Source organism: Rana temporaria, chromosome 4 (assembly GCF_905171775.1).
Source record: "Rana temporaria chromosome 4, aRanTem1.1, whole genome shotgun sequence".
Lineage (NCBI taxonomy): Eukaryota > Metazoa > Chordata > Amphibia > Anura > Ranidae > Rana > Rana temporaria.
The window spans coordinates 409,161,978-409,306,156 of record NC_053492.1 but is presented as its reverse complement, the minus strand read 5'-3'; the positions used below and the strand labels follow the sequence as shown (position 1 = coordinate 409,306,156).

The window sequence follows — 144,179 nt, the reverse complement described above, 5'->3', positions numbered from 1 at the left end:
TTAAACATTTTCAATAAATAAATAAAATAAATATAAATAGTAATTAATAAGGCCCCTTTCACACTGGGGCGGTGGGTGCGTCGGCGGTAAAGCGCCGCTATTTTTAGCGGCGCTTTACCGTCAATTTTGTGGCGCTATACGGCCGCTTTTACTCCCAGATAGCGACCGAGAAAGGGTTAAAACCACACGCAAAGCGCCGCTGCAGCAGCGCTTTGTCGGCGGTATAGCCGCGGTGCCCATTAATTTCAATGGGCAGGAGCGGTGGAGGAGCGGTATACACACTGCTCCAAAGATGCTGCTAGCAGGACATTTTTTAGCATTCTGCCAGCGCACCGCTCCAGTGTGAAAGCCCTCGGGCTTTCACACTGGAGTGTGAGGAGCGGCCCTTTCAGGGCGCTATTTTTAGCATTATAGCGCCTGAAAAGCGCCTCAGTGTGAAAGGGGTCTTAAGAATGTCATTAGCACAGCAAAAAAATAAAAAATAAATGGCCAAATACACCACAAAGCAACATTAGGAAAGGTCGTGACTGACTACCTATTAAAAAAAAAAAAAAGTCAAAATGTGTTTGGTATTGTGCCCACATTCACATCCGACTAATAAACTTCCTTCAGACGCACCAGTATAGTGTGAAGGGGTATGTGTTTCTCTGCTGATAAAGTGTGTCAGATCATCCTTCCCCTGTTTCTAGAGTGCTGGCCGTTGCAGCTTAACAAGTGTCAGGAGCCATAGTAAGCATGGGAATCCTTACAAATTAGGACAATTATTATAAATCGAATACAGTAAGGAAGAGAAGAAAAAACATATTTTTTTAAAGGGTAACAGAAAAAGAAAAATAGCAAATAAAGAAAAAATGATATAGCGCATATAATTGCGACACAAGTCATATTTAAATTGAATGTTAATAAAAATGATCTTTCCTTTTCAATCTGCAGCCGCTGTAATTTTCGGAGAATGCAATGCAATATGGCTACCTGGAGTTGTTCTGTACACAGATAGGTAGATTCAGGTAGAGTTAGGCCGACTTATCAGTAGATAAGTCGACCTAACTCAGAATCTACGCCAGCATTTGTTTAAGCGTATGCTCAAACAGATATACGCTTAAACAAAGCTAAGATAGGACGGCTTGCGCCGTTCTATCTTAGCTTGCAGTTTTTCTGCTGTCTGCTAGATGGCGCTTCCATTGCGGCCGCGTAGATTATGTAAATGAGCTTTTACGCCGATCCCGAACGTACGCCAGGCCGCTGCAGTCGAATTGCGTCGTTTGCGTAGGGCCTTAGGCGGCCTAAAGTTATTCCTCCTATGAGGTGGAATAACAATGTTAAAGTACGGCCGTCGTTCCCGCCGCGAGGTTCGAATTTTTTACGTCGTTTGCGTAAGTCGTCCGCGAATCGGGAGTTACGTAGTTTACGTCCAAATCAATAGGCCCGTACGGCGTACCTAGCCGCAATGCGTCCTGGGAAATGTATGCGCCCGGCGCATGCGCAGTTGTAAGTAACTTCAAAAAACGTGAGGTCAAGCCTCATTGGCATTAAACACGCCACCCCAACCCATTTGAATTAGGTGCCCTTACGCCCGCCGTGTTTACACTACGCCGCCCTAAGTAAGGAGGTAAGTGCTTTCTGAATCATGTACTTTCCTCCCTTACTTAAGGCGGCGTAGTGTAAACACGCTAGGCTACGCCGACCTTAATTTTAGGCGCCCCTACGTGAATCTACCTAAGAATGTGTACTGACCACTCCCCAGAAACATCATTTCCTGCTTGTGTGATTGGCTCACCAATTTTCCCAGAAATCTGCCTAAGATACAAGTCAGATTTCAGGCATCCCCTGCAACAAACATTTTATTTTTGGAGAGATACAGTAAAACTTTGGATTGCGAGCATAATTCGTTCCGGAAGCATACTTGTAATCCAAAGCACTTGTATATCAAAGCATATTTTCCCATAAGAAATAATGGAAACTCAACTGATTCGTTCCACAACCATTTATTCATAAGGCCTTCAGTTTATAGTCCACATAAAAAAATTATAGCAATGTGATAGGTTGTGTAACCATAAAATGTCCATCCACAAATGGAAGCCTCCACAAGGGGATTAGACGCAAAATCCAGCAGGAGCTACAGAGTATAAAAGAGAAGAGAAGCACCTCTAAGTGTAGCAATATTGTTACATTTAATGAAGGTACAACATTTAGCAACTCACATGGTTGATGATTAAAAGAGGCACATCTAAGTATGCAGGCATCCGGGGTAAAGCTGTCCCCATAGAGCGCCCTCCTCACCGCCGGCTCTTACTGCTATCAGTCTGCAATCGTGACCGGGAAGTCTACCCTACAGTAGAGCGATCTGAAAGCGTGGCTTGAACCGCTTGTGGAAGGGACGACATCAATGGTGGTGAGGAGGATGTGGAAAGCTTTACCCCGGATCCCTGCATACTTAGATGTGCCTCTTTTAATCATAAACCAGTGAGTTGCTAAATGTTGTACCTTCATTAAATGTAACAATATTGCTACACTTAGGCCCCATGCAACCGAGACGCTGCAAAACTTGAGTTCAGAGGCATTTGGGCATTTTTTTCAACTGCCCCTGAACACATTTAATGTTATCCATGCACACAATCAAGTTTTTTGGCGTTTTAAAGCAGTTGGGTTTATGTCCGTTTTTTCAGATGCAAAATTTTGGGTTCAGAACCTTTTTTTTTTTTCAGCCGCAAACGCGGTAAAAAGATGCAAAGTTCGCTGCAAAAACGGGCGTTTTAAACGCCGTTTTTTGCCTTTGAAAACGTGAGTTTAGAGGTGTTTGTAATTGCTTCTCGTGTGCATGGGGCCTTAGAGGCGCCTCTCTTCTCTTTTATACTCAGTTGTGATACGACACTACTCTTATATCAAGACATTGCTTGTATATCAAGTCAAAATGTATTTAACCACTTGCTGACGGCCGTACGAGTTTGTACGGCCGCAGCGCGGCTCCCAATCTCTAACAGGCCGTCTTTTTACGGCCGCCCCTTTGCACATTCCCCGCGCGCGCTTCCGAGTGCGCAGCGGGGAACTGCTGTGCGGGCCGTGTCCCTTGGACACAGCCAGTCACAGATCGCCGTGAACGGCCAATCGGAGCGGCCGTTTCCTAGGCGATCTGTGCGGCCAATGAGAGATGATCTCATATGTTTACATATGAGATCATCTCTCATTCCCGGCTCTCGCAGACAGCGGTGCTGTCAGGGGAGAGAGGAGACGGATCTGTGTCTCTTGTACATAGAGACACAGATCGGTCACCCCCCCCAGTCACCCCCCTTCCCCCACAGTTAGAACACTAATATTAGGGTACACATTTAACCCCTTCCTCACCCCCTAGTGTTAACCCCTTCCCTGCCAGTCACATTTATACAGTAATTAGTGCATATTTATAGCACTGATTGCAGTATAAATGTGAATGGCGCAAAAAATGTGTCAAAAGCGTCCGATGTGTCCGCCATAACGTCGCAGTCCCATTAAAAATCGCAGATCGCCGCCATTTCTAGTAAAAAAAAAAAAAAAAAAAAAAAACTAAAAATATGTAGAATACGTATCGGCCTAGACTGAGGATAAAAAAAAAAATCGTAAAAAAAAAAATTGAGCTATTTATTATAGCAACAAAAATTTTTTTTTTTTTTCAAAATTGTCGCTCTATTTTTGTTTATAGCGCAAAAAATAAAAACCGCAGAGGTGATCAAATACCACCAAAAGAAAGCTCTATTTGTGGGGAAAAAAGGACGTTAATTTGGTTTGGGAGCCACGTCGCACGACCGCGCAATTGTCAGTTAAAGTGACGCAGTGCCGAATCGCAAAAAGTCCTCTGGTCAGGAAGGGGTTTAAGTGCCCAGTAAGGAAGTGGTTAAAAATGTTGCTTGTCTTGCAAAACACTCTTACAAGTTACTCTCAAACCAAGGTTTTACTTGTACTTTCAATAGGAAATGCCCAAAGGGATGCAGGCTCAGCAGCTTTCCTCATTAGTGCTCTGCAGCTGCACAGCTGACAGTTAATTATGAAACCACTCCCATTAGACCCACTCAGTACAGAAGCACAGAGAAAAACACATGGATTTCTTCAGAATTACAAAAATGTAGGAATCATTCTATGCATTAAGATAAAATGCCTACTGTGTGCAGCAGTCCATTAGACTCAGCCCCCTTAATACTTACCTGAGCCCCATCTAGATCCAGATATGATGTTGCAGGAGTGTCTCGGCTGCCCGGGACTCCCCTCCTCATTGGCGGACACAGCATATAGCCTCATACACACAATCTGAATTTTCCGACAACAAATGTGCGATGGCAGGGTTTTGTCGGATAATCCGACCGTGTGTATGCTCCATCGGAAAATTGTTGTCGGAATTTCCGACAACAAATATGGGATAGCATGCTTTCAAATTTTCCGACAACAAATGTGTCTTGTTGGATTATCCGATCGTTTGTACACAAGTCTGTCGGGAAAAAAATACAAACACGCATGCTCCGAACTAATGCTAACCATAGCACAACATTAGCAGAAGTTGCCCAAAGGGTGGCGCTAAAGAGCAGAAAAAACATGTAGTTTCGCGTTTGTTGGCTGAAAAAGTTCTGCCATCTGTATGCATACCAAGTTCACGGCCAACGCCCTTTGCACAAAATGCTACGAATTTGTCCGATGGAAATCCGATCGTGTGTACGGGGCTTTACAGTACCTTTGGCTTCCGCTGCAGTGAATCAAAGTCAGTCAACCAATGAGGATAAAAAGGGGCAGGGCCCCAGCTCCATATCTGAATGGACACAGGAAGCTGGGGTTCGGCTCGGGTGCCCTCATAGCAAGCTGCTTGCTGTGGGGCACTCAACAGGAGGGAGGGGACAGGAGCACCGAAGAGGGACCCGAGAAGAAGAGGATCCGGGCTGTTCTGTGCAAAACCATTACACAGAGCAGGCAAGTATAACATGTTTGTTATGTTTAACAAAAAAATAAAAAAGTTAGACTTTAGTATCACTTTAAGGCCTAATTCACATGGACGCACTGATAGGTACAATACATCCGTGCAAAGGGCCATCTACCTACCCGGGAGCACATGTGGTCCATGCCACTAGGTGTATTCAGCCTGTTCAAATCAGTGACAGGTGGACGGCTGCCCGCATCCCTGCTTGTACGCCCGTGCAGGGCTGGGGCATGGCTCAGAAAGCAGAAAGACTGGGTATGGAGCTGTGCACTAGCCCCGCACGGATGTACATTTTATTTCAATTTTGGGCTGAAATCAGAACTCTAATATAGAGGAACTCTTCCAATACGGGGACGCTACAGTAGTTCTTATGACCCCTGAGGATTCCCTCACTCTGGAGGGATTTTATCTCACTTCATTTTTTAGCTTTAGAGCAGGAGGTGAAGGAAAGTCTCCCCTATAGGTCACAGATGGCAAAAGAAAACTAGCAGGGGTTATAACCTGTCTGTGTCCCATTCAGGAGATTTTCCTCTAAGGGCCCTTTCACACTGGTGCGTTTTTGCAGCGTTTTCGCTGTAAAAATAGCGCTATTAAAATGCTCCCCATTGAAATGAATTAAAAACGCGGTAAAATCGCGGTAAAAACGCTGTAAAATCACTGGGCCAAATCCACAAAAGGGATACGCCGGCGTAACTGCTGTTACTCCGTCGTATCCCTGTTTCTAACTATGGAACTGATCCACAGAATCAGTTTTCCATAGTTAGGGAGAAGATCCGACATGTGTAAGGGACTTACACTGCCGGATCTTAGGATGCAGTACCGCATCCGCCGCTGGGGGCATTTTGTGTCGAAATGCCGCCTCGGGTATGCAAATTAGCACTTACGGAGATCCACAAAGCTTTTCAGCTTCGTTTTTTCTCCGTAAGTATTAAGTTGCATACGCAAAATTAGGGCTGCTTTTACAAAGTGTAAAGTTAGTACACCATGTAAAATCAGACCCTTCTGTCCAGCGACGCGATTTTTTTTAATTTTTTTTTTCCCGCCGTATCTTTTTTTTTTCCCGACGCAACTTATTGACCCGACGCGATCCACAAAGCACGGCGTAACGTAATTTCGCGCTATGCACGTTGGGAAAATGACGTCACGAGCATGCGCAGTACGGCCGGCGTGGGAGCGCGCCTCATTTAAATGGGAATCGCCCCCATTTGAAGAGGAACGCCTTGCGACGGCGGAATTTAAGTTACACAGCCCAAAATTTCTAGGTAAGTGCTTTGTGGATCGGGCACTTAGGTAGAAATTTTAAGGCAGTGTAACTTAAATGTAAAAAATTAAGTTACGCACGATCTATGTGGATTTGGCCCACTGTGTTTTACCGCGATTTTAACACTCCGTTTTACCGCGATTTTACCGCGTTTTTACAGCGGTTTTTAATTCATTTCAATGGAGGGATAATGGGGAGCGTTTTATGGGCGTTTTAATAGCGCTATTTTTACCGCGAAAACGCGGCAAAAACGCGGCAAAAAACGCACCAGTGTGAAAGGGCCCTAATAGACCCAACAGGAAAGGAAATCTCCCCAAAGCAAATGTAAAAGTGTCACTAAACCCACAACAGTAAAATCATTCTGTATGTGCAGTAAATTATGCTGGTTATACTCACTGTGAAACCAAGGGGGTTAACCCTCTGCATTGTGTTAAAAGGTTGTTTGATCCTGTCCTCCCCTTCTATCATTGTCCCAAATGTATCTCCTAATAGTACAGAGCCTCGGGGGCACTCTGCCCATGCTCAGTTTGGTGTGTACTGCCTAAGAGTTTTTTTTCTGGGTGCATGTGATCGGTACATGGCCAATCAGCACCGCCTAAACAGAGGGACAGGGGTCATGCAGTGTTATAGGACAGAATAGAATAAAAACTCCTCCTACAATCTTTAACCAGACACCGATTGAAGTCACAAGACTCCTATATAGTGCTGATGAGAAAAGGTATTTGGCAGTTTATATTTACTAAAATAATTGCATTTCCATGTTCTGTGTACTGTGAGAGATCAGATACAATGAATGCAGGCTCCTGTGTTTAAATCCCCTTCTAGACAATGTCTTTATATTTATATATTTATATATTTATAGTCTGTATATTTCAGTGACCAATCAACAAACATTGCATGTAAATCTTCCAGGTGCACGTTTGAAAGCGGATCGTCACCCTTATGCCGCGTACACACAACCGTTTTTAATGGTCTAGAAAAAAAATATGTTTTTTCGACATGATTCTTGTCAAGCCTGCCTTGCCTACACACGATTGTGATAAAAAAATGCTCTAGCAAAGCGCGGTGACGTACAACACGTACGACGGCACTATAAAGGGGAAGTTCCATTCGGATGGCGCCACCCTTGGGGCTGCTTTTGCTGATTTTGTGTCAGTAAAAGTTTGGTGAGAGACGATTCACGCTTTTCAGTTTTTGTGCTTTTCAGTCTGTTACAGCGTGACGAATGTACTATCTCCATTACAAACGCTAGTTTTACCAGAACGAGTGTTCCCGTCTCATAACTTGCTTCTGAGCATGCGTGTTTTTTTCACGTCGTTAAAGCCTACACACGACTGTTTTTCCCGACGTGAAAAACAACAACGTGAAAAACAACAACGTGAAAAACGACGCGAAAAAATAGAGCATGTTCGAAATTTTTAATGCCCATTTTTCACGTCATGAAAAATGCTCTGGAGCCCACACACGATCGTTTTTAATGACCATTTTAAAAAATTTCATTTTTCACGTCATGAAAAACGGTTGTGTGTACGCGGCATTAGCCTAGGTTCACACTGATGAATTTCAGATGAATTTGCACTATTTCATTCCCACATGTCAGTCCCGACTTAGGGGGCAATTTCAGAGACATCTGTGAGGGTTTCTGCACAGATGTCAATGGAAATCACAGCCCGAAATCGGCAAAAGTAGTACAGAAACTACGTTGGGAATCTGTGCGGCATCGCATCGACTTGGGCGCTGCCATTGGTGGCAATGGCTGTTGATTTGGCATGCCAAATTGCATCAATGTGAACCAGGGTTTAAGAGAGTCTTCCCTTCTCTCCACCCTCCTCCACCAGAATAGGGCTGTCTATTATTGTTTGTTTTTTTCATTAAAAAAGTGCGCCCCCCTTGCCATTTGCCTAGGCAACTGACATGCACCGTCCTCCCTTTGCCTCCTGACATATGCACTTCACATATCCCAGGAGACTGACAGGTTGCAGAAATTTGCCACCCGGATCACTTGGTTGTGCCAAAGATCGGCTTTAAAATGACCACTTAATGGTTGGTGAAATTCATATTTACTGCTTTAGAAGGCCCCACTCACACATTTGCGAATGCGTCCATTTGCAATTAGCTGCGGACGACCCAGCGAGGGTTCCCTGTGATTAGTTACAAACCAGAAACCTGACTGAAAGCAATAGGAGACTGACAGCTCCCGCAGCTATTCGTGACCGAGGACGTCATTTGCTTCAAAGTGAACGTGAATGGTGTCCAGCGCCATTCACAAATCACTTACGCAAACGACGTGAAATTCAAATTTCACGTCGCGGGAGCAGCGGCTATACTTTAGCATTGGCTGCCCCTACTATTAGAAGGGGCAGCCTTGCGCTAAAGTTGCCGTACGGAAACTCCGTACCTGGCTTGCGCGGGGCCCGCGCAAGTTTGTGAATCAGTTGGTAGTATGCAATTTGCATACTACACGCTGATCACAATGGGAGCGCCCCCTAGCGGCACACGCAAGAATGCAGCCTAAAATCTGCGAGGCATAAGAGCCTTATGCCGCGCAGATTTTAGGCTGCAGTCGGTGTAACGAGGTTCCTGAATCAGGAGCACTCGTTACACAGGAGCAAGTAAGCAATTGCGTCGTGTAACTTATGGTTACACGGGCGCAATTGCTTCTTGAATCTGGGCCAGTAGTGAGAAAGACGTAGAACTTCTCATAATGCTTTACATGTATGCGTTTTTCTGTGCCAATCACAACCAAACCCCCCATTAATTGTACTGGACTCAATAATTGATCAAATTTTCTCTGCTATCCAAAGCAAAATAAATAATAAAATGTCTGTTAGACTTATTTGAAGTGATTAGATTTGCCTTTGGGCTTAAACCTTTTATCTAGTACCACGGCCGGCGCTCTCCTTTAATATCAAACAACAGATTTGTATTGAGGCAGAGCATTTGGAATAACTTGTAAATTTCTATCCCTTGGCTGTGGCACGATGAAGCCTCAGAAGTCCCCGCCATGCTGTGACCTGCAAATGGTAAATTTGTATATCATCAGGTTGACATTCTGCTTAATCCTCAAATCCATTCTTATGTGTATTGAACTGCAATGTGTGAGAACTGCAGCCAAGTCTTAATTTCCACCTGCCAGTAACCTTGAAATGAATCTGTGTATTCTGTCATCCCCCGGATATATTCCCACTACTGTCGTCTGCCCAGTAGTTCATGGAATGCTATAGAGAGGGCCGTCAGTAAGCAAAAATATTTAAAATAAAATAATTTATCCCTCAACTCTCAGTCAAGTTATCCACTACAACGACCGAAGTATTGCTCCTGCAATACCTCTTCTTTTCCACAAGATGTCCTTAGTCTTCTGGGTTGGATGACACCCAGTACCACTCAACCCATATACAGGGCCGTCATGGAGTCACCAGAGCAACTCTGCATCATCCAGGGCCATCCACCACAATCAGAAGATCGAAGAAAACCTAAAATGGTCACATGGCCAACCCAAAGATACTAGAAAGGGTAATCCAACTTTGTGGACTAGGGGCCTATCTCCCCCAACTCCGAAGGCCGGTTCTCCAAGCATTTTTATTTGAATTCATTAAAATAAAAATGCTTGGGGAAGCGGCCTTTGGAGTTGGGGGGGATAGGTGCCCAAGTCCACAAAGTTGGACTACAAGGCTAGAGAACACTGGCATTTGAGGTCATTTAAAGTAGAACTCCAATGAACTGCCTTTTGCGGGCAGGGACCTTAGGCCCCTGTGAAGTAGAAATAGTTCAGGTGCTAGCTGTCCTCTATTCATCTACCACTCCCAGATAGCTTTCTTCAGGCCCTGCCAACCAGCCTGGCTGCAAAGACCTCTTTCTACTGCCCTAACCACAGTCCTCTCTTCTGTTTCTGCACCCATCTCAAATGGCAATTTCCCAGTTCTCTCAGGCATGCCTCCCCAGTCCTCCTGACTGTGCTCCCTCACCAGCCCTCCCAGCTACGACCAGTAGTCCTCCCTGGAGACTCTTAGAAGTGTTCTCTCCCACTGTTCTCTACTTGCTCTCTCATGTGCCTCTACTTCCAGGATCTCGTCACTCCTCCTGGATGCACCCGAGCCCCAGCACAGGGTCTCCCCCCCCCCCCCCCCCCGCCACACTGGGAGCTCCCTGTGGGCCCTGACAGCCTTTACACCTCCTCACTTCAGCTCTTTCATGCGACAAATACTCCTCAGCTGGGCTGACCCCAGGTTTTTTAGGAGGCCTGCCCTCTGCAAATCCCGGTTGGGAATTGGTAAAGGCTCGCTAAAACACCCCAGGCAGCTCCACCTCTCCTCTCTATCCAGATCTTTCTCAAAAGCTCTAGAAAGAAGAGGGAGGTCTCAGTGATGCTGCCTGTTAGCCACCAGCTGCTACCCTGAGCCACTCCCAGCCCAGAATGAAAACAGGCTTAGCCACCATCTAGGCCTGCCTAAATTTACCTACTCTGCTAGAAAATCCTTACTCTAGAACTAGAGGGTGCTACATATACAAAACATAAAGCTTGGAAATGTGAAAGGCATAACATAATTGCTTCTATATCATCTATTCAATAATTGAAAGATGTATTAAAATATTAACTTATTGGTTCCATTAGCTCTCCAAATTACAAGGAAAATTATTCAATGGCTCTCTAGAGAACATAACATTCTTATTTATTAATACAATATTGATCACTATATCCTTATAAAAATCTCTACACCTCACTGCAGTTCTTCCTGAGAGAGTAACATTAAACAAATGGAATATAAAGCAATCTGGAACATAGGTCTAGCAATATGTATGAAATATCGGCATAAACATTAACATTCAACCACTTAAGGACCGCCTCCTGCACATATACGTCGGCAGAATGGCATGGCTGGGCACATCCACGTATAGGTAAGTCCTGTACTAGTACCCAGCCGTGGGTCGCGGGTGCCACTTTGCACGACCGCGCAATTGTCAGTTAAAGTGACACAGTGCCGAATCGCAAAAAGGGGCAAGGTCCTTTAGCTGCATTTTGGTCTGGGTCTTAAGTTGTTAAAGGTGATGCTGTGCTGCCCTCCTCCTCTCGCCTTTACATATGGATTTTTTTTACTTTAGCAAAGTACTTTACGCGTTTCTCGTCTAAGCAAAAATTTCTCCTTGGCACACATCTGCGCATGTGCAGGGTGTGACATGTGCTAGCAGGGAAGTCCGAAACCTTCCCTGTCTTTGCACTTGCATTAAAAATCACCTGCACATGTGCAGATATGGCAAAGGGCTCTGCCAGGACCCCAAGGTCAGACACAGCCCATGGGTACATCAGTGCATGCACCATAATAGTGGCGCCCTAAGGGGGAAGCGGACTGAAGTTCAGCTTTAAAAAACACTTCAGCCCCGAGACTCATTGTTTACAAGTTAAAAAACAAGTTTTTTTGCTAGAAAATTACAGCAAACCCCCAAATATTATATATTTTTTTTCTAACACCCTAGAGCAGTGTTTCTCAACTCCAGTCCTCAAGGCGCCCCAACAGGTCATGTTTTCAGGCTTTCCATTATTTTGCACAGGTGATTTGATCAGTTTCACTGCCTTGGTAATTACCCCAGCCATTTTATCTGAGGGAAATCCTGAAAACATGACCTGTTGGGGCGCCTCGAGGACTGGAGTTAAGAAACACTGCCCTAGAGAATAAAATGGAGGTTATTGCAATACTTTTTTGCAGACACCACCATTATCGTTAACCGGACCGCCGCCTGAAGAGATGGATACCTCGGTTATGGCAGCAGCTGCTGCCATTACTGAGATATCCCTCTTCAAAGTGCCGACGTATATAGTTGTGCGGCGGTCGGTAAGTGGTTAAAATGGCACAATAATGTTGCAAGAAATTAAAATGGATTAGCATTTAGTGCTCTGTCGGCCTCATGGCAGGGGGCCACCAGAATTTTGCGGGAAACGTTCACACAGGCGCACCGCTCGAATCTGCCTGCCAGTTTTTCAGCCAAACCCGATTGGACCCTCCAGTCTCCTCTACGGAGCAGCGGATGTAAACGGTAATGTGTCCATTGATAACCTCCAACATCGGATCCGGTCCACTAAAAGCAGACCGATGGAATCTGTTCCCCATCAGACTGGCAGATCGGATGGCAGTCAGGACTACCGGTCCATTTATATCCGATAACCCATAGAGGAGAGTGGGTTGGGCCTATTTCTGCTCTGCATAAGCAGAGTGAACACGGACCAGCTATCTGCCTGCTCAGCAGGGAATCTGCAAGCCAATAGAGCCCCGTCCCCATTTGGAAGGGACATTAGAATATAGTTCTGGGCTAAAACTACCTAATCTTAAAACTGCTCCCACTACCCTTCTAGCATCTATACTAACCAGATTGTAGAAGAAAGATGCATATACTTACCATTTTTCAGGGCACTCTAGTTTGGTCACGTGATCCCCTGTGTCAGTTAGCACTGGCTACATGCAGTCTTTGATTTAGGAGCGCTGAACCTTATGCATTTTGGTGGGATAGGTGGTTTGTGGTCCTAGCTGGACCCCCAGAGGGATTCATTGAACTTTTGAAAGGCCTTTCCAATCCAAGCACCTGCATCATCCTGTTTTTAGCCCTGATGAAGCTCCCGAAATGTGTTGGCTATTCCAAAATAAAAATCTTTTTAAAAGTCTGTACAAACTGGCGTAGCGCTCCCATCCTTTAAAAACGTCAACAAGCACTGGCTACATGGAAGAGGAGAATACATTTGGACATCGACTGCAATGCCTGAGCAGTGACGTCACCCATTGGCTTACTATGGGCCGTCAGTTGTCAGCGCTCCCTCCTCTCCCCTCAAGCGGATGCTTGCTCAGGCAGAAGCGCCAATCATGTATTTGGACCAAAACAGCCTGAGAATAGATAAGTACAGCATATACATATTTCTTCTACAGGGTAGTTAGTATAGGTGTTAGAAGATGGGTGGAAGCACTTAGGGTCCATGCACATAAGGCAGCAGAAAAAAAGCAGCAAAAAAAAGGAGCATATTTAGGCATGTTTGTTTTTTTAAGCATTTATGCCTAAAACACTGGAAAAAATGGACACTTAAAAAATAAATAAAAAAAATTGACACTAAGGTCCAGATTCTCAGAGGAGATACGCCATCGTATCTCTGAGTCCGGCCGGTCGTATCTATGCGCCTGATTCATAGAATCAGTTACACATAGATTTCCATTAGATCCGACTGGTGTAAGTCTCTTACGCCGTCGGATCGTAACTGCATATTTACGCTGGCCGCTAGGGGCGTGTACGCTGATTTACGCAGCTAAATATGTAAATTAGCTAGATACGCGAATTCACGAACGTACGCCCGGCCGACGCAGTACATTTACGCCGTTTACGTTAGGCTTTTCCCGGCGTAAAGTTACCTCTGCTATATGGTGGCGTGAGTGCGGCGTACCAATGTTAAGTATGGCCGTCGTTCCCGCGTCAAATTATGAATTTTTTACGTGTTCGCGTAATTCGTCCGTGAATGGGGCTGGACGTCATTTACGTTCAGGTCGAAACCAATGACGTCCTTGCGGCGTACTTTGGAGCAATGCACACTGGGAAATTCCACGGACGGCGCATGCGCCGTTCGGGAAAAACGGCAATCACGTCGGATCAAGCCTGATTTACATAACACACGCCCACCTCTTCACAATTTGAATTAGGCGGGGTTACGCCGGCCTATTTACGCTACGCCACCGCAACTTTCTTTTAAGAATACGGCACTTGCCTGTATAAGTTGCGGAGGCGTAACGTAAATAGGATACGTTACGCCCGCACAAAGAAACGCCGATCTACGTGAATCTACCCCTAAATGTGATGTTCAGGCATATCAAGTATTTTTTTCTGTCTGAAAGCTCCTGCCCGCACTTACGATGTTTTTTTTTTTTTAGCCTGTAAACGCTCCTCTACAAATATGCCTGTAAACGTCCAAATGTGCATGGACACATAGGCCAACAGAGTTGCTTCTTTAGGCTGAAAGGAAAACACCAAACACCTGTATACGCAGAATTTTTTATGCTCAGTGTGCATCTTATAGTGTATGTCAGGGCAGGCCACAGGCACTGTGTACAAGATCTAATCACTTTTACATTACAGCAGGAGGTGGCTGGCTGCTATTGAGCCATGAGCTTATTTTACACCATTCAGACTCCGGATTTCCATGGCTGCCGCTTGCGGATGGGCGGCTTGTACAGGTACTCGCTGGCCTCTTCCAGGTACAGGGCCCCCGCTCGCCGACTCCCACTGTGATTGTACATAGCAGGAGTTTGTCAGCAGGTCCCGGACAATGATTCATGGTTGGGACCTGTGATTGGCCGTGTCCAATCACAGCCCAGAGCTCTGTGTTGACAATCAACACAGGGCTCTCTACAGATGGAATGATCTCTTTGTTTATTCTTCCTGCATAGGAGGGAGAAGAAACAAATAGATATTTAGTCAAAATTAGCACACATTACACAAAATTAACCCATTATTAGGCACACAATTAACCCCTTGATTACCCCAAATCTTAACACCTTTCCAGACAGCGTCATTAGTACAGTGACGGTGTATATTATTAGCACTCATCATTGTATTATGTCACTGGTGATGTCATTGGCAGTTAAGCAGGCCATACACGGTCGCATTTAGAACAAATTTTCTTTTCAAAATCAGAAAGTTCGTTTTTTGTGATCCGATGATGCCACCATTGATTTTCGAAATTCGGCCGACCAAACCTTCATGTTGCCGGGAATATTCGTTTCTCTCCGGGAATATTCTTTTCTCTCCGGGAATATTCTTTTCACTCGGGGAATATTCTTTTCACTCGGGGAATATTCTTTTCACTCCGGGAATATTCTTTTCACTCCGGGAATATTCTTTTCTCTCCGGAAATATTCTTTTCTTGCACATGCGCATTTTTTTTCTATTACATTTCTCGCACAATTCTCCCATCATTGATCAGAAAATCGTTTGTTTTTCCAAAAATTTTCAACATGTCGGATTTCTCTAATTTGTTTGCCACGCGAAAATCGGATACTGCTGCAGCCCACTAACTGTGCGAAATTCATACGAAAATTCTTTGATACGATTTTCGAAAGAAAATTATTTTGAAATTTGAACCGTGTATGGCCACCTTAAGTCAGTTCCCACCCAGTATCAGTGTCAGGGCTGGGCTCAGCCCTTCCTTCTCTGTGCTAAATGCCAGCTTCCATCTCTCCACAGTGATCCACCTGTTGATGATCGGCTCGTCAGCTCAGCCTACTTAAGGACTTCCAGTTCATTTGCTCTTCGCCTTCGCCTGTAAATGGATGGAAAACTGGCTAAAAGACCGAATTCAGAGAGTAGTGGTTAATGATTCTTACTCTGAATGGTCGAAGGTTATCAGTGGTGTACCCCAAGGTTCAGTGTTGGGACCCTTACTTTTTAATACCTTTATAAATATAGGGTCTGGGATTAAAAGTACCATCTCTTTGCATATGACACCAAGCTATGCAGTGGAATAACTTCCTTACAAAAAGACACTTTCATGAATAAAAAAAAACCTAAACAGTAAGGCCTGGTTCACACCGATGCGTTTTGACATGTGTCTCGGGTGTCCCGGTGGAACGGGAGGCCCAGGAAGAGCGAGTACCGGGGTGATGCCTGCACCCCAGTTTAACCCCTTCCAGCCACGAACGCAAATTTGCGTACGATCACCATGAAGAGGTTATACTCTGTACTCTATAGGTCCGTTACAGGTTCTCTTCAATGGCTGTGCTTGGGTGGGTTTCCTTTGCTTTCCACCCACACTCCAGAGACACAGTAGGTTAATTGGCTGCTGTCTAAATTGGCCCTAGTATGTGTGTGCGCATGCGGGACGGGGACCTTAGATTGAGGGCAGGGAATTATCTGAATGTACAGTAATTAAAGCGCTGTGTAAATTGTTGGCAAATATATAAACGCTTATCACAAGATAAATGAATGACAGAAAAATGTTCACTTAACAAAACTGAACACTAATGCCATCTAGTGGATTCCTTCTGAATGACTAACAAAAACGATAATATTGGTACAGTGATTGGATATTACTTGGAGGGGGCAGCTGCTCACAACACAGCACAACCACCGTTATAATGTGTAACTTTATGTAACTGAGTTATGAACCATGGACAAATATGATAATATATGATGAAGAAGCAGATTATATTTAAGTGTATACATCTCCAGCTACATTGCTGTCATATGTGCTCATAACATTTATTTTTAAAGCATAACTCTACTGTTGTTGAGAAAAAACATTCTGCCCTGGGTGATCTATGTACATTGCAAGGATTTTAACAAACTTTATTGCAGATTCCTACCTTTTTGTTATTCTGAAGAAATCCCTGTGTGTTTCTCTGTGCCCCTGTGCCAAGTGAGTATAATGGGATGCGGTTTCATAATTTACCATCCAGCTGCTGCAGCTGCAGGGCTCTAATAAGGGGAAGTTGCAGGGTTTGAATCCCTTTAGATGCGATATCCTATTGGGAGTATTTTACCAAAAATGAAGTTTTTGTTGCAGGGGATCCCTGAAATCTGACTTGTATCTTAGGCAGACTTCTGGGGAAATCATTGAGCCAATAACACAAGCAGAAAATTATGTTTCTGCGGAGCATTCTGAACACCTCCAGGTAGCCATATTGCATTTTACAGAAAAATGACAGAGCTTCAGATTGAAAAGGAAAGGAAAGGTTGTGTTTAAGAACATTTAATTACAATACAACTTGAAGCGCAGTTGTATATGATATATATATACCGTATTTGCCGGCGTATAAGACGACTGGGCGTATATGAGACGACCCCCTAATTTTCCAGCCAAAATGTTGGTTTTGGGATATACTCGCCGTATAAGACTACCCCCTTCCTACTAGTCATGCCTCGACTCACGGTGCCACCATTACATGGCAGACTGTGCCACTACATGCCAGACTGTGCCCCATTACATGCCAGACTATGCCCCATTACATGCCAGACTGTACCCCATTACATGCCAGACTGTGCCACTACATGCCAGACTGTGCCCCATTACATGCCAGACTATGCCCCATTACATGCCAGACTGTGCCCCATTACATGACAGACTGTGCCCCATTACATGCCAGACTGTGCCCCATTACATGCCAGACTGTGCCCCATTACATGCCAGGCTCGCTGTGCCCTTACCTTATCCTAAGACATGCAGAATCGCAGCCGTACGTTTTTTCAAAAGCAGCGCCTCCTACGTCTTCTGTTCCGTGATAGGCGGAACAGTCAGCTTCCCAGGAGGCACTGTGTTCAGTGTTCGCCTATCACGGAGGCCCTCTTGTCGGAGGATGAGAGGGACTCCGTGATAGGCGGACACTAAACACAGGACGAGAGGGCCTCCGTGATAGGCGAACACTGAACACAGTGCCTTCTGGGAAGCTGAGTGTTCCGCCTATCACAGAACAGAAGACGTAGGAGGCGCAGCTTTTGAAAAAACGTAGGGCCGCGATTCTGCATGTCTTAGGATAAGGTAAGGGATGTTAGGTTACCGGCGTATAAGACGACCCCCAACTTTTAAGAAGATTTTAAGGGGTTAGAAAGTCGTCTTATACGCCGGAAAATACGGTATATATTTATTTATTTTCTCCCATGAAAGTGGAGTTACTCTTTAACCACTTGACCACTGGGCACTTAAACCCCCTTAATAACCAGACCAATTTTCAGCTTTCGGTGCTCTCACATTTTGAATGACAATTACTCAGACATACAACATTGTGCCCAAATGAAATTTTTTTTTTTTTTTTTTTCCACACAAATAGGAGCTTTCTTTTGGTGGTATTTAATCACTGTTGGGTTTTACATTTTTTTGCGCTATAAAATAAAAAAGACTGAAAATGTTGTAAAAAAAAAATTTTTTCTTTGTTTCTGTTATAAAAAAATTCAAATTTGTGATTTTTCTTCATAAATTTTGGCCAAAATGTATACTGCTACATATCTTCGGTAAAATAAGTACAAATTGGTGCATATTATTTGGTCTTTGTGAAAGTTATAGTCCACAAGCTATGGTGCCAATTAGAGGTAGACCGATATGGGTTTTTCTATGGCCGATGCCGATGCCGATATTTAGAAATCTGTGCGGCCGATGGCCGATATATAATGCCGATTTTTGCGGCCGATATTTTGGGCCGATTTTTTTATTTTTTGATAGGAGCGGGTGGTGCTGCGTTGTGGAGGGGGATGGGTGGTGCTAGGCGCGGGTAGTGCTGCGTTGTGGGGAGGGATGGGTGGTGCTGCGTTGTGGGGAGGGATGGGTGGTGCTGCGTTGTGGAGAGGGATGGGTGGTGCTGCGTTGTGGGGGGGTGTGGGTGGTGCTGCGTTGTGGGGGGGATTGGGCGGTGCTGCGTTGTGGGGGGGGATGGGTGGTGCTGTGTCGTGGGGGGGGTGGGTGGTGCTGCGTTGTGGGGGGTGGGATGGGTGGTGCTGCGTTGTGGGGGGGGGGGGGATGGTGCCTCAGCCCGGTTTCACTTTAAAAAGACATACAATTAAGTCTGCAGGGGGGGGGGTACAGTACAGTACAGTAGCACTTACCCTCCATACATGCTGGTATCTATCTGCATGCACCTGATAGGCTAGGTGCATGCTGATGAGATGACCAGCCAATCATTGAACAAGTATAGTACAAGCAGCCAGCAGGCTCCACCTCAGCAGGAAAGGAAGACAGAGCTAGTGCTGTCCAGTGTCCACGATCTCCTGCTGGGGGGAGTTACCATGTCAGGTGGCAGATGCTTGTAAAGAGCCAATGATTGTTTCTCTGCCACCTGACTTGCAGTACTGACCAGTGCTCTTGAAGCAATATATTCTTGAATCCTCCACCCGCACGGCCACTATAGAGAAGCCAAGGAGAGATTTCACTATCATTCATCGTACCGCCCCGCCCCCTCCCGCGGCGTGCTGTATTAGAGGAAAAATCATTGGCCCTTTACAAGTATCTAATACAGCATGCCGAGGGAGGGGGCGGGGCGGTACGATGAATGCCAGTGAAATCTCTCCTTAGCTTCTCTATAGTGGCCGTGCGGGTGTAGTAGGAATCAAGAATACATTGCTACAAGAGCACTGGTCAGTACTGAAAGTCACGTGGCAGATGCTTGTAAAGGGCCAATGATTGTTTATCCAATACAGCACGCCGAGGGCGGAGCTGGGACGGGGCGGTACTATGCAATGGCAGTAAAATCTTTCCTTGCTATTGGAGCGAGGTGGCCGTGCGGGTGGAGGATTCACACGCTGCTGCAGGGCAGGCGGCCATGCCAGCCGTTTATTGTAATAGCCGCGATTGCCGCGAATCGGCCGATTTTTTCACAATAATCGGCCGATGCCGATTTCATAAAAACGGCCAAATATCGGCCGATATATCGGCCGACCGATATATCGGTCGACCTCTAGTGCCAATATCTGAAAATTTATCACACCTGAAGTACTGACGGTCTATCTCATTTCTTGAAAAAAGTACAAATACCCCCCAAATGACCCCTTTTTGGAAAGAAGACATCCCAAGGTATTTAGAAAGAGGCATGGTGAGTTTTTTGAAGTTGGCATTTTTTCACACAATTCTTTGCAAAATCAAGATTTTTTAAAATGTTTTTTTTTTTTTTTTACAAAATTGTCATATTAGCAGGTTATTTCTCACACACAGCATATGCATACCACAAATTACACCCCAAAACACATTCTGCTATTCCTCCCGAGTAGGGCGATACCACATGTGTGAGACTTTCACACATCGTGGCCACATACAGAAGCCCAACATGCAGGGAGCACCATCAGGCTTTCTGGAGCACTCAGGCCAATTCTGACATTTCTCTCCTACATTTAAAAATCATAATTTATTTGCTAGAAAACTACATAGAACCCCAAAACATTATATATTCTTTTTTAGCAAAGACCCTAGAGAATACAATGGCGGCCATTGCAATTTTTCTAACGCGTTTTTTTGGAAATAAAACAGTTTTGTGCTTTAAAAAAAAAAAAAAAAAACATTAAAGTTAGCCCAATGTTTTTGCATAATATGAAAGATGAAGTTACGCCAAGTAAATAGATACCTAACATGTCGCCCTTCAATATTCCACACGCTCATGGAATGGTGCCAAACTTTTCTACTTAAAAATCCCCATAGGTGACGCTTTAAATATTTTTACTGGTTACATGTTTTTGGTTACAGAGGAGGTCTAGGGCCATAATTATTGCTCTCGCTCTAACGTTCGCAGCGATACCTCACATGTGTGGTTTGAACATCGTTTTCATATGTGGACGGGACTTACGTGTGCTTTCGCTTCTGCATGCAAGCACACGGGAACAGGGGCGCTTTTTATTTTTTTATTGTTCATTTTACTTTATCTATTTTAGTTTGACACGTTTTTTTCCCCAAAAATAAAATGTTTTGATCACTTTTATTCCTATTATAAAGAATGTAAACATCCCTTGTAATAGAAATATGGCATGACAGGTCCTCTTTCAGTGAGACATGGGGTCAATAAGACCCCACATCTCACCTCTAGGCTTGGAAGCCTGAAATAAAAAAAAAAAACGATCCTGGCTTCAATCATAGCGGTTAGTCGGTAGAAGTATCGGAGGGCGAACGGGAGGGGGGGTGGGACGCCTGCTTTTGCATCCCGTAAGAAGGATCAAGAGGCGGAACAGCCGCTATGATCATTCTTATGGTGTAAAGAATCGCCGGCTGAAAAAGCCGATATCTGAATGATGCCTGTAGCTGCAGGCATCATTCAGATATCCCCGCACAAATTCAAGGACGTCATATGACGGCGGGTGGGAAGTCGTTAAAACACATTTTTTTCAGAGTATTGACTGGGAATTGCAGAGTATTGGCCGGGTATTGCAGAGTATTGGCCGGGTATTGCAGAGTATTGGCCGGGTATTGCAGAGTATTGGCCGGGTATTGCAGAGTATTGGCCGGGTATTGCAGAGTATTGGCCGGGTATTGCAGAGTATTGGCCGGGTATTGCAGAGTATTGGCCGGGTATTGGCCGGGTATTGCAGAGTAATTTGGGCCGGAGGTATTGCAGAGTAATTTGGGCCGGAGGTATTGCAGAGTATTTTGGCCGGGGGTATTGCAGAGTATTTTGGCCGGGGGTATTGCAGAGTATTTTGGCCGGGGGTATTGCAGAGTATTTTGGCCGGGGGTATTGCAGAGTATTTTGGCCGGGGGTTTTGCACAGTATTGGCAGGGGTATTGCAGGGATGGCTGAGCATGGATGGATGGATGGATCTGTGACTGCAGTTGTCACGGATCCAGCCCACAGCCCTGCTGCCATCCGCTCTCTCCCTCTCACACTGTACCGATTGGTACAAAGAGGGGAGGGAGGAACCGGCGTCATCAAATGACCCGAGGAGAGGAGGATCCGGGCTGCTCTGTGCAAAACCAACTGCAAAGAGCAGGTAATAATAACATAATTATTATTGAAACAAGCCTTTACAATCACTTCAAGCCTAAAAGCAGCCAGTGACATCATGGCGCATGCGCACTGTGCTCTGAATTCACAGCACAACTGTGCCGTCAATCCAGAGCACTGTGTCGCAGCCATGACTCCTGTGTGCATGCGTGGGAGTGACATTATTGCAGCCTGGCCAGAGCCCGTGAACCTGGAAGGAAGACCGGATGAAGATGGAAGCACGGACAGCGATGACATCGCACTTCTGGAGGGCTTAGTTTCAAGGTAAGTTGCAGTGCATACTAACACATTACGGCTTAAACCACCCAAGGGCCCACATATTTTTTTATTTTTTTCGCAAACACAGGACAGTGCCTTAAATAATCCTTAATGGCACTCCCGCACACCTTGCTTTGATGCTTTTCTACAAAGTACTATGCATTTATTAAAGGATCATGCACTTCTTCTTTTGTGCATCTTTCGTGCATAGGACAGCCCATGGAAATGAATTGGCTGCCCTGAACATGATGCATGAAGTTGTGCAAAAACGCACATGCTCCTTCATACCCACATAAGTGTCAATGCAGCCCTAAATACCCACACATTACCATGCATACAGTACTGGTAGTAAAGAATGCACACGTCACTGATAGTATACAGTTTTTCAATACGCAAACTTGTTGACTTTATGTAAATCCTGAATAATAATAATAATAATATAATACACATTGTAGTAGTACAAAAAAAAAAACATTGTTAGTTATATAAAACACACATTACTAGAAGGATTAAAAAATGCACCTTACCATCTGTATAAAGTAAAAACAGGTTAGTATAGAATACACGCACATTACTATCTGCATCAAATAAGCACACAGTACTAGCAGTATAGAACAGGGTTTCTCAACCCGTGGTACGCGTACCCCTGGTGGGAAATGCACCAAGGGCACGTGGTACGTACAGGGTTCTGTCTCCTGAGTCCTGCCTCCCACACAGATACAGTCCCCGGCGGATTGCTGTAGTCATGTTACTCCTATGAGTGCTGCCTCATCAGTGCAGCCTCATCAGTGCCCATCATTGCCTCCTACCAGTGCCGCCTCATTAGTGCCCATTATTGTCTCCTATCAGTGCTGCCTCATCAGTGACCATCATTGCCTCCTATTAGTGCAGCCTCATCACATCATTGCCTCCTATTAGTGCAGCCTCATCAGTGCCCATCATTGCCTCCTATCAGTGCAGCCTCATCAGTTTCCATCATTGCCTCCCATCAGTGCCAACTCATCAGTGCTGTCTGGAAGCGTCCAGACGAAGCTACGCAAGTCATTTGCGAAACGCGTTGACGTCATCACGCTCAGACGCCAGACACTCTCACACACCCCTATTTCCATCTGGGGGCGGGTATCGGAGGAAGCACCTGTGGCCGAAGGACTCTCCCGGATCACTGCCGGCTCCGTGTGTACGGACGCAGACAGCCTGCTTATGACACAGCATGGGAAACCAGCTGCTTGTTAAAACCCACGGAGGAACCTGCACATCCGAGAGCCTCATCTGGAATGGTATGTCCTCTTATATATCAGGACCACCAGAGGATTGAGTACAACTCCTGCATGTAATCAGAAGAGTTCCATTACAGTCCACTCTGCAATCCATGCAGCTGGTAAGCCCGTTCTGATTACTTCTCCAAACGGCACCTAGTCTGTCAAGCACAGATTGGCTCATACGGGAATTTCCATGCAAGAACTGTGTACCTTTTAGGAACTGTCCTGGTTTTATCCTATACAAACCATTATTTGGGAGCGACATTGCGCATTCATACAACCAGTTTGGTTTAACCAATATTTTGCAGCAGCAAAACTACAGTTCCTAAGTCCTTTTGATACCCTGAATTTCTTCCACTGATAGATCTGGATAATCTTGCATACAGGACATTATTCACTAAATTGGTGGGCCCTGTTCATGTCCATCGTACTAACCAAGATCCTTTGTTCACATCAGTATACTAACTATAGATGTTCAGGGCAATTCATACCACAGCCTGCTCCCCCCTCCCCGCAGTGTCACCTTTGTGATTTGTTCACCAATAATTAGGCTAATTGCCATAGCACCACACTGATTCATTCAATCAGGGGTTTTGTCCCCAGGTGAACCACCACAAAAGTGACACTACTGTGTCCGGACTGTCTGGGTTTATTGTTACATGTTTGTTATTTGTTTTCTGTCTGTAAGTCTAAACACATGCTATATCGCTGATGCGGTAGCATATTATTCCATATATTAGCTCTGCCACGCTGTCTATTTATATAGCAGACTATTTTTTATCACCTTTTGTAGTGACTCAATAAATTATAGCTATATTTATACATTCTGAGTACAGTCCATGATTTACCAATAGTAACCTCTTCCCTGGGGTTAGCCTAATGCCGCATACACACCATCACTTTATGTGATGAAAAAAAATGACGTTTTTAAAAACGTCACTTTAATTGACCGTGTGTGGGGGAAAACGTCGTTTTATGTCTTGTAAAAAACGACAGAAAAAAATTGAAGCATGCTTCAATTTTATGTGTCGTTTTTCAAAAGTGCACTTTTTACTTCACAGAAATTGACCGTGTGTAGCAAAAAACGTCGTTTTCTAAGACGTTTTTTCATCCACGCATGCCCAGAAGCAAGCTTCAATGGTAAAACGTGGTGGAACGTAACCTCACTTTGCAAGATCATTGTGAGAAAACGATGGTGTGTAGGCAACTTCGTCTTAGAAAATTGAAGTTTCAAAAACGTCATTTTTTACTTCACAGAAAGTGTCGTTTTTTTTCATCACATAAAGTGATGGTGTGTACGGGGCATTATTCTCTTCTTAGGCTCTTACCCAGGTTTTTGTAAATTGTATACAGATGAGTACAGTAGGGATTATGAGGTGTATAGTAGGAGGTGTATACAGATGAGTACAGTAGGGATTATGAGGTGTATAGTAGGAGGTGTATACAGATGAGTACAGTAGGGATTATGAGGTGTATAGTAGGAGGTGTATACAGATGAGTACAGGAGGGAATATGACATATACAGATGAGTAGATAGGTGGGGACACTCACCCCCAGGAAGGCTCCTCTTCCTATCATGGTCTCCCCCTGTGGTATGGAGTATGTAGCTCTGCTCTCGGTCTCCTCCAGCTGAAAGCCCTCCATGCCTACACTGACTGTCACCACAACACAGAATTCTCGCTCTCACTGTACTCTCGACTGCCAGCACTTCCTGGTGTGTCACCTGACAGTTCGTCCTCCAATCACAGGCCAGGAGAATCTCCACAAAGTAAATAAACGTCATGTGACCCGTACACCCAGCAGTGTCAGTGAATGGTATGTCCACTGCAAAATGGCGGATGCAGTCCGAGGACTTAAGCTGGTGTTTGTTCTCTAGTGTACGTGGAGGAGGGAGGCCGTGCGGGGAGAGCTGGGAAGGGGGGAGGAAAGAAGTCATTTTGTAGACTGCTGCTGAGGAGAGCGCTTGGCGGGAAGGGTTGTGTGTGCTTATCTATATATGCAGACAGGCTTTATTTCAGCAGGAACGGGACAGCTGCGGAGGGAAAGGGGGGAGTGCGAGGGGTGGCTGTGCAGAGAGACAGCTGTGGAGACGTTGAGGTTTTTCTGCAGAGGTCAAAGAGATTGGACCATTCTGTTCTATACACAGGGAGAGATGATTCTATACAGGGCGATATCGAATCTTTCTGTTCTATACACAGGGAGAGATGATTCTATACAGGGCGATATCGAATCATTCTGTTCTATATACAGGGAGCAATCGGGCCATTCTATTCTATATACAGGGAGATTTCGGACCATTCTGTTCTATATACAGAGAGAGATCGGACCATTCTATTCTATATACAGGGAGCGATCGGGCTATTCTATATACAGGGAGCGATCGGACCATTCTATTCTATATACAGGGAGCGATCGGACCATTCTATTCTATATACAGGGAGCGATCGGACCATTCTATTCTATATACAGGGAGCGATCGGGCCATTCTGTTCTATATACAGGGAGAGATAGGAAACAATTCTGTTCTATATACAGGGAGAGATGATTCTATACAGGGTGATATCGAATCATTTTGTTCTATATACAGGGAGAGATTGGACCATTCTGTTCTATATACAGGGAGAGATTGGACCATTCTGTTCTATATACAGGGAGCGAAAGGACCGTTCTATTCTATATACAGGGAGAGATCGGATCATTCTATTCTATATACAGGGAGAGATCGGATCATTCTATTCTATATACAGGGAGCGATCGACCATTCTATTCTATATACAGGGAGCGATCGGACCATTCTGTTCTGTATACAGGGAGCGATCGGACCATTCTATTCTATATACAGGGAGCGATCGGACCATTCTGTTCTATATACAGGGAGAGATCGGATCATTCTATTCTATATACAGGGAGCGATCGACCATTCTGTTCTATATACAGGGAGAGATCGGACCATTCTGTTCTATATACAGGGAGAGATCGGACCATTCTGTTCTATATACAGGGATAGATCGGACCATTCTGTTCTATATACAGGGAGAGATCGGACCATTCTGTTCTATATACAGGGAGCGATCGGACCATTCTGTTCTATATACAGGGAGAGATCGGACCATTCTGTTCTATATACAGGGAGCGATCGGACCATTCTGTTCTGTATACAGGGAGCGATCGGACCATTCTGTTCTATATATAGGGAGAGATCGGACCATTCTGTTCTATATACAGGGAGAGATCGGACCATTCTGTTCTATATACAGGGAGAGATCGGACCATTCTGTTCTATATACAGGGAGAGATCGGACCATTCTGTTCTATATACAGGGAGAGATCGGACCATTCTGTTCTATATACAGGGAGAGATCGGACCATTCTGTTCTATATACAGGGAGAGATCGGACCTTTCTGTTCTATATACAGGGAGCGATCGGACCTTTCTGTTCTATATACAGGGAGCGATCGGACCATTCTGTTCTATATACAGGGAGAGATCGGACCTTTGTGTTCTATATACAGGGAGAGATCGGACCTTTGTGTTCTATATACAGGGAGAGATCGGACCTTTGTGTTCTATATGTAGCGCCAGGCTATTTTCAGAGCCGGTGCTATTGTAAATTTAGAGGGAGTTCAGAGAGGTAGTTGGCTCTGAACCTGTTATTTGGTTACATTTTGGGCCTCTGTTTTAATTTGGCTGTGCTGTTTGTGCTTACTGTTGTTGCCTGGGGTACTGAGTTCCACCCCAGGCCGACAGGTGGCAGCAGTAGGGTCAAGCGTAGTTGGATATCTCTTCCTGGCAGCCAATCAGGAGGGTTGGTCGCCTCACTGTGCATGCTGGGAAGGGGTATTTAACTGGCAGACGCCATTGGTTCGGGGTCGCTGTGTTTTCGCCCTTGAGCTGGGCAGTCGTTCCAACACCCCTGTGTGTGGCCCTCCTGGTTGGGGTGTGTGTGTGTGTTGCAGTGTTCCTGGCTCCGGGACCACATTGGTCCGGAGCGCATTCATCCAGATTGTGGATCCAGCGAGTCAACCGGGTCCCTAATTTGCCAGATGGTCCTGGGCTGTCCATCCAATTGGAGAAAGCCGCCTGATGAGGAGCCTGTCCGGGGGATACCTAGCACGAGGCTGGTGTTTCAGGAGAGGCCTGTCCATTCATCAGTGGACACTTCTGAGAGGCTCGACACCGGTTGCTGATTTAACCAAAGCTATGTGAAGGAGAACCGGGTGCTGAATCCAGTCAAGAGGGATTTTGGACCGAAATTGTCTCCAATCTTCAGGAGGGTCTGTGGCAGAGACTTATTCCTATCCATCTGAGTGACACTCTGGCTGCCAGGCTGGTGAGAGAGGACTGTCCAGATGCACTATACCCACTCCGGCTGGAGTGGCGAGGTAAAATTTGTCGTTGGAAGCAGGACTGTTTTCCATATCCAGTTACACCTGAATCTGCTGTCTTCTATTTTGCTATCCCTTCACCTTCTACTGTTTATCGTTTTTACCCAGCTGGGTAATAAAAGCACAAAAAAGACACCTGTTGTGTGGACATTGACTTTACTGCAGCTCTCATCAAGTACCCTAGACGGCAGGGATATTGCGGTAACATGCTGCCCAAATCAAACCAGCAGCTCTTTCGGGGGTAGTGCTACGTATATATAGGGAGAGATCGAATCATTCTGTTCTATATACAGGGATAGATCTGATCATTCTGTTCTACATACAGGGAGAAATCTGATCATTCTGTTCTACATACAGGGATAGATCGGATCATTCTGTTCTATATACAGGGATAGATCGGATCATTCTGTTCTATATACAGGGAGAGATCGGGCCATTCTATTCTATATACAGGGAGAGATCGGATCATTCTGTTCTATATACAGGGAGAGATCGGGCCATTCTATTCTATATACAGGGAGAGATCGGATCATTCTGTTCTACATACAGGGAGAGATCGGATCATTCTGTTCTACATACAGGGAGAGATCGGATCATTCTGTTCTACATACAGGGAGAGATCGGATCATTCGGTTCTATATACAGGAAGAGATCGGATCATTCGGTTCTATATACAGGGAGAGATCAGATCATTCTGTTCTACATACAGGGAGAGATCGGATCATTCTGTTCTACATACAGGGAGAGATCGGATCATTCTATTCTACATACAGGGAGAGATTGGATCATTCTGTTCTACATACAGGGAGAGATCGGATCATTCTGTTCTACATACAGGGAGAGATCGGATCATTCTGTTCTACATACAGGGAGAGATCGGATCATTCTGTTCTACATACAGGGAGAGATTGGATCATTCTGTTCTACATACAGGGAGCGATCGGATCATTCTGTTCTACATACAGGGAGAGATCGGATCATTCTGTTCTACATACAGGGAGAGATCGGATCATTCTGTTCTACATACAGGGAGAGATCAGATCATTCTGTTCTACATACAGGGAGAGATCGGATCATTCTGTTCTACATACAGGGAGAGATCGGATCATTCGGTTCTATATACAGGAAGAGATCGGATCATTCGGTTCTATATACAGGGAGAGATCAGATCATTCTGTTCTACATACAGGGAGAGATCGGATCATTCGGTTCTATATACAGGGAGAGATCAGATCATTCTGTTCTACATACAGGGAGAGATCGGATCATTCTGTTCTACATACAGGGAGAGATCGGATCATTCTGTTCTACATACAGGGAGAGATTGGATCATTCTGTTCTACATACAGGGAGAGATCAGATCATTCTGTTCTACATACAGGGAGAGATCGGATCATTCTGTTCTACATACAGGGAGAGATCGGATCATTCTGTTCTACATACAGGGAGAGATTGGATCATTATGTTCTAAATACAGGGAGCGATCAGATCATTCAGCTTTATATACAGGGAGCGATCGGATCATTCTGTTCTATATACAGGGAGAGATGAGATCATTCTGTTCTATATACAGGGAGAGATCGGATCATTCTGTTCTATATACAGGGAGAGATCGGAGCATTCTGTTCTATATACAGGGAGAGATCGGAGCATTCTGTTCTATATACAGTGAGAGATGGTTCTATAGAGGGAGTGATTGAATCATTCTGTTCTATATACAGGGGGAGATCAGATCATTCTGTTCTACATACAGGGAGAGATCGGATCATTCTGTTCTACATACAGGGAGAGATCGGATCATTCTGTTCTACATACAGGGAGAGATCAGATCATTCTGTTCTACATACAGGGAGAGATCGGATCATTCTGTTCTACATACAGGGAGAGATCGGATCATTCGGTTCTATATACAGGAAGAGATCGGATCATTCGGTTCTATATACAGGGAGAGATCAGATCATTCTGTTCTACATACAGGGAGAGATCGGATCATTCGGTTCTATATACAGGGAGAGATCAGATCATTCTGTTCTACATACAGGGAGAGATCGGATCATTCTGTTCTACATACAGGGAGAGATCGGATCATTCTGTTCTACATACAGGGAGAGATTGGATCATTCTGTTCTACATACAGGGAGAGATCAGATCATTCTGTTCTACATACAGGGAGAGATCGGATCATTCTGTTCTACATACAGGGAGAGATCGGATCATTCTGTTCTACATACAGGGAGAGATCGGATCATTCTGTTCTACATACAGGGAGAGATTGGATCATTATGTTCTAAATACAGGGAGCGATCAGATCATTCAGCTTTATATACAGGGAGCGATCGGATCATTCTGTTCTATATACAGGGAGAGATGAGATCATTCTGTTCTATATACAGGGAGAGATCGGATCATTCTGTTCTATATACAGGGAGAGATCGGAGCATTCTGTTCTATATACAGGGAGAGATCGGAGCATTCTGTTCTATATACAGTGAGAGATGGTTCTATAGAGGGAGTGATTGAATCATTCTGTTCTATATACAGGGGGAGATCAGATCATTTTGTTCTATATACAGGGAGAGATCGGATCATTCTGTTCTATATACAGGTGGAGATGAGATCATTCTGTTCTACAGTCAGGTCCATAAATATTGGGACATTGAAACAATTCTAATATTTTTGGCTCTATACACCACCACAATGGATTATAAATGAAACAAACAAGATGTGCTTTAACTGCAGACTTTCAGCTTTAATTTGAAGGTATTTACATCCAAATAAGGTGAACGTGTGTAGGAATTACAACAGTTTGTATATGTGCCTCCCACTTTTTAAGGGACCAAAAGTAATGGGAAGATTGGCTGCTCAGCTGTTCCATGGCCAGGTGTGTGTTATTCCCTCATTATCCCATTTACAAGGAGCAGATAAAAGAGTTAATTTCAAGTGTTCCATTTGCATTTGGAATCTGTTGCTGTCATTGCTCAATATGAGATCCAAAGAGCTGACCAGATCATTCTGTTCTATATACAGGGGGAAATGAGATCATTCTGTTCTATATACAGAGAGAGATCGGATCATTCTGTTCTATATACAGGGAGAGATCGGATCATTCTGTTCTATATACAGGGAGAGATCAGATGATATAATGGTCCGCACACATGATCGGAAAATCAAATGAAAAAGACCGCTTTCAAAGTGGTCGTACTATAATCTGAACATTAGTACAGAGCTTTCGATAGCCGATCCTGACAGTTCATCTGATATTATTCGATAGGACAAGAACGTAAATTTTCCTCGTACAGTACTGGATCATACAATTTTTGTTTACTCAGTACTGTTGTCCGAAAATACACTACAGCACATGACTTACGAATTTTTATTCTGTCGTATGAGAATTTTCATCACATTTGTAAACTCTTCAGTTTTGATATGTGACTAGCATGCAAAAAAAAAATGGATAATCATTTATCCGATAATCTCTTTGTGCGTACGGGCCATAAGGAGGCTGTTGATGGTGAAGGAAGTACCGTAGTTGTGTATAGCAAGAATCTTCCTGTAGAGGAGGGATTTCCGAGAAGACTCGAGAGTTTCAAAAGTGAGAATCTTAATGGGGGGAGGAGAGCGTAAATGCTTGTAAATCTGTGGTTAGTCCACCATTGGAATTGCATAGGATGGTCATGAGTGCGACAAGAGCAAACCAGCCAAAAAAATTACAGAATTGATTTCATTCACCTTATACTACCGACAATATATTACATTCACATTATACTAACGACAGCATTTGTACTTGGAGTCTATGATGATGGTGTATAGAACTAGTAAAAGGGAACCATGAAAAGTGATCTGGGGTGTGCCGTAGTCACGTGGTCAGTATGCCTAAAGGTGGCAAAAACAAAGATTGTAGAATGATTTTTTTTCAAAAGTAATCGTATGCACATTAATCAACCAAATGCATGAAAGCTTGAGACATCTCGACATGTGGGGACATATCAAGAGAAACACACTAAACCTGATCCGCTGTCATAAGTGATCGTGGAAATCCGGTAAGAAGCCAATCTATAAGTCTGGTGGAGGACATGTCACTTTCTTCTTTTGGACACGTTTACAACCAATTTGTAAAGGGGAACACCTGCTATTTATGGACTTTCTATTGTCAATACTTTGGACTGTTTATTATTATTATTATTATTTTAATTCAGAGCTAAAACTCAAATTCAGTTTATGGTTTTTGATCTAAGTGAGCAGATACATAAAGTAATCCTCCTGTGGATTTTTTATTTTTTTAACACCTCGAAGATAAATTTAAAATATCCGCTTTACAAGTTGGGCCCTCTTGTCCATTTGTTTATATAACTATTGTTTTGTCCCTGTTCTACCATAACTGTTGGCACTATTTTTTTTTAATATAAAACTATTTTTTAATAAAAAAAATATATTTACAAATTAATACAGTATAAAACAAAATGTTTTTAAAGAGAGAATTGATAATCCAACAACTATTGGCCATATATAATGAGCCAGAAAACGATCCTGCCTTTCCTAATAATCCCACCATGCCGTCTACTAGTGATGGTGCTTCAACATCAGAGTCTCAAGACACAGAAGCTAACAGAATAGGAAATATCAACTGGTGTTCATATCAATGGTGCATTGAAATGCCTACACAAGTGAAATCTGTATGCTGCAGAGAAATAGAAGAGGTCCATGGGCCATTTACCCCACGATTGGCGTGCCCAATGAGAGATGATCTTAAATATAAACATATGAGATCATCTCTCATTAAAGGCTCTCCCTCCTCACACAGAGACCGTGTGTGAGGAGGGAGAACTTATGTGCTGCAGATCTGTGAGTGCCAACTAAAATCTGTGAATTTACAGTAAAAAAAAAACACAGTAAATACTGTGCCCTTTGGTGTCACAGTGCTCATTGGTGTCACAGTGCTCATCACTGTTAGTGTCACAGTACCCATCATTGTCATCAGTGCCACCTGTTAGTGTCACGTGTCATCAGTGCCATCTGTCATCAGTGTCACGTGTCATCAGTGCCATTTTCATCAGTGACACGTGTAATCAGTGCCATTTGTCATAAGTGCCCACCAACAATGTCTAGAAAATCATTTACAGCTGAGGAGGCGTATAATATTCTTTCGGCCAACGAGAGCAACGGGGAGCTTTCTGCTTCAGGTTCCTCCTCAAATTCAGATTCTGAGTTTGATGTTAACTACGAGCCTGTCCTAAGCAGTGGAACACTGACAGCCTCAGAGGAGGATGATAGTCCGCCCGCCAGACAAAGGCGTTCTGGTGAGGAGGCAGTGCCATCCACCAGCACTGCAGTGCAATCCACCAGCACCGCAGTACCTCGACAAGAAAGGCCAAGTATCAGTGGGGTGTCACCTCGGTCCCAAAAGGTTTGGTCCCATGCCAGCCTTCCCTATTCCCTTCAGAACCCCTTGTGGCTTCCTCCTAATTCAGGAGAAGCTAACATTCCCCTTTTCACTGCCCAGCCATGAGTCCAGGTGGACACAGAAAATTTTTCCCCAATAGATTTTTTCCACTTAATTTTTACTGAGGACATTTTAGCATCAATTGTGGCCCAGTGCAACCTGTATGCACAACAGTTCATAGCAAGTAACCCAACGTCCTATTATGCCCATCCCTATGAGTGGCGAGCCCTAACAGTGGAGGAGTTTTAGATTTTTTTGGGCCTCACATTCTGTATGGGACTAACCAAAAAAAATGAATTATGTTCATTCATTCGTATCATTGCACCCCACTTTCCACTCCTGACTTCCGAGTACTCCCCATTTATCACTACCCTCGGAACTCGTCCTTGTAGCCAGTTTTCAATCCATGTACTCACCCTATGGTCCATGCAAACGGAACTTACTTTGTACAGTAAACATTTATGGGGAACTGTGTTAAAATGTTTTTGCAAAATCCAGGTACACCACATCTACAGGCCTTCCTTTATCTAAATGGCTCACCTCCTCATAGAAGGTTAATAGATTGGTTTGGCAAGAACAATTCTTCATGAATCCATGCTGATTACCGCTAATGATACCATTTTTATTACTAAAATCTTGTATATAGTCTCTTATGATCCCCTCCAAGAGCTTGCGTACTATTGATGTTAGGCTAACTGATCTGTATTTTGGCCCTATTTTTAATATTGGTGCTACTTTGTCTTTTCTCCAATCAGCTGGTACCATTCTAGTCAGCAGACTGTCAGTAAAAATTAGGAACAATGGTCTAGCAATTACTGGACTGAGTTCCCTAAGGACCCTCGGGTGAAAGCCATCTGGTCCCGGTGACTTATTAATGTCACATTTTTCAAGTCTATTCCTAATTCTGTCCTCTGTTAGGCATGAGGGTGCTTCCTGTGTGTCATGAGGAAAAACACTGCAGTTTTGGTTACTGAAGCCCCCCGATTCCCTTGTGAAGACTGAGGAGAATTATAAATGTAACACTTTCGCCAACCTCAACATCCTTTGTAACCAGATTACTTTCCTCATTCTAGCTCATTATGAAATACTTACCTTAAAACGAGGTGAAGAGAACTTACATGGTCCACGCCGAGCGAGATGTCATCTTGCTCCGGCGTGTCTTCCGGGTATCGCCGCTCCAGTGCTATGTTTGGCTGGAGCGGCGATAATGTCACTCCCGCGCATGCGCACGGGAGACTTCAATTCGGCAAGGTCCGGCGGCTGCCGGTCCTTTAGCCGAGGATCCCCACTGCACATGCGCCGCTGCAATCAGCGGCGCATTGAGGGGGGAATACTGTATCTCCTAAACCGTACAGGTTTAGGAGATATTCTTTATACCTACAGGTAAGCCTTATTATAGGCTTACCTGTAGGTAAAAGTCAAAAAGTGGGGTTTACAACCACTTTAAAGAATTTCTTGGGATTTTTATTTTGCTCTCCTCGGTTATGTGTCTTTCGTTTTCTATCTTAGCCGCCCTAATTGCAACCTTACATTTCTTGTTACATTCTTTGTAAAGTTTGAATGCTGGTGATGATCCTTCAGCCTTGTATTTTTTGAAGGCCTTCTCCTTTTGCGTTTATATGCATTTTTACATTGTTAAGCCACCCAGGACTATTGTTCGCTCTTTTAAATGTATTTCCCAATAAGATGTACTGGCTAATGCCCTTATTTAATATGCTCTTTAAACAAACCCATCTCTCCTTCATGTTCTTTGTTCCTAAGATTTTATTCCAATTAATATCTTCTAGCAAGGTTTGTAGTTTAGGGAATATATATAAAAAGTGATAAGCGCTAAAGTATTAATGAAATACACATAAGAGCTAAATAATAGCCAAAACACTGCACATATATGTGATGCAGTAAGCTGACAAGCCAAAAGGTGGAGATGGAACTCCCCACAGATGTGACAAATGAAATATATAACACTGAACAATTAAAGAGAGTCTATTGATGTGATAATAAAGTGGAGCAGATGGCGTGGATGAATCTTCTAAACATGATGAGCATATCCAATGATTAGTCTCATATTGCCCTTACCTTCAAATGATGGTATGTGCGCATATAGGGCAAATGGTTCCTTCTCCTGCTGTCAGCGCCGCTCCTTAGTGATGTATCCTTCTAGCGTCATGGATGACACAGATAATCCTGGGATCTATATGTCTCGTGGATAGGAGCCAAAGCGTGGGGTAGGAGAAATAATGCCACAATAGTGAAGATCGTAAGGTGAGGGGGATGCTCGTATTTTAATAAAATTGGACTCTTACAAGTAAAAAAGTTAAAACAGCAAATAGCGCTCAGATACAGGACGCGGCGAATGAAAAGCCGTCTTACGTCTGCTGGCCTCCGGCTGATTGCATGTATCACGTGGTCGCACTTCCTTGTAGTTTAGGGAAGTCGGCTCTTTTGAAATATAGGGGCAGATTCACGTACAGCCGCAAAATTGTGCGGGCGTAATGTATCTGATTTACGTTACGCCTCCGCAACTTACACGGGCCAGTGCTGTATTCTCAAAGCACTTGCTCCGTAAGTTGCGGCGGCGTAGCGTAAATCACCCGGCGGAATTCAAATTTGGCGCGTAGGGGGCATGTATCATTTAAATCAAGCGCGTCCCCGCGCTGAACGAACTGCGCATGCGCCGTCCGTAAAATATCCCAGTGTGCATTGCTCCAAATGACGTCGCAAGGACGTCATTGGTTTCGACGTGAACGTAAATGACGTCCAGCCCCATTCACGGACGACTTGCGCAAACGACGTAACTTTTTAAAATTTCGATGCAGGAACGACGGCCATACTTAACATTGGCTGCGCCTCTTATAGCAGGGGCAACTTAATTTGCATACTCGACGCGGAATTCGATGGAAGCGCCACCTAGCGGTCAAAAAAAAACGACGTCGTATCTCTGCATTGCGCCGTCGTATCAATGCGACTGATTCTTAGAATCAGTTACGCATAGATATCCATTAGATCCGACAGGTGTAAGTCTCTTACGCCGTCGGATCTAATGGATATCTATGCGTAACTGATTCTAAGAATCAGTCGCATAGATACGACGGCGCAGCGCAGAGATACGACGTCGTATCTCGGTTGTGAATCTGGGCCTCAGTGTCTTTGTTTTCCTACTTATGTTTCCTATTTGTGTGATTTATACTGAAGCTAATTGATCTGTGATCGCTGTTTCCTAAATTGCCCCGTATTTCCACATCCGTGATCAGGTCTGTATTGTTGGTAAACAGTAGGTCTAGTAACGCTTTGTTTCTTTTTGGCGCTTTTTTTTTTTAAACCTGCAAGGTAATGTCATAAATAATGTGCTAGTATGTATTGCTCACTAGCACATTATGTGAAACTTACCTTAAAATTAAGCTCTCCAGTGGTGCGCTGTCATCATCTTTACCCTGTCTTCGTTCCGGGTTCGCATCCTCCAGCCATCTGATTGGCTGCGCTGCGAAGACTTCACTCCTGCACATGTGCGCATGAGCCGCTATTCCTTCAGAGCACACTCTTTGGTGACATCACCAGCCCATTCACAAGTAAATATCTCCTAAACATTGCACATTTAGGAGATATTTACTGTACCATTAGATAAGCCTTATTATAGGCTTACCTATAGGCAAAAATCAACCATTGGAGTTTACTCCCACTTTGATTTAGCTTGTTTGAGCCATTCAGAGGTGGACTTTCTGGTGTGTTTCGGATCATTTTCCTGCTGCATTACCCAAGTGCGCTTGAGCTTGAGGTCACAAACATTTTCCTTCAGGATTTTTTGGTAGAGCGCAGAATTCATGGTTCCATCAATTATGTCAAGTTGTCCAGGAAATGAAGCTGTAAAGCAGCCCCAGACAATCACACTACTACCACCAGGTTTGACTGTTGGTATTATTTTCATTTTATGAAATGCTGTGTTAGTTTTACACCAGATGTAATGGGATGTACACCATCCAAAAAGTTAAACTTTTGTCTCATTAGTCCACAGAATATTTGCCCAAACATCTTGTGGATAATCAAGATGTTTTTTGGCAAACTTAAGATGAGTTGTGTTCTTTTAGGTCAGCAGTGGCTTTCTCCTTGGACCTCTCCCATGGAGGCCATTTTTGCCCAGTCTCTTTCTTATTGTTGAATCATGACCCCCTGATCTTACCTGAGTTACGTGAGGCCTGCAGTTCTTTAGATGTTGTTCTGGGTTCTTTTATGACCTCCTGGAGGAGTTGTCTTGTTCTTGGAGTCATTTTGGTAGACTGGCCACTCCTGGGAAGGTTCACCACTGTTCCAAGTTTTCTCCATTTGTGGATAATGGCTCACACCATTGTTTGCTAGAGTCCCAAAGCCTAATGCCGCGTACACACGATCATTTTTCAGCATGAAAGAAAACGTTGTTTTTCAGCATGTCCAAAATACAACGTTTTTCCAACTTCATCATTAAAAACAACGTTGCCCACACACCATTGTTTTAAAAAAATTATGAACAAAGCGCAGTGACGTATAACACGTACAACGGCACTCTAAAGGGGAACTTCTATTCGCCTTTGGGCTACTTTAGCTGATTCCTTGTTAGTAAAAGACGATTTGCGCTTTTTTTTTTCATGCTGAAAAATGATCGTGTGTACGTGGCATTAGAAGTGGCTTTGTAAACCTCTTCAAACTGATATATGTCAATTACTTTGTTTCTAATCTGTTCTTGAATGATGTGTTACTTTTTTCGATCTTAGCTGAACTTCTGTTTTTGGACTGTGTTTCTTACCCAATAAGCACAGGCAGAAAGCTCTTAACCCTTCATGCAGCTTGGATCACCTCTCAGAGAGCTCTCTCTTGAAGCTGAACCTCACAATGTGTTAATGGGCATTTATGCTAACTAAAATTTCAAAGCTCGTCTTAGGCCCCGTACACACGTCCGAGAAACTCGACGAGCAAAACACATCGTTTTGCTCGTCGAGTTCCTTGTGAAGCCGCCAAGGATCTCGGCGAGCCAAGTTTCCCCGTTGACTAACGAGGAAATAGAGAACATGTTCTCTATTTGGCCCGACGAGATCCTCGTCGTTTTCCTCGGCCGAAAGTGTACACACGGCCGGGTTTCTCGGCGGAATACGGCTCCGATCGAGTTTCTGGCTGAATTCTGCCGAGAAACTCGGTCGTGTGTACGGGGCCTAAACGAGCTCTGTGTGATCTGCCTATGTATAATGCTGGGACTATACATTGTGGGATGTGCTACAAGCACTGCACAATGCCGGCATTTCTAGAGCCGGGTGGTTGCATACTGGGGGTACCCCTAGAGTGTACAGCAGTAACATGTTCTTCAGTTATTGTCACTGAACTGTATTTGGAAGTGTCTATTCTTTATTTTTAAGTTTAGATTGAGGACAACATGGAATAATGAGTTTGCTTTATTTGACCCCTCAGAATTTACTGTACAGCATTTTCTTCATCAGCATACTGTCTGCATATTCACAAGGCCAATTTCACCTCTATCTGTGTCCACTTTTGTAAATTTTTCATAAATTTTTGAACATGTGTTGTGTGCATTTTCACAATTCTATTGGAAATCAGATATGCCTCATTTTTACCAATGCAGCATACAAGATGTGAATGGCCTCTTTGGATTCAGTGCGTTTTTATAACGCATGTATTTTTGTGCATTCCAAAATGCATATAAAAAATGCAAAGGTTTAACCGGGCTTTAACAAGCATACTGTAGAGCACAGGTGTCAAACACAAGGCCCGCGGGCCGAATCCGGCCCTCCAGGCCATTTCATGTGGCCCTCGCACCTCCTCCTGCAGCTGCTCTGGTCCTCCTTAGACCCTTATTTTCTGCTTTCAAGCAATGCATCCAGCTTCTTCCCAGCAGCAGCATAAGGAAAGGGGGTGCACTGCGATGTAAGGGAGAGTGGGGGACTCAACTTCTGATGGTGGGGTGGCTCTGGACATCTAATGTAAGGGGAGGGGATGTGTTGGACATCTAATCTTACAGATACAACTGGCCCTTTTGAGGGCAATCATAATGCTGATGCGGCCCACGATAAAATTGAGTTTGACACCCCTGCTGTAGAGCATCCGATGGGATGCTCATTTTTAAATGGAAACACATACTGTATTTATCTATGCAATAATACATTATAACTCATTGGTCAAAAGTGTGTAAAATAAAATTGGATTTTGCCAATAATAGGCTTTAAGTTTTCTAAATGCCAATAAAAGTGCAGAATCAAATTAGTCACTAAAGACACAAACACACCATCTAATCATTTAGGAACAAGCACAGTACAATACCTCCATCTACTGGTGAAACTTCATACCATAAGGTGGTGTTCAGAATCAATAGCTATACAAAAAGGCAGGTGGCAATCTTACTGTACTTACTTACAGAATAGGGTCTGCTGCCAACTGGTTCCCCCATTTATGCACAGCCAGGAAAGTCAGCCCCTTGCCTTTGTTTTTGTTGTTTTAGGGGTAACAACTTGGATGGGGTAGAGGAACTTATGGGACTACGAAGACTATTTCTTTCCTATATACAAAAATAAGATCTTGGACTGTTCTCCTTCTTGGACTACAAACCTAATGTTTTGTAAAAATCTAAAAGATGATGTTATGCCAAGTAGATAGATACCTAACATGTCATGCTTTAAAATTGCCTAAACCCATAGGGGACACTTTAAACAGTTTTTCAGGTTACCAGTTTAGAGTTACCCAAGAGGTCTGTCGCTAAAATGATTGCTCTCGCTCTGACATTTGTGAAGATACATCACACAAGTATGGTGCGACTACCATTTACATATGTTTGTGTGACTTACGTATACGTTCCCATTTGCACATAAGCATGGAGGGGACTTACGTTTTGATTTAGCTTGGATATATTTTGGTTTTTAATAAAACTAAGTGCCAAATGGTAAAGAGAAGGAAGGAGGGGGTAAACAAGCAGAACTTTCCCTTTTGGGTGAAGCTCCACTTTAAGAGGCACAGGCTGCACAATGACATGATTCTTTTTCTATTGAAACTCAATCGATGCAATAATACATTATAACTCGTTTTTCAAAAGTATGCAAAATTAATTGGATCTTGCCAATCAAAGCCTTAGATTTTCTAACCTGTGCTAAGTGTACAGTGTGCTTGCCTGCACTGAATCACAAGGTATAGAAGTACAATTGTTTTGTAAATGCATGCACTACTTTTACTGTGGTCCGGCGTAAAACCATACTGCACATGGATCTCATATGAATCGCACAGCATGTTCCTGTTCTATTCATGGTGTGAACCTGCCCTAAAAGAACACAGAATCAGAATAGTTATCAAAGGACACAAACACCCCAGCCATATACACTGTGGGCCAAATCCACAAAGCAGATGCGTCAACTTAACTCGAGATTTCTAATTTTACACCGCGCGTATCTTTGCGCCCGATCCTCAAAACGAAAAATCCGTTTTTTCCGTCCTACCTAAAATAATTACACCGGCGCATCCTCTGATGCAAATTACGCTAGTCACGCCGCTTTATTTGATAGGCAAAGATGCAAATGAGGGAGATAGGGCGATCCTCAAAATTAAGTGTGTGCGCCGTAGATTACGCCCTGTGCGCCGTAGATTACGCCCTGTGCGCACCTGTTAGTTTCCTGGAGCAAAATTAGACTTTATAAAAGCAGCCCTAATTTTACACCTGCCCTGTAAAGGTCTGCTGAAGCAACACCATTGAGGAAGAGCTGACAACACATCTTTGCTGGACTTCAATCTGACTGCCAAAATGCCCGGCCCATCCATGATTATAACGCCACTCGCAACTTTACAGGCGCAGAGAAGGAGGAGGGCACAGAGGAGGAGGAGGAGGGCACAGGAGAGGGTATACCACCCACGCCAAGATCTCTTTGGCATGACTGCTTCTGAGGTCTATGGCAACTTCCGCTTTAACCAGGAAGCCATCCTGGAATTAACCAGGATCCTGCAGGATGATCTCAACACCCCAACCCAACGATCCCATGCCCTGCCACCTCACATCAAAGTAATGGCAACCCTGCATTTTCTTGCCACTGGGTCTTTCCAAAGAACATGTGGAGGTCTGGCTGGGATGGTACAGTCCTCGATGAGCAGGTGTGTGCACCAAGTAGTCCCTGCAATACTAAGACGCATGGGCAATCAATTTCAAAAGCCCACCCAGGAGGACCAGCGATTGAAGACCATGGCGGACTTTTATCAGATTGCCCGATTGCCACGGACCATCGGGGCCATTGACTGTACCCATGTGGCACTACAGCCCCCCCATGAGACAGAGCACCTGTTCAGGAATAGCAAAAACTGGCATTCCATAAATGTCCAGGTAATCGTAGATGCCCATGGCCTCATCTGGCATGTCTGTTCCAAATTTCCTGGTTCGTGCCATGACAGCTATATATTCCGGCAGACCAACATATCTCGTGATTTGGAGCTGAACCTGTATGGAGACAGCTGGCTGATTGGTGAGTGACATGGGTGTCAGGTATGACTGTCCCCCCCCATGATGCAGACATCACAAGGGGCACATGCATGACTAATATCCTCCTGTCTTTTCCCTTCCAGGTGACTCTGGATATGCCCTGGGACCACATCTGATGACCCCATTCAGGAACCCCCAAACCCCAGGAGAGCAACGCTACAACGAGGCTCATATTCGCACCCGGGCAGTGGTGGAGCGCACATTTGGGCTGCTGAAGTCCCGCTTCAGATGCCTGGATAAGTCTGGGGGTACATTGTTGTATTCCCCAGACTTTGTGTGCCAAATAATCGGTGCTTGTTGTATTCTTCACAACTTTGCCATGAGAAGGGGACTGGAGATTAACTTATGTGCTGACCTGACCCCCCACCCAGGCAATCCCCCCCTAGCCCACTCTACCCGGTCTACTGAGGGCACAGTAGCCAGGAGACGCCTCGCAGAAGGCATTTTTTCACAGTAAACGCACATGAATAATGTCACAATGATAATATTTGTTTTCACTGGAAACGCACATGAATTATGTCACAATGAGAATGTTGCTTTGCACAGTAAACGCACGTGAATAATGTCACATTGAGAATGTTTTTTTTTCTGGAAACGCACATGAATTATGTCACAATGAGAATGCATGAATGCACACCACTGTGGTCCCTAGCACAGACACATCACATGCACATCGAATTGGATTAGATCCAAGTACCCCCCCCTTTGGTACTTGGGAGCAGTAACGCCACGCCACGGCTCCAATTATGTCAATGTGCATTCATACACCATTCAGGAACCTGGGATCACTTCCCTGGTCCCTGGTCCTGGGGATCCCTTCTCCACCAAAACTGAGGGTGACACCCTTATTTTGTCAGGAATGCCACCCCCCCACATTCACACATCATTCACACACATAAACCAAATCATAAGTACAGTATAATAAACAAAATTATATAAAAAAAAAAAAGTACCCCTGCAATTTAAGTCCGGCGGCGAGTGCTCCGTCTGGGCTGCCCACGGGCAGGGGCACGGCCACGGGCACCTGGAGGATCTTCACGGGGGGGGAGCAGGGGAGGGAGTATCTTCATGGGGGGGGAGCAGGGGAGGGAGTATCTTCATGGGGGGGGCAGGGGAGGGAGTATCTTCATGGGGGGAGCAGGGGAGGGAGGAGCCTCCCCTGGTGTCTGACCTCCGGCTGGCCTGCCCTCCAAGGCCACTGCTATCCTGTTCAGGCAGACAGTGATGGCAGCCGTATTGGCCTGGCCAGCCCGGGTGTTGTCCTGCACAGCCCGGGTGTTGTCCTGCACAGCCTGGGTGTTGTCCTGCACAGCCCGGGTGAGGGCAGTCACCTTCTGGGCCACGCCTGTTGTGGCGGTATGCAGGGACCACAAACAGGTGATGACCCCCAATGAATTGGTGGCCACATCACTGAGTGACTCCCTCATTACATCCAGGCTGTGCTCCATCTTGGCCATAGTTTTTTTGATGTCACCCAGACTGCGGGTCTGCTGGGCATTGTCCCTCATCAGACTGGCCGGCAGATGCTCAGACCCCCCCCCCTGGTCTCCTGGGTCGCCATCCTGCCTGCCCCTGAGGCTTGTGGCCTGGGAGGAGGGGATAGAGTGACCCTTGTGGGTTGCGGCATGTTGTGGGAGGGGCTACCCCTGATGGTGGCCTGACTGGTGCCAGCCTCTGGGGTAGCCTCAAGGGTATCCTCAAATGTCATGAGATCAGTGGCAATAATGATTTCCCGGCCAATCTGGAGATCTTCTTCCTCCTCCCCCTCATCCTCCTCCCCCTCAGCCTCCTCCCCCTCAGCCTCCTCATGAGGGGAGGTTTGGCCACTCCCCTGGGGACTCCTCAGCAGCCTCCTGTCTTTGGGGTGGTGCAGCAGCCTGGCCTGATGGGCCAGCAATCTCATGGTCATCTGTGGAGGACACCAAACAATCACAGGTTTGAGGATCCACACACTTGGCACATCTTCCCTTCCCCCACCCACACATGCTAATCACCAAATAGAAAAACAAAAACCTTACCTGGCCTCACAGGAACATCAGACTGATAACCAGGCAGGCCCACCACCTGCTCTGGCTCGAAACACCGGGCCACTGCCCATTCCTCCTCAGTCAGCCGGATGGGGCATGGTCCCCCTCCTCCAGTGCCCCTCCTATGCGCAGTGAGCTTGGCCACCTTATTGCGGACCACGCTCCTCAGATCATTGATCTTTTTCTTAATGCCAGCGGGGGTCCTCGTCTCCCCTCCCCCCGCCGCATTTATGTGATCTGTAATTTTGGCATAGATCCTCCTTCCTTTGGGCCGGGGAGGTGTTCCGGCTATCAGGCCCATGTAAATATCTTCCATATTGGATGATATACCTGGCAAGGATTTGCTTTTCAACATGCGAAAAATTCAGCTTCCTGCGTTTGGGGGCCATCACAAACACCACACAGCAACAAGAAAACAAACAGGACAAACACACAAAAATACACACACAAGCAGACAGCTACTACAAAGTCAAAAACAAACACACAAAAACCAAACACAAAATCCAAGCAGAAAAAAAAAAAAAAACACTTAGCAGAAACAATCAAACAAAAATTACACTTATCAGAAACAAACAACAACTACTATCTACTACTCCTCCAACACTTCTCTATCACACACAACTTACCAACAAACACTGACAAACTAAGAGCAGAAGCAAATTGCTCATGGAAGGGAACACAGGGAAATACTTTTGCAAGTGAAGTGTGTTTGACTGGGGCTAGTTAAGCACAGGGCGATCCTCAAACTAAGTACACTTGGCCTTTTACCTATCTCACTGATTGCGCCCAGCAAAGTTCTGCACATGCGCAGTGAGCAGCAGATTCGTGCGCACATGCGCAGTACGGCCGGACCTTCATTTGCATGGGGTCACGGCTCATTACAATGAAGCACGCCCACTTCCTTCCCACTTGCCATAACCCCGCCTTACGCCTCGGAATTTAGGTTACGGCTGGCGCAATTTTGTGCGCAAATGCGCTGTGGATACGGCACTTACGACACCAACTTAGGGCGCCGTAACTTAAATGACATAAGTTTACAGACACTTAATTTGCGCCGCTGGCTGTGGATTTGGCCTATATTACCAAAGATATTGTGACTCCTGCCTTTACACACACATGAACATTAATGGCTTCTCAATCTTAGTCTATATGGTTAAATATTGAGTTGGCCCACCCTTTGCAGCTATAACAGCTTCAACTCTTCTGGGGAGGCTGTCCACTTACTCATTCATGTGTAGCACGGCCCCCTTGGGGACTGCTGAGAATTATCTGCTTGTCTGCACGGCCATGACCAAGTGAACCTTCCAACCCACCTAACACTCTGGGTTCAGACATCCTGTTATTACTATAGAGCAAAAATCAAGCAACCTAGTAGTATAAGGTTCTAAAATGTTTTACATGAACCAAATAGGAAAAACTATTTCACAAAGAGGAGAAAATCCACTGAGCCGTGATAACAGCTTCAACTCAGCAGACTCCTCCCGAAGACACAACAATGTTTAAACAATGAATAATGCTATATACACATGGATGCACTATATTTAGATCCGAAGTCACCTCCTAGTGGATGATCCAGTTAACTACACAAGTGGCCACACTGAGATGGATGTAATCTAAACAGCCTATTCTACTTTAATGGAAGAGCTATTCTCCCGCTGGTGTTATATATATATATACTAGCTGAATACCCGGCGTTGCCCGGTCTTCCTATCTTAACCTTTTGGGGAGGAAAATCATAGTAATATAAATATACTCATCTTTATATAAGGGTGTAGGTAAGGGTTAATTTAACTGTCATATATTTTTATTTGGCATATAAGTAATATGTGTACCAGGTATTATTGAAATATCTCCAGGCGTACAGAAGTAATGTGGGAACATACATTTCCCATTGATTTGCATGGGACTTTAAACAAAAACCCCGACCCTCACAAATGGGGGTAGTTAAGGGATAAATTAACTATCCTATAGTTTAAGTGGACTCATAAGTAACATGTGACCAAGTGTTATCGAAATATCTACAGCCGTTTGAAAGTTATGAAGTAACATGTATTTCCCATAGAGTTGAATGGGACTTTGAAGGAAAACCCCGACCATGGCAAATGGGGGTGGGTAAGGGTTAAACCACATATCCTATGTTTGTTGCTGACATATAAGTAACATGTGTGCCAAGTTTCATGTTAATATCTTTAGCCGTTTGGACGTGATGCTGGAACATACATACATACATACATACATACACACACACACACACACGTTGAGTTTTATATATATAGATATATATATATATATATATATATATATATATATATATATAGGCTTCTTATGAGTAATGGCAGTAAAGTTCTATGTGGCAGATCTGTTGTTCTTCCAGAACACTGGAACTTACAAAGCTTTCTGATAAAAGTCCATATCGCTACACATGTCTTTATGGACAGCCTTCCCAGAAGAGTTGAAGCTGTTATAGCTGCAATTCAATATTGAACCCTACGGACAAAGGCCCCTTTCAAACTGAATGGCCACGCATTGTCTTTTATGGGGTGGCGGATGTCAGCTGACACCTGCTGGGCATCTGATCCATCAAAATCCGCTGAAAACATTTGCCATCCATCCAGCGGGTCGGATCGGATGACGAATGCCATTTTTAATTTTAGTTTAAAGGAGTTGTAAAGGTTTGTTTTTTATTTTCTAAAATGTTAGCAGAGCATTTTTGCCGAGAAAAACAGTTGTGTGTATGTTTTTCGTCGAGAAAACTGTCGTGGATCTCTACGAGAAAACAAAAAGACGTGCTCTCTTTTTTCTCATCGGGAGTCTCAATTTCCTCGTGGTGTTTCTCGTCGGGCTGGTTTACGACGAGAAACACGTTTGTGTGTATGCTTAGAAACCTGCGCATGCTCAGAATAAAGTATGAGACGGGAGCACACCTTCGGTAAAAGTAGCGTTCGTAATGGAGATAGCACATTCATCACGCTGTAACAGACTGAAAAGCGCGAATCGCCTCTCACCAAACTTTTACTTAACACGCAATAACATGAGAATTAGCAAAAGCAGCCCCAAGGGTGGCGCAAGTGGAATCAAACTTCCCCTTTATAGTGTCGTTGTACGTGTTGTACGTCACTGCTTTTGAGAACAACGAGATTTTGTCTTGACAGTGTGTATGCAAGGAAAGCTTGACAAGATTCTCGTCAAGCCTGACAAGAACCTCGTCGAGGGAAATGACGTTTCTTTTACGACGAGATTCTCGGTCGTGTGTACGAGGCCTCAGAGTGCATTTTATAGGGTTGAACTGCCAGGAGCACCAGAAATGGGCACATGGGGAAAGATGGAGTAATCTTGCCATCCCTGACCTTCGCTTAGCAGATCCTGTGGCTTGGTTCAGGATAGCCTCAAAGCCTGAGTTTAAAGAACACCCTATGTGTGGAACCCCCTGTAGGAATCCACTGGTAACATTTGGGAAGATGGCTGGTTGCAATGGTACTGTGTACTTTACCATGTGTTCTTCACTGTGACTTTGTTTCATGAAGGAGATGTTTTGCTGTTTGGACTTGAGTTGATGCAGTATTTTAAAAATGCTTTTGAACTGGACATTCTTTATTCCCGGTAACAGGCCTCAATCTGGGAATATGTATGGAGATGGGCCTCAGGCTGGGAGAGTGTATGAGCAGGGTGCAGCGTGGTGCATCGGCAAACAGTGAACACACACTCTGAGGTGAATGCGAACAGTATATTTAAAAAGTCCAACAATGCACAATTAGGCCCGGCAGGTAGGCACAGTCGACAACAGGTACTGTAGACTAGTACATGAGCAGCTATGTTGTTGCAAGGGTGTATGGATTATTTTTACAAGTGACCTCCTGGTGTGAGTTCTCTCAGGCCTCGTACACACGACCGAGTTTCTCGGCAAAAACCAGCAAGAAACTTGCTGGGTTTTTTTTTTTTTGCAGAAGAAATCGGTCGTGTGTACATTTTTCGACGAGGAAACTGTCGAGGAACTCGTCGAGCCAAAAAGAGAGCAAGTTCTCTATTTCCTCGACGGGAATGGAGAAAATTGGCTCGCCGAGTTCCTCGACAGCCTCACAAGGAACTCGACGAGCAAAACTATGTGTTTCGCCCGTCGAGTTCCTCGGCCGTGTGTACGAGGCTTTACTTGGAGTCTGATCAAACCCGCCTTTTTTTTATTTTCTTCTTCAAAATGTAAAATTCTATAAAGATATATTTTCAAAAAAATATCTAAATGCAGCCAGACTGCATTACAGTAATGCATAAATAAAAATAGTTCATTTGTGCTCTTGTTGAATGGTGGAGTGCTATTATTGTATCGCAGCAGCCCTGAAATCATATTATTTTTCAGGCGAATACAGTGATGAAACCCAGGGTGGATCCTAAGCAAGAACTGCGTTTAAATCTGTATGATAAATAATACAATTTACATGGAAACAGTAGAAATTTTTATTTGCACTGCTTATTAAATCTATCTTAATTTTCTTTATTGGGATTCTACCGAGCAACTATATAACAGTTTATCAGTGGGTGCAAGCAGTGTGAAAAAAACAGGAAATGTTTGTTCTTAGCTGATAATGCTCATGGACAGAAGACAAGAATGAAGTGTTCAGTGTTATCTGCACTCAGTCAGCAGTAGTCAGTCATAATACAGCTGTAGTATACTAGTATTTACACAAGGCTACTTAAAGCGGAGTTCCATGCAAATTGACAAGTGTAACTTATATGAATCAGTATAATGCGTACATAATACATTACACAAAAAAATGGAGTAGCGCTAAAAAACTAAACTGAAGGCCTTCAAAAGACGGAAGGCTATGTGGAAATGTCAATCAAGATTGTGTGGTACACATGAGTGAAAACAAATGATTAATAGTCCAAGTGAAAATCAGGTTTGGAGCGTGACACCCCAAACAGAAGAGTGAAGTCTGGCTCCAATATGGAAAAATGCAACTTGCTGACCCTTACCACAAAGGAAGGTCCTAACGGACCTAGTCAAGCTGAAATCGCTGGGTGTGCTGAAGAAGAACTTGTTTGTATAAACGGTCCCTCCCGGGGTCACCAATCCATCAATAAAGCAACCAGAAGAGAAAGGAAACTCATATAGTGTAAATCCGTGTTAAATCAAACACATAAGTGCATCCCCCAGTGACTGGCAACAGACAGTGTGAACATAAAAAACATCTAGAGTAGACGAAATGTAGGGAGGCGACGTGCTGACGTCACCGCGATTTGAGGACCTGTTCTGACACGCCGGCCGGCTTCTCTTTCTCTGCTGTTATTTTTGTACCCAACTGTAAGTGTTACTACTTTTTTTATTAAATATCTTTACGATATCACGCCATGTGAGTTCTCTTTCCTCCTCTCACATATTGGACCTGCTGTTTCTCCCGTTCCACCATTGGCTGAGACGTTCCATTGCTGCCTACTGTGTATATCCCCTATGCTCTGACTGATCCTGATGGATCATATGCTCTGGTAAGGGTCAGTGTGTGTACCGGTGGTGGTTTTTTATGTTCACACTGTCTGTTGCCAGTCACTGGGGGATGCACTTATGTGTTTGATTTAACACGGATTTACACTATATGAGTTTCCTTTCTCTTCTGGTTGCTTTATTGATGGATTGGTGACCCCGGGAGGGACCGTTTATACAAACAAGTTCTTCTTCAGCACACCCAGCGATTTCAGCTTGACTAGGTCCGTTAGGACCTTCCTTTGTGGTAAGGGTCAGCAAGTTGCATTTTTCCATATTGGAGCCAGACTTCACTCTTCTGTTTGGGGTGTCACGCTCCAAACCTGATTTTCACTTGGACTATTAATCATTTGTTTTCACTCATGTGTACCACACAATCTTGATTGACATTTCCACATAGCCTTCCGTCTTTTGAAGGCCTTCAGTTTAGTTTTTTAGCGCTACTCCATTTTTTTGTATAAGATTTTATGTTAGTATAACATTTTTGAGTTAGCAGCTTGTTCACTATTTATTTTTTGGTAAGCGCACTTTTTTCCTTTTTATATGTACATAATACATTGTCACTCCAAAAAAAAATTTCCCCATCACAATACCTTATTTATTACACCTGAATGGCTACTTCCGGCGTCTCGCTCCCGCGGGAGTAGGCGTTCTCCTGCGCCGCACTGTCTCCTGGGAGTGAAGTGTCATGCATCCCATGACTCATTGCGGCTCGATGCCCAGGCAAATCTACCGTTGTCATGGCAACCATAAAGTTTACAGCGCGGCTCGCCGTTAACACTGCGCATGGGCGGGATCGAGCGGCGAATGGTGGTTGTTATTCATTCACTGCTTCCCGGAAATAGGTGCTTGTGGGCTTCACAATGCCCACAAGCAAAATGGAAACGACCGACAGCAGATTATCTAAGTTATCCTTGCTCATAAAAATCGACAGCTGTGGTTTAAAAACATCTAAGTAGTGAGTATGGTAATGTAGTGTGGAATGTAATAGAATGGGGGGGGGGAAAAACGGCCGCGGGACATCCGCTTTAAAGTATAAGTAAAGGCAACATTGTTTTATTTTATCATTCACCCTACTTGTTCTGTTTAAGGTTGTCACTTAAAACAGGAGTGAAAGAAACTCACAAATTTTGGGTTGTCGTGACAACAGGACAAGATGGGAAATCTTCCATGGAGACATTAGTTCTGGTGACTCATTTTCTCATTTCAGGGGTATTTCCTCTTACTTCCTGCTTTGGCTATGAAACAGAAAGTGAAGGGAAATCTCCTCAATGGGACACTAATGTAAATAAAAACTCTGTAGAGTCCGAAAGTTCCCAAAAGGAAAAAAAGGGGAATTCCCCATAAAGAGGAGCTACAGTCAGCTCACATAATTTTGAAGAAAAACATCCTTGGTATTCTTAAAGTGTTACTAAACCCACAATAATAAAATCAGTCTGTATATGCAGTAAACCATGCTTGTTATACGCTCTGTGGAACCTAAAGGGTTTATCCTCCGCATTGTGTAAAAAAATCAGTTTTATCCTGTATGCACAGATCCTCCCCTTCTTCCACTGACTCCAAGACAGGTCTGGATAAGATAGAGTTACTGGAGTCTGGCTGCACATGCTCAGTTTGTTGTGTATTGCTAGAGCGTTTTTTTATAAAAAAAATTCTTGGGAGAGTGCATGCGATCAGCACAGGGTCAATTAGCATTGTCCAGACAGAGGGTTAGAGGTCAGGGATCCTGATAGGACAGCCAGTGCAGTGTGAAAACTCCTAAAAGCTTTAACCACTTAAGCCCTGGATCATTTGGTTGGCCAAATACCACTATTTGCAATTCAGCACTGCGTCGCTATAACTGACAATTGTGCGGTCGTGCGATGTGGCTCCCAAACAAAATTGACGTCCTTTTTTACCCACAAATAAAGCTTTCTTTTGGTGGTATTTGATCACCTCTGCGGTTTTGGTGGCGATCAGCGATTTGTATCGTGACTGCGACATTATGGCGGACACTTTTGACACCATTTTTGAACCATTCCAGCGATCGGTGCTATAAAAATGCACTGATTACTGTAAAAATGACACTGGCAATGAAGGGGTTAACCTGTAGGGGGCGCTGAAGAGGCTAAGTGTGTCCTAGGGAGTGATTCTAACTGTTAGGGGGCGTGGCTATGAGTGACATGATACTGATTGCTGCTCCCGATGAGAGGGAGCATTCGATTAGTGACATGTCACTAGGAAGAATGGGGAGATGTGTTTACACTGACATCTCCCCGTTCTTCAGCTCTGTGACAGGATCGCGGGACACCAACGGACATCGAGTTTGCGGGTCCCGTGGGCACGGTCACAGAGCTTGCGACAGGCGACGCGCGGGCAACCACACGGCGGCAAATTAAAGGGGATGTACCTGTACGTCCATTTGCCTGTCTGTGCCATTCTGTCAACGTAAATCTGCGTGCGGCGGTCCTTAAGCGGTTAACCAGGCACTGACATAAGTCACAAGACTATTATATACTGCTGATGAGAAAGGGTATTTGGCAGTTTAAAGTTACTAAAATAATTGCATTTCCCTGTTCTGTGTACTTAGAGGTGCCTCTCTTCTCTTTTATACTCTGTAGTTCTTGCTGGATTTTGCTTCTAATCCCCTTGTGGAGGCTTCCATTTGTGGATGGATATGTTATGGTTACACAATCACATTGCTATAATCTTTTTATATGGACTATAAACTGAAGGTCTTATGAATAAATGGTTGTGGAACAAATCATCTGAGTTTCCATTATTTCTTATGGGAAAATATGCTTTGATATACAAGTGCTTTGGATTACAAGTATGCTTCCGGAACAAATTATGCTCGCAATCCAAGGTTTTACTGTAATTGTAAGTGATGTCTCTGTTTCCTGTACATATCACATCTAAAGTCTTTTTAGTTACTTAACCACTTTAGCTCCGGAAGGTTTTACCCCTTCCAGACCAGGCCATTTATTGCTATTCAACACTTTTCTATTTTAATTGCCAATCGCGGTCATGCAACGCTGTACCCAAACAAAATGTATATCATCTTTTTCACACAAATAGAGCTTTCTTTTGGTGGTATTTGATCACCAGTGGGTTATTTTTTTGCTATATAAATGAAAAGCGACCAAAATGTTTAAACTATATTTTTTACTTTCAGCTATAAAACATATCCAATAAAAAAAATGCTTAACATTTAATTTCTTTATACATTTTGGCCAACATGTTTTTAAATAAATAAATCCCTATAAGTGTATATAAGATTGAAAGTTATAGCACCTACAAACTATGGTATATATACTGGAATTTATATATATTTTTTTATACTACTGATGTCCGCGATCAACGACTTATAATATGACTGCGATAGTGCCGCAAGCAATCTGACTAACTGAAGCTGGGGGGAAACTAACTGCCATAGACATCAACCGTGACACTAATACAGTGAAGGAAGAGAGGAAAAATCCCTAGTGCCACACATCCACTGAGTCCTATGTTAGTAATAAGAGACACAACCTCAGCATGGGCTCCCACCGAGCCACATCCCCAATGTGTTCCACTTCGCCCCCCTGAGCTTAGTCATGGCCACTGCCACTGACGTCACAAGTGACACTAATACAGTGATCAGTGCTAATAATATGCACTGTCACTGTACTAATGACACAGACTGGGGAGGGGTTAACAACTATGATCAAGGGGTTAAATATGTGTATCCTAAACTATATGTAATGTGTGCTGCTTTTACTAGTTGATATTTAAGTTTCTCATCCCTGCTTTCTGCAAAGCAGAAATTCCGATTGTGTGTATGCAATTCCGATGCACAAAAAATCCTCGCATGCTCGGAATCAAGCAGAAGAGCCGCACTGCCTATTGAACTTTTTCTCGGCTTGTCGTGCATGTTGTACGTCACCGTCTTCTTGCTGATTGGAGTTTCCGACAACATTTGTGTGACCGTGTATATGCAACACAAGTTTGAGCGAACAATCCGTCAGAAAAAAATCCACGGTTTTGTTGTCGGAATGTCCGATCGTGTGTACGCGGCATTCGTTTTTTTTCCCTTTATTTTCACCTGGTTGTCTGTCCAATATTACAATTTCTGGGAAAAGAAGAAAAGGCTGCACACCACCAGAAACAATCCAACGTTGTTTATTGTTCCAACAAAAAGTCAAATGACCGCCACCAAGACAAAGACACAGGACCCAGGAGAGGTGACGCGTTTCACACTGTCAATAGTGCTTCTGCACTGTGATCCTTCCTTTATTACCAGCCAGCCAAGACATACTTAGAATGCAGAGTGCAGATTTTGTTCCCGCTATGACCCTTCCTTTGTGTTTCTTTGAGTATGGATCACGCACCTCTTCCTATACTGATGATTAGCTTCTGCAAGTAATTGCACATAATTTCTCTATACTGTTCCCTATACGTACTGTTGCAGACTTCACTTAAAGTGGAGGTTCACCCTGAAATGTTAATTTTTAACATTAGATTCATGCTCATTTTGTCAAGGGGAATCGGGTAGTTTTTTTAAAAACGAAGCAGTACTTACCGTTTTAGAGAACGATCTTCTCCGCCGCTTCCGGGTATGGGCTGCGGGACTGGGCATTCCTATTTGATTGACAGGCTTCCGACAGTCGCATCTATCGCGTCACGATTTTCCGAAAGAAGCCGAACGTCGGTGCGCAGGCGCCGTATAGAGCCGCACCGACGTTCGGATGCGGCGGAGAAGATCGCTCTCTAAAACGGTAAGTACTGCTTCGTTTTTTAAAAAAAACTACCCGATTCCCCTTGACAAAATGAGCATGAATCTAATGTTGAAAAAAAAATTTCGGGTGAACTCCCACTTTAAAGGTTCGTACACGCGGTCGGACATCCAACAAAATTTCCCTTGGATTTTTGTCCTAATTGATTTGTCCGATCACACCCATAGCATACACACGCTCGGACTTTTCTGCAAACTTTTCTAACACTTTCCCAACATCACATGGTTTTTCTGCTCTTTACCGCCACCCTTTGGTTAACTTCTGCTATTGTTGGTTGAGTTTAACATTGGTTCTGAGCATGCGCATTTGTACTTTGTCCAAAAGTCCGATGGTTTGCTGTACACACGGTCGGACAAGGCACCATCGGACTTTTGTTGCCGGAAAGTTGGTCCGTTCGCAGACCCAACTTTTTGGCCGATGAAACCCAAAAAAGTTGGTCCGATGGAACGTACACATGGTCAGAAAAATTCGAAAAGTTGCAGATTTTGAAGTTGGTTGGCCAAAAGTCCAACCGTGTGTACGGGGCTTAAGAGTGATGTCACTACAAACACTGAAACACCCTGTTAGGGGAAATAATGTATAACGTGAAAACAATAAAAAGATATTGAATGAACAAAACAATACATAATGTCCCAAAACTTCAAAGATACTGGAAAAGTCTCTGCAATCGCTAATTTAGCTAAAATAGGCAAGTGCTCCAAGTAAAATGAGATAACTAGATGAATCTAGGACCTTCCTGTGAACTCAATAGCAATCTGCAAGGAATATTTAGGTCCCAATGGAAATGTCCACAATAAAATAAATGAGTGGTAAGATAATCCACAGACTGGTCTCCCAGAACTCTCACCTCAATGTATGTAGCAATTCACATTAATAGAGCATCTATGTGATCCAGCCTCAGGCAAAGTGGTCACCAAACCCTCTCTTCTAATCTCTCCGACACTGAAATGGCTCTGGCTGTCAGCATCCGCTGTTCCTGTGAGCCACCAATTTCTTCCACTAGCCTGTCTCAATAAGCTCCAATATATGGGGCATGTGAGTGGGGAAGGAGAGAGGAAAAGGCCTTCAATAGTGTAGTATGTTGATTATAAACAAAGACAATTTTATTGGGCACTAAGAGGGTGGACTCTTACATGAAAAACATATAAAAACAAGCAAATCATGAAATCGCGGCGTTTCCAGAGCCTTCTTGCGACACTTCCGGTTTGCGTAAGCTTCTAGCCCTCCCTACGCGTTACGTCACACCACGTGACTTCTTCAGGGGATTTTATTGTGGAAATTTCCATTAGGACCTATATATTCCTTGCAGATTGCTATTGAGTTCACAGGAAGGTCCTAGATTCATCGAGTTATCTCATTATACTTGGAGCACTTGCCTATTTTAGCTAAAATAGCGATTGCAAAGACTTTTCCAGTATCTGAAGTTTTGGGGCATTATGTATTGATCGATTTTTCACTTTTCGTTCATTCAATACCTCTTTATTGTTTTCACGTTGAACATTATTTCCCCAGGGTGTTTTAGTGTTTGTAGTGATATCATTCTTAAGCGCAAGATCACTTTTGTATTCATTTTTGATTTTGTGTATGGTGTGTATGGTGAACACTGTTAGATTTTGCAGTTTTTGAGTTCTTCATCTGTTTTTTGTAGTTTTCACATTCACTGATTTACTCACAGTAGCGGAAAAGACCCACTTACATTTACCACTTGTTGCAGACATTGACATTTGATGTCACAGACTTCAAAAAATACACGAGTAATTTAAGCATTTGTTTATTATTTATTTATTTAGTGCAAAATTCAGAAATTATAGTAGTTACAGATGGTTAGACCAAATTTGGATGCCATGCGTCATTATGACCATCTCCTATTTGATATACTTAGGTAGATTCAGGTAGAGTGGATTAAACTTGCGGCGGCGTAGCTTAGCGTGTTTAGGCTACGCCGCCGTAAGTTAGCTAGGCAAGTACTTGATTCTCAAAGTACTTGCCTGCTAAGTTACGACGGCGTAGCCTAAAGCGGGCGGGCGTAAGGGCGCCTAATTCAAATGTGTCTAAGGGGCGTGTTTTATGTTAATGGGGCTTGACCTTACGTTTTTGACGTTTTTTTTAAACTGCGCATTTGCCGGGTGCCTACATTTCCCAGTGTGCATTGCGGCTAAGTACGCCGCACGGGCCTATTGATTTCGACGTGGACGTAAACGACGTAAATCCCTATTCACGGACGACTTACGCAAACGACGTAAAAAATTTGAATTTCGAAGCGGGAATGGCGGCCATACTTTAACATTACTATTCCATCTACAAGATGGAATAACTTTAGGCCTGATATTGCCTTACGGAAACGGCGTAAATGTACTGCGGCGGCCGGGCGTACGTTTGTGAATCGGCGTATCTACTAATTTACATATTCTACGCCGACCGCAATGGAAGCGCCACCTAGCGGCCAGCCTCAATATTGCAACTTAAGATAGGACGGCGCAAGCCTATCTTAGATATGTTTAAGTGTATCTCTGTTTGAGCATACGCTTAAACATACGGCGGCGTAGATTCAGAGTTAGGTCGGCTTATCTACTGATAAGCCGGCCTAACTCTTTGTGAATCTACCTAACTGTATCTATTTGTTAAATACAGATAAACATAATATTTGTTAAATGAATAGGTTGTGATGTGGACTGTGACAAGCGAGTTTGTTTTTGAAGTTTTTTTTTTTTTTTTTTTAACCATTTGCGATAGAAGGATTTAGTGCTTGCAAGTGCTTGAGTAATGAGTTGTTCTAGAGCTGAATGAGAGCGATCCAATGGGCGCAATTAAGCTTGTTTCTGCTATGCATTTCGTAGACTTGTTGCCACTCTAGCATGACAGAATTATTCACGTCTATAAAAAATAATATCCATAAATAACCTATTTGATTGTGGCCCCTTTATGTAGTAACAATCAAAGATCCCTACCTCCAATAGCTTCCTTGTAAAAAATGGTTGTAGCTTACACTGACTGGTGGACTGGTGTCCAACCAAAGAAATACAATTGTTCCCCTAAAGAACGAGTGTATTCCATTATATTTCATTGTTTTTCCTAGTCACATTAGAATACAAGCATTCACCAGTAGTGAAAAGCTAACTGTGCTTGATTTGTCTCATCACTATTCACCAGAAGTTGTAACTACTGGTCAGATCTGTAATTACAGATCTTTGTGTTGCCTGTACAAGAAATGGAGGACACGGACATCATCGAGATCAAGGCACACAAGTTGATTTACTAAAGGCAATTAAACAGTTCAAAGTGACACTTTGCAAGAGAATTTTCCCCAGAGCTCAAAGGGGTTGTAAAGGTTTGTTTTTTTATTTTCTAAATAGGTACGTTTAAAGTGGATGTAAACCCAATTTTTTTTTATTTTTTTTTTGATGTCACAATGTACAGTATAAGATTTCCTATCATCTGTGCCCAGTCTTGCCACACAGAGTTAATCCAGCTCTGAGCAATCCTCTTTTATTTTTCAGTGAAATAAAACAGACTTACAGAGAAAAACCTTGGTCAGTTCCGCCCCCTTGCTGTGAGTGACAGGTTATTTACATATCTCATGCACTAGCCTGGAGACAGGCATTATTTTTAAATTCCCACCCCACTCCTTTATTGAAGTCATGTGGTTACTTTTCTGGATTTTGACTGGATGTTAGTGATCATAGCAGAATTTAGTGTAAGGAATGCACAGGAAAAAATGCATGTTGACAAGGGGAGTGTAGAGAAGGGCGGGGAGTCTACTGACATCACGACTCCACCCACCGAGCTCCAGACAACAGACTACCCACAGAATCTGCAGTTTTTTTCCGTTCTTATAACAGACAGAGATGAAACATTTGACAGGTAAGGATACATGCAGGAGGCATCTATATCCTTATAGATCAGCAGTAGTTTAGAAAGGATGAGAGTGGGTTTACATCCACTTTAAGCTAGTGCATTGTTGGTTCACTTACCTTTTCCTTCGATTTCCCTTCTAAATGTTTTTTGTCTGTCTGAATTTCTCACTTCCTGTTCCTCCTCAGTAAGCTGTTCTGGCTGACTAACCCCCAGCCAGATGATGGGGACAATGGAAGGAAAAGGTAAGTGAACCAACAATGCACTAGCTTAAAGGAACCTATTTAGAAAATAAAAAACTAATCTTAACAACCCCTTTAAGCGGGCTTCACTGTCTAAGGCCTGATTCACACTTGCATATTGCGTTTTTTCAATACACATCTTTAAACCATTTGAAGTCTATGGAACCAAAAACCAGAAAAAAAATCCCTTGCCCTTTCCATAAAATACATAGATGTCAACTACATCCATAGGAAACCATGTTAAATGTAGTGTGTTTCTGCAAAACTCAAAACGCACTAAAAAAAATGCATAGGTGTGAACCAGGCCTTAATCATCATTGGCTATTTCTAAACTTTATGCTGCTAGCATTAGTAAATAGATGGGAAGGCATATCATATTTACTTGTTTTAAAATATATATATTATATATATATATATATGTTTCTTCAGTTACTTCCTGGTTTCCATGCCTAGGCAAATGATGTCACAGAGGGGATTTTCACAATTAACCACTTAAGGACCGCCTCCTTCACATATACGTTGGCAGAATGGCACGGCTGGGCACATGTACGTACAGGTACATCCTGTACTAGTACCCAGCCGTGGGTCGCGGGCGCGCGCCCGTGGTGCGCTCCCGCGACCCGGTCCGAAGCTCCGGGACCGCGGGACCCGCGGACCCGATTGCCGCTGGGGTCCCCGGAGCTGAAGAACGGGGAGAGCCGTATGTAAACACGGCTACCCCGTTCTTCACTGTGGCGGCAGCATCGATCGTGTCATCCCTTTTATAGGGGGACACAATCGATGACGTCACACCTACAGCCACACCCCCCTACAGTTGTAAACACACTTCAGGGAACACATAACCCCATCAGCGCCCCCTTGTGGTTAACTCCCAAACTGCAACTGTAATTTTCACAATAAACAATGCATTTTAAATGCATTTTTTGCTGTGAAAATGACAATGGTCCCAAAAATGTGTCAAAATTGTCCGAAGTGTCCGCCATAATGTCGCAGTCACGAAAAAAATCGCTGATCGCCGCCATTAGTAGTAAAAAAAAAAAAAAAAAATAATAAAAATGCAATAAAACTATCCCCTATTTTGTAAATGCTATAAATTTTGCGCAAACCAACCGATAAACGCTTATTGCGTATTTTTTTTACCAAAAATAGGTAGAAGAATACGTATCGGCCTAAACTGAGTAAAAAAAAAAAAATTTATATATATATTTTTGGGGGATATTTATTATAGCAAAAAGTAAAAAATATTGCATTTTTTTTCAAAATTGTCGCTCTATTTTTGTTTAGAGCGCAAAAAATAAAAACCGCAGAGGTGATCAAATACCACCAAAAGAAAGCTCTATTTGTGTGGAAAAAGGACGCCAATTTTGTCTGGGAGCCACGTCGCACGACCGCGCAATTGTCAGTTAAAGCGATGCAGTGCTGAATCGCACAAAGGGTCCTTTAGCTGCATTTTGGTCCGGGTTTTAAGTGGTTAAGCACACCTGAGCTAAGCTGAGAAAAGCCCTCCTTTGCCTTCTGAAGACTTCTGGGATGTATGACATTATTTGCCTAGGCAGGAAACCAGAAAGTAACTGAAGAAATGTAAAGAAAAAAAGTTTAAAACAAGTAAATATAATATACCTTTCCTATATTTTTACTAATTCTAGCAGGATAAGGATTCAAAATAGCCAATGTTGATTGATAGAGTGAAGATCCGCTTTAATATGTTAGGTGACATATCAAAATCTCCTCATTAGAAATAACTACAGATTTTCTAGTTGAGCACTTTACCCCCAGCTCAAGGCTCAGTAGCAATCGTAATGATAAAATACATCACTGCTTTATAACCTGGATAGATTGTATACAGCAAACACGTGACTCTGCATTGATGTCTAAATCTATTTTCCAATTTTGGAGACAGCTTGAATAGCTTTTATCCATTCTTTGCGCTCTTCTGCTGATGCAGCCTGCAGGTAGTAATGTATCTCGGAGGCTGTGATGATTTCAAAAAGGTTTCCATCGGCTTCTTGTTTTTTTGCTAGGGAAGAAAATAAAATATTTTTTTTTTAAAGAGCAAAGTACTAACAGTTCCATCCATTAAGCTGATGTATAGGGGTGTGGGCAGGCCCCTTGGGATGCTCGGACCCCTTACAGGTGTATTGCCCTGATGGTGGCCCTGATCCCAGGTGATGTGCAGATCATCAGCAGGACTGGGGAAGCTTTATGACTGCTCTGTTCTAACTCCATAGATCAGAAGCTATGGATATTATATGCTTCCTGCAATGGAAACTTTGCATTGGACAATGCATGGAATGCAGATCATTGAGATGCAGATCAATGTAGCTTCTTGTCCCACCTTGCATCTTTCATAGTTACATAGGGCCAGATTCACATACATTTGCGGCCGTGTAACGTAACCCGTTTACGTTACACCGCCGCAAGTTTCCAGTTTTAGTGTCCGATCCACAAAGCACTTACCTGGAAACTTGCGGCGGTGTATCGTAAATACGTCCGGCGCAAGGCGGGCCAATTCAAATGGGCGTGTGCCATTTAAATTAGGCGCGCTCCAGCGCCGGACCTACTGCGCTTGCTCTGTTTCGCAATTCCCGTCGTGCTTTGCGTGCAGTGACGTCATTTTTTCGAACGGCGACACGCGTAGCGTAATTCCGTATTCCCGGACGGCTTACGCAAACGACGTTCATTTTTAAATTTCGACGCGGGAACGACGGCCATACTTTATACAGCAATACGATTGCTGTGTAAAGTTAAGGCACCAAAAACGACGACTAACTTTGCGACGGGAAACTAGACTAGCGGCAACGTAGCGAACGCGAAAATCCGTCGTGGATCGCCGTAACTCCTAATTTGCATACCCGACGCTGGTTTACGACGCAAACTCCCCCCAGCGGCGGCCGCGGCACTGCATCCTAAGATCTGACAGTGTAAAACAATTACACCTGTCGGATCTTATGGATATCTATGCGTAACTGATTCTATGAATCAGTCGCATAGATAGAAACAGAGATACAACGGCGTATCAGGAGATACGCCGTCGTATCTCTTTTGTGAATCTGGCCCATAGTTGGTAAGGTGGAATAAAGACACTAGTCCATCCAGTTCCACAAAGAAAAGAGAAGCAGCACCATCTAAGTGTAGAAATAAGATCTCATAATTTATTTTTATAAAATTGCCAACTCTGACCAGGAAGTGCTGGGAGCCACCAGCACAGCCAAGGATAAGCGTCCTGGGGATCTGCACCCAGCAGGACCAGAACCAGAGGTACATAGTGGTGTTACCTGTTTGACAAGAGCATATTCTATTGCTTTTTGTGAGTTAACAATTTTGTGAAAAACATTGGGCCAGATTCATGAACAATGGTGCAGATTTGCACCGGCGTGGTGCATAATTTTTAGACTACACCGTTCCAGCGCGGAGAGGCAGTTAGGTGATTCAAGAAACTTTTTTTGTCTACGATGCCCCAGCAGGGCGGATTTTAGACGGCGTAAGGCGGGGTAAGGCCAACTGGGAGTCACCATATGCTAATGAAGTGCCGACCGTGGCGCAGGGGTCACGCCGGGGCGCATCTTAGACCGCACATGCTCAGTGACATCCAGGGGTAAATGCCCCAATCTGCACATGCTCAGAACTGCGCCCCAGCGTGATCCCTGAGCTACGCCGACCCACTACCAACGCCCAGTCCATAAATCAGCCCAGACTTCCGCCCTGCAGGTGCAAATGTACTGAAGCTTTTTTTTTTCTAAGCTAGGTCGTTTGCATTGTGGTGGGGCAGTTATGGCTGATGAGGAATCCTCAGGTGGGCGGATGACCAATTTCAGCCCAGAGGAGAGGGCTGTAATTATTGAGGGCCTCTCCCAACATGGGGACCGCCTCTATGGGCCACAGAGAGGCTGCCCCTGGCATGTTGGCACACAGATGTGTTGTCCAGCAAGTGTTGTTGCTCAGTTCGTTTGTAATGCTGCTGCTTTAGCTGCTCTCCAGCTGACCTCTGCAAGTTTGGTGCAAAGTTACCCCTGCTTTTATGAGGTGTAACTTTGCACCGGAAATTTCTGCTCCGCTCACCGGGAGTAGCCTGCGCCGGTCAAGCTTAAGTTGATGAATCGGCCCAAAAACCTCATTTGCATATTTAAAACACAAAAACCATGGCCGCGCCAGATCCGACCAGCGTAAATCTGCGCCAACGCCGCGCCGGCGTGGAAAGGTTACACCGAGGCGATGAAGTCTATTTGGAGGCGTAATCTGGTTCTCTGGGTAAGGCGCAGCGATCCGCCGGCGCAAATCTGCACTTACGCCGTGCATCTACCAAAAAAAACGGTGTAAGTGCTTCATGAATCTGGCCCACAATGTGGTCTTATTGCTACACTTAGACAGTGCTGCTTCTCTTTTCGTTGTATTTCATACAGAGTCCCTTCCAGCTGTTTTTGAATCGAATGCCACCGAGTTAAGCATATTTGGACTATTTGGAGATTATTTGGGGAATTTAAAAGAGAAATATAGTTTTTTTTTTCTATTCATACTTACATCAGTCTGATGCTGCATCTGTCCCCCGGCGAGCCAGAGCCACCAAACAGCGCCGATGGCTCGGTTCCTTCTTCTCCCCGAGCAAAGTGATGCTGACTGACAGTCAGTAGAATATGCAAATGACTAGATACGCCGATTCACGAACGTACGTGCGCCCGTCGCAGTAAAGATACGCCGTTTCCGTAAGAGGTTTGCCGGCATAAAGATAAAGCTGCCCCCTAGGGTGGCCTTGCCAATGTTAAGTATGGCCGTCGTTCCCGCGACGAAATTTGAAAACTTTACGTCATTTGCGTAAGTCGTCCGTGAATGGGGCAGGACGTAATTTACGTTCACGTCGAAACCAATACGTCCTTGCGGCGAACTTTGGAGCAATGCACACTGGGATATGTACACGGACGGCGCATGCGCCGTTCGTAAAAAACGTCAATCACGTCGGGTCACCAATCATTTACATTAAACACGCCCCCCTCATCCTCATTTGAATTAGGCGCGCTTACGCCGGTCCCATTTACGCTACCCTGCCGTAACTTAAGAGGCAAGTGCTTTGTGAATACAGCACTTGCCTCTCTGACTTAAGGCGGCGTAACGTAAATACGATACGCTACGCCGCCTGAAAGATGCGCCCATCTACCTGAATCCAGCTAATAGTTTGCACTTGTAGTGCAAAGTGGATTTGCCTTTCGTAAATAACCCCCACTGTCATTGTGTGTGTTAATGGATTCATTAAACAATCGACTTTCAGAATTACGATTCGTTATCACAAATATATATATATATATATATATATATATATATATATACATACATAACGAATTATCTGAAAAAAATTAACAAATAAACACTAACACTAATCAATTTGTTTTATCTAATATATCTATACTCTACAGAAATGAGAAATAATCCGAAAACATAACGTAACATAACAAATATAACAGAACAAAATTATGTATTTTAAGAATGAAAACGAAACAACATTTTCTGCGGTGCACAAGTCTACTAACTAACTCTAAACCTGCTCTCTGCCACATTCTCACGCCGCGTACACACGATAATTTTTCGGCTTGTAAAAAAAGGATGTTTCCAGCCTCTCGAAAAAACAAAGTTTTTTCCAACTTCATCATTAAAACGACGTTGCCCACAAACGATCGTGAAAAAAAATGCTCTAGCAAAGCGCGGTGGCGTACAACACGTACGATGGCACTATAAAGGGGAAGCTCCATGCGGATGACGCCACCCTTGGGGCTGCTTTTGCTGATTTCATGTTTGTAAAAGACGATTTGCGCTTTTCTGTCTGTTACAGCGTGATGAATGTGCTTACTCTATTACGAACTGTAGTTTTACCAGAACAAGCGCTCCCGTCTCATAACTTGCTTCTGAGCATGCGCAGGTTTTTCACGTCGTTAAAGCCCACGCACGATCATTTTTTACAACCCGAAAAACGACATTTTTAAAACGTCAGTAAAAAATAGAGCATGTTGGAATTTTTTTTTTGTCGTTTTTCAGAACCCCGAAAAATGCTCTGAAGCCCACACACGATCGTTTTAAATTACATTTTTAAAAAACAACGTATTTTACAACCCGAAAAATGATCGTGTGTACGCGGCATAAGCCTAATCTGTCTAGCCCTCTAAAGCAAAAATCACTGTACTTACCTGTTCTGCAGCCGCTCTGGTCCCATGCTGAGCTGTCAGCAGCAGCTTCAGTGTGTGAGTGTGCAGAAGACGCAGCCGACAACAGAAGCCCCATAGTAACTCTATGGAGTCCGTCACTTCCCAGACATTTCCCAGTCTTTGTCGGTCCTCTCCTGCACACAGCATCTTACTGGAGACCAGACTGTAACGGCTTTAGAACAGGTAAGTACAGCAATTTTTGCTTTACAGGGCTAGATAGTTTAGGATATTAGAATGTGACCAGGTTTAGAGTTAGTTAGCTTCTGACTGGAATTCCACTTTACATATAAACTTTTCACTTCCTGTCCCACAGATGGAACAGGAAATGAGGGGAAATATATCCCAAGTAAGGATAGACAATTGTCCCCAGAATACTGTAGGTATCCGGATTGGGAGATTTCCCTCTTTTTTCTGTTCCAGTAGCAACTGTCAATTTTTTTAATTCAATAAAACCTGTACTGGTGGCAGTGGTCCCAGGACAAATAACCTTCAGAGTAATAGAAACCTGTAATAACCCTTTCAGCTCCTATATGTTAGAAACATCTGTGCATCTATTCATTAAAAATAATTAAAACTGCCATATCAAATTTAGTGAGCGACTTACCATCAGTCAAACCCTCTACTGCGGTCACTACACAGCCCCTCAAATGAATAGATCCTAAAGCTTCATTATCCCCCTGTTAATACAAAGAAGAGAATATAATCAATAAACTGAGTAATGGTAGCTTCTCTTGTATAGTAAATTTGACTATGTTTGCATTGCATGCCTGCAAATTGGACAGCATCAAAATGTGCTCTGTACGGGTTGTTACTGGCTCCTGGTTGTACCTCTTGATCAACATCAACATCCTGTGATATTCAGGAGTAAAACAAATAGCACTATTTTGACGTCATCGCCTGGTGCCGCGTGCGTTCCAGCTTGGAACGCGGAAGTGCGCCGTGAATCGCGGCGGTTTCTCTATGCACCTGCCCCACTCCTATAAAGAGAACAGTGTGCAGACAGTACACTGTTCTATTATTGTCGGCCGTAGCCGGCTTGGCTACCAGAGCACTATAGGTACCAGCAATCCTTAAGCCTGAATCATGCCACCCTGGATGCCTGCCTGATTGAAGCTAATGCAGACTGCCATGCTGGGACACCTTAAGGATATCTTCCTCCAGAAGACGCTGCACTACAGAAATCCCATTGTTTCTATCAGACTACAACACCTATCCTCTGCAATATGGATAAGTACTATTATAATTACCTGCTTCACATATAGCCTTTACAAGTACTGTATTTAAAACTGGCTTATCTAATGCTATTCCGCTGCTTGGGATTATTTGCTGTGTCTTCAGCTGACTGCTCAGGAATATCTTCAAAGGACATACACTTTCAATTCCATTACGCTAAAGTTGTCTCTCTTAAGTAATTTGCTATTGCATACAGTATTCCTATTTACTACGTGCTTGACATACGTTGTTACTTGTATTCGGGCTTTGCCCTTAAATACTGGACATGTTCCCCTAAACTTTTCTTCGCTAGGCGTTGGACGCATGTTGTATTGCATCCACCCCTAGAAGCTCAATGCATTTCTTTATGTCTGAGAGAGATGATGTAGAGAACCCCCAAACTCCTGTTTGTGTGGAGTGACGACTGGGGTCCAATACTGAACTCTCACATAGAGGAGTGCATTCAAATTCCTTGCTAACCGCAGTTGTGGTTCACTCCCGTTTACCAGTGCCGTTACACATGCTTTAAAATTGTGCAAGCTTGTGGAATTGTGCCAAAATTCAGTAAATAAAAATCTCTATAGGTAATGCTTTAAAAATGCTTACAGGTTACCAGTTTAGAGTTACAGAGGAGGTCTAGCGCTAGAAATATTGCTCTCACTCTAAGGTTTGCAGCGATACTTCACATGTGTGGTTTGAACGCCATTTACATATGTGGGCACGACATATGTGTTATAAAAATGATGCAGCAAAATATCTTATTTTAGAGCACTGCTGTGCGCTCACGTGACCTCCCGCCACTCTCCTCCCAGCAAACATCTGCAGGGAATTTCAGCCACTCCCACTGTAGTGCTCAGATTGGGGAAGGAGCACTCCGGGAGGTCATGTGAGTGCACAGCGGCGCTCTGAAATAATGTATTTTGCTGCATCATTTAAAAAAAAAATGCAGATACTGCACAGTATATCTTTCTGTAACAGAAAGGATTCCATGATTTGTGATTAATAACTTTACAAGCACTTTAACGTTAAAAAGTACCTTCCCAGACATCCAACCTCCAAATCTTGCCCATTGTGTTCTGACTTTCTGTTAGATGGTGGCTACATTCGTTCTACATGGTCCCACTGTAGGTAGGAATGTAGCCACCCTTTCTTGCTTGTTTCCGTGATGGACAATAGACTATGGACTATGGGATTTTCAGGGTGTAGAGAGCAGTGCACATGACTGCAACTAATGTGCACTTCTCGTCCCAAACAAACAGGAAAAAGGTTCAGGAGCTCATGAAGGACATTACAAGGAGGCAGAAAAACACAATAGGAAACAATTTCATGAAAAATAGTTTACCGGCCCATTAACCCTCCTGGCGGTATCCCCGAGCGTGACTCGGGGTTGATTTTTTCTACCAAAATCGGTAACCCCGAGTCACGCGCGGGGTAGATATGCAGAGCCTGCAGCGCGCGCGCTGGCTTACCTTCTCCTGGATCCAGCGATGTCACCGCGCTGTGTGAGCGAGCGGGACCTCGCTCGATTCACACAGCGTCCTCCTGTGCCGCCGATCTCCGTTCCCTGCGATGTTACGACGCACGGGAGCGGAGATCGGCGCCAAATTCAAAAAAGTAAACAAACACTATACATACAGTATACTGTAATCTTATAGATTACAGTACTGTATGTAAAAAAAACACACACCCCTTGTCCCTAGTGGTCTGCCCAGTGTCCTACATGTCATTTTATATAATAAAAACCTTTCTTTCTGCCTGAAAACTGTAGATTGTCCATAGCAACCAAAAGTGTCCCTTTATGTCAAAAATGGTTTTAGATCAGCTAGAAAACAGCGATAATAAATTATAATCACTTGCAGAATTGTGCGATAGCGATTTGCGGGGAAATTCGTCATAAAAAAAAAAATAATGACAGCAACAATTCTGCAACTGAGCAAATTTCAGTGATTTTGAGTTGATTACATTATTGAATAGTTTTTATTTTTATTATATTATTACTTGCTATAATTATTTATAATTATTTATTATATTATAATTTAAAATTTTGTTTTAAAAAAAATGTCTATTAAAATGCCTATTAGATTCTTGTTTGGTCAGATTTAAGTGAGTTATTCCTAAAAAAAATGTCTATTAAAATGCCTATTAGATTCTTGTTTGGTCAGATTTAAGTGAGTTATTCCTAAAAATCACAGTACAATTGTACCGCTTTCAGCATGTTTTTTCAGAAAGAATCATACCGCCAGGGAGGTTAAGTAGTGGATGTGTATGGATTATTTTTTGGAAAACAAGTATATTGTTTATATTGTTTAATGTCACTTTACCTGCTTTGCTGAAAACTCCTGTTTTTTTACAGAGTACAAGAACTAAAACAGCCGAATGATTCAGAGGAGTTACCCATTTCTGCCCTGTGTGGCTCAGTATAGAATTTTATTCAGAGACACACATGGTAAAGGAAACAGGGATGTGCATTCAGTATTACATTTTTATCTGTACAATAATTTAAATGATAACAACTATAAATTAAATTAATAATAAAAAAATTCAACAAATTAATAAAAAGTAAAAAAAATATATAAAATAAAACTGAAAAACAAATTGGTGAATTTTTAACTCAACTCATATGAGTATATTTGACTCATTTAGGTGGTGATGTGGACCACAGTGTGAGTCATAGACTCTGTGGCAAATATATCCTGTTTCATAAAGTGAAATGACTATGCCTATTGCATTTGTAGACTAATATTATAAATTAGTTAAAAAAACACTTCATTAGCTAATATAAACCAGTGTGTAAACCTTTCTCTTACCACAGATGGATCATAGTAGTGCAGGTATGCTGGATCTTCTCTGAGTATAAACTTCCTCACTTTCCAATTTTTCCTCCTGTGTCCCTATAAATGTGGGTGTGAATTAGGAAATAGTGTAAATTATGAATAAACACAGTCTGAAGTTAGGACAATGCACTTGCAAAGAAAATCCATCCAGTTACTTTTTTTTATTTTATTGCTGCCTGTTTCTATTTTAAGGAGATTTTCTCAAACTTCCTGTGCAGATTGCTGCCCATCATGCAGTTTTGGTAAGGCAGATTTTATACAGGGAGTGCAGAATTATTAGGCAAGTTGTATTTTTGAGGATTCATTTTATTATTGAACAACAACCATGTTCTCAATGAACCCAAAAAACTCATTAATATCAAAGCTGAATATTTTTGGAAGTAGTTTTTAGTTTGTTTTTAGTTTTAGCTATTTTAGGGGGATATCTGTGTGTGCAGGTGACTATTACTGTGCATAATTATTAGGCAACTTAACAAAAAAAATATATATACCCATTTCAATTATTTATTTTTACCAGTGAAACCAATATAACATCTCAACATTCACAAATATACATTTCTGACATTCAAAAACAAAACAAAAACAAATCAGTGACCGATATAGACACCTTTCTTTGCAAGGACACTCACAAGCCTGCCATCCATGGATTCTGTCAGTGTTTTGATCTGTTCACCATCAACATTTCGTGCAGCAGCAACCGCAGCCTCCCAGACACTGTTCAGAGAGGTGTACTGTTTTCCCTCCTTGTAAATCTCACATTTGATGATGGACCACAGGTTCTCAATGGGGTTCAGATCAGGTGAACAAGGAGGCCATGTCATTAGTTTTTCTTCTTTTATACCCTTTCTTGCCAGCCACGCTGTGGAGTACTTGGACGCGTGTGATGGAGCATTGTCCTGCATGAAAATCATGTTTTTCTTGAAGGATGCAGACTTTTTCCTGTACCACTGCTTGAAGAAGGTGTCTTCCAGAAACTGGCAGTAGGACTGGGAGTTGAGCTTGACTCCATCCTCAACCCGAAAAGGCCCCACAAGCTCATCTTTGATGATACCAGCCCAAACCAGTACTCCACCTCCACCTTGCTGGCGTCTGAGTCGGACTGGAGCTCTCTGCCCTTTACCAATCCAGCCACGGGCCCATCCATCTGGCCCATCAAGACTCACTCTCATTTCATCAGTCCATAAAACCTTAGAAAAATCAGTCTTGAGATATTTCTTGGCCCAGTCTTGACGTTTCAGCTTGTGTGTCTTGTTCAGTGGTGGTCGTCTTTCAGCCTTTCTTACCTTGGCCATGTCTCTGAGTATTGCACACCTTGTGCTTTTGGGCACTCCAGTGATGTTGCAGCTCTGAAATATGGCCAAACTGGTGGCAAGTGGCATCTTGGCAGCTGCACGCTTGACTTTTCTCAGTTCATGGGCAGTTATTTTGCGCCTTGGTTTTTCCACACGCTTGTTGCGACCCTGTTGACTATTTTGAATGAAACGCTTGATTGTTCGATGATCACGCTTCAGAAGCTTTGCAATTTTAAGAGTGCTGCATCCCTCTGCAAGATATCTCACTATTTTTTACTTTTCTGAGCCTGTCAAGTCCTTCTTTTGACCCATTTTGCCAAAGGAAAGGAAGTTGACTAATAATTATGCACACCTGATATAGGGTGTTGATGTCATTAGACCACACCCCTTCTCATTACAGAGATGCACATCACCTAATATGCTTAATTGGTAGTAGGCTTTCGAGCCTATACAGCTTGGTGTAAGACAACATGCATAAAGAGGATGATGTGGTCAAAATACTAATTTGCCTAATAATTCTGCACTCCCTGTATAGTTACACTAGCTGAATACCCGGCGTTGCCCGGTCTTCCTATCTTAACCTTTTGGGGAGGAAAATCATAGTAATATAAATATACCCATCTTTTATATAAGGGTGTAGGTAAGGGTTAATTTAACTGTCATATATTTTTATTTGGCATATAAGTAATATGTGTACCAGGTATTATTGAAATATCTCCAGGCGTACAGAAGTTATGTGGGAACATACATTTCCCATTGATTTGCATGGGACTTTAAACAAAAACCCAGACCCTCACAAATGGGGGTAGTTAAGGGATAAATTAACTATCCTATAGTTTAAGTGGACATATAAGTAACATGTGACCAAGTGTTATCGAAATATCTACAGCCGTTTGGAAGTTATGAAGTAACATGTATTTCCCATAGAGTTGAATGGGACTTTAAAGAAAAACCCCGACCATGGCAAATGGGGGTGGGTAAGGGTTAAACCACCTATCCTATGTTTGTTGCTGACATATAAGTAACATGTGTGCCAAGTTTCATGTTAATATCTTTAGCCGTTTGGACGTGATGCTGGAACATACATACATACATACACACACACACACGTTGAGTTTTATATATATAGATATACAGCTTTTCCTCTGCCACATGTCAATTTTTTATGGATTTTTTTATTTCGTTTTAGACATGCGTCACGTGCTTGCTCCTGAAGAGTGGTAATACCAAACCACGAAACGTGTCAAGAAAGTTATAAACAGTGGTTGTACCTATGTGTCCTTTATTATTATTTTTACTTTATGTCCTACTTAATTCTTATGGCTCCAAAATTGAGATGTTTACATTATACGTGCATGTGTACATATATGTAACTCTATGGGATATATACAAAACTCTATCAATCATTGTCCTTTTTAAGGTAATTATGGTTTATTTGTACCAATAAATATTTATATTTTTATTGATAGTTGTTTTCCAGAGACTGTGTGCTTCAAAAGTCCCAATTGTCCCCCTACCCTCTCCCTTTTTCCCTTTTTTCAATCCCCTATTTGTTACTAGTTAGGGATGGAGGTGCATGGTTCCCATTGGTCATGACCTCACATAAAGTCCCAATTTGTTGCTCTCTTTCTTTCAAGAAACTCACACGCAAAAAAATAAATCAGAAGATAAATACGTTTGGGTTCCTCTTTTCCTCTGCTTTCCATTGACTCGGGTATGTGAATACAGCAGGAAATCTTTATATTAGCAAGGGCTAAAGTAGAACTTCACTCAAAAAGTGAAATCCCACTGGTTCATGCCTTCCCCCTTCATAAGTCTGTAGTTAGAGTTTTTTTGGAGGGGGGGGTAGCGAAATGATCTCTTGAAGAGGAACTGTGCCTTTACTGCAAGGGTTAATTGCTTGTTTACGCCTATGGCAGATGTGGACAACAGTGGCCCTCCATCTGTTATGGAACTACATGTCCCATGAGGCATTGCAAGCATGACAGTTACAAGCATGACTCCCAGAGGCATGATGGGAATATTGACAGTTACTTACAAAGGCACTGCAACCCTCCACAACCCTGGAGAGTTGCAGTCGCCCACCCCTGGTCTAGGGAAACAAAAAAAGATTTACTCCTCCCAATAGCTATACCAGTCCCCACAGGTACTTCTTCCTTGGTATCCAGCGGTCTAGGGTCCTGACGTTAACAAGACCAAGGCAGGGTCCATAGAAGTCAGTCAGAAGTTTGTTTTTTAGTTCAACCCTCTGGTTAAATGAAAAAAAAACTTTAGGTGTGAACCCAGCTTTGGTAACGAATATAACAAAGGAAGTTGTTAGTAAAGGATAAACAGGTTTTAAACTCTGTCTGAAACAAGTGTTTCGTACTTCTGACAGTGAACACACAGAAACCCTGCTTTGTTTGTGGTTATGTGTGTACTAGGTGAACCACCTTTCGTGGGAGTCTGATCAGTACACAATATAAATATCTTCATGAAATGTTAGTGAAAGAGGAAGTGGTATGTGCCGACCACAATAGGGAGGTCCCAGCTCTCCTCTGTAAACTCCTACGTGTTCACCACGCTTTCTGTAATTTGTGTAACGCTGTAACTTCCTTTAGCACATCAAGTTTTTTTTGTTTGTTTTTTTTTAAACAAATCTAGGTAGTTATTCTGGTTAGGATGAAGGAAAAAAGCTGGGACAGCCGCACTCCAAAAAAACTCCTCCTTTAATTAAAAATCACAAAATACATGCCACAGCAAAAAACAGCACAACAAAAGAAAAGCTGACGTTTCGCACTATGCCTTAGTGCTTCTTCATAGCTACGTCAGAAACGTCAGGTTTTCTTTTGTTGTGCGGTTTTTTGCTGTGGCATGTATTTTGTGATTTTTAATTAAAGGAGGAGTTTTTTTGGAGTGCGGCTTTTTTCCTTCATCCTAACCTGCATTTTGATTGCACTGCCTGCACCCTTGGCTCGGACCACAGGAATTAGATTACCTGGTTCTCTTTGAGCGGTTACCCACTCTCTCATAGGTAGTTATTCTAGTTACTGTGTATATATATATATATATATATATATATATATATATATATATATATATATATATACAGTATCTCACAAAAATTAGTATACTCCTCCCATTTTTGTAATTATTTTATTCTATATTTTCATGTGACAACACTACTACAATGTAAATTAGTGAGTGTACAGTTTGTATAACAGTGTCAATTTGCTGTCCCCTTAAAATAACGCAACACACAGCCATTAATGTCTAAACCACTGGCAACAAATATGAGTACACCGCTAAGTGAAAATGTCCAAATTGGGCCCAATTAGCCATTTTCCCTCCCGGTGTTGAGTTATTTTGGAGGGGACAGCAAATTTACACTGTTATACAAGCTGCACACTTACTACTTTACAAAGTAGCAAAGTGTCAAATATATACAAAAATGTGAGGGGTGTACTCACTTTTGTGAGATACTGTATATATCTAAGATTCCTTTTTGAGTTATACACTTTAACCACTTCCCGACCCCCGCATGTACATATACGTCCACAATATGGCACGTACAGGCACATGGGCGTACACGTACGTCCTCGCCTATTAGCGGGTGGGGGGTCCGATCGGGACCCCCCCCGCTACATGCGGAGGTCGGGTCCGCTCGGGGAGCGATCCGGGACCACGGCGCGGCTATTTGTTTATAGCCGCTCCGTCGCGATCGCTCCCCGGAGCTGAAGAACGAGGAGAGCCGTGTGTAAACACGGCTTCCCCGTCCTTCACTATGGCGGCGCATCGATCGCGTCATTCCCTTTATAGGGAAGACACGATCGATGACGTCATTCCTACAGCCACACCCCCAAACAGTTGTAAACACATACTAGGTGCACCCTAACTCCTACAGCGCCACCTGTGGTTAACTCCCAAACTGCAACTGTCATTTTCACAATAAAGAATGCAATTTAAATGCATTTTTTGCTGTGAAAATGACAATGGTCCCAAAAATGTGTCAAAATTGTCCGAAGTGTCCGCCATAATGTCGCAGTCACGAAAAAAATTGCTGATCGCCGCCATTAGTAGTAAAAAAAAAAAAAAATGCAATAAAACTATCCCCTATTTTGTAAACACTATAAATTTTGCGCAAACCAATCGATAAACGCTTATTGCGATTTTTTTTACTAAAAATAGGTAGAAGAATACGTATCGGCCTAAACTGAGGAAAAAAAATGTTTTTATATATGTTTTTGGGGGATATTTATTACAGCAAAAAGTAAAAAATATTGCTTTTTTTTCAAAATTGTCGCTCTATTTTTGTTTATAGCGCAAAAACTAAAAACCGCAGATGTGATCAAATACCACCAAAAGAAAGCTCTATTTGTGGGGAAAAAAGGACGCCAATTTTGTTTGGGAGCCACGTCGCACGACCGCGCAATTGTCTGTTAAAGCGACGCAGTCCCGAACTGTAAAAACACCTTGGGTCTTTAGGCTGCATATTGGTCCGGGGCTTAAGTGGTTAATAGGACCCCTATATATTTGACCTGCATAAAAATGGATTGCAGGAACATGAGTAGTAGAGGGTAACAACAACTACGAAGCCTGTGGGTGGGGGAATATCTTATGCTGATACAGACATGCTTATTACTGTATTTGCTGGTGTATAAGACTACCTTTTACACTTAAAAAAACTGGCCAAAAAGCAGGGGTCGTCTTATACGCCGGGTCAGCTGCTCGGATGCCTGCTGGATGTGCGGTAATACTGTATGTAGCTTCGGCTACATACAGTATATACCAGTTAGCCAATCCCGGTGAGCAATGTATTCAAATTAATACAGAGCCTGCTCGATTGGCTTTGAGAGTCAGAGAGGCGTGGGCTGATGATGTTACAGCCTCTGCCAATCCAAGCAGGCTTTGTATTCATTAATAGAATACATTGCTCACTGTGATTGGCTCCAGCAAGAATGAAGAAAAATATGTCTCCAGAAGGAAGAAATATGAAGTGTTGGAAGCCTCGGAAAGGAGGTCGTCTTATACGGTGAGTACAGGCAAAAAATCTTAAAAAACTGTAAAATTAGGGGGTCGTCTTATACGCCCGGTCGCCTTATACACCGGCAAATACGGTACTTTCTTTCTACCGCACGATTGGAAATTCAATTATATTTTTTGACCCTGTATTGGTAGAAAAAAAACGAAAAAAAAAAGATGCCATGTATGAGGTTCTGGCCACTTCCAGGAGTGTCCGATGCTTGTGTCCCGCACACTGTGGTGTGGTTTTACAGAAATCAGCAGTAACATAGAGGTTGGTAGATGCCTAGAAATGCTGACTTCTGAAGACAATGATGGAGCCTGAAGAGTTGTAGACTGATGGGGGCTGATGGACAGATGGAGGCTATAGAGATGGAACAGAGGTAGGAGACATGGAACCCTTTCCTTGTAGAGTACCTTTCTTTAGGATTTTTACTACCTCACCGAGTTGCTTTAAATGTAACCTTGACTGTGCAATACATTTCTATAAAAGTTAGGTCGTATGTAAGCCAGTCTTTATTTAGATATCCACATATATTTAAATATAAGCATCACACCCCTTCTATCTGCTGAGCTCCAATAATTTACTTCTTAGCATTTTCTGAAGCTGACTGTTCTACTTGGTAAATCTTTATGGTTGTCAAAGTCCTTTTAAAATAGAATTAACTGTGATCTTGGGAAAGTCCAAGTCAAGTTTTTCTAGCCCCGAACAATGACTGGTATTTACATATAATAAGAGGCTGATGGGCTGCTCTGGAACATTATGAATAGCATTCTGAGTCTGGCTAAAATGGATTTTTATAAAACTCAGACAAAAGTTGACAATACAGATTAATAGATGATAGTGGCCATTAGATGTGAAACCAAAAAATTCTACACTTCCTAGTTATGCTAGCCATACACCAGTCGAAAAATCGTTCAAACACGTTTTCCAAAATCAAACACACGGTCGTAAGAGCAAACGATATTGCCATCATGTAATGACCGAATTTCGAACGATAAATCGTTCAATGGACATACATGAATCAGTTTCTTGTTCACCTTGTGCTTCTGGATCATATATATGCGCATTACCAACAATTCAGAAACACATTAACCTTTCAATTTATCCATCTAGTGTATGGACATCATAAGTTAAACACCAAAAATACAATTCTCTGCTAAGCACACCCTCCTGCCTACATTCCTAAACTAAGGGCAGATGGATTTCAGGAAGTAAATGTTACATTAATTGTCTGCCCTTACTTAAGATGGCTGCAGCTAGAAATACTAAGGTGTGAGACATGTATAGATAGGGGAGTTGGCTTTGAATATTAAAAATGAGGTTGATAGCATTTTCAGTCTGTGGTGCAAATCCACTGCAAAGAGGAGGTAAGTATAAGGCCTCGTACACACGACAGAGTTTCTCGGCAGAATTCAGCGAGAAACTCGGTCAGAGCCGGATTCTGCCGAGAAACTCTGTCGTCTGTACACTTTTGGCCCGATGGAGCCGCCGAGGAACTCGTCGAGAAAATAGAGAACATGTTCTCTATTTTCTCGTTGTTCTATGGGAGAAGGCGGCCCGCCGAGCTCCTCGGTGGCTTCATCCCTGAACTCGACGAGGAACTCGATGTGTTTGGCACGTCGAGTTCCTCTGTCGTGTGTACGAGGCCTAAAATGTTTATTATTTAAAAAAAAAAAAAAATTGCATCCGGACTGCAATTATGTGGTGTGAACCGGCCCTAAAGGTTACGGGTTCCTAGGCAATCCTGCAATATTTTGGTTCACCCATCAGTTCAATTGGGATGAACTCAAGAAACTCATTACGGCGGTCCTTTTAGTTCAACAAGCCATGACATATTTCCCTTCACAGCACACCTGTCTGGAAGTACTATTATGGGATTGGTTCCATCTCTCTCTCCCTCTCTCTCCACACCAGGGAGAAACCCTTGCATTACTGTGGGGAGTTACAAACAGAAGAACAGGAAGTGAGGATTTCTCAGAAAGAAATAAGGACATTAAAAAGCAAAATCGAAGGATGAGGTAATTGAAGGAGGACTGCACTAAGGTAAAGGAAGGTATTTAGGGAAAAAATGTTTTTCCTTTACAACCCCTTTAAGATCCTTCCACTATTAGCATAATATGCCCATACTTTATAGCAGCACAATTGGTCACGCCGACCAAAAGTCATGGGTGAGGTATGCCCTTACATACCAGTTGTTACATTTTCATATATTTGCTGCAATAACAAAGTATTTGGTTGTAATGGTTCTATTTCAGACTGTGTTCTATAAAATATACTGACCTGTTTCAGTAAACATCCTTGCTTGACAACTAGACCTCGAAATTCTTCTTTGAGAATTGCATCGTCATCACTAGAATTTTCTTCACAGAAGAATCCACTGTCTGGCTGCAGGGTAAGAACATACAGTAGATATTTAGGCAGAACCTTTTCTTTAGGTAAAGGGAATTTACACATGCACACGTGCCATCCAGCTGCAGTGCATCCCTCCTGGTGTAACATCCAGCCCCACAGCAGGAAGCTTATCAAATACTATGGCAGACTGTGGCTGGACGGGGCTGAATTCTATACCGTGTGGTACTGGCATTTAGGGCCCTGTGTGTTCAGGGACGAAAATCCGGAATGCAGATCTTCTGCATCAGAGCTGATGTGACATACAGGTACTTCAGATGAAGTTGAATCTGGTATTGTGACACAACAAAACATATGTATTTGTGCAGAAGTCATTGTTATTCTCCATTACTCTGGATAATTTTGTAGGAAAGAGTGGGACAGTGGTTCTGGGGAGAGTGATTGGTAGGGACACTATTTGGTGATATAGGGGATCTTTTTTTTGTCTCGGAAATATTCTTTAAAGCCACCTATTTTTTTTTTTCATGTTTCGATAGTGTAGGGAAGGGTAACACCTGTAACATCCTCCTAGGTAGGTTCCTAGGATATATATAGTTTGTTTTTTTCGTTCAGCCCGCTGGGTTGAACTAAAAAAAACTCACTGTGTTAACCAGGAATTAGATCCCATTCATATGTTCTAAATGGCCATGGAATGGCAAATATACCATGAATACTTACAGCCAGGATCAGCTACAGCCAGGATCCCAGATGTTCCAATTTTTGTCAGCTGCTCAGCCTGTTCACCTGAGTGATGAACTGAAATAAGCCACTGCTGTTAACATGTATCTGCTCATGCTGAGGCTAAACAGCAGGGACACTGTCTGGGCATTTTGCCAGGATGCTCTGGAAGGGGTTTGAACACCCCTGACCCCCCCCTTATCTACACCCCTGGGTAACTTGTTACTCCATGTGCAGAGTTCAATACTGGATCTAATATACTGTAGATCTGTAAAGTCAAACTTTTCTCTCTTTGAGTTCATCAAGTTTTAACCCGTGTTGAGCCTAGATGAAGAGCAATTGGTGCTGCCCCTGAAACACGTTGGATGTTTCTATTACTATTTTACCAACAATTGAAATGATCTCAGACCTTTTTATCTGCTTTTGGCCTGGCGCTCCTTTCTGTATTTCTATGTCTTGATAATGAAAATGTGACAGATGTTGTAAACCTTTCCCATTCAAACTAATTTTTTTTTTTTCCATAAACGTTTTTTTATTGATTGTTGTTTGTGTCCGTGTTGCATAGATTTTCCCATACTTCCTTTGTCCCAGGAAGGGGAGAATGGATAATGCAATGAGTAAATCGATTTTTTTTTATATGCTAATTTATTATTTTATATAATCAGGCCTGGACTGGGACAAAAATAGGCCCGGGCATTTTAGACTGACCAGCCCGGGGGGGGCGCTCGGCAAGGTTAATGATGGAATGTGGGGTGAGATAAAGAAATATAGATAGACAGAGAGAGAAAGAAAGAAAAATAGATACAAAGAAAGATAGATATAGATAGAAAGATAGAGATAGAAAGAAAGGAAGGTGGATAGATGGATAGATGGGAAGATAGATAAAGAAAGAAGGGAAGGAAGGAAGGAAGGAGGACGATAGACAGATAGATAGATAGATAGATAGATAGATAGATAGATAGATAGATAGATAGATAAAAGGGAGAGAGAAAGAAAGAAAAGTGAAGAGAGAGAGAGAGAAGGGAATGAAGGGCACCCCTACATCAGTGTACAGTACTCACTCAGAGGCAGGAGGGACTGACTGGATGGATGGATATCAGACTCCATCTTTCCTTTCTGTTTGGCTTTAGCTTAAATCTTCCCGCCCACATCCCTTAGGCAGCAGAACAGTGTCTGTCGGGGAGAGTGGGCGGGGCAGATACAGGAGAAGAGGAGGGGGAGGAATAGAAGCAGCTCCTCTCCTCTAACTGGTCGTGCGGGCATCAGGGGGAGGGGAGAAATGTCAGAGCTGGCTGTGATACGCCCAGCTCATCTCTCTCTGGGGGATCTCTGCTATTAGGTAAACTGGGTGTCCCCTCTCGGCCTGCAACCCCTTGGTACACCCCTGGGGAGAGGGCCGCCGCAGCCCACCGGGCATGTGCCCGGTTTGCCCTATGGCCAGTCCGGGCCTGTATATAATGTACAGGTATGGAATTTCTCATCAGTGTGGGACACCAAACTGAAATGAATATAGTCAACAACAGCTATTTGTAATGATTTCACATGTGCAATGTACAGCCTCTGAGAAAGGAAATTACTATTTATATTCTCCCTATAGTTAAAACTGTACAGCTGCAGATGTTATTTATGAGGTGTTAAAGTGTATCTAAACTCAAAAACAACTTTTTGATATTGCAACTAATACTGCGTACACATGGTCGGAATTTCCAATGAAAAAAGTCAGATGGACTTTTTTCATCGGAAATTCCGATCGTGTGTGGGCCCCATCAGACTTTTTTCCGTCGCTGTTTAGAAATAAAACATGTTTTATTTTTTTCCGATGGAAAAAGAAAATGATAAGAAATTCCTATTGTCTGTGTGCAACTCCGACGGAGAAAAAACCCATGCATGCTCAGAATCAAGTCGACGCATGCTCGGAATCATTGAACTAGTGTTTTACATCACCGTGTTTTGGACGGTCGGAATTTGATCTGACAGTGTGTATGCAAGAAAGCTTGAACGGAATTCCGACTAAAAATTTCATCGGATTTTAGGCCATTAGAAATTCCGATCGTGTGTAGAGTTCTTAAATGTGGTTAGCTTTAATTATTTTTTGTTTTTTCCTTTTATTTTTACACTTTCTTTCCCAGTATAACAACACTCACTCACCAGAGTGAGTATCTATGAAGAAGCAGCATTGTTACTGCTTGTTCCTGATTTGAACTTCAGAACACCTCCAACTCCTCATCTTTATAACAGTGAGGAGGTATTCTGTATTCTACAGAGACAACTGGCAATGATGTCAGTAGATAACAGTGTAGCACAGGCAGGGCCATCTTTAACGTGGGGCAAAAGGGGCAGCTGCCCAGAGCCAAGTCATTGTTGGGGGGGGGGGCCAAAGCAGCTGCCCCTTTAATACAGCGGTGCCGCCAGGGTTTTGTTTCAGCCGGAGTTCAGCCACCTCTGGCACTGCTGAGTTCTGTCACTTGTAAATACAGAAGCGCTGTCTCTGTATTTACAAGTGATAGCGTTCCTCTCCCTGCAGTTGCTCAAACCCCTCCCTCCTATACATCGATTTCTATGAGAGAGCAGAAGAGGAAGGGGTGGGGGAAGGTACACGAACCCTGAACGCTATAGGAGAGCAGAGGAGGGAGGGGCAGGGAATCTACACTGAGAGAAGCTCCTCCCAACTGGCAGCCTGCACAGACACACTGTTAGTACTCTGCAGATCCACTCTGAAATTCTCTAGGTGGTGGGAGAGGAACAAGGGGGGAGCTCTGAACTGGGTCAGCGAGCTTTGTACTGTGGAGATGGGGGTGTACACAGCACACCCCATACACAGGCACCCCTCAGCTTGGCACTCCATGCACAGCGCACCCCTCAATCCTGCACTCCATGCACAGTGCACCCCTCAACACTGCACAGCGCACCCCTCAGCCCTGCACTCCACACACAGAACACCCCTCAACCCTGCACTCCATGCACAGTGCACCCCTCAGGCCTGCATTTCGTGCACAGCACACCCCTCAGCCCTGCACCCCCCTCAGAGGGGGTTGTTAATCAGTTTCAGCTGTTTTGGTGTTAATGAAATATGGGCAAAAATGAGACGACCTCCAATCAGGAGTGGTTTTACAGGTGGAGGTCACTGACATTTTTGCTGACTGTTTTTTACTAGTTTTGCATTTGTCTAGGGTCAGTTTCACTACTGGTAACATGAGGCAATACCTGGACCCTATAGAGCAGGGGTAGGCAACCTCGGCCCTCCAGCTGTGGTGAAACTAAAAATCCCATCATGCCTCTGCCTCTAGGAGTCATGCCTGTGATTGTTAGGGTCTTGCAATGTTTCATGGGACTTGTAGTTTCAAAACAGCTGGAGGGCCGGGGTTGCCTACCCCTGCTATATAGGTTGCACAGACAGTCCAACTCCTCCAGTATGGCACATCAATATGTGCCATTGCCAGACAGTTTCTTGTGTCTCCCACATGGAGGAGATTCCAATAGACAGGCAGTTACTCTAGGAGAGCTGGACAGGGCCATAGAAGGTCCTTAACCCATCAGCAGGACCGGTATCTGCTCTTTTGTGCAAGGAGGAACAGGATGAGCACTGCCAGAGCCCTACAAAATGACCTCCAGCAGGCCTCTGGTGTGAATGTCTCTGACCAAACAATCAGAAACAGACTTCATGAGGGTGACCTGAAGGCCTGACGTCCTAGTGGGCACTGTGCTCATTGCCCGGTGCCATGGAGCTCAATTTGCATCTGCCATTGAACACCAGAATTGGCAGGTCCGCCACTGGTGCCCCATGCTTTTTTACAGATAAGAGCAGGTTCACCCTGAGCATATGTGACAGACGTGAAAGGATCTGGAGAAGCCACAGAGAACTTTATGCTGCCTGTAACATCGTTCAGCATGACGGGTTTGGTGACGGTTCAGTGATGGTCTGGGGAGGCATATCCATGGAGGGATGCACAGACCTCTACAGGCTACACAATGGCACCCTGACTGCCATTAGGTATCGGGATGAAATCCTTGGACCCATTGGCAGACCCATTCACTGGTGCAGTGGGTCCTGGGTTCCTCCTGGTGCACGACAATGTCTGACCTCATGTGGCGAGAGTATGCAGCCAGTTCCTGGAGGATGAAAGAACTGATGCCATTGAATGGTCCCCATGCTCGCCTGACCTAAATCCAATAGAACACCTATTGGACATTTATGTTTCGGTCCATCCGACGCCTCCAGGTTGCACCTCAGTCTGTTCAGGACCTCAGTAATGCAGATCTGGGAGGAAACACCCCAGGACACTATCTGTCGTCTCATTAGGAGCATACCACGACATTGTTAGGCATGCATACAAGCACGTGGGGGCCATACAAACTACTAAGTTCCATTTTGAGTTGCTGCAATGAAATTTCAGCAAAATGAACTACCCTGCTGCATCATTTTTTCACTTTGATTTTCAGGGAGTCATTGAATTCAGCCCTCTGTAGGTTGATAATTTTCAACAATGTGGCATCCTTTCATTCCTAATACATTACCAGGTCCATATCAGTATAGATATCCAGCATGAGATTTTTCCCAATTGAGATCGGATGTGTTTTCAAAGTGTTCCTTTAATTTTTTTGAGCAGTATATAAGGCAAATATGGACTGAAAATTATATTTAAATCTTTGAATACCCTAGTGGGTTGAATCTTCACATGGCTTGTAGCCAGAGACTATTAGCCAGATTCAGGTAGGGCGCCGCATCTTTAAGGCGGCGTAGCGTATCGTATTTACGCTACGCCGCCTTAAGTCAGAAAGGCAAGTACTGTATTCACAAAGCACTTGCCTCCTAACTTACAGCGGCGTAGCGTAAATGGGGCCGGCGTAATTCAAATGAGGATGGGGGGGGCGTGTTTTATGTAAATGTTTGGTGCCCCGACGTGATTGACGTTTTTTTACGAACGGGGCATGTGCCGTCCGTGTACATATCCCAGTGTGCATTGCTTCAAAGTACGCCGCAAGGACGTATTGGTTTTGACGTGAACGGAAATTACGTCCAGCCCCATTCACGGACGACTTACGCAAACAACGTAAAATTTTCAAATTTTGACGCGGGAACGACGGCCATACTTAACATTGACTAGGCCAGCTATTTGTTGGAATAACTTTACACCGGAAAACGCCTTACGTAAACGGCGTATCTTTACTGCGACGGGCGCACGTACGTTCGTAAATCGCGTATCTAGTCATTTGCATATTCTATGCCAAACTCAATGGAAGCGCCACCTAGCAGCCAGCGTAAATATTGCACCCTAAGATACGACGGTGCCGGCTGTCATATCTTAGCTAGGTTTAATTGTATCTCAGTTTGAGCATACACTTAAACTTACGACAGCTTAGATTCAGAGTTACGCCGGCGTATCTACTGATACGCCGGCGTAACCCTACCTGAATCTGGCTATATATGGTGATTTCTGCATCTTTTCTTGTGTGTCTTCCTCCTCCTCCAGGCATGACGGCTTTCAATTTCTTAAATCATTCCCAAATTTTGTATTTATTTTACGTCATTGAGAACCTGACAGCAAATGTGATACCTTCATCTTACTTTTTAATAGTTGTAGTACATAGAGTGAAACTTGGAATTCTGCCAGGGTCTTCTTACCATTGCAAGTGCCAATAAAAAAAAAAGGAAGGAAGTCTGCCAACTGCTTCTCAAATAAGAACCTCCAAGGGCAGGGGGATGGTCTTTAATGAGAAATAGAAATTGAAATTCCTGTGAAGAAATCTTTCTGGTATCTGTTAACTATGATGTGTTATACTTTTGCTGTACTGCCTCAGAGAACACGATAACTCCAGCCTCAAATTGTCCTGATTGTAGATCCGGTACAGTACTCGCAGAATCCCTGCCAGGACCTCTAGATCTTCTGCCAGGACTTCCAATGTTTCTTGTAGAATTCCTGCCAGGACTTCTACATTTTCTCACAAAGTCCTTACCACAACTTCCAGACTTCCATGAAACAACGGATATGACCTCTGAACAGAAGTGTATTTATGCTCCAGCCTCGGAAGGGACAGGTGCTGTGTCCTCTTGCCAGCTACCCTGCTTTGTGCAAAAGAGCTAAAGTACTGATTGCCTGTTTCGTTGCCGATCTGGATTAACCAGACCACTCTCTTGTCTGTCACTTGCCCAAGACCTCTCTCCTCCAACCTGGCCACTCTTTTTCCTGCTGCCTGACCATGACCTCTGACTAGGGTTGCCACCTCATCCCTTTAAAACAGAACACATATGAATTACACAGGTTCTGTGGCTGATTAAGGTGGTAATTGAACTCAAGTGGAGCCTTATCTAAATTAAATTAGCCTCAGAACCTGTGTAATTCATATGTGTTCTGTTTTAAAGGGATGAGGTGGCAACCCTACCTCTGACTGGATCTGACTATTCTTTTGCCTAATAGTGTAGAGTCTCCACACTGTAGCTGTTCTATTCAAACTACCCCTTTGTTGGGGCACCCCAGAGGGCCATGACCTGGTGGCAGTGTCCAGCAAAGTAAACTGGGACAGCTAGGGTTCTGGCTCCTCTCCACCTTTAGGAGTTCTGCTGAAGACTAGCTTTCATTTAGACTCTGCGCCTCAGAAGAGTCTGTCTCACTTGTCATCATAACAATATCTTGCACTTTATCTGTACTAATGTTTTTTCAGTAGCAGTCCAAAAGATAGCTTTCACTAAAGTTCGCAGTTTTTGCCTTTAACATTTTTTGAGTTCTTGTATTCTTGATTTTACTAAGTGTCAGAATGTGGGAGTCTGGCCAAAAGAAGATTTTTTCATTTATGATCCATAACCATATCTAGGGACATATAACTATAATAAAAAATTTTCTCAGGTAGGACCCTTTTACAAGAATTCCAATCAGGTCCACCTGGTTTTCAGGCAGATCTGATCATTAGCTCCATGCAGTCTTATGGACAGGTGGATGTAACAGACTTTAAACAGACCTGTGAAAGCTCTATGAATCTCGATGACAATACAAATACAATACAATAAAATTCTTTGCCAAACTAAATTTCATTTGGTCAGTGTCTATGTTTGCTTGCTTTAAGAGTACCTCCTTAAACCACATCCTTTGTGATTACAGATTTTTTTTGTGATTATAATAATTGTATTGTTCTATATACTCACAAAGTAATATAATGCGTCTGTAGCATCCAGAAAAGTTGTTTCTGCCAAGCCTTCAGCAGCGTTTTTGGACACATCTCCTGCTGGCTGAAGATGACCTTCGTTAAGTAAAGCAGAAGCCAAGAGGAGACCTTCTTGGCGGTTTCTCACCGAGCTGCTTGATTCTAACCAGTCAATTACGCAAGTACCTAGTTTAATAAGGAAAATTAATATGTGACTATGAACTATTGTTTATTATTGCAAAAGGCATTAGACACATAGGTTCCCCCCTTTGGGTCCTTGCTGTTAGTAGGTCTCTGCAGTATGTTCTATATAAGTAAAACCAGATCACCAGTTGTATATTTAGAACATTACGTTATGCTGGTGACTTTGTAATACTACTGTATATACTATTGGCCAGATTCACGTAGAGGCGCGTATCTTTATGCAGGCGTAGCGCATCCCATTTGCACTACGCCAACGTAACATAGTGAGGCAAGTACTGTATTCACAAAGCACTTGCCTCCTAAGTTACGTCGGCGTAGCGCAAATGGCCCGGCGTTAACCCCGCCTAATTCACAATAGGCAGGTAGGGGGCGTGCTCCATGTAAATGACCTGTGACCCCATGTAAATGAGGGCCGTTGGTACGGCGCATGCGCGCGCATGCTCAGAATCACGTCGCAAATACTCCTTGCTTTCGACGTGAACGTAACCTACGCCCAGCCCCAGTCACGTACGCTTACGCAAACTACGTAAAATTTGACAGCAACTTCCATACCTTGCATGGGCTGCTCCATCTTTTTGGTGGTTTAACTTTACGCCTGAAAAACGCCTTACGTAAACAGCGTATCAGGCGCAAGTACGTTCGTGAATAGGCGTATCTTGCTCATTTACATATTCTAGGTGTAAATCAACGTACACGCCCCTAGCGGCCAGCGTAAATATGCAGCTAAGATATGACGGCGTGGGAGACTTACACCGGTCGTATCTTAGCAACAGAGAAGCGTATCTCAGTTTGAGAATACGCTTAAAGATACGACGGCGCACATTCGGACTTACGACAGCGTATCTACTGATTGTAAGTCTTTCTGAATCTGGCTATATATGTTTATAATATTAAAAGTTCTTTCTTTAATTTAGCCCCCACATATTTGAGTTGTTTGATTACAATAGAGTGTGCTACATGGAAATTCTTTGAAGTTTTTAACCCTATAGTAATCATTAATTACTTGGGTGTTTGTTGGGCTGTCCATAGCCCAGTCCAAAACTGTCTTCTTATTAAAATTGGGCTGATAACCTTTTCTTTGCAAGCTAAAATTAATCACATTAAATAGTCCCTAAAACATATTAATAGCTCCCCAATTATTCCAGCTCATGTTGTGTCCGTATCCATCATATGTGTGGGCATGTGAAGCCCAGTTCCTTTTTCTTCCTGGCTTTCAGGGAGAGGTGCATGCTGGGCAATTTTTTGGCACAGTAATGCCCAGAGACTCCTGGGAAATGAGTGTCATCATTTCCCAGGACGTAATGGGGTCTTAGGACAGGAAGTTGAACCACCTAGAACCAGGAACTAGGCAGGTTATGAATACTGCCTAGTAACAGCCAGATAGAAGTGAGTAAAAATCTTTATTTTTATTTTTTTATTTTTACATTAAAGGCAAGCTGTTAATAGAAAGTTCATTTTTAGGGTGGAACTCCGCTTTAAAGTAATGTTATGCCCATGAGCAGGATTTACCATTAGACACAGGATAAAGCTGGACTCAGGGATAAGCAAATATTGTCTAAAATAAGTGAAACTGTCTATTAGTCACTGTAGGAGTAAAAGCAAAGCAATAAAAGCTATATACAAAAGCGTAAAAAAGACTAATATGCACACCCAAACCATGTAAACTTAGAATTACATACAGTATAAACCTCATTAATTTCATCTAAAACTTAATATGACGCATTACACACCAGAGAATCAACAATATTTATCACTGCCCTGGAACACCTTCGTCAGATGCTTGCAATAAAAATTATACATCTTTGGTAGATGGTCCCAGCAAGTAGGCAAAGCCAAATTTAGGAGCAGCCATGAAGTATGAATTTCTCCTGACTCACACTCCCCACACATCCCACAGTATTGGATAAAAACATATAAAAAACAGAGGAACTTATCTGAGGTCAGTGATACCATGAAAAATTGAACGTTGCTAGAATGAATAGCATCCTTGGAACCTCGGAGCCAAATAGCGGTGGATTGTTTTTTTCTAGGCAATGTAAATGGGAGATTGAGGGCCAGATTCTCAGTGGAGATATGACGGCGAATCTCCAGATACGCCGTCGTATCTCTGAGTTGCGCCATCGTATCTATGCGCCTGATTCATAGAATCAGTTACGCATAGATTTCCCTTAGATCCGACAGGCGTAAGTCTCTTACGCCGTAGGATCGTAACTGCATATTTACGCTGGCTGCTAGGGGCGTGTACGCTGATTTACGCGTCGAAATATGTAAATCAGCTAGATACGCAAATTCACGAAAGTACGCCCGGCCGACGCAGTACAGTTACGCCGTTTACGTTAGGCTTTTCCTGGCGTATAGTTACCCCTGCTATATGGTGGCGTAAGTGCGGCGTACCAATGTTAAGTATGGCCGTCGTTCCCGCGTCAAAATTTGAAAAAGTTACGTGGTTTGCGTAAGTTGTCCGTGAATGGGGCTGGACGTCATTTACGTTCACGTCGAAACCAATGACGTCCTTGCGGAGGAGCAATGCACACTGGGAAATTCCACGGACGGCGCATGCGCCGTTCGGGAAAAACGTCAATCACGTCGGGTCACAGAACATTAACATGAAACACGCCCCCCTGTCCCACATTTGAATTAGGCGGGCTTACGCTGGCCGATTTACGCTATGCCGCCGCAACTTACGGAGCAAGTGCTTTGAGAATACAGCACTTGCTCGTCTAAGTTGCGGAGGCGTAACGTAAATCGGATACGTTACGCCGCCGCAAAGATAAGCGGATCTACGTGAACCTACCCCTATGTGTTTTTTTATATTTTACCTGTGAAGCAATGGTTGAAGACTTTCTTGTCTTTCTCCAGCTTTATCTCTCGAATTCCTTGATCTGGATCTTTCATAGACACATATAATTCACTTAAAATAAATTATTGAGAGTATTAGTTTGTTTAATATAACATACATGAAACAATTACTAAAGTTATTTAACTCTTCATATTGTATAGAAAAAAAATTGTTGGGGTGAAAACATGGATCCCCTTACCAGCAGCTGGTTCTTATTTAGAAACCCAACATTAAGGCCCATTTACAAGTATAAACATATTTTTGTGTGTTGGTGAGCATCCACTTGTACTACCTAATCATTTGTAGTGGGGCCTTAATGCATGTGCATGGACCATAAAGCACAACTTAAAATTTTCCAGTGCCACTGGGGTGTTTTTACATATAGCAGAAAATTGAAAATGAATGGCAGCACATCACAAGCAAAACACAGTGGGGTTGATTTACTAGAACTGGAGAGTGCAAAATCTGGTGCAGCTGAGCATGGTAGCCAATCAGCTTTTGACTTCAGCTTGTTCAATTGAGCTTTGACATAAAATTGGAAGCTGGTTGGTTTCTATGGAGAGCTGCATCAGATTTTGCACTCTACAGTTTTTTCATAAATCAACCCTAATGTGTTGTACTACAGGTGAACACATCCAAACCGGTGTTCACACATGTGAATGGGCCCTAGAAGAAAGTGTGAAAGAATTAAAAAATCAACTTCACACAATTTGTGGTGGATAGATTGGGGAAAGGTGATCACTAGGTCAGAAAGTGATGAGTAAAACTTCCCAACAGAAATAGAGACAGCAATAACAAAACCATGGCACAGTTACTTCTTCCTGGATGTTGGGCTGCCTATCTAATAGACCCAATGAGCAATCCAACATGGCCAATAATTCACAATTAGCAGCAGTGTTGAACGTCTGGTGTGAGCCCTTCTTCAGTTGCCCATTGGGCTGCCTATTAGGTCTATCAGATGGGCAGCTTAACAGGCACACAACAGACTGACAAACTGCTGCACAAACGTGAATAGGCCCTAGAAGGAAGTGTGAAAGACTTGAAAAAGCAGCTTCAAATATTATGCAGTGGATATAAAAATGAAAGGTGATCACTAGGACAGGAAGCGAAGAGAACCTTTCCTACAGGTATATAGAGACAGCAATAACAAATCTCTGGCACAGTTCCCTTCTGTTGGGCTGCCTATCTAATATACCTAATGGGCAGCCCATTAGGGCTTTACAATTAGTAGCAGTGTTTTCAACCTGGTGTGAGCCCACCTTCAGTTGCCCATTGGGCTGCCTATAAGGCCTAGAAGATGGAAAGCCAAACAGGCACCCAACAGACCAACAACGCTGCTGTCAGTGGATAGATATTGGTTTTATATACTGTATACCTTACATTGTGTTTTTTTATATCTGTCTAGTGTTGAACTTTAGAAACTTATAGCCAGATACAGAGACGTTTACGCCGGCGTAGACTAGATACGCCGTCGTAACTCTGAATCTAAGCCGCGGTACATTTAAGTGTATTCTCAAATTGAGATACACTTAAATGTAGCTAAGATACGACGGCCTGCGCCGTCGTATCTTAGCTGTCTAGTTCCGCCGGCCGCTAGGGGCGTGAACGCTGATTTACGACTAGAATGCGTAAATCACTAAGATATGCCTATTCACGAACGTACGCTTGCCCGTCGCAGTAAAGATACGCCGTTTACGTAAGGCGTTTTCCGGCGTAAAGTTAGTCGAACAAAAAGCTGGCCTAGCCAATGTTAAGTATGGACGTCATTCCCGCGTCGAATTTTGAAATTTTTACGTCGTTTGCGTAAGTCGTCCGTGAATGGGGCTGGACGTAATTTACGTTCACGTCGAAACCAATACGTCCTTGCGGCGTACTTTGGAGCAATGCACACTGGGATATGTCCACGGACGGCGCATGCCGTTCGTTAAAAACGTCAATCACGTCGGGTCACGAGTCATTAACATAAAACATGCCCCCCTGTTCCTCATTTGAATTAGGCGTGCTTACGCCGGCCCATTTACGCTATGCCGCTGTAACTTTGGAGGCAAGTGCTTTGTCAATACAGCACTTGCCTCTCTGACTTACAGCGGCGTAGCGTATATGCGATACGCTACACCGCCTCAAAGTTAAGCCAGTCTTTCTGAATCTGGCTATTAGACTGTTGACTAACCTTAAATTGATTGTGCTTGGTAATCTGATGGAACGCCTTGTGGATTTTCTAGCAAACCTCTGCCCTTCTTGAATACATTTTGATGCCTTTTTCATATCCTTCACCCAAGCATCACGTTCTTCAGAGTGGGAGGCTTGGAAAAAGTGATCCTGCTGTTTAGAAGTTGTCAGCTTGAAGACAAGCTAATGAAAAAAATGCAAATTGCTAAATGTAAAACCTTTTCACAGCAGTACATTTTTATTTCATGTTTTAACATTTAATATCAAAAGTGTACAATGTGAAGTTAACAATAGCACTAGAGAAGAGTTTTGCCTGCATTGGGCAGATTGACAGTTACCCCGATATTCACAAATCTTGCCCAAACTGCTGTTTTAACTAATTCACTCCCTTTCCTCATAAAGTAAACTTGAGCAGTGGGCACAATAAGCAGCCCGCAACATGGGATTGTGATCGCCATACAGTTTATAAAGTTTTTGTTCTGAATTTTGTCAATATAAAAAAAAAAAGGGAGTTATTGTCACGGGGCTTTGAGCGGGAACAACGTGAGGGTACAGGTGGCTGGAGGTTATATAAGCCACCTGTGTGACAGAATTCCTCACAGCAGCCCCTGAGGCAGTTCGAATCTGAGCTCCCCTTCCCTCCCACCCTGTCGCTGGCACCATTATGTGGTTATGTCACCCGTGGATCAAGGGGGGACTTTGGTTTATCAATTTATTCATTATAGCTCAAAGCCTATGACTGAGCCGGTTTACAATTTGTTTGAAAAGTTTTAATTATATATTTATTTATATTTTCAATGATTGATATTTGAATAAAGATTTATTTATTTATTAAATACCAATAAAGGTGCCGCGGCCGTTTAAAACACTAATTTATTTGTCTTGCCTGTTATTTACTGGGTTTTATAGATAGAGATAAGTGCGATCTACAATCCCATGTAAAGGCCTCCTATGGATTTGATACCTGATGCATAATGGGATTTATAATCTGACCAACCAACATATACAAATCTCCACTGAATCCAATATGGTGCTAATTTCCAAAAAGAAATGACACATGGTACTGTATAATAAACAAGGTGGGACAATGGTCCCAGAGTGATGGGAATCTCTACAACAAAGACACAGACAAGGATAAAAAAAACTTTTTAGAACAGCAGAAAAAAGGTTAAGCCTGTCTGTAAGTTTTTTTTATTACTGTGTACATTATAGAGATTTCTTCTCATTTTTTTGTCACCAGGTAGATCCCCTCCCTTACTTCCTATTACCTGGGGGATCTGCCACCTCCTTTCCTTTTCCTAAGAAGATTTCCACTCACATCTTTTCACCAATGTGATTGTCCCCCTCCATTCCTAATACTGGAGGGATTCCCTCACTTCCTGTCGCTAGTGAGATTTCCCCTCAATTCCTGTCATTAGTGAAATACCCCTTTACTTCCTATGACTTTAAGGATTTCCCCTCCCTCCCTCTGTAATACTGGAAAGATTCCCTCTCACTTCCCATTACTGTGAAGATCTACCCCATGACTCCCTAGCTATAACTGGAGAGATTTCCTAATTTCCTGTCACCAGTGAGATTTTTCCTCAATTCCACCTCACTTCCTATTATTGTAAGGACCTCCCCCTCCCTATTGCTGGAGAGATCCCATCTCAATTCCTTTTACTGTGGAGATTCCCCCCTCCCATTACTGGAGAGATTTGCTCACATCCTTTCAACAATTAGGTTTTTCCTTACTTCCTGGAGGAACCTGGAGGATCATCCCTTAATTCTTGCCATTGAGAGATAAAGTGAAGGAAAATCTACTCAGAAGGGACGTCAAATCTCTACAATGCAGACAGAAACATTAAAGCGTGGGACATGCTATTAATTATTTTTTTCGTTCAACCCTGCAGGCTGAACGAAAAAAAAAACTGACTGCTTGGGAGGAGCCTCTGTGCTAACTATGCAATGTTAGTACATTGATCTTCCCATGCTGAGCTATTGTGTTCTGACAGGGTGGACGGTTCCCCCACCAGAGCGCTGACACTTGTCAGAGCTCTCAGACACTGGCAATGGGGTTCAACCAATGTGACTTAAAGGGTCACTAAAGGAAAAAAAATTCTTTGCTGAAATGACTGTTTACAGGGTATAGAGACATAATAGTTAACTGATTCCGTTTAAAAATGATAAAAACCAATCATATAATGTACCTGCAGTTTAGTTTAGTTTTTGCTGTTGTTCCCTGGTTCTCTGATGTACAGAGCCAGAGAGCCAATAGAGGGCAGATAAGGTTTGCAAAACGAAACTGGATTGGTGCTGAGGGGTTTTAGACACACCTCCTTGATTAGTCACCACAGTGAGAAATCTCCCAGTACTGTGGTGATCAGGAAACAGACAACCAGGAAGTGTCCAGAACAGAGAGGAATTGCAGCAACATCAAAGCAAAAACGAACAATGAGGACATGAAACCAGGACTGCAGTAAGGTAAAGGAAGCTATTTAGCAAAAAAAAAAAAATTCCTTTAGTGACTCTTTAACCACATGTTTTTCCCACCCTTTCCAACCACATGTGTAAACCTATTAAGTTAGAAGATCAGGCTGTTTTTAATGCTGTCTATGCCCTCCTGTCCCTGTGACACCCCTCCCACCCATTTCCCTAACTTCTTGCTAACGTCTTCTGAAGGTGTTGCTGAACACAGTGAAGGGAAATATCCCCAAAAGAGACATTGACAATGTAAGACAGGAAAGAACTTCCCAACATTCTGGCAGAAGAGCTGGGCTTTCAGTGCTAAAACTAATTAACAAAAATTAACAATGTTAGCAAGTTTTATGCAAATATAGTTTTCATGTTAAAAACATTATTTTGCAATATAAGTAGAGAGGTTACCAGTCTTTTGTTGAAATCCTGGCAGTGATTAACGATGACGGATCCTTTCAGTGGGATCATTCCCTTGGGGCTGGTATCAGTTTTTTTCTTGTAGTATTCAATGCCATCTTCCAGTAGTTTTACCCAGAAGGGCTTCCATTTGTTAAACATTGCCTGTGATTTGGGGAATTAATGATGGTGGAATTAATAACACAGATAAAGTTATGTTTTCCCAGGTCTCATTATAGCTCCTATAACATAAGAAAAAAAAGAATAAAATATACTGTATATTCAGAACACTACAGTTGAGACTAGCTGTTGTATAGGGCCCCGTACACACGACCGGACAGTCCGCTGAAAACGGTCCGCCGGACTGTTTTCAGCGGACATGTCCGGTCGGAGATTTCTGTCTGATGGTTGTACACACCATCAGACAGAAATCCGCGCGTAAACAATACGCGGGGATGTGGCCGTGCGATGACGCGGCGACATGGACGGCCCTGGAAGTTCAAAGCTTCCACGCATGCGTCGATTCAGTACGACGCATGCGAGGGATGGCGGTCGGTCGGACATGTCCGGTGAGTCTGTACAGACGACCGAACATGTCCGACGGACATGGTTCCAGCGGACAGGTTTCTTAGCATGCTAAGAAACATTTGTCCGCTGGAAACTGTCCGATCCGCCGGACAATTGTCCGGTCGGGCCTACACACTTCGGACCAGTTTCAGCGGACAGATCCGGTCGTGTGTACGAGGCCTAAGGCCTCGTACACACGGCCGAGGAACTCGACGTGCCAAACACATCGAGTTCCTCGGCCAGTTCAGCACTGAAGCCGCCGAGGAGCTCGGCGGGGCGAGAGCTCCCATAGAACAACGAGGAAATAGAGAACATGTTCTCTATTTCCTCGCCGAGCTCCTCGTCGGCTTCCTCGGCCGAAAGTGTACACACGGCCGGGTTTCTCGGCAGAATTCAGCCAGAAACTCGGTCGGAAGCTGAATTCTGCCGAGGAAACTGGTCGTGTGTACGGGGCCTCAGACTTTTTGGTATGAGGTGTTGGAAACCCAGTGTGATCACATTAAGCTATATCTAAAGGAAAAACATATTTTTTTTAACTTTTAACCCTTCTCACTTTTTTTCTTGGCCCTTTTGTAGAGAATTTCCTTCTCTTCCTGTCCCATAGCCATAACAGGTAGTAGGAGTAAATCTCTCCAAAATAAGGTGAATCCCATCTTAGACAGCTGTCACAGGAACGCATGTCCAATTTAGAAGGTTTGCACTTTATTTCTTGTTTCAGTGACAACTTCAAATATAAGATTTTCCCTCACTTTCAGTCCTGGCAATAATGATCACCATACAGCCATGTAAACTCTAAAATCCAAAGAGTCCCCCTCTTGTCCTGTCACCCTACATCAGGGGTGTCCAACCTTTTGAAGAGTGAGGGCCACTTAAGCAACTTGGTAACCAGTCGCGGGCCACAATGAGTGGAGCGGGCAGATGACAGGTCACGGCTACTCTACAGGCTCTCTGATCCACCCAGATGGAAGGGGACGAATTACCTTCTGTTTTTCAGACTGGAGGTAGGTGGGCGTAAACAGACATCTGTCACTCCATAGAGGTGAACTGAGGGTCCCATTTGGTCGGGCTGGTCGTGTAAAAGGGCCTAAGACTGCATACATACTGATGTGCTGCGGTTTACCCACACTGTGGGTGCAGCGTAGTGCACCTGTGTCTATCCTGCGGGTTAGCTGAACTTTGCCATAGACTCCGCCTGTGGCAAAAGCCAGTGCTGTAGAGCAGCGGTCATCAACCCTGTCCTCAGGGCCCACTAACAGGCCAGGTTTTATGTATTACCTTGAGGAGATGCAGACTAGAATATTGCAATCACTGAGCAGCAAATGATATCACCTGTCATGTATTTCAGTTATCTTGCAAACCTGGCCTGTTAGTGGGCCCTGAGGACAGGGTTGATGACCACTGCTGTAGAGGAAGCATCGGCTTATGGGGCTCTGCTCCGCAGCCACTTTCTTCCTCTACCACCAGCTTTATTCACAACACTGATGCTATGGTATGGCGGGTCGACAACCTGCAATCTGGGCTTGCCAAACCGCCCTTCCAGAGCAGGAGGTCGTGGGCCACATCAGAGGGCTCCGCAGGCCACATGTGGCCCCCGGGCCACTGGTTGGCCTCCCCTGCCCTACATGATATACAAATCTCCCTTGATCGCTCACTTTCACCCGGGTCCTATATGAGCCCTCATGGCGGCACAGTTGGCAAGTGTCCCATGCTTTGCAACACAGTCCTGATATGTTCATGTGGGTAAAATCTTGAAAATGTTTATAAGGCTGTTTTTGGTTACTGGTTCCAAAATAATGACATTTAGGGCTAGTTTACACTTGCTTCAAAACATGGCTGCGGACACGCTTTGTTAAAGATCTCTGAACGTCAGTCAAAGCCTCTGTCACTAAATAAAATGGTTCCTGCATGTTTTGCAGCCCCCCTCTGCTTTTCACCAGGAAGTTGGGGAAAGACCAGTGGACAGGTAGAACTTACAACATGAAAGGACATTTTTCAAGTAATCTTATATTGTCAAAAATAACTATTGTTTGCATGGCTATTACAATGCTAATGTTAGAAAATGCAGCCATTGTGCCCTTCAAATGCAGCCACTGTGCCCGTGAAATGCTGCCACTGTGCCCTTTAAATGCTGCCATTGTGCCAGTGAAATGCCACCTCTGTGCCCGTAAAATGCCGCCACTGTGCCCATCCAATGCAGCCACTGTGCCCATCAAATGCAGCCACTGTGCCCATCAAATGCTGCCACTGTGCCCATCACATGCAGCCACTGTGCCTGTCAAATGCCGCCACTGTGCTCATCAAATGCAGCCACTGTGACCCCCCTGCCCTGCCCGCTCACTGACTGCCCGGCACTTACCCAGTCTTGGTGAGGGATCAGGCAACGGGTGACGGCGGCGAGCTGTGGGATGAGTGACGGGTCAGGCGGCTCCTGTGTCCTCCATTTGTCTCTTTTTCAATATTCATTCACTTTTCTAACACGCCTGGGTGTGGGCTTTACACGCAATGCTCCAAGCTCCAAATCCACCTTTTTTGAAGCATATTAGAGCCTATGGCTCTAACCAGGTGCTTAAAAAAACACCCCCGCCACTGTAATTCAGGTGCCCCGTGTCTGAAATGGGGCCGGATGCCTGAATGGGTGGTGGCCACAGTGGCCATGGAAAGATTAATGCTAGGCATGCATTTATCCATTCTACACAGAGAGGGTGGCACCCGGGCACCCCTAATGGATGGGTCGCCACTGGTCATAAATGCCTTTTTTAATTTAACTACCCTTCCCTGCATTCCGTGTAATTCTGCAATATACATTATGGCAGCCCCAAAAAATTCCACTCGCCTGCTCACATTTTCTGAGTGTAATTTAGTGAAGGGCACTTGAGGAGCAGGAGCGGACCAGGCTCACAGTTTCCTGGCTCTGATGGCCGGTGCGGCCGGCCATCAGAGCGGCCTGGAGGGGTTCCCTGCCCCCCCCCCCCCGGGCCACTCTGATGTCCTGTAAAAAAGCCTGCACCGCTTCTGGCAGAAACGATCAGCAAGGAAACTGTCAGAAGGATCGTGTTATACCTGAAGGGTTTCACATGTACTGGCACTTTAAGGCTGGCTCCACCCAGCAGTGATGACAAGGGTCAAGGGGTATAGTAGCCATCTTAGAGAGAGCACATGTAGGAAGCAGAGATATGTAATGTCCTGAGATGCATGTTGCAGTGTACAGGCTGTACTGAATAAACATCCATTGTTCCAGCCCAGAGTCTTGTCTCCCTCACAACACAGAGGATATAACAGTGGCGACGAGGATGGGATTTACAAAGTGTCTATCAGTCTGAGAGAGAGACAAAGACATTGTGGATTGTCACCTGGATAAAAGCAATCACAGATCCCAGCAGGAAAATGTCATTAATCGGGACATTAAGTGAGTTTGATGGAGAACAGACATCCTGGAGTTCCTGGGTTGAGAGACTGGAACAGTATTTCAGTGCAAATGACATCCCAGACAACAGGCAAGTAGCAGTGTTTCTGACAGTGGTTGGGGCCAAGACATATGACACTCTTAGAGATCTGCTTTCCCCTGTAAAACCAGCAGCTAAGACATTGGCAGAGCTGCTGACACTGCTAGAGGATCACTTCCAGCCTAAACCATTAGAGATTGCAGAAAGATTTCGCTTCTATCAGAGGCAGCAACAGACAGGTGAAGAGATTAAAGCTTATGTGCTCGCCCTTCGCAGACTAGCCTCGACCTGTTCTTTTGGGGACTACCTACCTACTGCACTGAGAGATAAGTTTGTCATGGGACTGAATTGTGAGTCAACACAAAAGAGACTGTTAACAGAAAAAGACCTTACCCTTACAAAGGCAATTGAGATAGCTTCAGTGATGGAAATGGCTGTGAAAGATACAGAGGAATTGAACCCCCAGAGCAGAAGGGAAGAGGTGAAGCAGGAAGTTTTCAGAACAGCAGTCAAACCAACTGCCGCAAACTGGAAATACAGACCCCCACCAAGCCGGGAGTCAGCTTGCTACCGTTGTGGCAATACAGACCATGATTACAAAGTCTGCCGGTTTAAGGATCAGACCTGTCATAATTGCGGTAGGACCGGCCATCTGAAACGAGTTTGCCGTAGCAAGAAGGTGCGAGATAAACAACCTCTGAACCCCAAGACAAAGACATATATGGTGGGAAGATATACATCATCATCTGAGTCAGAGGATGAGGAAGTGCTCCACAGGTTAGACATACATCATATGCATTCAGCACCCTCCGCAATGACTGTAGATGTAACCATTGAGGGAAAGAATCTCAAGATGGATGTAGACACAGGAGCAGCAGTTTCAGTTATCACCCAGAAACAATGGAGACAACTTCAGACCCGAAAAACTGTCCGCCCAACACCAATCAAACTGCAGACATACTCAAAACAGATACTCCACCCACTGGGTTACGCAAAAGTAAAGGTATTGTACAAGGGTCAGACAAAGAGACTGCCATTATATATCCTAGAAAATGGGGGACCCCCTCTATTTGGGAGAGACTGGATTGCTCACTTTGGGATGCCAGACATCGCCATAAGTCCCTGTAACACCGTTACCATTCCATTAGGAGATAATGAGGGATGGGTGGTGTCCCTGAAGCAGCGGTTCCCAAATATTTTTGATGACCAGTTGGGAAAAATAAAGCATGACTGTGTGAGACTCAAGCTGAAACCCAACGCTCAGCCTAAGTTCTTCAAAGCTCGGACAGTACCTTTCGCACTCCGAGCAGGTGTGGAAGCAGAACTAAGTCGGCTGGAGGAACAAGGTGTCATCTCAAAGGTAGAGCACAGCGAGTGGGCATCACCAGTTGTACCGGTAAAGAAATCGAATGGGGACTTGCGCATTTGTGGCGATTTCCGCATGGCACTGAACTCTCAACTGGAAATAGACCAGTATCCCCTACCCAGAGTAGATGACATTTTTGCCTCTCTTGCAGGAGGTCAAAAGTTCACCAAGCTTGATCTCAAACAAGCATATTTACAATTTGAGGTCCATCCTTCTTCCCGTAAGTTTCTGACCATCAACACCCACAAGGGACTGTATCAATATAATCGGATGGTGTTTGGGGTAGCCTCTGCCCCAGCCATTTGGCAACGAAAAATGGATGAGATTTTGGCGGACATTCCTTTCACTCAGTGCCTGCTAGATGACATGCTCATTACAGGACAGACCGACCAGGAACACAAGCAGAATGTGGAGCTTGTGTTGGCGAGACTCCAAGAACAGGGTCTGAAAGTGAACTTAGCAAAATGCCAATTCATGGTGCCTAAATTGGAGTTTTGTGGCCACCTTGTGGATGCAGAAGGTATACACACCACGGAAGCCAAGGTTGATGCTTTAGTCAAAGCTCCAGCCCCAACCAACGTCCAGCAGCTGCGATCATACCTTGGCTTGCTGAACTATTACCACAAATTCCTGCCAGATCTGGCACACACCTTGTTTCCGTTGAACAAGCTTTTGGAGAAACACTCCAGATGGGACTGGTCGGCTGCATGCCAACGTGCTTTTGAAGTTTCTAAGCGGAAGCTGTTGGCGTCACGCATGCTCGTGCACTATGACCTCCAGAAGCCTCTCACCTTGGCTTGTGATGCCTCACCCTATGGTCTGGGGGCGGTACTATCTCACATCTTACCAGATGGGTCAGAAAAACCAGTGGCATTTGCCTCCAGGTCTTTGAAAAAAGCAGAAAGCAATTACTCACACATTGACAAAGAGGCTCTTGCGCTGATATGGGCAATTAAGAAGTTTCATCTTTACCTGTATGGTAGGGAATTCACCATACTGACGGACCATAAACCACTCCTTCAGATCTTTAGCCCTGACAAAGGCATCTCCCAGACTACTGCGGCCCGCCTCCAACGCTATGCCCTATTCTTGGGGGCATACAGCTACAAAATTCAGTATCGTGGTCATGATGCCAATGCTAATGCGGACGCTATGTCCCGACTGACAGGGAGGTCCATGGACTCTTCTCCACCGGTCAAGAGTTGTCGTTACACCAGCCTGTCCTTCTTGTCTTCTGGGGAGATAGCAGCCCATACAAACAAGGATACCTTTCTGAAAACAATACTCTCCTGGGTACGGTCCGGTTGACCTGCAACTGTCACACAGGAGTATGAACCTTATTTCCGTAGGCGTATGGAATTAACTGTGGCTGGCAACTGTGTTTTATGGGGAGACCGAGTGATCATTCCACAGACCCTCCGGAGACACATTCTGGACTTGCTACATACTGGTCATCCCGGGAGCACACGTATGAAACAAAAGGCCAGAGGCTATGTGTGGTGGCCAAACCTAGACTCAGATATCACAACATATGTGAATGCTTGTGCTGGATGTGCACAAACGGCAAGAGACCCTCCTCGAGGGTGCGTCCAGCCCTGGACTTGGCCCACGGTTCCTTGGTTTCGCCTACACTTGGACTTTGCAGGCCCGATCAGAGGACACACCTTCTTGATCATAGTGGACGCCCATTCAAAGTGGCCTGAGGTCATTCCTGTTACTCAGCCAACGACGAAGGCAACGGTTTCCATACTGTTACATCTCGCTGCTACGTTTGGATACCCCAGAGAAATTGTCACAGACAACGGTGCACAATTCACCAGTCAGGAGTTTCAGCGTTTCCTGACTGCCCACAACATCAAGCACAAGTTGACCGCACCTTACCACCCGGCTACAAATGGTCAAGCAGAGCGGTTTGTGCAGACTTTTAAACGCTATTTCAAAGCTACAGTGGCTGCAAGTAAACAACAGTCCCTGTCACCCCAGCAGCTGGACTCCTTCCTTTCTGCTTACAGAAATACACCACATGCAACCACTGGGAAAACTCCAGCAGAACTCCTTCTGGGGCGGCAGCCATGGACTGTTTTGGATATGCTCCGCCCTCAAACAGTCCAGGAACATGTACTACAGTCCCAAGACAAGATGGTCCAACACAATGAGCTACCCCGATTCACAGCCCAACAAAAGGTATGGGCCCGATCTTATGGGGCTTCCAACACCCGTTGGCTTCCTGCTGTCATTGCAGAGACCTTGGGACCCAAGAGGTCCGCCTGGAAGATGGTTCCATTTGCAGACGTCATGCGGACCAACTGCGTCCTCGTTCTCAACTGCCCGAATCCCTGATGCCGGCTGAACCACCAGTATCTCAAGGATCTGCTCCCAGCGAATCAGGATGCACAGAGACTGATGATTGTGGGGACTCTGAACTTTTGAACTCAGCTCCAACAGAGCCCTCCAGCTCTGGTCCGGAGGTCTGTTTACCCTCTGAGCTGGGGGATCCCTTCTTGGCCCTGCCGGTACCCATTCCGGCCAGCCCTGTATCCTCCGGTCCCGAATTGCTGGATGCCCGGCCTCAACGACACTGTCGCCCTCCTGACCGGTTTCAGTTGCAAGAGCGGTTACGAGACTTTCGACGGGGCCGACGGAAGTGATCCGATGACATATTAACCCCGCAAGCTTGAAGTCCCGTAATTCTCCTGTGAATGAATGAATGAATGAAAAACTTATATAGCGCGGCACATGCGAACTGAATCGCCTCTGGGCGCTTGTTGTTTGTGTCTCATGCCTTTCAGAAAAGCAGGGTTTTGATCTGCCTTCTGAAAGACAGGTGGTCTTGCTCCAACCGAATGCTGGTTGGTAAAGCATTCCAAAGCCTGGGGCCCTGGAAAGCAAACCTTCTTTCTCCTTTGGACTTGCATTTGGTTTTAGGAACCTTGACCAGATTTTGGTCGGTGGATCGCAGCATGCGATTGCAATTGTGCGGTTTGATCTTGTCGCATAGATATCTAGGAGCCTTCCCTTGGATGCACTTATGTGTCAGGCAGAGTGCTTTGAATGCAATTCTGTCTTTCACTGGCAGCCAGTGAAGGGATCTCAGTGAAGGTGAGATTGATTCCCAAGATTTTTTCCCAGTCACCAGTCTAGCGGCCGTATTCTGTACGACTTGAAGACGAGCGATTTGGTACTTGGGTAGCCCGAGGTAAAGGGCATTTGCATAGTCCAGTCTGGAATTCACGATAGTTCCCACCACGACTGCTACGTCTTCTTTGGGGATAAATGGAATTAGTCTGCGTAGAAGGCGCATCAAATGGTGCGTCCCGCTGACTACTGACCCTATTTGTGCGTCCATTGTCATGAAGGTGTCAAACGTGACTCCCAGACTTTTGACTTTGGAGCTAGGGGCGGTGATTTGTCCCAGGATGGGAGATGGTGTCCAGTTTGTTGTCGGTGGTTTCTTCCGACTGGCATCGAAGATAAAGAGTTCTGTTTTAGCACTATTGAGTTTGAGATAACTCTTAGTCATCCAGTTTTCTATTGAAGAGAGACATTTCTCTAATCTGAGATGATGATCCTTTTTATGGCAGATGCGAAAATACAACTGCGTGTCGTCTGCATAAGAGTGGTAAAGTAGTTCATGGCTACTGATAATATCAAAGAGAGGACGAAGATAGATATTAAACAGCACTGGTGATAGGGGGGATCCTTGGGGGACCCCACATGGCACCGTGCGTTTTTCTGACGTGAAGGATCCCAATTTCACTGTTTGTGATCGGTTTCCAAGAAAAGAGGAGAACCATGGTAAGGTATCTTCTGAGACTCCGGCGACTTCTGTTAGTCGTCTCAGTAGCAATTTATGGTCTACTGTGTCAAAGGCTGCGCTTAGGTCCAGCAGAACCAGGAGACACGATTCTCCTTCGTCTGCGGCCTCGAGTGCATCGTCCCATATTTTCAGTAAGGCCGTTTCTGTCCCGTGTCCGGGACGGAACCCGGATTGAAATGGATCGAGTAGGTTGTGGGTGTCCAGATGCTGTTGCAGCTGATTTACCACCACTTTCTCCATTATCTTGGACAGAGCATTTAGACCTGTTATGGGACGGCGGTGAGTTGGGTCCATAGGATCCAAATTAGGTTTTTTCAAGATCGGCAAGATTGTGCCCTCTTTCAACAGGGAAGGCACTATGCCTTCCTTAAATGACTGATTTATAAGCTGCGTGATCGGAGGCGCCAGGATGTCGGCACATTCCTTCAGTAGCTTAGTGGGAATGATGTCATTTGGTGCTGTGCTGTTGCGCAGCACACCAATGAATTTTTTTGTTGTATCAATGGAGATGGGTTCCAAAGTGAACTTAGTTGATTGTAGAGGCGTTCTGTCGTTGTTTTGATTGAAGACGGGGCTGAGTGGAGTATTGTTTTGCCGAATACTTACCCGAATTTTTTCAATTTTGTTGATGAAGAAATCCGATAGTTCGTTGCAGAACTCTTGGGTGTCTGAAGTGGGGACTTCTAGACATCCAGGGTTCATGGTCTGGGTGACCATCCTGAAGAGTTCGCGTGGGCGATTCATTGCGCTGTTAATCACCCTGGAGAAGTGAAGTTTTTTGGTTTTGAAAATTTCCTTGTGATAACGCGTTGTTACTGCTTTGTAGAAGTTGAGGTGCTCTTCTGACGGACTTCTTTTCCAGGCGGCTTCCGCCCTCCTGCGCTCTTGCTTCAATAGCGACAGCTCGTTATTGAACCAGCTGGACTTTTTTTCCCGGCTGCGGAGTTTGCGCTTTGGTGCTGCTAAGTCGGCTGACTGTAGCAGAGCTGCATTAATGGCATCCAAAGTATCTGAGGCTGCTAGCTGGGGAGGAATAGCCCCAATTCGGTTTCCCAGGGTAGATCTGAAGAGTTCCGAGTGGAGCTTCTTGTGAGATCTAGCCCAGTGTATTGTCACCGGCTTGGGTACTTTCATGACTAATGGAGTTCTGGGGATTATGAAGCTAATTGCATGGTGGTCTGTCCATGGCAAAGGTTCATTTCCCAAAATGTTTATTTTCAGATTTTGTCTGAAAATTAGGTCGAGTGTGTGACCTGAAGCATGAGTTGGTCCGCGTATAAGTTGTTGAAGTCCTAATCCTTCCAGGTGGTCGATGCAGGCATCCGCGATGGGATCCTGTGAGGAGTTAGCCCACAAATTGAAATCCCCGAGCAGCAAAAGATGATTGCTGCTAAGGGAGTAAGTGGAAATAAACTCCGTTAATGCTGAAATCAACTGTGATTTGGGCCCAGGGGGCCTATAGCAGAGGAGAATGTGAACGGTCTCCTGAGAATGAGCTTGAAGTTGAAGCGTAAGGGTTTCCATAAAAGGTAGAGGATTTTGAAGGACCGGTTTAGTGATTGCAATATGCGACTTATGAATCACCGCCAGGCCTCCTCCCCTTTGCCCTATTCTATTTTCCGTTAAGATACGATAGTTTGCTGGCACCAATTCTCCAAGAATGGTGTTGCAATCGTCCGACAGCCAACTTTCCGTAATAAAGAGGCAGTCTAGATCGTTTTGTAGTAAGAAATCATGGATTTCTGATCGGTGTTTAACTGCTGATCTAGTGTTAAGCAAGGCACAAGATATGTGCCTGAGCTGTATTGAATGATTGAAATTTTTGATGATCGATCGATGATCGAACCTCAAAAGTTGATCTGATTTTAAGGCTATTGTGGTGGCAGCAGGTATTGTAGTTGCGAATTGTCTCAGACCCCAAATGGTTTCTGCAGAGTATCGCAGAGTATCGCATTGTTGCCCGTCACCGAGGGCTGGAGTGCGGGCGTAAGGTGAGAGAGGATTCGAGAATCCTAGCTCAAGGGGAGTTTAGGTTTTTTTTTTTTGGTCCAGAGGAAGGCAAAAAAAACCTAGGCAAGCTGGCCAATGTGCTGCGGCAGGGAAAAAAATTCCTTCCTGATCCCTGAAGGCGATCGGCTCAAAACCCTGGATCAAAAGACAGACGGCTATGGAGGGGAAAAAGGGGGGGGGATGCTGGGTGTCACTGCTGCTGGGGTGAACCAAAATACTGGCCGCCAGGCAAAGTACAGGACCCGGGCTGGGGGGGGGCTGTCAGCTTGGTAAAAATAATATTTACCGATGAAGTTGCTGAACAGGGGGCCTCTGGGGGTGTGGGGGTTGAAAAACTAGAGCAATCTATACTTAGGAAGTTAATAAAGAGAGAAATGAACGGCGCGCCGGTAGGCCGCGGCTGAAGCCGCGGACTTTCCTAAGGAGCGGCGGCCGCGAGAAGGAGCAGGCTGGCGCGGGGGTGAAAAAACACCAAAAAACGCCGGAAATACACCCAGGGGGGGTGACTTGGGATCACCACAAGAGCGGGTGGCCGTGCGGGCGATAATGCCGGCGAGAGATTGGAAAGAGAGCCGCAGTGTGGGGTCAGAGTGACGGCTGCCCTGATAAGGACGGCCGTCCGTGGATCCCCAGGATGTCGGGCCCTGAGAGGCAGGGTCTTACCTGCGGAGGTAAAGAGGAGTCCTTGTGGAGAGCGAGGTGCTGTTTCCTGGTTCCAGGGAGCTGTTTCAAGGAGCGTCTAGCCTAGCAGCTGCCTAGCCTCTGACTGCCAGGTCTGGGTGGAAGCAGGCTCGTATGCGGAAGGTCCGAAGCGCCCTACTCCACCGCTGACACTGACTGAACTGACTGACTGACTGACTGACTGGAGGACTGTTATTGGACAGTTAGCAGTTAATGTTTTGTGCCTGTTATTGTTTTGTTGTGTTTTTTTTTGTTTTTGTTTTTTTTTAGGGATGGATGGAAGGTGTTATACCTGAAGGGTTTCACATGTACTGGCACTTTAAGGCTGGCTCCACCCAGCAGTGATGACAAGGGTCAAGGGGTATAGTAGCCATCTTAGAGAGAGCACCTGTAGGAAGCAGAGATATGTAATGTCCTGAGATGCATGTTGCAGTGTACAGGCTGTACTGAATAAACATCCATTGTTCCAGCCCAGAGTCTTGTCTCCCTCACAACACAGAGGATATAACAGATCGTGCATCTGGAAGACACAGATCGGGGATCTCCCGCTGAGACTGTTGTAGAATCTCATATTAACCACTTAAGGACCGGACCAATATGCTGCTACATGACTCAAGGGGTTTTTACAATTCGGCACTGCGTCGCTTTAACAGACAATTGCGCGGTCGTGCGACGTAGCTCCCAAACAAAATTGGGTCCTTTTTTCCCCACAAATAGAGCTTTCTTTTGGTGGTATTTGATCACCTCTGCGGTTTTTATTTTTTGCGCTATAAACAAAAATAGAGCGACAATTTTGAAAAAAATGCAATATTTTTTACTTTTTGCTATAATAAATATCCCCCAAAAACATATATAAAAATATTTTTTTTCTCAGTTTAGGCCGATACGTATTCTTCTACCTATTTTTGGTAAAAAAAATCGCAATAAGCGTTTATCGATTGGTTTGCGCAAAATTTATAGCGTTTACAAAATAGGGGATAGTTTTATTGCATTTTTATTAATTTTTTTTTTTTACTACTAATGGCGGCGATCAGCGATTTTTTTCGTGACTGCGACATTATGGCGGACACTTCGGACAATTTTGACACATTTTTGGGACCATTGTCATTTTCACAGCAAAAAATGCATTTAAATTGCATTGTTTATTGTGAAAATTACAGTTGCAGTTTGGGAGTTAACCACAGGGGGCGCTGTAGGATTTAGTGTTCACCTAGTGTGTGTTTACAACTGTAGGGGGGTGTGGCTGTAGGACTGACGTCATCGATCGAGTCTCCCTATAAAAGGGATGACTCGATCGATGCAGCGCCATAGTGAAGCACGGGGAAGCCGTGTTTACATACGGCTCTCCCCGTTCTTCAGCTCCGGGGAGCGATCGCGACGGAGCGGCTATAAACGAATAGGCGCGCCGTCGTCCCAAATCGCTCCCCGAGGGAATCCGACCGCCGCGTGTAGCGGGGGGGTCCCGATCGGACCCCCGACCCACGTCTAGGCAGGGACGTACAGGTACGCCAATGTGCTACAGGCCCTGTACGTCCCTGCCTAGACGTGTGTATATATGATGTAAATAATACAGTATCTTTTTGGGGAAGCAATATATATATATATATATATATATATATATATATATATATACAAATACATACATATAGAATTATAAAGTGAAACATAACACATAAGGAGGGTTATTGAAAGTTCATTCTTCCAAAGGCATAACTCTGTTGTCCTTGAAGTCTTATCAGGATAGGTGAGTTTGATCTAACATAGATGGATACCAGACTGTCTCTACACAGGTATTTTTAATTTGACAAAACCAGTTATAAATCACTTTAATGAACATATAGGAATTCTGGCAATAATTAAGTTTGTCTGGTTGTGGGACAGGTGTTTCATTGACATAGATCTTAGCAACCAATCATATCTAGGAGAGATGGCCGAGATAAGGCTTGTAAGGGTATATAAGTGCAAGTTTTACAATTGTTAGTCAGACAAGTCAGATAGGAGCTCATCAGGCTGACCTCTATGTATGCTGCCCTTTTGCACGGGTCATGGGGGTCAGAACCAGTGGGCAATTATCTGTCCAGATAGGCATCTGTCAGGCTGACTGTTTGTCTATGCAGCCCTATTGCACGGGTGGCAAGTGGTCAGAACCAATATGCAAATATCTGTACATAACTTGTCTCCTCGTACGAGTCAAATGGGGAAAACTTCTTAACTTGTTCCAGAGTGTGGTCTCAGGTGAATTTCCCTAACAAACTCAGACAAGCCGGTCGACCGACTAGTCCCCATCAGGTAATGGGTTTCCAAGAATTGACAGAATAGACCCATTCTGTTTCAGGGTGAGAGAAATTCAATATTGTTTCAATTTGGTTGGAGGATAAGAATACCAATATCTAATATGCTTGCATTGTAAGAAACTGTATAAATTAGACCTGTATCTTGTAATACTCTGACCAGCTGTGAATAAACCTGCATTGCTGAAACCTGCCTGGTTCGAAACTTTGCTATTCTACATCAAGACGTGGCTTATATACGAATAGCCGGCCAATGTCAAACAAAGTCCCGCCTCCTAGACCGGCATTGGACCAGTATGCTGTCTATTAGATTACAGGAGGTGAGACTTTGTTTGACAGCGCGGCTATTTATATACAAGCCGGCTCTCAGCGGGAGATCCCGCTCTGTGTCATCCGGACGCCCAATTCTCCTCGATTTTTTGTGACCACAAAAAAGCTCACAAACTCTCAAATAAAAACACCTGAAAGTCGATCTGCTCAGGTGGGAAGGGAGCCTTACATTTTTATTCTGCTCGCTCACTTTGCATTTTGTAAATTGATAAACATAAACAATTAAAAAATATATTGTTTTAAAGCATTCTTACTTTACAGTATTTCTTCACACCTGCCTAAAACTTTTGCACAATATTGTATGTCTGCACATTTAGGGCACATTCACACCACAACGCTGTGCTTTGCAATGCATGTATTGCTGTGCGGTAATGAATCTTGCAGCTTGTTGTGTTAAACAACCAATTAAAAATTACTGAGATAAAATTCATGGCAACACAGGAGAATTTGAGGCAGGCTGCCTTTTTTTTGCAGAGGGCTTTGTGCTGCAGTGTATTGCAGCGGACGTGCGTTTTTTGGGTGCTATTCACAGTGAATGGATCTGCAATGCACTAAAGCAACTAATATGCATCACAACACATTGGGAGTTATTTACGAAAAGGCAAATCCACTTTGCACTATAAGTGCAAAGTGCACTTGGAAGTACAGTTGCTGTAGAGCTGAGGGGTAGATCTGAAATGAGGGGAAGCTCTGCTGATTTTATTATCCAATCATGTGCAAGCAAAAATGCTGTATTTTCCTTGCATGTGGGGTTCTCTATACGTTGGAAACTTTGTTTGTGGTTTACGTTAGGATGTGGTTTGTTGGATGCTTCTTTAATAAATGAAGAATTCAAAAAAAATTATAGTAGTAAAGTGACCACAATCACCACTGATTTATTGTCTGACCATTGGCTATATATGTTTTATTTCCCAGTTTTCCAGTTTTCTTACATAAAAAAAATATTATATATGGACATCAAGAAAGGGACAAGAGGGAGAGTACCTCTGCTGCAATAGAACTCTGAAATGGTGAACTTGCAACAAGAACAAAATAAACTAATATTTGATACAGCTGTCCAGACTCAACCCATATTTCATATACAGTAAAACCTTGGTTTGAGAGCGTTTTGCAACACAAGCAAAATTTGGTAATACATTTTGACTTGATATACAAGCAATGTCTTGATATATACGTAGCGTCATGTCACAAATGAGTATAAAAGAGAAGAGAAGCACCTCTAAGTGTAGCAATATGGTTACATTTAATGAAGGTACAACATTTAGCAACTTATTTCTACATTTAGAGGCGCCTCTCTTCTCTTTAATACTCTGTAGCTCCTGCTGGATTTTGCTTCCATTTGTGGAGGGACATTTTATGGTTACACAACTTATCACATTGCTATAATCTTTTTATATGGACTACAATCTGAAGAATTTATGAATATATGGTTGTGGAACAAATCATTTGAGTTTCAATTGTTTCTTATGGGGAAATTTGCTTTAATATACAAGTGCTTTGAATTACAAGCATGTTTCTGGAACAAATTATGCTTGCAATCCAAGGTTTTACTGCATAACATTGGCCCTTTAGTAAGTGCAGCCCATTGTGAGTCTACAGTATAAACCACTGCTTGTAATCAGCCGGATGCAGGATTCATTTGCTGTCATTGTTGTAGTTCAGAGGAAGACAAGGACTCCCCTATCTATCTTCTTATGACAGCGAGTGATGAATTTAAACTTTATTTTTAACTTTTCTTCTTAATCATTTCTTGTTAATATTGTCGCACTTACTACAAACTTCAGCTTCATCTGACAGTCACAGGGAGTGTCTGCTGTATAGCAATGTGCTAACAGCTATTGCCTTCAGTTCCTGATTTTAGACTTTGCTTAACACAGGCTTTAGGATTAGAACACGTAATCATAGTTATGCTGAAAGTGGACTCAGACTTTCAGGCATCCAGCGAACCACTAGGATATTGCCCCATACTCCAGCCTGTGCTTGTGACTATGATCAATTCAATATAAAGAATATGCCACGTTCCATGGGCTTTATTAATTACTTTGGCCCTGATTCAGGTAGATTTGCCCCTTTGTTACAGGGGCGCAGGGCAGCGTTTTTGCCCTGCGCCCCCGCAAATTTCCTGCGCTACCCGCGATTCACGGAGCAGTAGCTTCCGTAAATTGCGTGTGCGCTGTGTAAACTTGCCCTGCGTAAGGGCGCCTAATGTAAATTATCCCATAGGGGGCGGGAATCATTTAAATTAGGCGCGCTCCCGCGCCGAGCGTAGAGCGCATGCTCCGTCGGGAAACTTTCCAGACGTGCATTGCGGCAAATGACGTCGCAAGGACGTCATTTGCTTCAAAGTGAACGTGAATGGCGTCCAGCGCCATTCACGAATCACTTACGCAAATTACGTAAAATTCAAACATCGCGACGCGGGAACGACGGGTATACTTTAGCATTGGCTGCCCCTGCTATTAGAAGGGGCAGCCTTACGCTAAACACGCCGTACAGAAACGGCGTAAATTGCGTACGCAGGGCTCGCGTGACGTTGTGAATCGGCGTTAGTATGCAATTTGCATACTATACGCTGACCACAATGGGAACGCCCCCTAGCGGCCAACGCAAGAATGCAGCCTAAGATATGAAGGCATAAGGAGGCTTATGCCACGCATATCTTAGGCTGTAGTCGGCGTAACGAGCTCTCTGAATCAGGAGAACTCGTTACGCCGGGGCAAGTAAGCAATTTCGCTGCGTAACTATGGTTACGCAGACGCAATTGCTTCTTGAATCCGGGCCATTGCATTTTCTTCCTGTTCAGTGGGTATATAAATAAGGCTACTCTCATATAGCTAGATTCAGAGAGACTTAGGCTGGCGTATCAGTAGATACGCCAGCCTAAGTCTGAATTTGCGTCGGCGCTAATTTAAGCGTATTCTGGTAACCAGATACGCTTAAATTAGGCTCAGATACGAGCGGCGTAAGTGTCTTACACCGTCGTATCCTAAAGTGTAATTTTTAGGCTGACCTCTAGGTGGCGCTTCCATTGCGGTCAGCGTAGAATATGTAAATGAGTAGATAAGCCTATTCACGAACGTACGCCCGGCCGACGCAGTACAGATACGCCTCTTACATAACGCATTATCAGGTCTAAAGTTATTCCATCAAATAGCTGGAATAGTAATGTTAAGTATGGCCGCCGTTCCCGTGTCGAAATTTGAAAATTTTACGTTGTTTGCGTAAGTCGTCCGTGAATAGGGTTTTACGTCATTTACGTCCTAGTTGAAATCAATAGGACCGTGCGGCGTACTTTGCCGCAATGCACACTGGGATATGTAGGCGGACGGCGCATGCGCCATTCGTAAAATACGTAAATCACGTCAGGTCAAGCCCCATTAACATAAAACACACCCCCTCAGCCTATTTTGAATTAGGCGTCCTTACACCCGCTCGCTTTAGGCTACGCCGCCGTGACTTAGCAGTCAAGTACTTTGTGAATCATGTACTTGCCTCGCTAACTTACGGCGGCATAGTGTAAACACGATACACTACGCCACCGCAAAGTTAGGGCGGGCTATGTGAATCTAGCCCATATTCTCTTACATAGTAAGTAGAGGTGAGCAAACTTCCTAAAATTTGCTTTTATTTTCTCAATTTGCCCCCTCAAATCCCACCTATGCTGTAAATATCCATGCTTTTATAGGGTTAAAACCAGGGCTTTTTTTCAGCAGGAACTAGGGGGAACTCAGTTCCACCACCTCTGGCTCAGGTGTTCTGCTCCCTGCTCACCTCTATCACTTGGTAACACTGAAGTCCAGCTTCTGCGTTTACAAGTGATAGCTTATCTCCCAGTAGCTCCCACAGGTCAGATCTCCTGAGCAGATCCCACAGATCTGTATCTAACTTGTCCCTGTCCGGCACTCAGTGGGATCTGAGCCCTGTGGGAACATGTGCCAAGGGTTCAGTGCAGTCATGCAGGAGAGGGTGTGTGATAGGCTGCACCCTCTGTGGTCTCCATTTTTTCCAGTTATTCCACCATACCCCCCACAATGTGACTCATCCACCCAATGTTCTCCCCCACAATGTGACCCCTCCATCCAATATCCCCCCCCACAATGTGATCCCCCCACCCATACCCCCACAGTGTGACCTCTCCACTCAATATTCCCCCCACAATGTGACCTCTCCACCCAATATGCCCCCCCACAATATGACCCCTCCACCCAATATTCCCCCCTACCCATACCCCCCTCACTGTGACCCTTCTATGCCCCTGATACCTTTAGCACTTTGACTATGCAAGATCCCCCTTACCACTGTTTCCCTCCATACACCCTAGATATCCCCCAGCACTGTTATCCTATCAACACAACACCCCCTTTTCTGATGCAAATACAGTTGTGTTAAGTTTTGTTTTTGTGCTCCCCTCCAGCACTGTGATAATGACTCACATTTGTACCATGTCATGTAGACAGAAGGCGGTCCCAAACTCAGCGGAATCCACAGTTCACACCCAGTCACAGTTCTCACTAACAAGGCTGCTCTCTGGATTCTCAATGTAATTGCTGTTATTGGTTTCAAATAGCCCGCCCACGGAGTCCTCTTTACAAGCACTGGCTGCACGCCGTGGGTTGCAGTGTGGGTGGACACAGAGGGATATGGGTGGGGGGTGGAGCAGATTCATCTTCCAGGAGCATCTCATTGGGCCCCCTTCTGGAAATGAACCTGAATGGTCAGTCCGCCCCTGCACAGGAGGCATGACTGGTGAACCAAAACTGTATAATCTACAACAAAAAGTCCCAACATAATTTCTGTAAAGGTTCTCATTTGTCTTGGTCATAGTATAGCTAGTAGTAGTTGAACTTATTCTCAATGTTGAAGATGTTTTGCAACTCATCAAAGCAAATTTCTCAACTCTATACTTGATCGAGTTGTGGAAAGTCTTGAACATTACAAAACAAGTCTAAACTATCCGTCTATCTCCTTCTCTATTAGCTTTTCGAGGATCCCTGAAAACCCTCCTCTTCAGAGAAGCCTATCCTACCCACATCTAACAACTGTATTTTAACTTTGCCCACCTGATCACCCCCCACATCTACTACCCTCTGTTTCACTTTACCCTCCCTTCTAGATTGTAAGCTCTAGCGAGCAGGGCCCTCTGATCATTCCTGTATTAAATTGTATTGTAACTATAATGTCTTCCCTGATGTTGTAAAGCGCTGCGTAAACTGTTGGCGCTATATAAATCCTGAATAATAATAATAATAATAATGAAATATTATTAACTACTTCAAACATAAATTTATGCTCAATAAATGATTCTAATACCACCTAGTGCTCACCCTATTATGTTATATCTCCCTTCTTTCAAAATGCAGAACAATGTGACTCATACAGAGTTTGGGTGAAAAGCTTAGTGCAGTACAAAACTTTTGGTAATTAAATAGTACCTTATTTATAGAGTTTTATACATCATACCAACAAGGATGTCAGGTAAACTGTATTTCTTTAATCAAAAGGCCAGTGCGGATTCATGCTCATGCATATTGTCACAAATTGATTCCTCAACATCAATTTGTGACAATATGCATGAGCATGAATCCGCACTGGCCTTTTTATGCTAGAAATCCGGTGGCAAAAAAAAAGAGAAAAAATTGTTCATTAAAACATGTGTTAGGAAGAAACAACAGTATAGACATATCGCCTCTAATAACCGAGCTGTTGAGAGCCTAACTTCTGGATTGTATATGTAGTGTCACGAGTTAGCGAGGAAAAGGCATCCAGGAGTGACTCTTGCGGTTAATCATAGGCCCACCGCTGGGAAGGAATTTTGCTTGCCACAGATATGTCTCTCAGATTTAAAATAGGAAAGAAGGGTGGAGAGAAAAAAGGGAAGAAAAGAGAGAAGGAAAAAGAGAGAGGGGAGGCGGGAAGTGAGGGGATAAAGGTGGCAGGGATGGAGGAATAGGAGAAGAAAATTGAAGGGGGGGGGGGGGAATAGTTCTCCAGAGGGGGAAAAAAACACCAAAGGGAAAGGATAAGACAAAACAAAAATTGGGATTGACCCAGCGCACCCTACTAAATACACCCCCGACATGTAGCCTCCAAGCTGGACCCCTTCAGAAAGGTCTTTTGAGCACTCCCAAGATCCATATCACCTTATACTCCTAATAGACACCACTTTGGGTTACAAATATTGGGGATTTCAAAGTTTATGGTCATAGTATAGCTAGTAGTAGTTGAACTTATTCCAGTGTTGAAGATGTTTTGCAACTCCTCAACTCTTGACTTGATTGAATTGTGAAAAGTCTTGAACGTTACAGACCAATTCTAATGAAATATTATTAAAGGGTCACTAAAGGAAAACATTTTTTTTGCTGAAATGACTGTTTACAGGGTATAGAGACATAAAAGTTAACTGATTCCTTTTAAAAATGATTAAAAATAGATTAAATTCTATCATATAATGTGCCTCTAGTTTCACTTTCGGTTTTAAACTGGTTTCATGTTTATGTGAAGTAAAGAGACCCACAGAACAAAAACAAACAAATCCAGGGCAGTGTTTTGTTTTTAAAATGAATCTGATTGGTTCTGAGGAGTTTTAGACACACAGCTTAGACCACAGTGAGAAGCTCCCATGAGTTTTTTCATAAGGAGCCAGACAAGCAGGAAGTGTGGAGATCACAGCAGAATTACAGCTACTTCAAAGCAAAAACGAACAATGAGGACATGAAACCAGTACTGCGGTAAGGTAAAGGAAGCTATTTAGCTAAAAAAATATTTTCCTTTAGTGATCCTTTAACTACTCCAAACATAAGTTTATGCATGATAAAAGATTCCAATACCACCTAGTGCTCACCCTATTATGTTATATTGCCCCTCTTTCAAAATGCAGAACAATGTAAATTGTTCTACAGAGTTTGGGTAAAAGGCTTAGTTGCAGTATAATACTTTTGGTAATTAAATAGTACCTTATTTTTTAGAGTTAAATAGTACCTTATTTATAGAGTTCTTTAGATCAGACAAACAAAAAGGATGTAAGGTAAACTGGATTTCTAACATCAAAAGGCCAGTGTGGATTCATGCTCATTATGCAAAGGATCCATGTTATTTATGCTGTGCCAGTTTATTGTGCACATATTCATTCATGTGTGAGCACATGCACATACCAATTAGCACTTAGCGCCTAGTGGCCTATTTAAACTGGTCTAGCACTAAGGCCCCGTACACACGGTCAGACAAAACCGATGAGAATAGACCGAGGTTCAGTTTCATCGGTCCAAACCTACCGTGTGTATAGCCCATCGGTTTGTTTTCCTTCGGTCCAAAATGTTAAAACATGCTTCAAAACCGAACCGATGGACCGCTGCCCGATCGGTCCAAATCGATGGTTAGTACAGAAAGCATCGGTTCAAAACCCGCGCATGCTCAGAATCAAGTCGACGCATGCTTGGAAGCATTGAACTTCATTTTATTCAGCACGTCGTGTGTTTGACGTCACTGCGTTCTGACCCGATCGGTTTTTGGAACGATGGTGTGTACACATATCAGACCATCAGGCCACTTCAGCGGTGAACCGGTTTGGTCCGATCGTGTGTACAAGGCCTAAGAGCAGTTGCTGAATGGTCTTCAGTAGGGATGAGCCGAACACCCCCCCCCCCCCGTTCGGTTCGCACCAGAACCTGCGAACAGACCAGAAGTTATTGTCCTAAAAAGTGTTTGGGGACCCGGGTGCTGCTCCTGGGGACATGTATCAATGCACAGTTTTTTCGGAAGCAGTGATTTTAAATTACTTTTTATCCTTCAGAAATGACACTTTGTGCAGGGACAGTTCCAAGCACGGGAAACAAGCGCTGCTTTACAGGCATACTTTACACACCCCCTAGGTACGAAATTAAAGGAATATTTCACTTTTATTGTTTCACTTTAAGCATTATTAAAATCACTGCTCCTGAAAAAGCGGCCGTTTTTTTTAAACTTTTTTTGCATTGATACATGTCCCCTGGGGCAGGAGCCATGTCCCCAAACACTTTTTACGACAATAACTTGCATATAAACCTTTAAAATTAGCACTTTAGATTTCTCCCATAGACTTTTACCAGGGTGTTCTGCAGCTTTTCGAATTTGCCGCAAACACCCCAAATTGTTCGCTGTTCGGCGAAGCTCATCCCTAGTCTTCAGCTTGTTCCTGTGTTCCCAAGACCTGATCTGCTGTACCTGCTTACTGGTGTATGACCCAGCTTGCCTTTGACTTTGCTTCTGCTCTCGCTTTAGCTCTATTACCTAACTACTCCGACCTTGGCTTGTTTACTGAACCTGATCTGCCTGCTGAGTCTGTACTGCATTGCCCGGCTGTTAATGACCTTGGCCTCCCTCCTGGACTTGCTTTGCCTGCTGATTCGGTGACTCGCTGCCCAGTTACCGCTGACTGCTGCTCCTCTCCTGCTTCTGTTCTGTCTCTCGCTCTGGTGCCAAGCTGCTCCTGCATTCTGTCCCATGGACTGCGACTACCAGCTCTACCCACCTACAGAGTAGTCATCATCACCAGATAGCTGATACGGCACTCACGCCACTCCTTGCCCCTACACTGGGAGTGTAGGGCGGGATGTGCAGGAGAGACCTCCACAATATTCCAGTCTTCATCAGGTACATGATAAAGAAGAACAGTGGTAGAAACGTGGGACAGAAGCATCCGTTTTCAAAAGAGAGACAGTCTATCCAACATTTGGAAGCTATGGTTCGCTAGTCCTTTCATATACAGCAACATTCTCTATTTGCAACAGATAAGACATGCCTTGTGGCAGGGCTCGACAAAATCCGGGCGCCAGGTCGCAATTGCGACAAGAAATTGTGACATGGCACCCGCCGGTAATTGAGGCCGTGGATTTGCGGCCTACAAGGCTGCAAAGCCGCTGCCTCAATTACCAGCCATCGCGGGCCCGCCATGCCGCGATCGCGCGGCTGAGGGAGGTGGGGGCGCATGGAGGCACAGGATCCTGTGTCTCCGCGATCGCGGCGGGAACGCGACGGCCGGTAATTGGGGCCGCGGCTTTGCGGCCTTGTGAAGTACCAAGCTTCCTTCTGTGACCTGGCGCCATCTGGTGGTGGCCGTTGGCATTACAAGTAAAACCAGTTCTAATGTGTACATTTTCACTGTTTTCACTGCCATCTCCTTCCCTCTAATTAGAACCCCCAAACATTATATATTTTTTTTATTCTAACACCCTAGAGAATAAAATGGCGATCATTGCAATACTTTCTGTCACGCCGTATTTGAGCAGCGGTCTTACAAGCGCACTTTTTTGGGGAAAAAATTCACTTTTCTTAATTAAAAAATAAGACAACAGTAAAGTTATCCCTATTTTTTTTTATTGTGAAAGATAATGTTACGCCGAGTAAATTGATACCCAACATGTCACGCTTCAAAATTGCGTCCGCTCGTGGAATGCTGACAAACTTTTACCCTTTAAAATCTCCATAGGCGACGTTTAAAAAATTCTACAGGTTGCATGTTTTGAGTAACAGAGGAGGTCTAGAGCTAGAATTATTGCTCTCACTCTAACGCTCGTGTGGTTTAAATACCGTTTACATATGCGGGCGCTACTCACGTATGTGTTTGCTTCTGTGTGCAAGCTCGTCGGGACAGGGCGCGTTTTCTGGCTCCTAACTTTTTTATCTTTCTCCTAGATTCCAAGCAAATTTGTCAAACCCTGCCTTGTGGTAATTTTAGACAAGTTGTAAATGACAAATCTTGACAGCCATCTTCATCCTCTTCTTTGTGTCATAACTTGAGCTCCCTCTTGTTATTCAGTTGATGGCTTTGCAGTCCTTTTGTAGTGTTTAGCGCCCATTGGCTGATTTTGTCTTTGTATTTGTATAGCCATGGCAGATAGAATGTCTGTGGTTACAACTAAATGCGTGCCATACCGCAGAGTGGAGCACATTTAATAGCTAATAAGTAGCTGAGCTACGTTATTAGTAGACATATTCCTGTATTTCAGCATGGCAATTTGTTTTTCCTTTGAGAGCAAATACCGAACAATTTGAACAGTTATCTCAATCTGTCCATGTGACTGTGTTAGGGCTGGAAGCTGTATGCTGAAAATCATAGGCTTTAGTAAGCCTTTCAGATCTAATTGAAGCAAACTGAGGGTCATTGTCTGATGCAACCATATTTTTAATTCTGTATCTAAAACACATTGCTTTCATTTACTTAAAGCGGAGTTCCACCTAAAAATTGAACTTCTGCTTAACCCACTCCTCGCCCCCTTACATGCCACATTTGGCATGTAATTTTTTTTGGGGGGGAGTGGGGGCTTCAGGAGAAGGGGACTTCCTGTCCCACTTCCTCCTTCCGCCAAGGGGCTGGAAAGGCGATTAGCTTAATCGCCTTCTTGCAGCCCCTCCCTGTAGGCGAGCGCCTGTCCAATCGGACGGCGCCGCTCGCGCATGCTTAGTGCCGCTCGCGCATGCGCAGTGGGTGCCCGGCCGTGAAGCCGAAAGCTGTCACTGCCGGGTGCCCACACTAGGAATGAAGACGCCGGCCGGGCGAGGAGCGGAGCCCCGGCCGGCGCGTTGCTGGAGTCGTGGAGCAGGTAAGTGTCTGTTTATTAAAAGCCAGCAGCTACACTTTTTGTAGCTGCTGACTTTTAATAAACTCAAAAAAAGGCTGGAACTCCCCTTTAATAATAGTAAATGTCAAAGCATCTTTAAATTTTCTATTAAAAAAATCTTCTGTACTTGTCCACAGCCAATAAATACCTTGCACTTTCTAAACCAAAAAGATCTGATGCAACTGTTTAATGCATGTGGGATCAGTGTGTAATGCTGCATGCAAAGAGGAATTATGTGCACCATTTCCTCAATTTGAGTTTCTATTATTGGCAGTAGAATATATCATGGGCTCTCATTTCACATTTCTCAATTCCTGCATATTTGTTATAGTAAATCTTTTTTAATAAATCAAAGTTCACCATTACACACTACAATTATCCACCTCATTCCGAACAGTAGTATCAAAGAAATATGTATGTAGCAAGAGACACATGAGAGCAAGTTTAGGTAAATTAAAGTTGAAGAAAAGCCTAACACTATCTATTCTTGAAAATGTGCCCCCCACCCTACTCCTGCCAATCCTGCCTAACCTGTATAAAAAATAAAAAATAAAGAAATGTGTATACTTACCTATTTTTAACCTTCTCTGGTCCAGTCATTTGATTCTGAATCAAAGGAAGAAGGACCCCCTGGTCCAGGTGTATAGGATAACCCAATTGGAACCAAATAAGGAGTGCCAGCCCCGGCTCGCCTCTGTGTGATACTAGAAAAAAAGAACAGCTGCACATCCAAAGGTTCCAAATGCCTTTATTGAAATCACTGTGATGACACCAGGGACACCAGAAAACAGTCACGTAGACGTGTTTCACACATACATCTTGTGCTTAATCATTACCCATAATGATTAAGCACAAGATGTATGTGTGAAACGCGTCTACGTGACTGTTTTCTGGTGTCCCTGGTGTCATCACAGTGATTTCAATAAAGGCATTTGGAACCTTTGGATGTGCAGTCATTCTTTTTTTTCCTCCACTTGATCCTGAAGCTCTGGCTCCCCTGTATCGGTGAGCGGCTGCTGCAGGGGAGAGGAAGGAACACCAACAACAAATGAGCCATGGGAGGCTATGAATGACATCATGGCTCCCAAATTCCCAACTGTTGTCCAGCGCTCCCTGGGCTGAAGCTGCAGGATCACGGGACCAAACTGGAGTGGATTAAAAATAGGTAAGTACACACATCTTTTTATACAGTTTTAGGCAGGATAGGTAGGATGAGGGGGAGGGAACATTTTTAGGACTTAAGCCCTGTACACACGGGCCAGAATCTCATCAGGAAAAAACTGTAGTTTTTCCTGACGAGATTCTTGGCAAGAATCTCTTGCTGCCCAAAAGTACAGACACTCCTTTCAAAAGAACCGTGGTTCTTTTGAAAGGCAAGAACACAGTGACGTCATCGCGCACGACGAGCATGCACTTGTCACATTCGATGCCGTCGTCACCATCTTGCTGCACCCTACCTATGCCTAGGAAGCTGAATGCCTTAATGTTCTAACAGAACCCATATGAAAGAGAAATCAATGGTTGGAATAGTGTTGTCAATACAATTAAGTTGTAGAGGATGTGGAAAGTTGCTCACAAGAATTAAAAACACCATATCCAGTTCCTCAAAATCTTGTTAAATTTAGCAGCACAACCTCTGGCCTCATGTGTTATTCTGTATAGAGGGAGGACAGAATTAACAATCTTTTCCATGCATTTACTGTATATCTAAGGCTGCTGTGGAAATACAGTGTAATACTACAGTCTTCCTAGCATAAGTCAGAAAGGTCTTTTAAGCACTTCCAAGATCCACATCACCTTATACTCCTAATAGACACGACTTTGGGTTACTAATATTGGGAATTTCAAAGGTCGGTTACATAAATTCTATAGTAATCAGAGACCAAATTGGTCTAACCTTAAAGTGGAGGTTCACCCTAAAACAATTATATACCATTCCATCCAGCATACTGCCGACATGTACATTATGCTGTTTTTTGGTTTTTTTCGCTGTACATACCGTTTTATAAAACAGAATACTGTACATGTCGGCAGTATGTCGGCAGTATGCTGGATGGAATGGTATATAATTGTTTTAGGGTGAACCTCCGCTTTAACCTCCCTGGCGGTATGATTCTTTCAGAAAAAACATGCTGAAAGCGGTACCATTATTTGCAAGGAAATTTGACGTTTTATATTGTAGGTCTGTCATTTTTAGAAATAACTCACTTAAATCTGACCAAACAAGCTTCTAATAGGCATCCCGGGTATGACATTTTTTTAAAAACAAAATTATAAATTATAATATAATAAATAATTATAAATAATTATAACAAATAATAATATAATTATAATAAAAATTATTCAATAATGTAATCAAATCAAAATCACTGAAATTTGCTCAGTTGCAGAATTGTTGCTGTCATTATTTTTTTTTTTATGACGAATTTCCCCACAAATCGCTATCGCACAATTCTGCAAGTGATTATAATTTATTATCGCTGTTTTCTAGCTGCTCTAAAACCATTTTTGACATAAAGGGACACTTTTGGTTGCTATGGACAATCTACAGTTTGCAGGGAGAAAGAAACGTTTTTATTATATAAAATGACATGCATGACACAGGACAGACCACTAGGGACAAGGGGGGTGTGTTTTTTTTACATACAGTACTGTAATCTATAAGATTACAGTATACTGTATGTATAGTGTTTGTTGACTTTTTTGAATTTGGCGCCGTTCTCCGTCCCCGTGCGTCGTAACGTCGCAGGAAACGGAGATCGGCGTCACACGGAGGCACTGTGTGAATCGAGCGAGGTCCTGCTCGCTCACACAGCGCGGTGGCATCGCTGGATCCAGGGACAAGGTAAGTAAAACTCCCTGTACATCCAGCGAGGCGAGCCCGAGTCTGACTCGGGGTTACCGATCCTAGCCCAAAAATCTCACCCCGAGTCAGACTCGGGAACACCGCCCAGGAGGTTAAGACAGTTCTAGATCATTAGCTAGATTCACAGACGCTGCCGCAACTTTAAGGCGGCATTGCGTATCGTATTTACGCTACGCCGCCTTAAGTCAGAGAGGCAAGTACTGTATTCTCAAAGTACTTGCCTCCTAACTTACGGCGGCGTAGCGTAAATGCGGCGGGCGCAAGCGTGCCTAATTCAAAATAGTCTGAGGGGGCGTGTTTTATGTTAATTATGTATGACCTTACGTGATTGAATTTTTTTTTGGACTGGCGCATGCGCCGTCCGCCTACATTTCCCAGTGTGCATTGCGGCTAAGTACGCCGCACGGTCCTATTGATTTCGACGTGTACGTAAATGACGTAAATCCCTATTCACGGACGACTTACACAAACAACGTAAAATTTTCGAATTTCAAAGCGGGAACGGCGGCCATACTTTAGCATTACTATTCCAACTATTAGATGGAATAACTATAGGCCTGATAAAGCGTTACGTAAACGGCGTATCTGTACTGCGGCGGCCGGGCGTACGTTCGTGAATAGGCGTATCTAGTGATTTACATATTCTACGCCGACCGCAATGGAAGCGCCACCTAGTGGACAGCCTAAATATTGCACCCTAAGATAGGACGGCACAAGCCATCGTATCTTAATTTAAGTGTATCTCTGTTTGAGAAATACACTTAAACTCAGGTGAGGGCAGATTCCGAGTTAGGTCAGCGTATCTACTGATACGCCAACCTAACTCTATGTGAATCTAGCTACATATGTATAAGATTCTTATCAGCTCCCTTACACTTACACTGTCCCTTTTCCCTATTTGAACGTTTGGGCAAGTGTAAAGTAGACCCTGTAAAAAAAACATACTTGGGTGAGTTTGTCTCTAGCAGAGATGACTATTAAAATAGGCCCAATCCAGCCTCAGCAGCAATCAGCCCCTCATAGAGAGACTAGTCCCTTAGTAAATCAGCCCCATTCACTGTTGTCTATCTGTGGCTGTATTCAGTTTGTGTCATAGATAAAAAATAGGTAAACAACATTCTACTTAGCTTACATAAATTTCCATGGTTGCACACAGACCTTTAATGCTCCATATCATTTTTCATAAGGTCAAAAAAAGCTAGGAAAAAATACTGGATGAAAAATGCTGATAATAGCATTTTTGTGTCAGCTTCTAGTAGCATTTTAGTAGCTTTTAGAAGCATTTAGGGGCATTAGCGTTTTTGCAGTACATGAAGAAAAAAAAAAAGCTCCAAAAAAGTTGTTAGGAGTATTTAGCATTTAGAAGAAGCTAGGAGCATTTAGAAGCAGTTACGAGCATTCAGCGTTTTTTTCTGCTGGAAAAACGCTTCAAGAAACTTTAGAAAAACATTTTATTTTCTGCTCCTAGACACTGAAGCTCAAAAAATGCTAATAGCCTAAAGTAGCGTGCATGGACACATAGGATGATAGTATTTCGTTTCTAGGAGCAGAAACAAAAAATGCTAATAACAGCTTCTAGGAGCTTAAAAAGTGTTAAACACCAGTGCCTAATGCCGCGTACACACGACTGTTTTTCGGGTTCTAAAAAATTTAGTTTTTTTTTAATGTCATTAAAAACGATCGTGTGTGGGCTTCAGAGCATTTTCCGGGTTCTAAAAAATGGCCAATTTTTTTTTCGAACATGCTCTATATTTTCACAACGTTTTTAATGGTCGTGTGTGGGCTTTAACAACGTGAAAAATCTGCGCATGCTCAGAAGCAAATTATAAGACGGGAGCGCTCGTTCTGGTAACACTACCGTTCGTAATGGAGTAAGCACATTCATCACATTGTTACAGACAGAAAAGCGCAAATCGTCTTTTACTAACACGAAATCAGCTAAAGCAGCCCAAAGGGTGGCGTCATCCGAATGGAATTTCCCCTTTATAGTGCTGTCGTACGTGTTGTACGTCACCGCGCTTTGCTAGAGCATTTTTTTTTCACGATCGTGTGTAGGCAAGGCCGTTTTAATGATTGGGTTGAAAAAAAACTTTGTTTTTTCTAGACCCTTAAAAACATCAGTTTTTTAGAACCCGAAAAACGGTCGTGTGTATGCGGCATTAGTGTAGAGGAAGGACCTATGCTTATCTCGTAAAAGTACAATGCACATTATAAGCATTAGAAGAGTTGTATGAAGTATTTTAATGTGTTTTCTTAAAAGGAGTGAAGGTTAATAATGTCCAATGACATTGCTGAGGATCAAAAGCTTCCACATGTGCTTGGGTGGTGTAAGAAGTCCCCATGTTCACAGAGGAATACTACCAAGTGCCAAATATTGGGAGAGGATGCCACATCTAAGGCTTTGTTAGCATGAACACTAAATCAAGGGCTGTCTTTGCCCACACAATATGCTCACGTGCCTCGTGCATCCGCGTGCAGACAGTCCTATTTATGTCAGTTGGAACATGGCGCTGCATGGCTGCTGTTCCCAATTTGATATCCATGTGGGTGCGTGTCCTCAAACCAGACAGTGTGAGTTCAGGTACATCACACACACATGTCAGATTGGGAGCAGTGGCTGTGTTCATGCAGCCTCTGTGTCCCACTTGACATGAATGGGACTGCCTGCACATTAATGCACAGAACACCTGAGCATCTCATGACGGCCCATTCACAGGTGTACACTTAAAGCATATGTGAACCTTTACCATATATATATATATATATATATATATATATATATATATATATATATATATATATATTAGGGTTGTCCCGATACCACTTTTTTAGGACCGAGTACAAGTACCGATACTTTTTTTCAAGTACTCGCCGATACCGAATACCGATACTTTTTTTTAAATGTGTCCCCAAATGCAGCCATGTCCCCCCACATATGCAGCCATGTCCCCCCCACATATGCAGCCATTTCCCCCCCACATATGCAGCCATGTCCCCCCCACATATGCAGCCATTTCCCCCCCACATATGCAGCCATGTCCCCCCCACATATGCAGCAGGTGTAATGCTCTTTGCAATCTCCTGTAGAAAATAAAATAAAAAGTTGCACTATACAACAAAATATACGTGCATTTATTATTATTTTCCCCGAAAGGCAATTTAACCTTTTAAATCACTCACGCATGCCTGGGTAGCCTAAATTAAGCCAATAGACACATTGTGAACAGATTGAAAGCAAAAATCATTTGAACACAGGTTATAATTTCATGAAATAAAACATTTCCTGTTCCTCATATGCCTCAGAAATTCCAACAGCAGAAAATCAAAGGGGATCACAGTCCCATACCATTGGACAACATTGGAAATCACATCTATTGTGACACAGAAGTAGAAAAAACAAACTGATCACAGGTGAAGATCTCCCCATGCATTCCTATACAATCTGTCCCCATAGTAGCGATCCCAGCCTGCTGACACACACAGGAGGAGACCTGTCTCACATGTTTCAGTCACCCTGCAGTACTAGTATTACAGGTCACAGACAGACAAGCAACGAACAGATCATTACAGAGGAGCTATGTTGGCGGGGACCCCCGGCCTCCTGAGCGACACTGCAAGCTACGGCACCAGCAGATCTGGTCTGTGAGCGGCAATGGGGTGACTCCGGGTGTAGGACACGGCGCACTATTACCTGCCTGGGTGTCAGCAGAGCGGGGGGTGCTGGGATTGGAGGATTTCAGGAAGCAACATCTAGAATAATGCGCAGCCGGCAAAACCGCCCTGTCTGCTATTGGTGAGCACTGCGGATTAACCCGTGCGACGCCGCCACATTCTGCTGTCACATGTGCGGCATGGAATGGTTTACAGCGTGCGGGGAATATCACAGCTTTCATTTGAATAGCTGTAGTCTTTCCCGCGCGCCACGTATAGACACTTCCCCTTGCTCGGGATTGGACAGTTCACCCGAGCAAGGGGGAGTGTCTATACGCGGCGCGCGGGAAAGACTACAGCTATTCAAATGAAAGCTGTAATGTTCCCCGCACGTAATAACCAAGCGGGGATGCGGCTGCGGCGGCGGCGGGGACGGCGACGGGCGGGAAGTATTCTATTTCGGTATCGGGGGTATTTGCGGGAGTACGAGTACTCCCGCAAATACTCGGAATCGGTCCCGATACCGATACTAGTATCGGTATCGGGACAACCCTAATATATATATATATTATATACCTTTTTTAAAAAAAAAATTATAAGTGATCACAAAATCTCTGCTCTTAGCTGCATAAGGGACTTAGAGAGCCAAGGTGGAGAAACAGCAGTACACTGATTTTCCTAGCGAATGTCTGTTTTATATTATTTTTGTATAGAGAGAGGGCCCAGCTGCCCCTTTAAAATTCGGAACTGGTTGTAGCCCATCCATGCCACCTCTTCAGTTCTTCATTACAACTGAAGAAGCTGTGCTTTCCCTGAGGTGACAAGTTGCAACAAGCACACCCAGGTGACAGGCAGCACACACACAACCCTAGCCACCCCACCCCAGATGTGGTAGGCGGCACACAAACAACACCCCAGCCCCCTAACCTAGGGTGACCAGACATCCCCAGTTTCAGGGGACAGTCCCCTGATTGAGGACACTGTCCCCGGACCAAGTCTGTCCCTGGTTTTGTCCCCAGATTGGGTTTAATATGGAGCAGGGGCAATTTCAAAGACAGTCAGTGCAGAATTCAAATAAAAAAAATAGAATTTTACCCCCCCACTCCGCCGTGCCTACTAGAATAGGGGGGTTGTATTTTTCCCCCATTATCTGTGCCCCTTTCTGATGATCATGTGCTGGTCGGAGCGGAGGGAATATTTCTTCAGTTTCGGGCGCATGCCCATTCAGCTTCGCTCACATGTTCTTCTGCCTTGGCTCAAATCCTGGCCAGCCACCTGCCTATCTCCTTGCCTTCCCTTGGCGGAGTGATCTTCCTCCATTCCCCATCCAGTAGTAGCCGGGGCCCGAAGAGTAAGACTTGAGAGGCTGTGAGGCGGGCGGCGACGGGCAGAGAGTCGCTGATTGTTGCCATTACTAGTAAAGAAAAAATATGTCCCCGGATTTCATTTTAAAAATCTGGTCACCTTACCCTAACCCCCCCTCCCAGAGGTGACGGGCAGCACACACACCACCCCAATCTTCCGTCAATACCCTTCCCCCCCGGTAAAGGCGTTTTGGTTGCTGAGGCTGGTGCCGGGGAGGTGGCAGACCGCTGGGTTAGAGCATTTGTTAGGTGGTCATTGCTGTCTGTGTTCTATTGAAGAGACTGCCCACCACTTTCTGTCCTGAAAATAAAACTGTGAATATGCAAATTTTCTTAGGGCTTACAGAGCTGTGAATTATTCCCACCTTACTAATAAAAGTGTGTCCTTGTCTATGTACTAACTGGAGAGGTTGCTCTCACTTCCTGTCCTAGTGAGGCAAATGGAAATGAAAAAATCCTCTCTAATGGCTACACAGCAGAGGATATACCCATCCTGTATTCCAGGGGCCTCCAAACTTCAAAAAACGAAGGGCCAGTTTATTGTCCTTCAAAATTTTGGGGGGCCGGAGTGTGACCAGCAGGCATAGAAAATGTCCCAGTATGTCCCAGTAAATAATGCCATAGGCTAAGGTGACCAGATTTTTTAAATGAAATCCAGGGACATATATATATTTTTACTAGTAATGGCGGCAATCAGCGACTCTCTGCCCGTCCCCACCGCCGCCCGCCTCACAGCCTATCAAGTCTCACTCTCCAGGCCCCAGCTTACTACTGGGTGGGGAGCGGAGAAAGATCACTCCGCCAGGGAAGGCAAGGAGATAAGCAGGCAGGCGCCTGGCCGGGACTTGAGCCAAGGCAGAAGAACATGCATGGAGCTTAATGGGCATGTGCCCGAAACTAAAGAAATATTCACTCCGCTTCAACCAGCATATGATCATCAGAAAGGGGCACAGATAATGGGAAAAAATAGACCTCCCTAAGCTAGTAGGAGAGGCGGAGCGGGGTGTGTAATTCAGATATTTTTTTATTAATTCTGCACTGACTGTCTTTGAAATTACCCCAGCCCCTGTTCAAATCCAATCCGGGGACAAAACTCAACAGACTTGGTCCGGGGACAGTGTCCTGAATCCAGGAACTGTCCCTGGAAACCGGGTATGTCTGGTCACTCTACCATAGGCTTGGTGGCCAGTAGGAGCAAAACAATTACTGTATTTATTGGCGTATACCGCGCACTTTTTTTCCCCTGAAAATAGGGGGGAAATCACAGAGTCGTCATCTCCTCTCGGCTCTCATTTGGCTGTCACGTCACACACACACAGTCCCGCCTCCGCCACCAGCATTGGACCAGTGTTCTGTCTGTCACAGGAGATGGTCCAATGCCGATGGCGGAGGCGGGACTGTGCGTGTGTGACGTGAGAGCCGAGTGGAGATGACGGCTCTGTGATTTCCGGCGGTGATTTCCGGGGGGCGCTCGTCCCCCTCCTTCCCCTCCGAGGTATGCCATAGGTACGCTACAGTCTCGGCCAGCGCTACAGTCTCGGCCAGCGCTACAGCGCTGCCCACGTTTAAGGGTTTCCTCACCCTCCCCTTCACCACAGACTGCTGAAGCCTGCTGAAGCCCCAAGCCCCGCTACAGTCCCGGTCACCTAAGGTACTGTACATTGCTGCTTATCTTATTTTGCATTTACTATTTGGACTAAAAAAAATAGTTTTTCCCAAAAATTCCCTCTTAAAATTGGGGTGCGTGTTATACGCCGGCGCGCGTTATACGCCAATAAATACCGTATATTATTAGTGTCAGTGGGAGGAATGGTGCCCCATTGTTGGTACAGTATCAGTGAAAGGAATAATGCCACAAGGGCCAGATAAAGGTAAGCAAAGAGCCACATCCGGCCCAATGGCCGTAGTCTGGAGACCCCTGCTCTATATCCCATCCTATTAGATTGTAAGCTCTTCTGAGCAGGGCCCTCTTAATCCTCTTGTATTTTATTGTATTATAACTGTATTGTCTCCCTTTTATATTGTAAAGCACTGCGTAAACTGTTGGCACTCTATAAATACTGTATAATAATAATAATTCTATCCAAAATGGGGAAAAAAAGTCTGGCATCTTATTTTAAAGAAACTGTTACAAAGAAAAGGATACTGGATGTGATGAAATTTACTAATAAGGAAGTAGCATGTAGATTATACGTTGGAGTTCATTGAAAAGCATACCAAAAACATTCTTAATCATAAATCAGGCCAGAAGTTTACACCTCCTGGAAAATACTTATCAGGCGCTCCGGAAAACTGACCATTACACATGGGAGCAAATGTTTTGTATAAACATTGATAAAGTTTTCTGTTCACATTTTGAAAACATGCATATTGGTTCTTGTTACAAGCTATGTCAAGGAAAGGTATGTGAAAATACTGGAAATTATCACAGAACACATAAAAACGTATTGAATGAAAAAGTATAATTAAGATGCACTCAGGGTGCAGATATTTCGAAGGATTATTATAACTAAATAGTTACTTGTATCTGAAAGATTACTTGTAGTGTTCATACATGAACCTATAGAGCATCAACATCTACGCAGATTTCTCCAAAAATATTGAAGAATTAAAGCAGAACTCCAGTCGGAAACAGATACTAGATAAAAATAAGCATCCCAATAAACAATATAACAAAATCAGCCTTTGCTGATTGATGATGTTGGGACCTTAGACCGCTGGAGCATTTCCCCAGTCTTCCTAGTGACAGGACACTGATCACAGCTCCCTGTAATCGGGAGCGTTGATCAGTGTCGTGTCACACACAGCCCACCCCCCCTACAGTTAGAAGCACTCCCTAGGACACACTTAACCCCTTCAGCGCCCCCTACTGGTTAACCCCCTTCACTGCCAGTGTCATTTTTACAGTAATCAGTATCAATTTCAATGGTCCCAAAATGGCATCAAAAGTGTCCGCTGTGTCTACCATAATGTCGCAGTCACTATAAAAATCGCTGAAATTACTAGTAGAAAAAAAAATATTAATAAAAATGCCATAAAACTATCCCCTATTTTCTAGATGCTATAACTCTTGCGCAAACCAATCAATAAACACCTATTGCGTTTTTTTTTTTACCAGAAATATGTATAAGAATACCTAAACTGAGGATTTTTTTTTTTATAGATATATTTTTGGGGGATATTTATTATAGGAAAAAGTAAGAATTAGTGCTTATTTTTCAAAATTTTTGCTGTATTTTTGAAAAGGAACGTCAATTTTGTTTGGGAGCCATGTTGCATGACCGCGCAATTGTCAGTTAAAGCGACGCAGTGCCGAATTGCAAAAAGTGCTCTGGTCTTTGGCCAGCCACATGGTCCGGGGCTTTAGTGGTTAAATAAAAGACACTGGGGCAGATTCACGTACAGCCGCGTAAAATTGTGCGGGCGTAACGTATCTGATTCACGTTACGCCGCCGCAACTTACGCGGGCAAGTGCTGTATTCTCAAAGCTGCGGTGGCGTAGCGTAAATCGGCCGGCGTAAGCCCGCCTAATTCAAATGTGGAAGGGGGGGCGTGTTTTATGTTAAACTACTGTGACCCGACGTGATTGACGTTTTTGCGGAACGGCGCATGTGCCGTCTGTGGAATTTCCCAGTGTGCATTGCTCCAAAGTATGCCGCAAGGACGTCATTGGTTTCGACGTGAACGTAAATGACGTCCAGCCCCATTCACGGACGACTTACGCAAACAACGTAACTTTTTCAAATTTCGTCGCGGGAACGACGGCCATACTTAACATTGGCTGCGCCTCATATAGCAGGGGCAACTATACGCCGGGAAAAGCCTAACGTAAACATCGTAACTTTACTGCGTCGGCCGCGCATACGTTCGGGAATTCGCGTATCTAGCTAATTTGCATACTCAACGCGGAATTCGACGGAAGCGCCACCTAGCGGTAAAAAAAAAATGCAGTTTAGATCCGACAACGTAAGAGACTTACGCCTGTCGGAACTAATGGATATCTATGCGTAACTGATTCTAAGAATCAGACGCATAGATAAGACGGGTCCGATTAGGACTTACGACGGCGTACATGGCGCTGCGCTGTCGTAAGTCCTTTAAGAATCTGGGCCACTGACGATAATATCAATGGAAGAATGAATTTACCAGGTAGAAGAGAATTAATTAAATGATCTACCCCCCCCCCCCCCCCCCCCCACCCCCTCCTCCTTCCCTATTCTACCTTTATGTGTCAGCAAAGAAAAGATCACAATAAATCAAATGAAAGATTCAACTTTATCTATGCATGCAGTCAGAACAATGAAGGGCTGATTGGGTGGTATGATCACATTTGATCGTTTTTTTTTTGTTTCACTAAAAACAACAAACCCATATAGCTCACAATTCCACGACACTGTTAGCAGAAATTGGGTGTGTCTTACCTTTTTCACCAGATAGCCCTCTCTTATTTTCTGTGGCTCCCTCTCCATTTCCATTTTCCTCCTTCTCAAAAGACAGTTCTTTGGTTGTGACAGATAAAGTGATGGTTTATTTTCCGTGCAGCTTTCACAAGAAAGAGTAAGCAGCCAATCAGAGGGGTGCTGGGGAGTTTCCTCATTTTGAGGTTGCATAGAGGAAGCGATGTAACAAAATTTTTTGTTCTGGTTACTTTTTCAGAAAAGATCTTTGTCAGAATATTACAAAGAATGTGAAAGAAAAACAAGAATTTGATGTTTAATAGAATAGTACCGGGGATTACCAGTGCCCAGAATCCCCACCTTGGGTCAGGAGCACTAACTAAAATACACAGAAAACATTACAACCCGATTCCAAGCAAATTATAAACACCTAAAAAAAAATTGTGCAACTGTGTTAAAACGTCATCATAGAAGATCTTTATTTAACTAAAATCTAAAACCTGATTCCATAAAACAATGTGTGGATGTAAATAATTTTTTTGTGTGGTAGAAAATGTACTTAGAACCCCCAAACACTATATCATTTTTTGAAACACTAGAAAATAAATTGGTGGGTTTTACAATTTTTTTATGTCACATGGTATTTGCAATACACAACACAATTTGTTTGTAAAATTGTGCACGCCCACGCAACGGCAGCAAACAACATCAATTTTATTATCCATAGGCGATGTTTTAAAAGCTTTTACAAGTTACCACTTTTGATTTACAAAGGATTTCTAGTGCTAGAATTACTGCCCATGATCCAACGTTTGCGGCGATACTCCACATGTGTGAGGACGATCGCTGTTTGCGTGCATGCGAGGATATCACACGTTCGCCTTTGCGCACTAGCCCGGTCGGAGGCCGGGGGACTTTAACCCCTTGACACCCACCCGCCGTCAAATAACGGCGGGCGAAATACTCTATTGTTCTGACAGGACGTCATATGACGTCCTGTCATTTGAAGCCCTAGGGGGCACGCGGGCACACCCGTCGCGTTACTGGGAACACAATGCGCGTGCCCGGCGGCCGTGATGGCTGCCGGGCACCCGCGATTGCCCAGTAACTGAGCAGGACCGTGGATCTCTGTGTGTAAACACAGAGATCCACGTCCTGTCAGGGAGAGAGGAGACCGATGCTGTGTCCCTTGTATATAGGGACACAGATCGGTCACCCCCCTCCCCCTACAGTTAGAACACTGACTAGGCTACACATTTAACCCCTTCCCCGCCCCCTAGTGGTTAGCCCCTTCCCTGCCAGTCACATTTATACAGTAATCAATGCATATTTATAGCACTGTTCACTGTATAAATGTGAATGGTCCTAAAAATGTGTCAAAAGTGTCCGATGTGTCCGCTATAATGTCGCAGTCCCAAAAAAAAATCGCAGATCGCCGCCATTCCTAGTAAAAAAATAAATATAAAAAAAATCATAATTATGTCCCCTATTTTGTAGGCAATATAACTTTTGCACAAACCAGTCACTATACGGTTATTGCAATTTTTTTTACCAAAAATATGTAGAAGAATACGTATCGGCCTAAACTGAGATAAAAACATTTAAAAAAAATCGGATATTTATTATAGCAAAAAGTAAAAAATATTGTGTTTTTTTTTCAAAACTTACGCTCTTTTTTTGTTTATAGCCCAAAAAATAAAAACCGCACAGGCGATCAAATACCACCAAAAGAAAGCTCTATTTGTGGGGAAAAAAGGACGTCAATTTTGTTTGGGAGCCACGTCGCACGACTGCGCAATTGTCAGTTAAAGCAACGCAGTGCCGGAAGCTAAAATTTTGTCTGGGCAGGAAGGGGGTGTAGGTGCACAGTAGGCAAGTGGTTAAAAAAAATATATATATATTATTAATTTTGTTTATTTTTACACTGTTGCTTTAATTATTTATTTATTTTTTCACTTTTATTGCTGTCACAAATAATGTAATGTGACAGCAATAGTGCATTGACACCTGCTGATTGGCCAAAGCATGCACCTGACCTGCATGCTTTGGCCAATCACAGCGTGGTCTGCTGGTGGTAAGTCTGTCAGTGCTCAGACCATACACCCTACACTGAATCAAATTGGTCTGCATGGTTATTGTCCCAGAAGGGAGCCTCTTCTAAAGATGATGCTGAAGACAAGCAGACTAAGGACATGGATTACTGGAACCATGTCCTCTGGTCGGATGAGACCAAGATAAAAGTATTCAGTTCAGATGGTGTCAAGCATGTGTGGCGGCAACTAAGTGAGGATTACAAAGACAAGTGTGTCTTGCCTACAGTCAAGCATGGTGGTGGGAGTGTCATGGTCTTGGTCTGCATGAGTGCGGAACTGGGGATCTACAGTTCTTTGAGGGTACCATAAATGCCAACTCATACTGTGACATACTGAAGCAGAGCATGATCCCTTCCCTTCGGAGACTGGGCCGCAGGGCAGAATTCCAACATGACAAAGACCCCAAACACACCTCCAAGACAACCACTGCCTTGCTAAAAAAAAAGCTGAGGGTAAAGGTGATGGACTGGCCAAGCATGTCTCCAGACCTAAACCCTATTGAGCATCTGTGGGACATCCTGAAACGGAAGGAGGAGGAGCGCAAGGTCTCTAACATCCACCAGCTCCGTGATGTCATCATGGAGGAGTGGAAGTGGACTCCAGTGGAAACCTGTTAAACTGTTGAACTCCATGCCCAAGAGGGTTGAGGCAGTGCTGGAAAATAATGGTGGCCACACAAAATATTGACACTTTGTGAAGATCCACTTTAATTATAGTATTTTGTAAAGGAAAGCAAACAGGGGCACCACATGGAGCAATAAGCCCCATCAAATTAATACCATCATGTGATTTCAGTTTAGGGCACTCAGGGCTAAACCCAGAGCCTTGCTGTAGTGTCCCTGTAATCATCTGCATGGTGCTTCTCAGGCCCTGTACACACGACCAAGGAACTCGACGTGCCAAACACATCGAGTTCCTCGTCGAGTTCAGTGTGGAAGCCGCCGAGGAGCTCGGCGGGCCGACTTTCCTCATTGAACAACGAGGAAATAGAGAACATGTTCTCTTTTCGGCCTGACGAGTTCCTCAACGGGTTCCTCGCTGAAAAGTGTACACACGACCGAGTTTCTCGGCAGAATCCAGCTCCGACCGAGTTCCTGGCTGAATTCGGCCGAGAAACTCGGTCGTGTGTACGGGGCCTTAGAGTTTTTACTTCTCTACGAATGGAAATGACAAGACAACAGTTGCCCTTCACTAGAAGTACCTGTCACCTCACACCGATTGGTGATTAAAAGAACCAAAAGTCTGGGCCCAGGAAGGAAGCAGAAACACTTTACGTGTATACCGTTAATAACATAATATCAGCTTCAGCAGAGGATGTGAATACCTCCCAATACTACTACAGTCACACAGTTTGCAAGGTTCCATATAACTAAACATCAATAGAGAAACCCACATCCACACAGTTTTGCTATGGTTGAGTTAACATACACTTTCATCAAAGGGTATACAGTCCAGGTCCCCTTACTTCTCCATTAGGGAATAATCCAAATCCCCCCCCCAAAAAAAAGGGGGCTCACACCCCAGCAATGCAAGCACTCATAATCTCTGCTGACAGGAAGAAGGGAGGCGTTTACTACTTTGATGCCTACTAAAATGTCCAGCAACCATTTCTTATATATATCTCTTCTTATATCCTGATTGAGTGGCATGAAAAGGTCACCAAGAAATCTTGAGGTAGGACCTTTAAATAATAGGACCTTACATCCCACCATACTTGTATATCTCATTTAGTCTTTGGAGGGGGTTTTCACCAATAGACAGAAATGTACTTTTTTTCATGTCAAAATCCAAAGTTATTTGAATTAATCACAGTTAGAAACTTATAGCTGGATTCAGAAAGCTTTAGGCCGGCGTATCAGTAGATACGCCGTCGTAACTCTGAATCTACGCCGTCCTAAATTTAAGCGTATTCTGGAAACCAGATACGCTTAAATTAGGCTAAAATACGAGCGGCGTAAGTCTCCTACGCCGTCGTATCTTAGGGTGCAATATTTACGCTGGCCGCTTGGTGGTGCTTCCGTTGAGTTTGGCGTAGAATATGTAAATGACTAGATACGCCGATTCAGGTGCATTTTTTTTACGCCGTTTACATATGGCTTTTTCCGGCGTAAAGTTAGTCAAACAAATAGCTGGCCTAGTCAATGTTAAGTATGGCCGTCGTTCCCGCGTCGAAATTTGAAAATTTCACGTCGTTTGCGTAAGTCGTCCGTGAATGGGGCTGGACGTAATTTACGTTCACGTCGAAACCAATACGTCCTTGCAGGGTACTTTGGAGCAATGCACACTGGGATATGTACACGGACGGCGCATGCGCCGTTCTTAAAAAACGTCAATCACGTCGGGTCACCACCCATTTACATAAAACACGCCCCCTCATCCTCATTTGAATTAGGCGCGCTTACGCCGGCCCCATTTACGCTACGCTGCCGTAACTTAGGAGGCAAGTGCTTTGTGAATACAGCACTTGCCTCTCTGACTTACGGCGGCGTAGCGTAAATATGATACACTACGCCACCTGAAAGATGCGACGCCCTACCTGAATCTAGCCATAAAACACCTTCTTTGAGTCAGTATAATAGAGGAACTTCACTCAGCCCAAGTACTGTAGCTGCTGACTTTATAAAAAAAAAAAATACATTCTTACCAGCCCATGAAGTCCGGTGTTGTCTTCCTCACCATAATTCGACTGATTCATACATTAGTATTCACTATCTGTATTTCACATGATGATGATTTATTAATGGGAGTTCCACCCAAAAATTGAATTTCCGCTTTAAGGGAAGGTGACTCCCTGAAATGCCAAACTGGCATATCATTTTTTTTGGGGAAGGAGCGGAAACCCTATGTTTAGAGGGTTTCAGCTCCCACTTCCTCCCTGGGCACGTGGCACCAGAAGGAAGGTCACCTTTCCCCCCTCCCTCTCTGCAATAATCTGGGACACGTCACAGCTCCCAGATGATTGCTTGGCCAATTACGGTGCACAGAGCGGCTTGTCACGGTGTGCAGAGCGGCTCGCGCATGCGCAGTGCGTGACCAGCTGTGAAGCCACGGCCGGGCGCTCACAGTAGTGATGCTGGTGCCTCGGAGAGGAGGGGGAGACGAGAGGGGCTTCGTTCCCCCGCATCACTGGACTCCAGGACAGGTGAGTGTCCGATTATTAAAAGTCAGCAGCTGCAGTATTTGTAGCTGCTGACTTTTAATATTTTTATTTTAGTAATTTTTAACTTTAACTTTAAGTGATTTTTATTCTGAAGGTTACAGTTTAGAATCTTGGATAGATACAGAAATTGGGCCAGATTCACGTAGCTCAGCGGATCTATAGATCCGCTCGATCTACGTGAATTAAGATCCGCTCCCGCAAGTTTAGGAGGCAAGTGGCTAATTCACAAACCACTTACCTCCAAACTTGCGACAGCGGATCCTAAATCCCCCGGTGGAATTCAAATTCCGCGGCTAGGGGAGTGTACTATTTAAATCAGGCGCGTTCCCGCGCCGATTTAAATGCAAATGCGCCTCCCGGGGAATTTCCCGGTGTGCATTGCTCCCACTGATGTCACTAGGACGTCAGTGGTTTCGACGTGAGCGGGACTTGCGACGCGCGTGTTCATGAATCGGCGTACACAAACGACGTTGGAAAATTCAAATTCGACGCGGGAACGCCAGCTATACTTAACATTGGCTGCACCTGCTAATAACAGGGGTAAGTATACGACGGGAAAAACGCTATGGAAACGACGTAAGAACACTGCGACGGGTCCGCGTACGTTCGTGAATTTGCGTATCTCGCTGACTTACATATTATTTATCGTAAATCAGCGGGAACGCCCCCGGCGCCATTTTTAAATTGAAAAAAAGATCGGACAGTGTAACACAGTGGGCCAGATTCAGGAACATCAGCGGATCTTTGGTCCGGCGCAGTGCATCTTTTTTACACTGCGCCGGAGCAGCGCAGAGAGGCATGCTAGTGATTCAGGAAACTTTTTTCCTGTCTCTTGCCCCGGCGTGGCGGATTTTACACGGCGTAAGGCGGCGTAGCGCGGCGTAAGGCGGGGTAGAATAAAATGGGTGGCTCCCTATGCTAATGAAGCGGGGAGCGTGGCGCAGGGGTCACGCCGGGGCGCATCTTAGACCGCACATGCTCAGTGACATCCAGGGGTAAATGCCCCAATCTGCACATGCTCAGAACTGCGCCCCGGCGTGATCCCTGAGCTCCGCCGACCCACTACCAAAGCCCAGTCCATGAATCAGCCCAGACTTCCGCCCTGCAGGTGCAAATGTACTGAAGCTTTTTTTTTCCAAGCTAGGTGGTTTGCATTGTGGTGGGGCAGTTATGGCTGATGAGGAATCCTCAGGTGGGCGGATGACCAATTTCAGCCCAGAGGAGAGGGCTGTAATTATTGAGGGCCTCTCCCAACATGGGGACCGCCTCTATGTGTTGTCCAGCAAGTGTTGTTGCTCAGGTCGTTTGTAACGCTGCTGCTTTAGCTGCTCTCCAGCTGACCTCTGCAAGTTTGGTGTAAAGTTACCCCTGCTTTATAAAGGGTAACTTTCCGCTGCAAACCAGAGTTACACGCACCGGGAGTAGCCTGCGCCGGCAATTCGTAATTTGCTGAATCGGACCAACTCCCTCATTTGCATATTTAAAATAGAAAAACCAGGGCCGCGCTAGTTCAGACCAGCGTAAATGGGCGCCCACGCCGCACCGGCGTGGAAAGGTCCAAACGAAAAAAAAAAATCTACGTTACGGCTTAATATTGTTTGCTGAATACGGCGCGGAGATACGCCGGCGCAAATTGGCATTTACGCCGCGCATCTCAGTCTACACCGGCGGAAATTGTTCCTGAATCTACCCCAGTGTAACACTGTCAGATCTTAGCCCTATCTATGCGTATCTGATTCTATGAATCAGGCGCATAGATAGGACCAGTGTAAGTCAGAGATACGATGGTATATCTGTAGATACACCATCGTATCTCTTTGTGAATCTGGCCCATAGTTTGAATTAGCTGTGTAATGTAATCATAGGCACTCCTTACATGAGTACCATTAGCGATGACCACATAACTGTGTCGTAAAACACATAGGAGATATGTATGAACCAAGCCAAGAGATTTAAAGCGGAGGTTCCGCCAATTTTTTTTATTAAAGGCCAGCAGCTACAAATACTGCAGCTGCAGATTTTTAAAAAAATGGACACTTACCTGTCCAGCGCGCCCGCAATGTCATCAGCCAAGGACGAGCACCCGCCACCATCCTTGGTTAGGCAATCGGGAAGTGAAGCGTTGCGGCTTCACTGCCCGGTTCCCTACTGCGCATGCGCGAGTAGCGCGCTGCGGCGTCACTGGTCCCCGCTCTCTCCTGGGAACAGTGTATTTCCCAGGAGGCAGCGGGGGGGCGTGTCTGCCGCACAAATTGCTCACGGAAGTGGGTGCACCCCCCTGAAAGGTGCCAAATGTGACACCGGAGGGGGGGAGGGTTACGAAAAGCGGAAGCTCCATTTTTGGGTGGAGCTCCGCTTTAACTAACAAAAGAAAAGACCCCTATCAGTAACACCAATCTTTCATGTTGAGTATCCATGATTAAAAGAATTGAAATCCAATTGAATGAAAGCGGCAGGCAAGGGATAGTCAGCAAAGAAACTGGGGAATTCCTGGTGGTGCGTTCACCCACTGCTGTTTTTCATCAATTCCCTAAATTCCCTTGGGTCTCTTTTGGACAGACTTTAATGAATTAAAAAATAAAACGAAACAATTTTTTTTTTTTTGTCCAAAAGTTTTTAATACCTTTAGTTTTAATAGTTTACATAGTTTCTTTTTATCTAAATTATACATACAAGTGCACTGATTGGAGGCTTGTTGTGTTTAATAAATGTTTAATTTAAAAAAACAATTCTGTATCACTTCTTATTCCTTAACTGTTAGATTTTATGAGATGAAGGGGAAAAAAAATAAAAAAATTGGCCTCACATATAGGCCCAAAAAATTGCCATCATATATCGGCCATCACGATTTCTAAATATCAGCATCGGCCAGAGAAAAACCCATATCGGTCGACCTCTAAACACAAATAGGGCACTATATATATATAAAAGATCGGGCATTGCTTTACTCCCACTGGGCACAGTCCAGCCCCCCTAACATCTGAAGGACGGTAAACTGGCCCTTTCTTAAGAAAGTTTGGAGGCCCCTGATTTAGAATTTCCCAATGAATCATTTCATAATTTGGGATACTAGAAGCATTGTGTACATTATATCATGCTCTACGTGTAATGTACAATATGTGGGTTGTACTACCAGACACCTCCGTACAAGAATTGGGGAGCACTATTGCAGGGGTCAGAACCCCTCTGCTTCTCGTTCGTCCAATGTGTCCAGCCATTTCCAGAACATGCATGACAGTGACAAGTCATCTTTTTCATTCCGTTGGGTGGGAAGGGTTTTGTCATACTCACATGCCTGACGAAGGGGTCCTGCGTGACTCCGAAACGTTGCACTCTCCTTGTGTTGTGATCATGCAATAAATCATCCGTTTGGACACTATTCATGTCGTTCCATGGTGTGCTGGCAAATATCTACATTGTGATTTAAACCAGGTTCTAGCTGGTTGTTGCTGAAGCACCCTAATTTCAGAGCTCATCCAGAAATGTGTGCGATGGGAACATGAAGTATGTCATACTCTGGGGCTGGAGATTTTTACAGAAGACTTGGAGTGAAGGACATGTGGATTTTTACAATTTACAAACTAGTAGGTAGATTCACAAAGAGTTAGGCCGGCTTATCTACAGATAAGCCGACCTAACTCTAAATCTAAGCCGACCTATGTTTAAGTGTATTCTCTAACAGAGATACACTTAAACATATCTAAGATAGGACGGCTTGCGCCGTCCTATCTTAGATTGCAATGTTTTGGCTTACCGCTAGGTGGCGCTTACATTGCGGCCGGCCTAGATTATGTAAATGAGGGGATACGCCGATTCACGACGATTCACGAGCGTACGACGGGCCTACACCGTCGCATTACGTAGTTTCCGTAAGGGTTACGCCGTCTAAAGTTATTCCACCTATGAGGCGGAATAACAATGTTAAGTATGGCCGCCGTTCCAGCGGCGCGGTTCAAATTTTTTGCATTGTTTGCGTAAGTCGTCCGCAAATCGGGGTTTACGTCGTTTACGTCCGCGTCGAAATCAATAGGCCCGTACGGCGTACTTAGCCCGCAATGCGCACTGGGAAATGTAGTCGCCCGGAGCATGCTCAGTACACAAAAATGTCAAAAAACGTGAGGTCAAGACTCATTTCCATACAACACGCCCCCCTCCTAGTCATTTGAATAAGGCGCGCTTACGCCCGCTCGTTTTAGGCTACGCCGCCGAAAATTAACAGGTAAGTGGTTTGAGAATCACTAATAGCCTAAATAATTTACGGCGGTGTAGCCTAAAAAGACTAGGCTAGGCCGTCCTAATTTTAGGCCAGGGTACGTGAATCTACCCATAGGTTTCCACAGGGGTCTCAATTACGGGTGCAATATTACTCTGTTTTTAAAATAAAATTGTTTCCTTTTGACCCCTTTCACACTGGGGCGTTTTTCAGGCGCTTTAGCGTTAAAAAAAGAGCATGTAAATCGCCTGCAAGAAGCTGCATCTGCAATCACTATGTGAAAGTCCAAGTGCTTTCACACTAAAGCGCCAGAAAAACACCCCAGTGTGAAAGAGGTCTGAGGCCGCGTACACACGACCGGTTCATCCGATGAGAATGGTCCGACGGACCGTTTTCATCGATTCACCGATGAAGTGGCCTGATGGTCTGATGTGTGTACACACCATCAGTTCAAAATCCGATCGGGTCAGAACGCGGTGACGTAAAACGACGTACGACGTGCTGAAAAAAAACGAAGTTCAATGCTTCCAAGCATGCGTCGACTTGATTCTGAGCATGCGCGGGTTTTGAACCAATGCTTTTGTGTACTAACCATCGGTTTGGACCGATCGGTCAGCGGTCCATCGGTTCGATTTTAAAGCAAGTTTTAAAATTTTGGTCCGAAGGACCAAAGACCGATGGGCCGTACACACGGTCGGTTTGGACCGATGAAACTGAACTTCGGTCCATTCTCATCGGTTTTGACCGACCGTGTGTACGCGGCCTTAGAGTTAAAAAAAGCGCCTGTAAAGTGCCTGAAAGAAGCCTCATCTGCAATCCCAATGTGAAAGCCAGAGTGCTTTCACACTGAGGCGCTGCGCTGGCAGGGCGTCAAAAGAAGTCCTGCAAGCAGCTTCTTTGCAGCGATTTAGGAGCGGTGAATAAACCGCTCCTAAAGCGCCCCTTTCCATTGAGGCGCTTTTTTAACGACAAAGCGCCTGAAAAATGCCCCAGTGTGAAAGTGGTCTTGGTGGAGCTTTACCAGCGTTTTTCGGGCCCTCACAGTGTGAAAGGGCTCTGAAAGCACTCAGGCTTTCACATTGGGATTCCGTGGCGGTTCGTCCATAGAGGGCGCTGGAGCGCCGCCCCCTCTGGCTCTCACCGCCACTGAGTCTAATAACATAGATTCATGCATTGCACGAATCTATGTTATTATCGCCGCTGCCGCTGTTCTATTCAGATGGTCGGCGCTCATGTCCGGCCATCTGAATAACGGTAGCTGGTTGACTGTACGGAAGTGCCTATCAGAGCCAACGGCTCTGATAGGCTTTCCGAGTACAGCCCTCGGGTCCCGGAAGCTTATACAAGGAACTCACTAGGGATGCGCTCCTTGGATAGGACTGACAGGGGTAGACACCTGTCAGTCATCGAGGGAGGTAGAAGACATCGAGGGACGTGGATGGCTGACTCCAGTAAAGGTAAGTGCCGGGCGGGGGGGGAAAGGGGCACTTTACAGGGCACAGCGGCGACGAAGGGCACAGTCAGTGACATCAATGGGCACAGTGGCGACAATAGGCACAGTGGGGACAATTGGCACAGCGGCATGAATGTGCACAGCGGCGACGAAGGGCACAGTCAGTGACATCAATGGGCACAGTGGCGACAATGGGGACAATTGGCACAGCGGCATTAATGGGCACAGCGGCGACAATTAAAGGGCACAGTGACATCAAGAGTGGTGACAATAGGCACAGTGGGGACAATTAAAGGGCACAGTGGGGACAATTAAAGGGCACAGCGGCGACAATTAAAGGGCACAGCGGTGACAATTAAAGGGCACAGTGGTGACAATTAAAGGGCACAGTGGTGACAATTAAAGGGCACAGTGGTGACAATTGATGGCACAGTGGCTGTGTTTGATGGCATGGCACAGTGGCTGCCTTTGATGTCATGGCACAGTGGTGACAATTGATGGCACAGTGGCTGCGTTTGATGGCATGGCACAGTGGTGCGAATTGATGTCACAGTGGCTGCGTTTGATGGCATGGCACAGTGGTGACAATTGATGGCACAGTGGCTGCGTTTTATGGCATGGCACAGTGGTGACAATTGATGGCACAGTGGCTGCGTTTGATGGCATGGCACAGTGGTGACAATTAATGGCACAGTGGCTGTGTTTTATGGCATGGCACAGTGGTGACAATTGATGGCACAGTGGCTGCATTTGATGGGCACAGTGAGGCTGCAATTTTTTTTCGTTTGCGCCTCCCCAAAAATTTTGAGCACCAGCCGCCACTGTTGGGACTGTAGATGAGGCTTCTTTCAGGCGCTTTTTTTAACGCCAAAGCGCCTGAAAGACACCCCAGTGCGAAAGGGGTCTTGGTCTCAGTCATGTTGTAATGGTATTATACTCCTCGTTTTTGCATCAACTTCACACTCTCTTTATTTTGCTGTCGTACTTTCGGTTTTTCTTTGTGTCATCATGTATGTTCTGTTTTCCCACCCCATGTGGGGGGTTAGGCTTCATGGTCCCACAGCTAGCTATGACTAAGGCCTTATAGGCAGAAATGTGTCAGACATTGCATCTTGTGTGCAGGGTGTTTTTCTACAAAAGAAGTATCAGAAGACAAGCTATAATTGGCGTTTTTTTCTCAATGATCTGTTCTTGGGAATATGGATTTCTACAGAGCATTGCTAATGGGGTGTGGGGTTTAATGAGAGGTTAAACAGTGCATACTTGGTTTTGGGACAGAGACAGTCAGCTTGGGAGGAAATGACTAGATGATGCTGGACATCCTTGAACCAGGAAAAGAAGTGTACTTTTTCTGAAATGCAGCGGTTTTTATTTTTTGAGCTATAAACAAAAAAAGAGCGACAATTTAAAAAAATATATATATATTTTTTTTACTTGTTGCTATAATAAATATCCCAATTTTTTTTTAAAAAAACTATTTTTTTCTCAGTTAAGGCCGATACGTATTTTTCGACGTATTTTTTGTAAAAAAAAATAAAAAATCGCAATAAGCGACTGGTTTGCGCAAAAGTTATAGTGCCTACGAAATGGGGGATAGATTTATGTTTTTTCTTTTTTTTTTTTTTTTTTACTAGTAATGGCGGCGATTTGCGATTTTTTTGTCAGGGCTGCGATATTGCGACGGACGTATCGGACACTTTTGACACAATTTTGGGACCATTCACATTTATTTACTGTATAAATGTGACTGGCAGTGAAGGGGTTAACACTAGGGGGTGAGGAAGGGGTTAAATGTATTCCCTCATAGTGTTCTTACTGTGTGGGGGGAGGGGACTGATTGGGGGAGGTGACCGATGCTGTGTCCCTATGTAAAGGGACACAGATCGGTTTCCTCTCTCCCTGACAGCACGTGGAGCTCTGTGTTTACACACAGAGCTCCACGTCCTGATGTGTTACCGACGATCGCGAGTGTCTGGCGGACATCGCGGCCGCCAGGCACTCCCATCGGCTCCCGAGAGATGCGCCGGGCACGTTGTTTCCCCGCTGCGCGCCCCCAGCGGCGTGCACAGGGAACAACAATAGCAGGACGTCTATGGACGTCCACCCGGCACTTGAGAGCCGCGCTGTGAACGTCTTTCGACCATAGCGCGGATCTCAAGTGGTTAAGGCAAAAAGCATGTTTCACTTTTTTATTTTCGATATAGTAAGTAGCTCAGGGACAGGACTCAGGAGGGCAATACATTAGAATGGGTGATGAACACATGAAATTGACTCTCACAGTGATACTGACAAGACACGCCCCCTCCTGATTCACAGTGACAGTCTCTCTCCATGCCAGATGGTCCCTTCAGTCCATTCCAGTCCAAACAGCACTGACAGTCCCGGTCCAGGCTTGCCTTTATCCCATCCTGCAAACCCGCACACAAGGCTCCGGCCGCTCCGCTCGGCTCCCTTGCACCATGACATCACACGACACGTACAGACACCACCTCCGCCAGACCCACCCCCCACAGACACCACCTAAGCAAACTGTAAGGCCTCGTACAGACGAGGGGATCTCCGCTGGAAACGGTCCGCCGGACCGTTTCCAGCGGAGATTCCTCCTCCGGATTTTGATCCGATGGCTTGTACACACCATCGGATCAAAATCCGCGGTGACGTGTCGCGCCGTCGCCGCGACGATGACCCGGCGATGTGCGCGACGCTGGAAGGTAAGTACTTCCACGCATGCGTCGAATCATTACGACGTGCGCGACGCTGTCATATAAGGATATCCACGCATGCATCGAATCATTACGAGGCATGCGAGGGATGTGTTTGGACGGATCGATCCGGTGAGTCTGTACAGACCACCGGATCGATCCGCTGGAGCCGATTCCAGCGGATAGATTTCTTAGCATGCTAAGAAATTTTTATCCGCTGGAAATCGGTCGGCCCGAAATATATCCGCGGATAAATATCCGCTGGATCGTACACACCAGCGGATCTATCCGCTGAAACCGATCCGCGGATCAATTTCAGCGGATCGATCCTCTCGTGTGTACGGGGCCTAAGTTCGATCCGTCTGAACCCATCCCTCGCATGCGTCGTAATGATTCGACGCATGCGTGGATATCCTTATATGACAGCGTCGCGCACGTCGCCGCGTCATCATCGCGGTGACGGCGCGACACGTCACCGCGGACGGAATTCCGCGGGGATTTTGATCTCCTGGTTAGTACAACCAGGAGATCAAAATCCGCCAGAGGATTTATCCACGGATACGGTCCGGAG

General features: G+C 44.2%; 2 protein-coding genes across 2 annotated transcripts in view; both read right to left on the bottom strand.

Annotated features, from left to right (window-relative positions):
* The window catches only part of APLF (aprataxin and PNKP like factor), a gene marked incomplete at its 3' end in the record, with an annotated part of 257,052 nt that extends 232,147 nt beyond the window's left edge, over window positions 1-24,905 (bottom strand). The window contains 1 exon segment of the mRNA XM_040351267.1: window positions 24,700-24,905. Coding sequence (XP_040207201.1) covers window positions 24,700-24,792 — 93 coding nt within the window.
* A 34,309-nt stretch (window positions 24,906-59,214) lies between these two features.
* PLEK (pleckstrin) lies at window positions 59,215-130,235 on the bottom strand. The gene is made up of 9 exons (XM_040351265.1): window positions 130,012-130,235; window positions 92,622-92,774; window positions 89,758-89,939; window positions 87,568-87,659; window positions 84,546-84,730; window positions 76,622-76,726; window positions 68,018-68,101; window positions 64,603-64,675; window positions 59,215-59,827 (listed from the first exon to the last, which is right to left on the bottom strand). The coding sequence occupies exons 1-9, from the start codon at window positions 130,198-130,200 to the stop codon at window positions 59,688-59,690; spliced, it is 1,203 nt and encodes a 400-aa protein (XP_040207199.1). The 5' UTR covers window positions 130,201-130,235; the 3' UTR covers window positions 59,215-59,687.
* Between the last annotated feature and the right edge of the window lie 13,944 nt (window positions 130,236-144,179).

Bases quoted from the DNA above. Each gene is read 5' to 3' on its own strand.
- PLEK (XM_040351265.1), bottom strand. From the start codon at position 130,200: ATGCAACCTCAAAATGAGGAAACTCCCCAGCACCCCTCTGATTGGCTG. The intron at 92,775-130,011 runs GTAAGACACACC...CCCAAATCACAG, and splicing joins AGGGCTATCTGGTGAAAAAG to GCAATGTTTAACAAATGGAA. The intron at 84,731-87,567 runs GTAAAATATAAA...TTATTAAACTAG, and splicing joins CTTCAACCATTGCTTCACAG to GTACTTGCGTAATTGACTGG.